General features: G+C 39.3%; 3 protein-coding genes and 1 long non-coding RNA gene across 9 annotated transcripts; 1 reads left to right on the top strand and 3 right to left on the bottom strand.

Annotated features, from left to right (window-relative positions):
* Nucleotides 1–10,925: 10,925 nt before the first annotated feature.
* Nucleotides 10,926–47,718, bottom strand: TBC1D15 (TBC1 domain family member 15). Of its 2 annotated transcripts, none has more exons than XM_075746900.1 (17): nt 47,574–47,718; nt 36,536–36,634; nt 36,201–36,275; nt 35,314–35,452; nt 33,484–33,694; nt 27,849–27,951; nt 26,709–26,906; nt 25,038–25,166; nt 22,989–23,092; nt 22,599–22,693; nt 21,045–21,161; nt 18,147–18,247; nt 17,331–17,430; nt 16,874–16,971; nt 12,619–12,735; nt 11,960–12,046; nt 10,926–11,295 (listed from the first exon to the last, which is right to left on the bottom strand). In XM_075746900.1, the coding sequence occupies exons 1-17, from the start codon at nt 47,595–47,597 to the stop codon at nt 11,089–11,091; spliced, it is 2,004 nt and encodes a 667-aa protein (XP_075603015.1). In that variant the 5' UTR covers nt 47,598–47,718; the 3' UTR covers nt 10,926–11,088. The 2 variants fall into 2 exon arrangements, with proteins under 2 accessions (XP_075603015.1, XP_075603026.1); XM_075746911.1 differs by lacking the exon at nt 47,574–47,718 and adding an exon at nt 39,892–39,914.
* A 7,273-nt stretch (nt 47,719–54,991) lies between these two features.
* Nucleotides 54,992–73,808, bottom strand: RAB21 (RAB21, member RAS oncogene family). Its single transcript, XM_075746880.1, has 7 exons — nt 73,369–73,808; nt 66,175–66,234; nt 65,888–65,995; nt 64,326–64,389; nt 63,443–63,497; nt 62,921–63,009; nt 54,992–62,018 (listed from the first exon to the last, which is right to left on the bottom strand). The coding sequence occupies exons 1-7, from the start codon at nt 73,513–73,515 to the stop codon at nt 61,879–61,881; spliced, it is 663 nt and encodes a 220-aa protein (XP_075602995.1). The 5' UTR covers nt 73,516–73,808; the 3' UTR covers nt 54,992–61,878.
* Nucleotides 73,809–73,988: 180 nt separating this feature from the next.
* LOC142600643 (uncharacterized) lies at nt 73,989–76,278 on the top strand. The gene is made up of 2 exons (XR_012834246.1): nt 73,989–74,057; nt 75,780–76,278. It is a non-coding gene; the product is annotated as an uncharacterized LOC142600643 (long non-coding RNA).
* Nucleotides 76,279–98,592: 22,314 nt separating this feature from the next.
* On the bottom strand, nt 98,593–114,806 carry TMEM19 (transmembrane protein 19). Of its 5 annotated transcripts, none has more exons than XM_075746869.1 (7): nt 114,729–114,806; nt 113,681–113,831; nt 106,724–106,837; nt 105,057–105,194; nt 104,474–104,728; nt 103,183–103,392; nt 98,593–100,320 (listed from the first exon to the last, which is right to left on the bottom strand). In XM_075746869.1, exons 2-7 carry the CDS (start codon nt 113,808–113,810, stop codon nt 100,157–100,159), a joined length of 1,011 nt encoding a protein of 336 aa, XP_075602984.1. In that variant the 5' UTR covers nt 113,811–113,831; nt 114,729–114,806; the 3' UTR covers nt 98,593–100,156. The 5 variants fall into 5 exon arrangements, with proteins under 5 accessions (XP_075602984.1, XP_075602982.1, XP_075602973.1 ...); XM_075746867.1 differs by lacking the exon at nt 114,729–114,806 and adding an exon at nt 114,091–114,635 and having other exon boundaries at nt 113,693–113,831; XM_075746858.1 differs by lacking the exon at nt 114,729–114,806 and adding an exon at nt 114,091–114,632.
* Nucleotides 114,807–127,861: the final 13,055 nt, after the last annotated feature.

The raw sequence follows: 127,861 nt of genomic DNA, 5'->3' as shown, positions 1-127,861 counted from the left end.
CACATCTAACTCAGCTGCAGAACGCCTCCCCTCAGAACCTCAATGACTTTAGCCCTGCCAGACTTAGCATCTTATAACTAGCGTTTACATATCTGCGTCATTTTAAGAGCGAAATGAATTCTGCAAAGAGACCAACATAGAAGCACAACAGAAGATTTGAGTGTGTTTCATAGCTTCCATGAAATATCAGGGAATCGTATCGTTTATCACAACTAACAAAAAACAGCAAAAGCTTCCAGTCTAAACTGGCCCTTGCCAGTCAGATGAGCCCCTTCTTAAAATGTGTGGTCATGTGAGATGTTAAGGACCAGGACAGGTTCACAGCTGCCTCAGAACTCGTGGGAGGCCTGAAGCAAATCCTTCTAGCCTCACTTTCCCAGAGTTTCCCATGAGTGAGGTGTAGTGAGTATCCTTTCCTCTGCTTGACAAAAAGATTGTAATAAAATTTGGTTCCTCTACTTGCTTTTGTAATGCAAATCAATCATCTTCATTATGCTAACACACAAAGTTTTACTTCATTGTCCCAGTTCAGGGAAAGCATGTCTTTATGGGATAACTTAGGATACAAGACTGAACTATTAAGAGATATTCTCTCTCATGTTTATTCATTATTTTAAGTAATGGGAAAGCAAGTTGGAGTGTGTTGGTTTTGCATGGCAAGGTTTTGGTAGCGGGGGGGCTACAGGGGTGGCTTCTGTGAGAAGCTGCTAGAAGCTTCCCCTGTGTCTGATAGAGCCAATGCCAGCCGGCTCCAAGATGGACCCGCCGCTGGCCAAGGCCAAGCCAATCAGCGCCTCCGTGATAACATATTTAAGAAAGACAAAAGCAGTTAGAGAGAGCTTTTGCAGCCAGAGAGAGGAGTGAGAAGATGTAAGAACATCTGCAGACACCAAGGTCAGTGAAGAAGGAGGGGGAGGAGGTGCTCCAGGCACCAGAGCAAGATTCCCCTGCAGCCCGTGGTGAAGACCATGGTGAAGACCATGGTGAAGCAGGCTGTCCCCCTGCAGCCCATGGAGGGAGGATGAGGGGGTGTAGAGATTCCACCTGCAGCCCGTGGAGGACCCCACACCACAGCAGGCGGAGGCACCTGAAGGAGGCTGTGACCCCGTGGGAAGCCCACGCTGGAGCAAGCTCCTGGCAGGACCTGTGGATCCGTGGAGAGAGGAGCCCACGCCAGAGCAGGTTTGCTGACAGGACTTGTGACCCCGTGGGGGACCCACGCTGGAGCAGTTTGCTCCTGAAGGTCTGCACCCTGTGGAGGAGACTCACGTTGGAGAAGGCCGTGAAGGACTGTCTCCCGTGAGAGGGACCCCACGCTGAAGCAGGGGAATGATGAGAGGAGTCCTCCCCCTGAGGATGAAGAAGCAGCAGAAACAACGTGTGATGAACTGACCGTAACCCCCACTCCCCGTCCCCCTGTGCCGCTGAGGGGGGCGGAGGTTGAAGCCGGGAGTGAAGTTGAGCCCGGGAAGATGGGAGGGGTGGGGGGAGGTGTTTTTAAGATTTGGTTTTATTTCTCATTCCTCTACTCTGTTTTGCCTAGTAATAAATAAGATGAATTCCCTCTCTAAGTTCGGTCTGTTTTGCTCGTGATGATAATTAGAGAATGATCTCTCCCTGTCCTTATCTCGACCCGTAAGGTTTCTTTCATTGTACCTTTTCTCCCCTGTCTAGAGAAGGAGGGGAGTGATAGAGCGGCTCTGGTGGGCACCTGGCCCTCAGCCAGGGTCAACCCATCACATGGAGTCTTTGGACTTTTATATTCCTACCTGCTATGCCAGAGATATCTAGACACAGTTCTTGCAGCTGAACAATTTATGAGAGTGAGATCACTTAGCACTCTCTGAATGCTCCAAAGACAAAACCAAGCTCTACTGAGCAGGCTTTTCTGCTACCGGCATGGCGGAGCACGATTTTATCTGCTGTTAGATGCTAGCTCTGCAGGTGGGACATCACACAAACCAGTGACCCTGCAACCCAGTAGCCTTGCTATCTCTCACAGCTCTGTGTGGTAACCAGAGCACGGCAAAGGTTTTCTGTCTCTCATAGCCTCTTCAGGATGACTCATGAATACAAAGCAAACAAAGGTACGTTATGTCGGCAGGTACTGTGTAACAGGCAGAGAAGACTCAAATGATTCAGTCGTAACCATGCTGCCTGCCTATGAATTCCACAGGGAGACTGATTCTCCCAGGAGAGGAAGTTCTTCTTTTGCAACTTGTATTTTGTAGGTGGACTTCCCCATATCAGTACCAGATTAAAGGACACACATTTATGGACTAAAAATGTTTGTTTCTTCTTTGTTCTAGCTACAGTACAACAGAGCTGGTATATGGCTCTGGGATTACTGCTAAACTACAGGTTTTGTTTAGAGTTCAACTATAGTTCACAGTGCCATATAGGCAACACAAGTGAACACTTAAAATCTCTGGCCAAAAAATTGGAAGTTCATTGAAGCAGCTATTCAAAAGTATCTGGTTTAGAACATATGTCAGGGTGGCACACAACAAATTTACTTCACTTTGGGAGATGGAGTTAATGTTGATAGAAATACAGGTAGCTGTCTAGCACACAGACATAAGCTTACTTTTATGTCTAAAAGGTATCTTATTGACTATAATCAGGAACTCTAAGATCTTCTTTAGTTTACACACATTTGTTTTCCTCTCCTCCTATGAGAAAACAGAGTCACCGTTGTCGGAACTCCTAAGCTACACACTTTTTAAGCTTTAAAAATGCAGAATTCTCAAGTGGAAATTTAACTAGAAATCCAAAGCAAGTCTGTGAGATGTTTTCAGTGTTTGAGTCACTTTCCCCCATTAGAGATACTGATTGTCCATTTCAGTATAGTTTTCCTTAAAACTATTTGTAACATTTACCATAGTTTGATGACATTTACTAGCAACCTGAAGACCTTCCATTTGATTTTAACAGGAGGAAAAAGTTCACACTGCAGAGTAGCTAGTATACACCAAGAAATAATCTGAATTTACCTCTGGCTCTCCTAGATCACAACCAAGTCTTTGTCTCCAGGCATGCTACAGCAAGGAGAACTTTCAAGTCATAGTGTGGCAGAACGGGGAAAGAATTTGAGCTATGAAAAGTATTAAAAAGCATGAAGAAAGGTGGACTTCACAAGGATCTAGAAATGAAAAGAACATTCATAGAACCATATAACAGTTTGGGTTGAAAGGGACCTCAAAGGCCATCTAGTTCCAACCCCCCTGCCATGGGCAGGGACACCCTCCACTAGACCAGGTTGCCCAAAGCCCCATCCAGCCTGGCCTTGAACACTTCAGGGTGGGGGGGCATTATTCAATGTAAAGTTAAAAAGGCAAGGAGGAGAACATATACTCTTAATGCAAGACGTGTTGACACAAACAGAAAATAGAAGTCTTGATACCTAACCAAATCATCATTTATTTGGTAAAACAAGGACGTTGTGAAATACAAGTAGACTAGTCAAACAAGCTTCTTACAAGAAGGAAAGATGTACAATCTGTTCCCAGATTATCAAAGATACATACACCAACGCAAAACTTCATTTCAGAGTGAGATAGGTCTGCTGAAAAATCTGTGATTAGAACATAGACCTAATTTTTAAGTCTGGAAGATACAGGAAGCACAAGTTTTCAAGAAGCCAGCAAAATCATCCCAAGTTCTAATAGCACTAAGGGGATTTTAATCAACCAACAGCTGTTGGGAGAGGATATCTACCAAATGATAGACTGGCTAGGAAGAGCTGGGAATACAAATGATAAATTTTGATCCAGGATTTGGAAGAAAACAGTGAAAGGAGAGGCTCCTGTAGATTTTATTTGAGCCAACAGAGAGGAACTAGTTGAAAATACACAGAAGGTGGATTGTATGAAGAAAGCACATAACATGAATTCACAATCTTCAGATGAAACAGAGTCAGAGAAGAAAGCAGAAACTGACAATTTCAGAAAAGAGGACTTCAGCAAATTCAGTTATTACAACATCCAAGGGGAGGAAACCTAGTGCAGAAAGACAACTCTTTCCTTGCTTCAGAAAAAAAATAGTTTCATCAGGAAACTGTTTCACTGTAGAGGAAGTATAGTGTTCTACTACACTTTTACTAATAGTATAAATCATTAGTTTGTCATTACCTTCAATTCAAAAAAGCAGCTTACAGGAGATGAAAACTAGTACCAAGCTACTAAATACAGGCAGCATGGCAGATTAACACATAGACAAAGGCTCTAGTACAAAATTCAAAGTAATTACTACAGGACATCAAATGCTATTTTTTTCCAGCAGCCAGAAGAATTGAAGTATTAGATCATTACTGAACACGAGGAAAGGACAAACCAGAAAAAACTTAAAATGACATTACCTAAGTATTTAATGCCTTTTCTTCTTTTCTTTCATCATTCTTTGTTAAAAGAATCAACTGTGACCAGGGGTCTATCATAATTAATAGTAAGGGGAGAGAGGTAAGCTCTTAGCATTTAACAAGATAAAACAATGTTGGAGAATACTTGGGTAAGTGATCATAGCCAATGTTTTGGAACAGAAGCCACACTTACAGAGTAGGCTCATTAAATTTCTGCTATCAATAACTATTTTAAGAACTCAAGGGATGGACAAGTGACAAAAGACTGGGAAAGGCCAAAATTATGTCCATTCTCAAGAAGATATTGGAGAGGAAGAAGGCCTGAAGAATTATGGACCACCCTAATTTCATTTGTTTGAGAAAACAGAAGTACCGAAATTATTTGTAAAGACATAGAAGATAACAGATGATTAAACAGTCAAGATGGCTTCGCTGAGAACAAATTGAGTCAAGCAAATCTCATTTCCTCTTATGACAGTGCTGTGGACCAAAGCAAAGCAATGCATGTCATTCATCTTGATGGTAGCGAAGCATTTGGCATGGTCTCTCATAACATTGTCACAAGACAGATAAGGAAACCAAGTCCAGATGAAACTAATAGATTGGACAAAGAGTGGGTTCACTGTTAAATGGCAGGATACAGAGAACAGGAGAGCCACAAGCACATACTCTCCCTGCTATACTATTTAATAATAGCCTAAATGACTGCATAGAGACCACTTGTAAACTCCCAGACTGTATCTACCTCAGAGATGCTGTAACAGTTACAAAATTTAAAAAGATCTTGGCAGGGGGAGGACTACCTATAGATGACCAGCTGCACAATTACAAGAGAAGGCAGAGTTCACGTGAATGGAGTCAGAAGTTACAGAAAATCACCAGCTGCCTGTGACCATTCAGTCTGCCCTGGAAGTCTACAAACACCTGTAAAGTGCTTGCATAATAGACTGTGGGATCTACAAAGGTATGCTCCAAACAGATTAGACAAGCATCTGGCAGAAGACAGACATGCCTTCCAACAAGAGATAGTCTAGCTAGTTTATTATTTACGAGCTTTTAAAAGTGCCTTCCAATATTGCACATACATGTTTTTAACAAACTTGCTGTATGTATATACCTCATGGTGGGAAAAAAAATGTGGTATGATTGATCTGGCTAAAAGAGCTGGTTAAGTCTGAAACTTATCAGCTCCTTTATGTGGTTCACCATACACTGCACAAATGAATCATACCAGCATCAAAGATGTAGCGGCACAGGGCAGAGAACAAGATCGTGCCACTTTTGGTAGCAGTAGGTGTACTGTTTTGTTGCTTGAGGAATTATCAAGTCCCTGAACCCGAATATCTGTACTTTAAAGTCTTTCTTGGTCTCCTGCATCAGTTACTTTTAACAGTAAAACCTGAAGAGTGTGTGGAAGTTCTCCAAGACCAATGCCCAGAGGGGCATGAACCCATGTACCTAACCAATTACATTGGTCCAATGTAATCTGGACCAATTCATACATCAAAAGTGTTTTGGAAGAGTTTCTGGTGCTTCATGTCATTGAATTACGACAAGCAGCAGAACAACTGAACGTAAGTTGCCCGGACATCTGCGTGCCGACGGGTCCTCTTTGTGCTTTGCTTATAGGAGCAGCATTTGCTCTCCCTGTTAAATTGTCATTGTCTCACTCTGTGAGCCTTCTGGCCTTCCTTCTATTTTCTGCCCATCCCACGGGAGAGGGGAGCAGGCAAGAGGTGGGTACTTGGATGCTGGCTGGGGTCAACCACACCACACACACAGAGGACACAAGTGACCACCACTTGCTGAACTAATAGCCTGGGCAAAAAAATCAAGCTCTACACAACACGGCTCTGCTGTTAGTTGGTTAATAACATGATGCATACGTAGAAACAGTCTAAGAACTAATGTTCAGGTAGGGTACGCATAGCCTGTACAATCAAAATATATAGTATAATCAAAATTTCTTTAAAACATAACCCATCTAGAAGACTTCATTTATTTTAATTACATGGACAGTTTGAAATATATATTTGATTCAATTGTGAAATTCATTTTGGATGAGGCAAAAAGTGACATCCTAACAGCGTATTTTTGGTTTGCAAATCGTCAGAAAATTTGATTTGTGCCAGAGATATAGTTATTCAACATGAAAAAATAACACATTCTTTAAAAAAGTTTAAGATTAAAATCCCCACTTAAATGAAATTCAAGCTTAATTTATATGAGGCCTGCACTGCAATAAGATCACTTAATTGAATAGCAGACATTATCAAGCCTCACTAAACATGAAGCATAATTCATCTTTTAACACCATAAAAGGTATTTGAAAGCATCATTAAATCAAATATAATAGCACACATATATGAAATCTAAGTGCTCAGTTACGTATCTGTCTCTCTTACCACCTTATTAATGCTTATATAGAGTCATGTCAACTATTGAGCTAGATATAGGTACGTAAATGCACGTTGAGAACCAAGGGTTAGGATTTCCTGCTTTAATCCCAGCCACTATAGAGCAGCTCATGGAATTTCTCCGGTAAGTACAAGCACTGACCTCTCTGCCACGATTCTTTCGCACAGACAGAGACAGCACCAGCCACTGACTAGAAAACAGTCAACAGATTTGAAAAATATATTAAGATATTTAGCCAGCCACAGACAAAATTGTGTTACCAGCCACTTTTCTACAGGCCGCAAACCAAACTTAAAACTGAAGTTGCATCTATATAAGAATATTGACTAAAACCGCGTCTGAGGAACAGTTAACACATTTCTTAAACAAGGCTGAGGAACAGTTAGTGCATTTCCTAAACAAATGATTACTCCTGGACACAGCCCACTTAATTATTGTTTTCCAATCACATTTCTAACGTGAATCAATTCTCAGATGCACTTTTAAAATTTCACTAACCTCTTCAGCATTGTCATTTGTCTTGTTTAACAAGGAACAGTTTGAGGAGAACATAGATTTTGCCTAAAGAAATTCAATCCCAAACTTGGTAAGGCTTCATTTGCATCACACTAGGATACATGAATCGTGCTGGCAGTACCAGAACTTGTTCACAATCCAAATTCTGAATGCTGAGTCATTTACAATAAAATCTTTTTTTCAAGTTAGGCAGGAGTCTTGTAACTGAAAATTATTTAGCGAAGTGAGGAAAAAGTGCCTTGCTTATTGTGAACTAAAACATGATCTCACAAAGTGGAAGCTAGAACACCACTTTTTACAGCTTTTTGAAAATTTCAACAATGGAGGTTTGATTCGGTGCTCAAGAATATATTTGAAAGTAGCGAGGAATCTGATTCCTCACTGCTTTGGCTGACTGGGGCCAAAGAATTTTGTAATGTGAGGAAAAACTAGAGAATAATTGAAGAGGCACCATCAGCATCTTAAATTTGTCCACTAGAAAAATGCAAAAGTTTTAAGAAAAAGACTTGTTAGCAACAAAATTGGACTTGTTGAATATTAACACCTTAATTTGAATTGAACTAGAGATCAAACAAAAAATGTTGCTAGTAACATCACAGTATTCCCACCTCTGGTTTCTAAAGCAATCAGGACCTGTTCTAACACATATGTAGCCTTTATATTCTTTAGGAAGATTATCTGCAACAACACATACAGAACCTCCACACCAAACACGGGTTTGAAGGCCACTGGGGGCAAACACAGGCATTCCAGATGAACAGGACAGATGCACATCTGTTAAATATATTCAATTTAACTGAAGCGTTAAGTGATTGCTATGGGCAATTTAGTATCATCCTTTTATAGTTTTTTAACCTCCCAGTATCAAAACTATTCTTTAAACGTTCACATTGGTCCAAACTTCCAAGAAGCTTCAGCCAGTTCTCCTTTTTGTAAGCTTGCCCTCAAACAGAAGGAAAAGAACCTCAGGAACGTACTGTCAAAACAAGTAAAATTGCCCAAAGAGGCAAAGTAAGAAAAATCTCTCTTAAGGAGAGACCTACATAAATGTAATTTTTACCTTGGAACAGGTAACACTGGAATACTGCTACTATTGAAAAGTACAGTTTTACTCGCCCCCAAAAGATAATTAACTTCAAGTCAAGCATGAAAAAAAACAAATCAGGTTTGCAGGAACTAAACAAGGATTGCCCCTTTTATAGCCTGACTACTGTAACAAAAAAAATGCATTCAAGAGTTGGTTCATATTTGTTAATTCTAAGCTATCTATATCATTTACATCCAAAAAACGTACACATCTAGAACCTCCAACCCATGGCATTTTTTCAGCCATCATGATCCTGATTAAAGCTTCTCATGGCGTTCGTAGTCTCAACTTAGACTAAATCCATCCCTAACAATCAGGAGTAGTTTCATGGAGGACGAGGTTGCTCTTGATTGCAACTCTTTGCAAGGCTGCCTGGCAGCAGGAAGGAAACTACAGATAACACTGTGAGGAGCATTTGATCTTATTGGTGGGAAGCAAAGTGAGCCTAACTACTCCAAGCCTTCCACAGCAGCTGCTCACTGTTAATTTGGGAGCAACCTTCTCATCCTTAACATCCAAGTGCTTAATACAAAGGGAAGAGGATCAACAATTACACCTAAAAAACAAAGGCTAACTTTACTTTAAGGGCTGGTAGTATTTCTTAGCAGCCATAGCTGTAATTCTAGGAAAGGAGAGAATTCTACTTAAATATGCTTTTCTTACACATTTGAATATTGATGTTCAATTATGATTTTCTTCAAGATCTTAATAGGTTGCATATAATTTTTTGTGGCTGCATATCCTGAATGACCCAGAACCACACACAGCTGACACACTTGCCCATTGCATTTCTCAGTTTTAGACGTTTCCCTCCCCTCTTCCATAGTTCCATTTTAACATAATTTTTGACAAAAACATTTCACAAGTACACTTCAAAGCGAACTAGGTGCTCAAAAAATACTGAAACTAACTTGCTTAGTACATTTGAACCAAAACATTGATTACCTAAGTTCTACTGCCTTTATGTATTCTATGCCACATTAAATGAACTGCCAAGCAGCACAATGCTCAACAGCTAACAAAAGCATGATGCTTCACAGTAATTTCCTGGCCAGGAAATGAAAGGCTATAGATACGCCGAGCTGTGAATCCTTGACTTTCACCACATAAGATTCCTCTTATTAACTGATGAGAGATAGCACATTGACGATATTAAAAACAAAAATCTATACTGATTCAGCTCTCCAGTGTTCATTCACAACTGGTGAGAGAAGTTTAATCAGGCCTCAAATTATTGTAACAACTTGATTTATCTATTAAAGCCTTTTTGTATTACTTGTATTTGCTTTAGATGGCACACATAATGTTTGTAAAAGTAAACTGCTCCAGACGAAAAAGCAAGCTCCACCATATCCCACACATCAACTGCCTAGAGACAAAAGGCGTGTTCCACTCTGTAACAGATATTCCCACTGGTCTTCATGACTCACAAATACGTACTATCGATGGACTAACCGTTGTCAGCTATCCCCTCTATCTCATGATCTTATATCAACAACCAGACAACTAGATTTTTTTCTCTAAATATGATTTAATTAAAAACACTAGATCAGCTTTGATTTTTATTTTATATATGTACAATAGTTACCAAATGAATACACTGAATCAGTTATGTTAAACTTCACATAACGTCAAAGGACATCAGCATGGCATGGAATAAACTCACACTGCCTTTTGCATATACAAAAAAATGCATTAGTGTTAATTGTGATTACTGTTGTGGTTTGTTGCGGTTTTTTTAATAACCTGCTTATTAATTCTCCAAATAATCTTGCCATAAAAACAGTGTAAGTAGTTAATTGCTCAGTTAATATATTAGCAAAGATAAACATTAGTAAAGTTTGCATGAAATCAATTGCAAAATTGCCTCAAGTGTAGGACTGAATGTATTCTCATGAAAGTTACCTTCAGTTAGAAAAGTTTTCAAAAATAGCCCAATTTGAAGCTGTGCATTAATTTGGTCAAACTGATTCATATGAATAAACAGTCAAGTTTATTCAGATATTGAAAATATGACTATCTTTTTTAGTATTCACAAACATTTGTGTATATAGTGTGTGTATGTGTGTAAATATATATATGCATATATAAAGTGAAGATATGTTAATGTAAAAATATACTGTTCATCCACTCCCAGTTACACAAAATTCAGTATTTGGACATTAAACTGTCAAAGTATAAATGTCCATTTCAAATCTACATTCAACCAGCAACAAATACTTAGAAGTATTTTTGTAAACATTTGAGAAAGGGAAAGCCCATTCATTTACAAAACGATCCTCCTTTAACTCATCAGTATCTCTTCAGCTTGAAAGTTTTGTATAGCAGCTTCAGCTGGCCTATTGTGAATCTGCTCAAATCAAAGAGCTCACACTGCCTTAGATCAATATGTGTGAGAGCTCAGCAAATGCAGAATTTTCAAATTCATTCTTCATCACCATCCATTTCCAGTTCACCAGCAAAAAGAAAATGCACTTGGCTACAAAAATATTAAGGAATGTTATTGAAAACAAAAGGCTATTTTGGTAGAAGAAACTACAAAAATAGTTAAGTTGAGTCATGTTGTAAAGCTTTAATGCAAGAGCATTACAGTACAGATTTTCTTTCCAACCTTAAAGCTTAAATCAACACCAAATTTAAATATCCATCTCTCAAGTGCTTGAAAAAAACGTGCTCAGTAAAAGTCTTTCTTCAATTTAACAAACTGTAATTATGCAGGTGTCAGGCTCTGCGTCTCAGACATCTGTTGACTGCTGTCTCTTGTTCCATTGGCAGCAATTACAGGTGTTGAGATACTCTCATATGACGACTTCGGACAACTCAACACAGCTCCACTTTCATCCTCTCCGGTATCTGAATCCGGTGTTACAGAACTGCTTTCTATCCCCAGGATCTCACTAACTGCTTGAGGCAATTCCTAAAAAGGAGGAAGGGGGGAGAAATAATTAAAAATCACTGTCATTAAATGAAAAAAGTTAAAAACAAAGTTGTCATCTCCCAGTCCTTCCCCCATCCCCAGTAACCAGCCATTCATCTGAATTTAGGTATACTGAAAGCATCTCTCTCAGCACTAGTTCCATTAATGTTACCATTTTCCATATCTGCTTTTTGAAAAGACAGCAAAGGGGACAGGCTTAGGAATCAATTCCTGATTAACAATATAATCTCCATTACAAAAATAAAAGTTTGAACAACTATTATAATTACACTTCACGTTATTGAAACTAGTTTTATTGAGCGAGCCATTAGTTTCTGCCTAATAAGTCTCATATGCTTTCAGTGCAGTGCACCTTCTCACCTCGTTTTTCTTGAACACACTGAACATCAAATTACTTGTACTGAGGTTATCTAGTAAGAGTTAAGAAATCACAACCAAAAGGCACACTCCAGCTTTCCCCCAGTGAACAATATTACTCAAAAACTAATCATTCTTGCTTACAGACTTTTAGAATAGATACAGCACATGCTTTATCATACCTAGGCATTTAGTTATTTTCAAGTCGTACATGTACACTTACAGCTAACTACATACTTTCACTGTCTATAAATGCTCACAGTAGATACATTCAAAATATCTTTACCTTGCAATTCATCATCTGCATAGAAATGGCTTCTGCTTTGCAGAGTATATATTCCACATCAATTTTCATAGACAGTTCATTGATATGCTGAAAATATATTCATAAAGAATAGTAAGTGTGATAAATGGTAAATAAGTTTTATTGTAAAATACACTTAATACAGTATTGCACTGCTAATAACTATCACCTTATAAGCTTGCCCCTTAAGCTATGGAATGCCAAACATACTCTATTTGCTTTGACAAATGGATACTGAAAGATGTAGTACCCAACAGCTGGCTTTCACCAGGATCCAAGATCTGCAAGAGGAATCTATGGTATTTCTAAATGTGACAAACTATCTAGCTCTCCTTGGTATCCCCCAAGCTCACATTTTCAAAGAGCTAACAAATAAGATTATAGAACAAAAAGCAAAAATTAAAAATACTAAGCAGTAGTCTAAGGGGGAGAATCATTTTCCATCTGTTAATGATCTTATCACTAAACACCGTCATCAAATAAACCATTGTGAAAGCATGGAGGATAGACATTCAGTTCACATTTAACCATTCAGAAGACAGTACGCACCTTTTCCTCTCCTCAAACATATGAAATACAAACATATCGCATTAACTCCAAGAAGTTAATTAATATTTAAATAATGCATAAGAATTCAGTACCTTTAATATTTCATTAAAGCCATAGTGCTTGTCCATTATTTGCTGTTTTTCAGATTCTAAGATAGCACAACAAAGGAGAAGATGAAAATTCTGGCAAGGCAATTCTGTCCACATGACCTGTTAAAATATGAAAACCATTTTTTTAAATGCTTACGCTTTTCCTCTGAAAAGAAAAACAGTTCTTGGAAAATAAGTAAGGCCTCAAGCCACGTGGCTTAACTAACAAGAAGCTACTTTTGAAGGCAACTAAGTATTTGTATTATTATTTGAAATTTTTCTTTTGGCCAATAAGTGACAACTGCAAGTCTGAGTCACCAAATACTTATCTAGTTATTTAAGACTTCTGTGTCTACCAGGTTGTCCACTATAACTCTATTAAGCTGCTTGAGCTTGCAGTCTTGTCCACGTGTGTGTTCTGCTCATGTGAAATTCTCCTACTCAAAATTACTAACTACAAAGAAGTAATTAAAACTAACAAATCATTTCTGTGGCTTAGTGTGTCTGCATTAAGTGTGAATTGGTAGAAGTGCATCATGCTCAGCAATCCCTCCAAAAGGTTCTAACATTTATAGATAAGACACTAAAATTGTCCCCAATCCCCTCGCTACAAGAGCCCAAATACATGGACAGGCAGGTGTTACTTTCTGACTGCAGCACAGTGGCTTTTGGTCCCACGGAGGCCACAGGTAATCACTCTTGAGTTCACTGGGACTGAAATGCGCAACCTCAGTATTAAGACCCTACTTTAGCATGTTCATGAGAGCCAAATCTTAAAAAAAAAAGTATTTGAAGAGATTGTGTGTGGTGGGCAGAAACCTGGAGAACAGTTTTGACAACAAAAAAGGAAACTGAAATTGTTTGCATAAATTATTCTGACAAACAGACAAAGGGATAAAATCAATGAATTTATTCTCAGAAAAGGCAGGTAAAAAGCAGGCTCATGAAGATTCAGTCTTACTTCACCAGTAAAAATTTTCTTGCTTCATTCTTGATAGAACACTGCCTTAAAGCACAAGAGCTTCTGCCGGAACTTTTATCACTAGTACATGTAGCCTGTATACAGAATTGCATAAGTCTGAAAGGTACCCAAACCACGTTCACCCAAAATAAAGTGCAATTAATCTTGAATGTTTCCATTAAGATTCAACTCACTCTGTCCTGAATTAAATTTTGTTATCTTTTTCAGGTATCCAATATTCTGTTAAAGCACTCTCTCACTCCAGGAAAAGGGCTGGAATGTAAATAGGCTGATGAACAATAACAATCATATGAAAATGCCTACAGTCTACCCAATACAGTCTGTCTACACACTATCATTGGGTTTTTTCCCATACTTTTTGCTACCATTTTTGATTCACCTTTTGAAGTCTGGAACAGAGCATGCACTTAACCTTATATATGTAAATGCGTAACAGCAGCATCACAAAGTGCTTGGAAAAGGATGACAGAAAAACAGCATTTAAATTAAGAATACAAAAATATACCACCTAAGTGCGGTAACTCATCTCCTTGTATTTCTTTCTGATAAAGCCACGCAAGTAAGGACTCATTTGTTCTAGCGCTACCTCAGCATCCACGAATATATATAACAAATACCAGCATATATGTGAAGTAATTTATCACTAGGTCAATGTGAGCTGTACTAGCATAACACTGGAGGCAAGTGTGAGCTAGCTGTGTAATTTTGTTATAGCATTTTTCTTTTGGGATTCTTCTTCTTCTACCCAGTCTTCCTGCACCATCTTGAGAATGAAGCAGCTCTCTGTGCAAGGAAAGATTAAGAGCTGGCTGGAATTACAAGGTAATTCACACTGGAAGGACAGTAAGAGGGACTGAGCTGCTCTCAATTTTGGGACGTCTAAGCAGTGGCTCAGTATGCTGTCGACCTGGGCTGAGTTTGAGAGAGACTGCTAAAAAGCACTGTAAATAATCCCACCCACAGACAGAGCAGTTTAACTTGCATCCATATTTCTGTAAAAAGGTGTTGCACATAGCATTGCAAATAACTGCAATCACACAATGCGTCTCAGCCACACAAAGTGGAATGCCATCGCTCTAGCACATGCACTGCCTAGCACACCCTGCCACAACATGTAGCAATGAGATAACCACCTGTGTTTTCTACCACAATCTGATTATTATGGCTCTTGCTCAGTAAGTGGGAGGGCTTGGTTTTAGCTTCTACTCCAGCTGATGGGGACTGGTATCTCCCATCTCTAAGCTGAATGTCTAATAACCAGTCTAGTGAAGAATCTTCTTCCTCTTTTTTTTTTTTTCTTTTGAGATAAAACACTGAAGTCATGAAGCCAGTGGGAACAGGGGAAAAACTATCCGATGCTACCTTGGGGGTTCAGGGAACTCAGAGGACAGAAATGGAAGTCCTAAGGAACGCCCTGAAATTCAGAGATTAGACAGAAAAAGCCCAAGAAGTCCTGGAATCTCAGATGGTACCTCCCCTTCTTCCCATTCTACCCTCTGCAAGTGAATACATCACATGGTAACATCGTCTTCAAGTGGGTTCCCTCAGATCATGTGCTATTACAAAACAGCACATGAATTTTGCTCAGACTGAAATACCCTAAAAGCAGTTCATTTCTCTCTACCATTTACAAACAGGAAAATGGTCTCCTGCGCCTATAGCCTGCCCTTGTAAATCCCACATACAAACTCCACTGATAGAAGCTGTGTATCTACAAACAGGAAAAAAAACCTGTTGTAAGGTGAACTTCAACTGTGACAAAGGACACACTAGCTTTCACACAAAAACATCAACATAATACCTTAATTAGTTTGTTTTAAAAAGGAAAACAAGATACACGCTTTCCCACTCCATATCTCCTAGCAAAGAAATTGAACACTTGTAGTAAACATACATTACGATGTGCTAGAAGGAACCTACAAGACTATCATATATCAATAGGTTTCCATCATCCTTCTAAGACAGAAAAAAAATAGTACTTAAGAGTTAGAAATACAGCATGCTGCTTTTCTGCATGCACACATATACACACATTAAGGCAGAGGTGATAAAAACATGCTAGCCTAGGACTATACACTATAAATAAAAATACTGTTGTCATCAATTTAAAAAGAAAAATTAACCTTTAAAAAAATACTGAGAGACAACATAACACTGAAGGGGGGGAAAAAACCAAACAAACCCTGAGATGAATTTTTTTCCCCAAAATCGTTATCATTTTATCCTTCAGAGTAACAGAATTCTTTGGGTTTTGTACATTTTTGTTCCCTTATTTATGAATGTTATTCATAAACTTTTTAGTCCTCTTCAGTTAAAATACCACCTCAATACTCTATGATAGTAAATTCCACCAAATGATGATAAAAAGCTAAAAAAGATTTACTTTAGGCAGTTCTAAATAGTAGTCCTCCTCTTTATGTGACTCCTTTTTCATTAGTGGAAAAAGTGAATAAAAGCATCAACACTATTTTTCATTATAGTACAAATTTTATGCATCTCAGTCCTGTTCTTTTCATTACCCTTCTGTTCCCCAGCACAACTCTATGTGATATTACATCCTAGAAAATACTCCTTCCATTCATCTGAACATTTATTCTCTTGTTTGGGAATTTTCAGTGGATACTGTGCACTTGTTAAATGCATCTTTCATAACAAACCTGCACTGTTGACACATTTCTCAATTTTCTGGGAACAAAGAATTAAAGAATGTTCAACAAAATGTTAGTTTATCTTAATTACCCCATCTGATCCCAAGATCACCTAAATCAAAACAGATCTCATTAACCTGGAATTATCAGAACTTCCACATTTTGATGTTTTACATTGTCTTGGCATCATGAAGCATCAGCAAGAGTAACTGGATCTTCTGGCCTCATCCTCTTTATAGTTTTGGCTAACACAAAAACTAACCTGCCAGTGCTTCATTCCACTTAATCTATAAAGTACTACCAATATCAAGGAACTAAGCAGACACATACACAAATGCTATTTCTTCTAGCATAAGTTGTTTTCCATAAGAAGTTAACCGATATTCTGCACTTACAACTTTAACTTAAGAGCCTCATCTGAAGGATCCTGTCCAAACCTTTTTGAAAGAGCCAGTTTATCCCCACTAGCTCTTATATTTTTTCATTAAGGTACGCTAATACGTCCTCAGCTCATTGCACTGAATCAGTTAAAAAAATCTATTAGAGTATTAGTCACTTTGCAGAACGATCCATGCTTTTTGTTCTAAAGTCCAAAGATTGCTGGAGTTTGTGTGATGAAATATCTTACCTCCCAGAGTCGAAGAATATCTTGAAAGCTAAATTCCCTTTTAAATCTGATAAGAAGCCATCGGAAGCAAAAATATAGGTAGCCTGAGTCTTGAGATTCTAGGAATAAAAATGTTATAATTTATAAACACCAAATTTGGTTAAGACAACAGTGGAATAAAAAAACCCAACATGTTTTACAGGTACACAATCATACCACCGATTTTTAAGATGGTAGTCCCTTTTTAGAACCAACGATATTTGCTGGAGGATGGCGTATTTTTAAAATCAGTAACAAGATGACCCTGTTTTTCAATAGGCATGAAGCAATTATTGAAATCTTTTAGGCGTTATTCATTTACAAGTCCTGTATTCATATAATATTACTGTGGGACTTCGGTTTAATGACTGGTAAGAATAGCAATGCACACACAATGCAGTAAGTTGTTTTAGTTATTGTGCATGAATAATACACCTACCTAAATAACTGCAAAATCCACTGTCTAGTAAACGAAGCAAAGTACTCAGCTGAATTAGTTGTGTCTTCATACCCTGCATCTGTTCTTCAAAATTCTGATGCTGGATGGAATAAAATATTAGCACTGTCATTTTTATTAACTCAATGACAATTTTGAGATTTACAGCTATTTTTAATTTTAAAAAAAGTTTTGTTATTGCAACAGTGGTTCTCATCCTTTAGGTATTTAACATAGGGATATTTAACTGTACTTCTAATGAAACGTCTGCCTTTTACCGAAAGCTTTAACTAAAGCAGTGGAGTGTTTCTTCGATAACACTTTTATATGTAATAAATGATACTGTAAATCAGCATATGCTCTGTACCTCCAAGCAGCACCACTGCACTCAAACTAAAAAGACCACTTTTTTTTATTTTCATACCAGTCACATATTGTTTGGCCACATGCACAATTCATAAAAGCTTCAGTTTGTGTAAAGTCTAAATTGCATTTAACAAATGTCAAAAGGTAAGTAAGTATGACAGGGAGCCACTATCCTGAACAAAATCCTGCTAGAGGACACCTGATTAATACAAATTTGTCTGTGATGGCTCCAAGTTACTTTGAAATTTCTAAGGAGCCGAGTTTGTCTGTATTGCACAGCAATAGTATCAGAAACCCACCATAACCTGTGTCAATCAGAAAAAACACACTGACTTCAAACATAAGATGATTGCTTTAAAAGAATTTTTTTTAAAAATGAAATTTATAAAATTAACCCCAAATGCTATCCATAGCCTATCTGTTTATGCAGGCAAAAAAAGCGCCTTATTTTACCATTTGATCCATATATGATACAAAGCACCAAAAGGCATCTACTTCATTCTCCATAACATACAAGACAGGTGAAAGCAAGTCGCTCATCCCCTGGACATAACCTTGATGGAGAAAAAAGGAAAAAAAAAAGGGGGGCAAATAGTAATTTAGTTAAACAGTAATTCTTCAAGTGTGTTGAATGACTTGAGTGAAACAAATGTTTGCATTCCAAGTTTGTACAGATACTACAACTTTCCTACTCAACCACCAGTAAAGACATTTTTGTATGAATAATAACCAACATCCAGCAGATCGAACAAGATTTAGCAGCAGTTTCTGCGAATCTAAAGAGAACATAAAACAAACGCATTGATTTTGTAGCTAAAATACATGCAAACTGAGCTGACACCAGAATAGATCCTTAGCAAAAAAGCTCACATTTAGAGCTCAGAAGCATATATTGATATTTTTAAGATTAAAAAATGTATACCTAGCACCATCACAAATACAGACTCTACTCTCCTCCTCAACTGTAATTGGTTGCTTTCTTCCACACATTTAATATCTTTTAATGTCTTCCCACCTTTTTGAAGACTTTCTTTTCAAATAGATGTGAAGAAGAGATGTTGAGTTTTAATCTCAGGAAAACATATGGTGCAATAGCTTTTATAAAGAAAATTTCACACTTAACATTTCTTTTTTTCTGGCACTGAATATGTTTTAAGGATTCCTGTATTTAGGGAAGTAGGGACTGTTATGCTTGGATGGTATTTTAAATACACTAAAGCCTAGGACCATCTATGTAACCAAGCACTCAGCAACAAAGACAACTACTACCTAGTTAAACTGCCAGAGGGGATTAACAGCCAAGTATTGCTTGTGAGAAGCATGAAACGCACATGTATCCAGACCTGATTCAAGGAAGTGCCTTTGGGTTTCTGTGCCCAGAAATGGTGAATCAAGTTCATCTGCCCTAAAAAGCACTCACATGCCTTATAAGAAAAGCTTACATTTAACTGGAGAATAAAATGCCCATTTTTAGAGCATATTGTTTTTACAAATAGCTAGAAAATTTAGTTGTACACATAACATTTTCAAAATGTCATACCTTTTTTAATACTTCTTCCAGCTTCCTTATTTGTAATTAACAGCCCAACTAAGAAGAGTAGAGGACAAGGATTTTTAGAGCTCATTTTTCCCCTTCTTCCTGACTCTTCCAACTACCTTACCGCTGATGCTCAAGTCAGCTTATCTACTGCCCTATTGCTGCTGACCTCCCTAAGTAAGGGAGAACATGATTTATGTGTATGTCTGTCATCTGTGGTTGGTTCAACATTACACGACCTTTCTCAGTTAGGATCAAGCTTGGTTGATTCCATTTCTTAACGATGTAATTATAACTGAGTAACTGAAAAGAGGATTGGAGTCAATGACTGTGAAAATATGGAACAGGTGTGAGAAGAAAAACAGATCAAGGAACAGAGAACAGGTAAATAATTAAAAGGTCAGAGAAAAATGTTTTATTCCCCACACATTTAATACTATAGCCAATTAAAAATAAATGCAAAGAAAATTTTGTTCAAGACAGTTTAAAAGTCTCTTAAAGACTAAAACCAATTTCATTAAAGCAGACTTGAGGAATCATTCAGAAAAATGTTGTATTAACAGCTGTTCTGTCCCCTCCCCTATCTGGCAGTTTGTGGCATTACTGAGACCTTTCTACAGCTGCTGTCAAAGGATTAAGAGCAGCATTGTACCAGTGCTTGAGTAGCTTAGCAGCTTTGGACAGATACAATGTCAAATGTACTGTATTTCCATTATTCTTGCTTATTTTATAAAACAGAAGACTTATCCACTGCATACATTTAAGTCATCTAAACAATGTTTTTAATAGAGTGGATGGTGAATGTGCCATAATTTCACTCATATGTCACTGTGTGTTAATGCAGGTTGAAATGTGGAAAAACATGTGGAACAGAACTACATGTTTAAAGTCTCAATCAGTTTTAGTTTTCCCCTTTGTTTTCAGGCCAAAGATCAAGTGTCTCTATAGATGTGACAGAAAGGACAAAAGCTGACAAGTACTACGACTCTGCAGCAGGTTTGCTAGGTATTAAAGATTTGATCCTACTTCTTGTCTTCAAAATCTGGCACAAAGTGGGCTTTTAGAATCCCAACACTTTTCTGAGACAGAACACAAAAAACCCCAAGTACACAACAGCCAAACATCATGCCAGGGGTGGAGGGGGGAAACCAGCTAGAAGTATCTTTTCCCTCCCTCTCTTCCAAGACAATTAACAGAAGCCAAGACTTAGACATCTTGTGATTAAAGCAAAACATTATATGCTCTTCCTTCTGCAACAGATGTATACACTAAAGCTTAATTTTTGACAGTCTGTTAAGTGTACTCAAGAACCAGCTTTTAAAGTATTCATAAGAACACCCGTGTTTACAAACAGCTGGTTCAGCACACTGAGCTTTAATTACAGCAGTGGCAGCTGGTTTATCATTTTTATTGATATATATAGTCTTAAAAATGGGTATCACACTCAAGCTCCAAAGACCCAAACCCACTTAAAACTCTAAAAGCAAACTTGCTTCAATTCTAAGAAAAACCCCACCCAAACAAAAACCACCAAAACACAACAGCAGGGCTATGGTGAAGACAAACTGCCACTTAATTCCCAATCCCACCTCAGCTGATGAATTCAGGTATCTGTGATGAGCATCAGACAGAAGAGAGGAAGAAATAGGATGAGAAACTGAACAAAATTATCTACATTATTAAAATATAAATCTTGACATTTAAAAAAAGCATTGTAATCAAGGCAAGTTCAATTGTATTAACAGGCCTTAACACAAGCAAAGCTGCATATCAGAAACTAAGAAGACTTTTACATTCAGAGGAACACCACTTACCTAAGTCAAAGTCATACATGCAGTAGGTCATCAAAATATCATGAAGTAAAATCAATCCTGGATTATCTTCGCCTTCATAGAATTTATTTGTTCTATCTGTCCTGTTTACATCTTTTTCTAAGAAAACAGTCCAGATTTAAAAACATTTTCAAAAACAAGTTCTACAAAGCCAGCATCAAATTAATTCAAAATGGTTGTAAGCTGCTGATTTTCTCCTCAAACACTGTTGCAAAGCTTTGAAGTGTTTAAGACAACTGCATAACTGAATTTCATTTCAAAATAAAAAATATTTTAAAAGAAAGAAAATCCTTCCTGTCTGCAATAAAAGGATTTGCTTATAAACAGATTTTAAAGCTTTTTGCCTTTTGTTTGTTAATACTTTTTATGGAAAAATTCCTCATTATAATTCAGTGAAGATGTTTTGCACTTACAGGGATTAAAAACAATTTTATGCTTGTTAGCTAAGCAATGCCATTTATGAATACTTATGTGATGCAGCACAAGCCATAGTAGGAAAAAGTTACTGCATGATCAGTTCAAAGACACTGTGATAGTCCAGCACGGCATGTTTGTAAATTCTTAGTAACTAGTTCCTATAACTCCTAGTGAGCTGAAACTGCCTGTTTCATCAGGCAGTTTTCATGCCTCAAACACACCAAGCACACAGCACACTTCAACAATGTGAACTTTGAGACTGATGTATTGAAATAAGCAAAATTTTGAGTGCACTTTAATACAAGGAACAGTTTGTAGTTTTGGATCTACTATACAACATAAACCTAATACTGTCATTTACATTTCAAACACTTAAAAAGGAACATAACTGCTTCAACAAAACCAAAACTTCAGCCTTTTTTGAACTCCAAATATTTTTTTTTCCTGTTAACTAACACACACACACACACACTCTAAAAAAGTAGTTTGCTAATCTACTAAGATTAAACTTCCTCAATCCTTTCAGCATGCTTGTTGAGTAACTGGCTGAAATAAGTTTAGTCCGTGTCTCAGAATAACGCAAAAGTCTTATGCTGTCTCCTGAAATAACAATTTAGTAATACTAAACATTGGTGCCCAAATCTCACTACCAAAGAGAACTGAGGATACAAACTGTTAATAGTCAGAACTTGATGAAATTTTTAAAAGTAGGGTAAAATTATGCAAGTTGGAATGAACACATACAAATCCTTGTAAGAAATTTTAAAATATAAACAGACACATTTTCACATTCTTATTGTATGTCATCATTTGAACGACATTCCCAGTAAAATTACATCATGAAATAACACAAAATAAAGAGCCTTTGTTATTAAGGAAGTTAAAAAATCCAGCCATGCTGTAACACTAATGTGTAAAAGCTCTCAGTAACTCTGGTGAAGAAAGTTTTAGTATTAAGTATATAACAATAAGTTTAGGCACCTCTGAAAACAGCAACATGTTACTTTTTAGTGCCTCTTCATACAGGTTACTCAAAAAGTTACATTTTTTCAACTTCATATTGAATTGTAGAAGTGCATGAATTTGTACAGTTAGGTATGTTTCTAAATCTAAATTTACCTATAAGACTCCGGTAATCTCTTAATCTTGAATTTCGTTTTTCCTGTTCCTCACTGACAGATTTCCACTGCAGTTTCATCCTGAAATACTCATCCCTGAAAAAAAAGAATGTGAAACCAAAACATGCTCAATTATTACATTTCTTCTTTATTTAAGCATTCATTCATTCCATTTGTTCTTTGGCATAGATGGGATAACAAGACCCTGTTTATATAATACTTTTACTTTAGTATAACGATTATTTTTAAGAAAGTCTCACACACTTCTTTGCATTCAACAATCTTTAGCAGCTGTCTTTCAAGTTTCCAAAAAGCTTTCTACATCACTATATGCCTTAAGAAAAAAACAGGTTTAAAATTTATTTTGTAACAAAAAGCCCGCTGTACTCACGTTTTTCTTTTTTGCAGATTTGCTCTCTCTTCTTTAGTGCTATTCCAAGGAAAATACCCCAAAAGAAATTTCCATGCCTCTTTTCTTAAAGTATGGCAGAGACCCTAGGGAACAATGGATATGAAACATTAACAAAAACACTATTTTGATTTTGCCAGGAAACATTCCTATAGTGATACAACACTTCTTAAAGTTACAACTTAAGAGAATTTTTATAAGTAAACTTCTTTTTATATTGTAGACAAATCTTATCTAACTAGGTATCACACATGCAGGAAATGGGAAGAGAATATGATTAATCAGAAAACTGTAGAAACACTGGATTCATCCTTAGAAAATAAAAGAGAAAGTTTTTTCTTCCCATATTTTTGCTTCACTGCTGGAAATAAAAATCCTTACAGGCATCACAGGCTTTAAGAAGCAAAAAATGTATATATTTAAACATCATGCTGCTGTTCAACTGCCAAGCTTCTGGTCTCAACACAAACCAATCCTGAGGACTAGATTTCCATTTAATTTATATTTATAAATTAATATTTGTTTAAAAATATAAGTATTAATAAACAACTATTTTCCTCTGACAAGACAGTATTTTAATCTAACAAGAAAATATTTATTGATTATAGATTTATTATTTTTATCATAATCCTATTCTTATTTATAGATGAAAATTCTTATTGATTACATGCAGATGAATCTTCCAAGCAACCAAAAATACCACTGTCCACTCAAGGACAGTGTCAGAAATCTTTCCAAGTAATGCTCATCCTTTGTAGGTGACAAAAACATACTAGCTGAATCATATCCTACTTTCATCAAAAGAGTTAAAAAACTCCTGCAATATAGTCATGAGAACGAGGCACTTCTGCTATCAGACTCCAGTTTACCAGTCAAAAGCCACCTTGATTCCTCACTGTATTTCTCCATCTACCATTAGACTAAGGCAAGGAGATGGTACATGAAATAGCATCAACCACTGCAAAAACAAGTAGCAACTGGAACTTTTCCAGTAACAGGCAAACAGTTCGAGACGGGCATTTTAAGTTCCCCCTGCCCCTTTAAAGAGGACCTGCACTTAATGTACTGGAAGTTACTGGGATCTTGAGTCATAAATAAAACTGAGCACTCACTCCTCTGGCAATGGACAACAGCAATGACAGGGAAACGGGCTACTGAAGAAAAGGTTGTAGGAATTACCTTGATTGCAGAAGGGTCCTTAATTGGGCACTTCAGGCACATTAAATAACAGTCACAGAAAGTGAAAAGGGCCTCAATGTCACTCTACTCCTTCGCAGTATATTACTTCATACGTATAGGTCTTTAAAAACTGTACTATCAATGTTATCATTCTTACTTCTGCCCAAACTCCAAGAATGCAAGACTGCATGTTTGCAAATATGCATCAACAGGTGCACAAAGAATGCATTAAGGCAGCTTGATTCCCACCCCCCCCAAAAAAAAAAAAAAAGATAAATACTAAAGTAACATTAGTTAGAATAGTTACAGGACATAACTAAAGTTTTCAACATTTTCACCACTAAGACCATATTCACATTCATATTGCAATAACCCTCAGTTCAATAATAAATATCTGCAAAAAGTGTTCAGGACTGCTCTGATGAGGGCCAAATCCAGGTAAACTGCTAGGCAAAGAAGAGAAGCTTTTGTTGGAGAATAATAAGAAAACACCCTCAAGAAGAAAAGAATAAACCCGATATCCTCACACTGAAGCACTGGTGTTTTCCTGAAAGGTACTTTGATTTCTCTTCTTTATCACTTAAGCCTTTGTGTTTAACTCATTCGCTTTAGCCAGCCACCACAACATCTAACTCCTTGTAGAGCACTTTGTATGGTTGCAAGACTGTCGAGATATTTGATTAGAAGAAAATCATGCCTTATGAAGTCTCTCCAACAATACTGACTGGCTTATGTTCAAAATCCTGCATGGAGCATTACAAGTATAATGAAGACATAACCATGGTTTGGGAAGGAAAGAAAAAGGGCCAGAATCAAGCCATAGGTCTTGATGACTTTAGAAAAACAAGTTACCCCTTTGAATATCAATTGCTTTATGTAGTCGACATTTAGAATTCTTCCTTCAGAATCCATATTCTTAGTCCATTCTTCAGCTGACACAGGCTCTCTTCTACTAACTTCAGGCTGCTTTCCTAGATCAATCTAAAACACAAAGATCTTATATGAATCCCACTGAAGTGCTTCAGTAGTTTTAAAGAATTGTGCAAAGAGTACTTAAGCTTGCCAGTTTGTTATATTCAGTGCAACTAAGCTTTCATGTGTGCACAGCCTTAAATCCTTTCACATGTGCACATCCTTAGATCTACACACATTAGAAAGTAGTCTGGACCTAAACAAGCAGATCTGTAGAGCAAGACTCTCTGTGCTGAGGACCTGGGTACATATTAACATTTCAGATTTTGGAGAAGGATGTGTGTGTGTGTGTGTGTGTTTTAAATAACATTCTACCCCCACAAACACCTCTGAACTAGATTCCCATGGACTAAAATCCTCTATGCAACTGGAAATGTATTAGGTATGTGCAACACAGCAAACAAGGACAATATGGAGCTTCACTTCAAAAGCACATTCCTGATACAGACTAGCACATCTGAAGAGAGAACTGAAAAATGACTTGGGTTCAGAGATGTTATGCTCACACAGACTGCACAGGGTGACTGAAAGATCAATTTAAGTACACTGCCTCTTAAAAAAACCCAAGACTATATGTGCTTTCAGAACTCCTAACACGCGAAGTTTCACACTTTGTGGTTAGTCTCAGTTCCCAAATTGCATGTTTAAGCACAGCAGAATTCAGCAGACAGTAACTCCTTACTTTCTAAAAATATTTTGATGGTAACCACCAAGTGAATTTGTGTTTCAACTCTTTAGCAATCTAAGGCATTTGCCAGATTAAGACATATAGTTCAGTGTTATTTTTAATATGTAGCATTCATTATACTTTTTCTCATTGATAAGTTAACTGATTAAGCACTAGGCAGCAAGTTCTTAGAATGATATAGTTCATACAGCTACTGCTAAGTTGTCAACACTATTTTGAACTCAAGGAAAAATATAACATTCAAAACAGTTTAACACTCTAAAAACATGTGAACTGCTTAAATAGTAAGTCACAAGCATTTAAAAATAAACCTTTTCCACCTGTCTGTAAAAGCCCACACAAAGTGATTCATGATCCAATTACAAGTTCATTCTAGCTTTGGTTCAGTCATACATAAATCTGTATATTTATACTCCCTAGACATTAATCATCCCATTGAATACTTTGTTTTAATCTTAGCCCTCTTAAAACAAACTGAAATGTTAAAGTGATTAGCCAACAAAGTTGGTTATTAACCTGCATGCCCCAGTTTTACTTAACATAGCTCTATGATCACAGAGGAAACACTAAACATGAAGTGGGTCAGTTTTCAGGGTAGTGAGTCTAAGATAACAATAATCCTCATTTCAGTAATGACAAACTTTCTTTCAAAGCAAAACTCATACTTGCAGGCATAAAAATGACATATTCTGGAAGTAGTTGATAATGATCTTACTCTTAATGAGCTCACTCTTACACTGGTAGGGCAGCATACACCACAACTGCCAAGCATAAACCCACCAAGCTTCAAGTCCTACCATTCTTTTAAAAGTGTGCATAAAAAAAAACCAATGCATCTGTATCATATTCATTTACACACTCACTCGTGTAATGACTTCAAATCCTGGTTCTTCCTGCTGATTTATCTTTAGCCCTGGAATAGCATCATTGAGAAAGTCTGCCATTTCTGATGGTGGTCGCCTCTGACTTGAGGGGTCACTTAAACGGAAGCTGTCAAAAATATAGTTTGTGACTTTGGAAAATCTTCCCATTGTTACTGTGTACGGATCTTTCTTCAATTTCTGTGTTGTAACAAGGAAAACAAGTAAAATACAAAAAGCCTCAGATTATTTGGAATCTTGTACTCAAAGAAAGCAAAACAACAGGAACAGTACTGTTGGTCTGAAAGTTATTGAAGTTTTATATATCAGTAGTTTCATAGAGTACATTCATTACATGATTAAAAAAAGATATCTTAAGATAATACTACTGACTGATTTGAAAGATTGGTGTGCTCAGTAAACCTGACCTATATATAAAACTGGAAGAGATTTACTATTTACTTTCCAGTGATTAAAGCCACAAAACATCTTCCTGATAGCTAGCTTCGCTACCTTCATAGAGCGGGCACACCTTGAATCATCACGTACTCTGCTAGGAATCTAACGCAAAACTTGTTTTGACAACTAAGTCCAGAAACTAACATAATTATCTGATGAAGATTGTCTTTAAACAAATCAGTGGGTCAAAACTCCGACCTCATTCAAATTACTAGAAATTTTGCTGACTTTCACAAACCTCACCAAATGATAAAAATGTTAAGCAGTTTTAACAAAAAAGTGCCTATTTTAGCCAATATTGTGCTCTTTGCTGCTCTATTTCCAGCATCCCTTCAAAACTGTCAGAAAATATCAAGAAAAAGAATATTTCATCAATAAAAATTTAGAAGATTCTAATTAATGTGTTTTGGTAACTCCTAAATTTTTTTCCTTCTTCCCCTTTCTAAAACTATCTGACTCAAATGTATAGAATCACAAACAACACTAACTTGAATAGGCCTGTAATAGTTGCACAGGGAAGTTAAATTATTAGAACATAGAAACAACTTATAAGTAAGTGTACTTACTACAGTAAGCATTTGTTTTAGGATACAGTCAATGCTTCAGGGAATATGTGTGTGACATGGTAGGATTTTTTTTTTAATAAATGTCTTCAGAATAAAAAAATTCAAAGGTAATACATACTTGTAATAAGCCATATGATGGTTCATCAAAGAGATTTTCAAAAGACTGAGACAGAGACTTGTTCTGAGAATTCACAAGAAGAATCCGTTTATCCTGTGGAGATCTGCAATAAAAATTTAAAAAAAGGTTTCTGTAAGAACCAACAGGTTTTCCTGAAAATGTTTTTAGAACATTTACTGTTTTTTGAAGTCACAGTTCAGGTTTTGTGGAAAGAAAGCAGGTTTGAGGCAAGTTTTCTATATTTGATAATGTACAAAGAGAAAAAAAAAAAAAGACGTGACAGAAAAGGAAATTTAGTGAGACACAGTCAGCCTCAACACACGTATGCTGAAACTCTTTTAACATAACAGAGCATGTGAAAAGAGCCCATGTCACCATATACACTTAAGGAATTCTTTCTACCAATTAGCAAATCTTAAAGCACCCTGTAAAACATCACATAAAGGAATACAAACTGCTTTTCAATGTACGAAAGCACATCAACAAATTTCTAACCAACAGTATTACAACAGCTACTGTCAGAATAATTGTAAGATTCATACTGATAGCGCTATAAAACACCGCAGCCATTGTACTGTGGAACAGAACCATCTCAGTACAGCTCTGTAAATTGTTTCTGTGTAGACTCCAAAAGCTAAAATAACACAAACTCGATTTGGCCTAACTCACTGTATTTCTACACTCTTGTTCTTCAATATAACATTTGCTTCTCTGACAGGCTTGCACAGGCAGATGAAAACGATAACAACAAAGACAGTGGAACCGTGCTGCTCCTAGGATTTAAACTGTTCTTTTGCTCTCGCCCTCCACCCAACATCCCATCTTCTCCCCTCCTCTGGCACAGACACCCCATCAGTTAATTCACCAGCTCCTGAATCACCAATTTACAGCTTAACATGCGACAGAAGAGAGAACAGCTCGGAAGCCAGGTTGACATTTAAACCTCGGAGTTGGTAGCCAGGCAGAGAAAAGCCAAGCACTTTGCCATCTGACTCTAATCCATCACACACATTTATAAAACACCTCGCTATTGCTCTCTCCCAAAGTTTAAATCCACTATTTCTAGTCTTTGAAAGAAAAATTACTTTTATTTTTATTAGTACCTGCATCATCTACCATGTTATTAAAGTCAAAGATAAGAACTTTAATAAGCCTTATCTCTCTCCCATTCCAACAGGATAGGACACTGTTAACACCGACGGATATGAAATGCAACAAGAGATCTCATTTTGAGACAGCCAGACACCACAATCATAGTTCTGAGGCAGCAACAGTTAATGAAGCTCAACTGGCTTTTGCTAAAAAGCACCACAGGGGCAAAGGCTGAGTCATGTATCATGTTTTCCTCAACTAAAAGAACAAAAACTTTGTACCGTATCTCCATTCTAATTAAACATTCTCTCTGGACAGCCAGTTGGGTATCAACAGCTATTTGGGTAATGTTCAAAACAAATTTGTGAGCAAGACACTTTATTAAACACTTACTCATAATACTGCAAGTCAGAAAGTGTCATCCATGCATGCAGTGTTTTCTCAATATTAGACTGGTGTCGCAAAACTAGGAAGCACTTAATCTTTAAAGCAACAAATTACAAATATTTTGTTCAAGTTTAGTCACTTCACACACTGATTTCAGCAATGACGTGACATTTTACAAGGAACCTTGAATACCATGTTCAGTTTTGGGCCCCTCACTACAAGAAGGATATTGAGGTGCTGGAGCATGTCCAAAGAAAGGCAACGAAGCTGGTGAAGGGTCTAGAGCACAAGTCTTACGAAGAGTGGCTGAGGGAACTGGGGCGGTTTAGCCTGGAGAAAAGGAGGCTGCTGAGGGGAGACCTTATCGCTCTCTACAACTACCTGAAAGGAGGTTGTAGCCAGGTGGGGGTTGGTCTCTTCTCCAAGGAAGAAGTGATAGGACAAGAGGAAACGGCCTCAAGTTGTGCCAGGGGAGGTTTACATTGGATATTAGGAAAAATGTCTTCATGGAAAGGGTTGTCAAGCACTGGAACAGGCTGCCCAGGGAAGTGACCAGGAAGTCACCATCCCTGGAGGTATTTAAAAGATGTGTAGATGTGGTGCTTTGGGACATGGTTTAGTGGTGGACTTGGCAGTGTTAGGTTAACAGTTGGACTTGATGGTCTTAAAGGTCTTTTCCAACCTAACCCATTCTATGATTCTATGAATGGTGTTAGAGAAGGGCAAAAACTTTTCAGGTTTTTTTTTTTTTCTTCCTCTTATTAGAACAGAGGAAGAAAACACCTATGACACAAAGATATTTTAGAGAAAAGCTAAACTTTCTGCCTTAACATCAATATCCCATAAACTAGAGTTTGGGAGAACAAATAACTGTGCTGCAAAGTATTTGCTTATGGCATCCAGAAAGCTGAGTAAACATCTTTTCCTAAAAGAGGTTGTGAGCTTAGATACATCATGTACTACAGCATAAATAACCATTAGGAAACAACAGAAACATACAGAGACTGAAGTCTTCCATTTCCACAATTCATGTGGCATACTTGTTCTTTTTTGCTTTCCTTGGAAAAAAAAAAAAAAATCATCATAATTCATGACTAGACCACAGAAAATAATTTGGTGCCAGAAGCAGAACTTAACTGGAAGAGAAGACTTGAAGTAAGGAAACTAAAACTCTAAGTTTCTACTCAGCTCAATGCTTAACTTTGTTCAAATCTGATTTCCACAGCAGCCTCAGCTTTTTACTTTGAAGTTCCCAAAGTATCTGCTGTTGTATTTGTCAATGCTTAGAACTGTTTGAGGTGGCAACACTAAGCAGCTCAGCAAATCCTGAACACTTGAAGTTTACCTGTTTTACCTTAGCAGGGAACTCCATCTGATAAGCATTCCTGGACACCTGCCAACTCAGACTGCACAAACCCTACGCCACTGCCTTCTTTTAAAATTAGACACATGAGGACACAACTGCCTCTCTTCATACAGTTTCTTCCCCATCTGACAGCTACTGTTTTGCACTGTCCCAAGAGGAACGTCCACATCACCTGGCAAGAGGCTACAAAGAACAAGAACTAAGAATCCACCCAGTTAAATAAAGAAAGAATTGTAAGCGCCCTCTCACTCACCACAGACTACTTGAAAGAGAGTGTTTGAAACAGCAACTAAAATCACTACCTGTTTCATTTTCATTCAGTGACACATCAATAAACATTTGTTTTACATAGCAATGTGGAGTATAATTTTTTTACAGCACATGACTCAAAACTGGAAATAATGCCTGTTAGTAAAAAAACTGTCTAACATAATGTACAGTAACCAACTGACAACCAAACGCTGGGCAGAACCTAGATGTCTGACTTAGAGGAGCTTAGGTGTCCAACTTCATAAAATGGTTTAAGGTACTCTGGTATGATAGTTTAGATTCCTGTTTTTTAAAAAAAACTTTCAACCACGAAATCAAGATACAAAAACCTTCCTGAATATGAAAAGACAAAATAACTTGTTACATAGGAGTATCTTGCTGCAAATATTTTATGCCTTTGAGAAAAAAATATTTAATATAAAATAAGCTCAGTCCAGATGTCTCAACATTAAATAAATGGAACTCCACAAAAATTAATGCAAGTATAACTACAGATCTGTACTTGCAGTACTGCATTTTAATTATCAACTCTTCTGTTGCTTATTGTTTTTTATGTATATGTATGTATATACACATGCATATATATTCAAATAAGCTCTTTAAATAGTGGCAATTAAAAAACCCAGCAGCATGAACTCATTGGTTTTAAACTGCTTTTGTTAAAGCCTCAAATGGACTAACTGGAAAGAAGGCAAAAGGGCAAATCTTCAACTAAAATTTTAAAGTTTCTAGTTGATAGTTAATCACAAGAGCAAAGTTTTGATTAAGTCAACGCAAACCAGTTTGCTACTCTGTCAAATGCACTCACTAGGCCTACTTAAAACTTGGTCCTGTTCATTAAATACATGTTAGAATTAGTTAGAAAATCTGAAATATATCGCCACAGTACGCAGGCAATAGATCACATAGATAGGGTATCAAGCTTTCAGCGACTCACCACACAATACAGGTGTTTCTCCAGTCTTTGCTACATAAGTTGCCTCAAAAACCTGCCCTAGCTTGCCACCAACTAGTCAGAAAATATCCACAAATAAGTAAACACAGCAGTATGCTCAAACAGGAACAACTTCCTTGGGGGAAAGGGGAGCGAGGCATGGGGATGGGAGGATAACAATATTCCACTGCACCTGCAGAAGTAGTGAAATTAGGAAATGAAATGAAAGGAGGTTCAAGGAAGAACTCAAAGGGAACCTAGAGGAAGACACTTAGAAATTAAGATGAAGTTTTGATCCAGGATTTCCTAATCTACAGTTGTACAGAGAATATTCCTCCTTACACCTTTATCTTGGCTCCCAAATAGCCTCTCCTTGGGTCGTCTTGAATTTTCCCATCAAAAAGCTCTGTACAATGCTACAGCCAGTACCATTTCACCAGCTGGTCACAATGACCGTGCAACCTTCTCCAAGCAGTTGACAACTTCTGATTATCATAGACTCCAACACCACTTCTTGACACTGCCAAAGCCTTTCACAAATCAGTTCAATGAATATACAACTCTCCTGTCCTATCAGCTTGCTCTCCAGCCTAACAGCATTACTTGGTGAAAGCCTTCTGTACTCGAAGGCAACTCTGACCTGGTTGATGCTACCAATATGAGAAGAGCCCTCTATAAGGATTCCCACAGCCATTTCACTATCCATCTTCAAATCTGTCATCAGAATATTATGTTACAAGTGATTACAAAACAGTTTTGAAAACAGAATATGTTACACTGATGTTACACCTGTTACAGGCATACCTGTTACACTTCATTGTTTCTTCACACTCTACCTACTCTTATTTACCTTGTTGCCTTCTTAAATTATACTTAGGCCTACATAGTGAGAGCAGAATATTTTATTTTATTCTGCATTTATGCTATGCCCATCAAAAAGGCTTTTATCCAAGTGAAAAACTTGGAGGTAATATAATATAAATACGCAACAAAAGCCAAGTATTTAACACCGTGATAGGGTCTAACTATGTTTACATTCAGAAAATTGATTTGAAGAGTAAAGATCAAGTGTGAAACATTCACCACAGCAAGAAATTACAGGGGAACAGAATTCTGCAGAAAAAACATTCATATACAAATTGATTTAGTTGACAGTACTATAAGTTACCTGACACACTGATGTCAGTGCTCATAGGTATTTCACAAAAAGTAGATAATCTCAAATTTTAACACAAATTATCCCATTTAATAAAAGTGGTTCATGAAGAACGATTTAACTCTACGCCAAGTGTTCATGAGAAGCTTCTGTACACACTAGAGGGAGCTACTGAGGTATCATGGAGCTACTAACACCTCAACAGATTGTAAACAAATTCATAAATTGATCCAACAATTTTAAAAGTTCAACCTATATTCCAAACCCATACATGAAATTACAGTTTCAGTCAGCTTGAAAATTAATTCTACCAATAAAAAGGGAAGAGAAAATACATCAGGAAGTGTTAATCTGAAATTCATTACAGAATTAAAAAAGTAAACCAATAATCCATATTTTAAATCAGAACTAAGAGTTGTCTGATACTTACTCATGCAGCACAACATGCTTTTCAAGGCATTTAATCAATAGTTTGCTATCTCCATGATGGAAGTGAAGAGCTGGAAGCTTCACATCATCCTTCAGACAGAACACCAAATAAGACCATCCCATGCCTTCTTTGTTTTGTTTGATTGATTTCAGATCTGTCAAACTGAACAGGAATGACCACTTGCTTTCTCCATTTGCATGAGTTGTAGCATCTTAAAAACAAAATTACCACATGATTTTAGTTTCACTTTCAGTGTTAGCAATTACAAATGCATCATATCCGTAACTGTTCCTAAAAAACAAACTCAAAACCAAAACGCAAAACCCAGCATTTGTTCTGATAATAAAATGTGTACCATAAGTACTGTAACTGCTATTCCTGGATTCCTATTTGTGCCTCCTCATCTTCTACAGACTTCCAAAATAATGAGCAAGTTCATCAGAGTGCTCCCCTAAAGCTGCACTTACAGTTTTTAAAAGTGATCCAGCAGTTAAACGTACAACTGCTGTATCAAATTCCAGCAGCAAGCTGAATCCCACCAGCATCTCCACCACTACTTACACAAACTAAACATGACATACATTACAATGCTGTATGCTATACATTGCACACAGTATTAGCCATGTGTTGTAACATTTCTACCAAAGTAAGGGAGAAGGAATTGAAAATCTCCCTGCCCACCCCCTTCTCCCATACTGTGCAAGCATGTATAGACTCTGCATAAGACAGTATACATCCAAAGAGAATGGATTAAATTTTACTCTACCAGAGGACACAAAATTGCCAGAATGGCTGGAGCGAATGTGGCACACCCCCTGGCCTGCCTCCATCAAATTATAGCAACTGGAAATAAGCAAGAAGAGGCAAAAAGCATAATCCAAGTCAGTGGTGCTCACTGACACTCACTTTGGATGAAGAGGTACTCTGACGCCTGAAGATGAAAAAAATCAATACAAACCAGTGATGTAATAAACCATCCTATGCCTGACAGAGATGTTGGCTTTAGCTTTATGTCGTGCTAGCACCAAAAGCTCCTCTGAAGCACAGTATTCTAGGAGCAAGGACCGTGCTTTACCCAAAAACATTCATAACCTTAAGTCTAAACCCTGCACTCATACGTGACATAGATAATATTTAAAAACATCACAGGTATGGTGAAGCAAGCACAAGGGTCCACAGTTATACGCTGAGAAATAATACAGGGAAAACAAGTATTGTAAAGAAAAATACTACAGGACAATAGGAGAAAAAAGATTACTTGAGAATCATTGTCCTTCCCCCTCTCCCCCCCCCCCCTTTTTTTTTTTTTTTTACAACATATCTACTGCAACACTATAACAAAAATGATGTAGCTATAAAATTATCTTGCCAAAGTAAAAAAGACCATATAAACAAGACCCATGTACCACATAACTATATTCCATCTCCCCCTGCTGTTGCAGTATGGAAAGGCATTTGAGCAGTAAACAATTTTTTTTTTATTTTCCTTTCTAACATGATAGCTAGTTCAAATTCCATTTGTTTGAAAGAATGCAAGAGTCCAATGCAGATAAAACTGGTTATCATCTAATAATGATCGTCGCGGCAAGAAGTTATATTTAACATTTATTTTCAACACAATTCTCCAGCAACTTAAAAAGTTAGATTGGGGGCAGACAGCAGCTATTCCATTGTGAATTTTTTTCCACAACCAGAGATTCACGTCTGAACACAAATGACTCCCAGCTTTTCAATTCCTAATAAAATCCATTGCACTGTATCTAAGAGGCAATTCTTCAGTTACAAGTTACCATAAAGAAAACAAAACACCCCACACTTATTTTTAAGTACCTCCATTTGAATGAGGTTTCTTTTTAAAAGAGACTGTGGTGATCATGTCCCATTCTGCTTCATAACTACTTGGACGGTCTGCTCCTCGGGAACATTTTTCTTTAGGAGTTTGAGTCCACTCCACAACAGAACTGGAATCCTGAGCATAAAAAAAGAAGTGACTATCAAAACACACATAAAAATGGAGCTAGTTTCTCAGAGGAATCTTGTGAAAACAAGAAGAATAAGCATCTTCATTTTCACAGATTAAAAGAATCTGTAGTATTAAAATCCTAAGAAACATGATACAGTTTGATACAGGACATTTGGACTTATGACCAAGAAAAGAGGTTTTACTTAATGAATTCAACACAGTACGAAAATACCCTAGCCTCTCTTGCAGACTCTACAGACATAAACTTTTTATTTAAATGTAAAACAAATCTTTCTTGTTTAGTCACATCCTCTTAATAGTGCTTAAATACTGCATATCACTGGATCTTGGAACCTCTATACACTTCTATTTTTATTTTGCATTAAAACAGTAGCTCTCTGTTTTGAGACTAATTATGAAGAATGAATCACCAGACTACAACATAATAGATGCAGGGGGACCGGTGACTGTGATACACTTGCACTCATTTGGTCTTTACTATTCATATAGATAGTCCCCTTCTGTTTTATAGATGAACCAAGTAAAAACCAAATACAGTCACCCACACATGTATCCCAATAAACTGAACTGGGCTGCAGTCCACAACTATGATTCCTACATGTAGCTATTAATACCAACAATAATCACATAAATAGATTTTGCTTCCAGTTACGAGATCACCTACGCATAAGTTAACACAAAATAAACTCACTGGAGAAACAGAATTAAGAACACTAATAAGTAACAAACATACCTTTCCAGCACAGAGGATATTAGAAGTATCCAGAGTATCATCCAATGGTCTCCAGTCTACTATTACTTCATTTTCCTACAATACAAACAATCATAACAAAAAAAAAAATCAGTACTACACAACAAAGTACATAACTCCCTATTTACTCGTGGTATGATTATGGTACAGCTTACATATATATATATATATAAAAATGATGCAGACGATGTCAAACGTCATGTGATGTTTGTTCATTTACAAAACCTATACTTAAAAAGACATTTAAGATTTGCCAAACATGTTATGTGCTTTGCCAACAAATATATGAAGTTTCCGTAAGAGTATTGTGCAAATACCTTTTCTATGACACGTAGTACTCCTGATAACAGGCTGTCCTGGTCATCATTTTTTCCACAGGATGAATGAATGAAAACTCCTTCTTGCTCATATACAACCTATAAAAAAGTGGGAAGTGAAATAAAAAGCAAGATTCTAAAATGTTTCTCTCTCCTGTTGTACTCATTATCATTTTGACTCACTTACATAAGTTGAAGTGAACACCTCTAGCTTGTCAGGGGTTTTGTTACCTTTCCTTCCTCCCCACCCCCAAGATCTCAGTCTTTCACTTACTTAAATCAAGAAACAATAGAAAATGGAACTTGTTAAATTTGCTCTCTAAGCAATATACCAACTATTATTACTTCACTAGTAAATGACAAGAAATGCATTCAATATCCACTATTTTTTAAATCAGTGGGCAGATGTTCATATGAAAAAACTACACAGCTTTTAAAACATTAAAAAGCTTTCTTACATAGTCTGCCTTTTCCCCAGTTGCCATTTAAGCATGTTGAAATTATAACCTTAATTTAAATTAAAAATGGACAGTCTAATGTACAAAAGATGAACTCCACTGAAATAAAAAATTGCAGCCTTAGATTAAATAATGGCCCAACTCTACCTTCAAGGTGAATGGCAAAGGTTCCACTTCAAAAGTAGAATATGTGACAGATAAGAGAGGACTGTAGGAGTACACGCTGCCCACGTAACTTCTGCATTTAAGCATTTACAAAACTCTTCACATAATTCTGATCATGCTCTTAAAAAAAGTTAGAGAATTTTTGCCTGTCAAAATTCAGCTCTTCGAAAACTACATGCTATACATACTCTTAAAAACTCTATAAACAATGTAAACGGCTTGTTTTAAACAACTCTCTAAAAGAACAGCGAGAAGTCCTTAATATACCTAACTTAGATTTTGTGGAAGTGAAATACATCAAATAGTAACAGTATTTTTTTTATAACCATGTTCATTTTCAAACCAAGTTGCAAACACTGCCTTAAGAAATTTATGTTTTTAATGGCAAAACCCAAGTAATTCTTAACTAATCAGATATTATATTTCTTTGGTACTAAAATATCAGTATCTCTTTTTCTCAACTTACTCATTTGTTAGATATTTAAAATCATCACATTTGCAGTCAGGCCAGTAAACTAAAAGTTTAGGTGTGTAAGGTTAGCTACCCAAGAATAGAGAGCTTCAAAATAGCAATAAAATTCATTTAACTCATCCTTTCTGTTGTAGATCTATTCTTTAAATTCTCTTCACTTTACACAAGCAAGAAATTTCTAAGTTGTCAAGTTTAATCATAAAAATATCACTTGGAAGAGACCTCCAGAGGTCACTTGGTCTAATCTCCCTCTTGAAGGATTACTGCCAACACTACTCAAGCTATCTTTCAAATATTGGAAGCCTTCCTTCTTCTCTATTACAGTTTTTTTTTTCTCTTTTCTATTAAAAAAAAAAAAAAGTCCTCCATTTCTACCTAATATCTGTTTTTAAATTCAGTCCCTGTTTAAACAAGGCATTTTGGAATTTTTTAAAATTTAACCTTTTAGCTATTTGTACCTGATCTATCACCATAACTAGTCCGAAGTATGAACCAAAGTGTTCGATGACTGCAACAGCTGTTGCAGAAAAAAAACTATTTCTATCAGAGTTATACTGGTAGAAGTGCATTTATGCCAATAATGTTAGTAAGTATCACAAAGTATACCTCCTCAGTCTACAAGGTATACAATCTAATAATTGGCTTTATTATTTTCCACCCATTAATCTCTTAGAAGGACAAACATTTCCTTTCACAGGAAAAGAAAACATGTTCTCAATGCCACAGTTGTCAGGCAACTGAAAAATTCTACATTGCTCTGCATAACAGATCCTGCTCCTGCCCTGTGGGCCACCAAAACAGGCGATAAAACCAAAGTGAGAAAATGGTCAGAAGTTTGGAGGGCATCTGTAAAACAGAGGACTCCTCACAGTGCAAATTATTTTCCTCCTACTGTTACTTTTGAGAAAAACCTTCAAGTCTGAAAGGCCAGAAGGCCAAACTGTTAGGATTTATTCTTATCCAGTAACAGGTACAATCTTGTATTTATTTTTTTCCAACTGTTATCAAGTCTAACTGATATATTTAACATAACTGAGCTTAAAAAGTGCAATTTTTTTATATCATTGAAGAAAAATTTTGAGTCACACATAGATGGGAGTCTAGAAAATGCAATAATGTAACTAATTGGAAGAATATGGCATTAATCTTACAAAAGATTATCTAGGAACTCCTTTAACAGCTTATCCCACGGCAAAGCATTTTGGAAGTCACCATCTTTGAATTATCTGAAATATTCAGCTGCTCTGTTTAGCAGACTTTGTAAGATAACTCCATAACTGAATTTGAATAAGCTGATTTTGAGAATATGATTTTATAGTGGTAGCACCTGAAGATTAGCTACACTGGGCTGTATTTCACACAATGTTCTTAGCAAGCAGAAAATTCAAAAATGCTACTAAGTATTCATATAGCACCTTGCAGTAAAGTGTAGTTTGCGATAGATTTTTATTTTCTGGCATTACAGCACTGCCAAGCTATTAGTCAATTCAATGAGTGAAAGTAACGTTAAATTACACGTACAAGTACTAAGGAAAGTATCAAGTTGAAAGACAGTATACCAATAGTTAGATTTGAATTAAAAAAATATCCATTGGTAGACAACTGCTGTAACAACACGTAGCTCAATCCCGCATGCTGTGTGGCCCACAAAGGTGTTTGCTCAGAGTCTCCACAGCCCAATCATCAGGCAAACATCTGTCTATCAGCACACACAGATCTTTTAAGCAGCCAGGAAAACAGACATTTCAAAACCAGGCAATAGCAGCATACACTGCCACTTGCCTAAACAGCAGGTTACTGCAGAACATATGAGTATCTTGAAATACAATTGTGGGAGAACAGACAGCAAATCTTGGAGGATGATCAGAAGCATCATTAAAATAGTAAGGACTTGTGTAAGGTGTGCACACAAAATCTCTGTAGTGAAATCCTGCTACATATGGAAACAGCAGAGGGAAATATGCATGAGCACAGCAAGATGAGCCTGTTGTCCCCTTATTAGCAGCTAAAGTAACTGTAACCCCCCCAAACCCAACCAAAATCTGCATCAGTATTACCTGTCAACACCCCCTGCATAGGAAAGCAACCCAATTGCCTTTAAATCTTGATAACTTTTTGGCTTCAGTGACAGAGGTGTAGAATCTAGAAATGCCTCATTATCTACAGTGCGAAAGAATTCAATAGTCTTAAGAATGTCATCTGTTCTGTTAGTGGATTATGCTGCTTGTACTACGAGACAGAAAAACAAGCTACTGGCTCACCTTGGTTTTGGACTACTCGTTATTTTATATATTTCATCATGGTCTCTTTTGCAAAGGTGAGAAGTAGGTGGAGTCAAGCTCAATCTTTCATTTTCTTTTCATATGATTAATCACTCTTCCTCTAAGTCTACACAATATTAATAAGCCCATCATGAAAAAAAGACAAGTTTATGTCAATAAGTGCACACCACAGGTGACCAGGTAAGTCGACATGTCCCTAGGATTTTAATAAAACTCAAAGGTATTCCTCACCCCAATATTACAGTCTTATCCACCCATCTACCCAGTAAGAAACCCGTGCTCTGCACAGTCAATCAACTGGTCACAAAAAACACAACCCCAGGGAAGAACAGGACCCTATGTTGCTTAGATGCTTGAGGCCAAGAAAGTTGTCCAGCCATGAAAGGCCTAACCTGAGATTTAAACAATGGTGGTTTTGTTTTCTTCTATAGCTATTGGCAAAAATCTGTTGAACTGTCCAGAGAGATGCATGTTCCTCAGGTTTAGATGTTATTACATACATGAAAGTCAGACCCTCCTGGTCCCACAACAGCACCACAAATGGAAAAAAAAAAAAAGAACAGATGAGTGCTTGTCAAAAGCACACACTAACACAACCAAAGCAAATGAAGATGTAATGTGACAGGAGCTAAACAACTTTGAAAATTTGTTTAAAAACAAGTAATTTTCAATCTGTGTGGTAGCTGTACGTATACCAGAATTACTCAAAGGTTTTCAGACATCTTACTACCTTAAAGCTAGTTCTATGCAAAACAGTTTCCAGATTTATCCATCTATGGTATCCTTAAGTTTCTCAAATGCTTCAAATCATAAGAATGACTACCTAAGGAAACGTATCACTGTAAAAACACTCAGTTGGCAACTTCTTTCTGTAAAGAAATGATGGAGAAAGTAGGGAGGGAAAAAAGAAGTTTGCACTTTTTTTTATATAATCTTAAAATTTCAAGTTTGAAGTAATATGTACCCAAGAAGCTTATGTTCATAGGTCTTTCCTGCTTGTCAAGCAAGTCCACGCTTGCAGTCTGCAAGCATGACTTAGACCACATTTATTTTTCTAGATCTACAGAATGAAAACTAGACCCATTACCTATTTGATTCAGAATCCTACCAAAAGCTAAAAATTGACACAAGATTTCCAAATGCTGCTAAGCCACCTTGATCTGTTTTGGGTTTTTTTCCATAGGAGCTACAGAAGTCAAAGGCAAACGCACAATTAATTCTAATCTGTCATTAAAAGCGTTGTGCCACATAGAGACTGCAGCTATTCCATCTCATATACTGACAGAGGGTCTGTAAAAACAGGGAACCACAGCACAAAATTCAGGAAAGCTGCATGAAGGAATAGTTGCCTACACACCTACTGTAAAAACCAGCGGGAAGCAGCAGGATGCAGGCTCAGTTTACATGTCATGGCATATGCTAGTTAAGGTTCTGGAAAGCTGTTCAAGTATTTATATTCCACGTCCAGCAGAAAATAACTTTCTGAAGTTCCACTGTTGTTCCAGTAACATTTTTTAAGAAACAAATGGTATCATCCTTAATACTCTAGGGACACAGCATGGACAATTCATATCTCCAGTGTATTATGCTGCTTACAATGAGCAGTTAACAGCAACGTTTGTAGCTTTTTATTGCCAGGGACATACATGAGCAGGCGGCCTTCAGTATACCACATCAACAATTACAATATACACCACAACACAAACAAAGTTTTGGGATTAAATGCTTTCCATTTGACAGCAATTTATGCCCCTGTGCTACCAGCTAGTGAAAGATGACAGCACTGCAGCCAAAGACAATGAGGTGCAGGCAAAAAAGAAGACAGCTAGGATCTAGGGCTACCACAGAACAGAGTGGTCCTGCCCTCCTCATCCATGTATTTCCCACCGTCCCTGTGCTGGGCACCTAGCTGATGTCACGTGCACTGATCATTCATACGTTCTACTCTTGCTCTTACCTCTGACACACACCAACAACCTGCCAAACACAGGACACTTCAGAGAATGGAGAAGCACTGCAACTCTCCCAGCTAGCTAGCCCCATCATTCAGACACTTCATACTCTCTCCCCATGTTCTCATCCATCTCCTTTTCTGCCAGAGAGTACAGCTCAGGGCCGGCATCGCTCTGCCAAGATCCCATCCAGCTTCTCATGACAGACACAGCTTGCAGCACTGATACGGTGAATCAGCTGCTGTTCTGGGGTCACTATGTAACTATGGCACTGTGCAAAGCCTGATTCTAACAACTTTTCAATAGCAGTTACTTCATTTCTACCTCATGTTGGAGAATCAGGTAAAGGACCTCACTGTGGCTTCAACAGTTGAAGCAGCAAGCAGGCATGCTCATAAGGAAACGATTGAGTAAGAAAGTCTGAATGCTCCACAGACTACAAATTAAGGAAAAACGGGTCTGTCTGCAAACATTAACAACAGATACAGCAGCTGCACAGCACCTTATTTTCAGATTCTGACAGAAGGTAAACAGAACAAAAGATGCAACACAATAAGAAAACAACTTCAGGCCAATAAAATAAATTCCAATTAGGCAACGGTTGTCCCAAGAGACCTTACATCCACAAAGTATCTTAGTTTAGATCTGTGCTTTAAGTTAGAAGAAATATAACTCAATTTAAAAATCTGCATTATGCTGCTTTAATTTCCATCTCCCTCTTTGGAATAGCTGAGGTTTCCCCAGAGCTTATTCACAAATCCACTGCTAAACTGTCACTGGGAACGTCAAAGTACCTACTACATCAATAGTCTGCTTTCAATGACCAGATACCAGTACATTTCAGTGCTTTGCAAAGCATCAAACTAACATTACTTGACCAACATGATCTTCTGTTCCACAGAAAATATCCTATAACTTCTGGCATTTGAATTTTAATAAAAATATAAAGCCATATGCTTATATATCTTTAGTTTGCTGAGCCCATGGCTCAATCTTTTTCTTAAGACAGCAAAATTTCACACCCTGCTAGTCTTAAAAGAGTAAAAGTCTCACAAACATCACGTTTCTACGCAGAGGGAAAAAACCAAACCACAAATATCGTTCACGTTGTGACAAATACGAGAAAGCTCGCAACATTGGGAACGACATATCATAAGAAAAGTTTCCTGCTTGACAACAGTAAGTTTTTCAAGTTCTGCCTTAGGTGTACTGAAGATTTCTTGAATTGCAAAGTACTTCTGCTACTTATGCAACAATAGTAGGGTATCAGTGAAAATACAAGGCTATTCAGGGTACTGAGAGTGAGAGCTTGAGGGGTAACATGCTATTTCTACTGTGAACGCTTCTGCAAGAGAAATCCTTAATGAATAGAAACCAGAAAGAATATACAGAAATTTCAGAATTATCAGTGAATTGCTTTACATTCAAGCATAATGAAATCTTAACTAAATTCAAAATAGGCAAAGGCAGGTACAGGCTTCTGTTCACAAAAAAAACCTATTAAATACAATACATTCCGAAAGGATTATGGTTCTGTATATAGTAAATGATAAAGGTTGAAAAAGTTATAATGAAGATTTTAAATCAACTGATAATAAAATGGCACAACAATGCATAGTATAGGAGCCTGTGCCCCCAAATTTAACTAGTAGAAGGTGCAGCAGTGCACCACCTACACCGCAGAATATATACACATCTAAAATAAATTTGCTGTATCTGTGCGTATTGGGTTTGCATCGCAAGGTTTTGGTAGCGGGGGGGCTACAGGGGTGGCTTCTGTGAGAAGCTGCTAGAAGCTTCCCCTGTGTCTGACAGAGCCAACGCCAGCCGGCTCCAAGACGGACCCGCCGCTGGCCAAGGCTGAGCCCTTCAGCGACAGTGATAGTGCCTTGGGGATAACATAGTTAAGGAGGGGAAAAAACCACCAGGAGCAATTGCAGCCAGAGAGAGGAGTAAGAATATGTGAGACGAGAACTCTGCAGACACCAAGGTCAGTGAAGAAGGAGGGGGAGGAGGACAAAGTCATCTACCTGCACTTGTGCAAAGTCTTATTTGATTGTTAACAAACTAAATTTTCCCGAGTTGAGTCTGTTTTACCCATGATAGTAATTGGTAAGTGATCTCTCCCTGTCCTTATCCTGATCTATGAGCCTTTCATCATATTTTCTCTCCCCTGTCCAGCTGAGGAGGGGAGTGATAGAGCAGCTTTGGTGGGCACCTGGCCTCCAGCCGGGGTCAACCCACCACACTGTGCCAGCGAACTACCTGAAGGATGCAAAGCTAATTTTATCAGCCTGTTTTTTTAAATCTCTTTCTGGTTCTGGCTATTAAAAAAAACCAACCAAAAAAACCCAAACCAAAAAAACCCCACAGTCAACAGCAAACACCCCCCACCACCACCACAGCATTTACAACACTGTTCAGTAGTAGCTACAGTGTTACTCGAACACTTCTAGTCGCTGAACTGGCCAAACATCTGAGCTTAGACCTGAAGCTCAGATGTTTGTCCAGTCAAAGCTCTGAAGCTCTAACTTCAAGAGCAAGGGCACAAGCAAATGAAAAATAACTTCTTTGCCAGCCCATGTGCCAACTGGTAATTTGAGAAAGATGTAACAGCCCATGTGCTGAAGATACTCTGAATTACAAGAGCATAAAACAAAAATCATTACTGTCTTTAGACCAGCTGTAATAATAGCCTATACACCAACAGACTAAAATTGAAGTTTGTACTTCTCATACACAAGTTTTTACCTCATTTTCTAACACGGTTTTCTGTTAAAAGGGTGAGCCCAGAGTTGGTGCTCTGAAATAAGGATAACAAACTGCTATTTGCTAAGCAACAAAAAGAGAGAAAATATACCTCCTTTCACACATAAAGTAAAAAGCACTGAAAACGAAAGACCTCACTGCCAAGTTACTTACAGAAAAAACTGGCAACTCTAAGAAAGGGCAAAAAACTGAAGCTCACACTGTTCTACTGCAGACGGTCATTAATAAAGAATGAGTCACTACTCCAGAACTCAACAGCATTAACTTAAACTTTCTGGAATCAAGTTATATCTAGATAGAGAAAAGCACTGAAAAGAACCTTCTGAGATATGAGGCACTAAGAAAAAACAAATAGGACAAAAATCCTCGTAAAGTAGTACATATAGTTACATGAGATAACCAAATTTGTAATTCATATCCCATTATCATATGGAGTAGAAACCAAAGACAGTATGGAATAGCCGAGTTGTGACTCCACCGATACTAATGATGTCTGGGAAATAAAAAAAAAACGTGATAGAGAAGGCGGCAAACAGGGCAAAAATATAATAGAAACCACAACCTTATATGGTTTGCTGAAACAAGATTTCATGAAAGCTGAGACAATGCAGGCTATTCCAGCTGCTTAATATATTGCCATGTACATTCCATGGGAATTACTTTGTGTAATATTTTGCAGAAAAGAACATATACATTAAAATACATTACTTTCATGTGATAAGATCTGCCAAATGAGACTAAAGCACCCCAGAAACTAATGTCTACCACTCTTTCAGAAATTTGCCATCTGAAACACCTCATTATAACACTGCACAACCAGAGGAAAAGTGTAATTAATTTAGGACACCCATAGCTTGGAAACACACCAAAGTGCAAAATCCCTTAAGTAAGAATGCTGGGTCTGTACCAACTTACACTGTGTTATTCCACCTGGAGTGAAGTTTCACTAGTTTGTGAGCCCTTCTAAAATCCTGCTGCCATCCAAAGGAACAATTTGTGATCCAACATGCTCCCTAGACCAACAGAAAACTAACCCAGCCAAAAATAAGCACACACAGTTTGTTGTATTATTTCAGCTTGCTAAATCAAATCACTGAGAGATCAAATGAGTACAGTACCCAAGGAAGCAGAAGTGCAACACACAGGTGGGGAGATCTGAAGAAGGATGTAACTGCTCCTACTGAGAGCGGTGAAACTTCAAACCAACCCAGCCACCTCATGAAAACTGAGAAAACACAACTGTCATTACTTTCTCTGTATCAAAAGGGACATAGCAAAGAACATTACTGAATCAGAGGTTGCGTTAACAAGTTGCATTAGTACTGTGGATGTGGAATAACTGAAACGGAGGTTTGCAACATCTTAGAGATTTAGTCTCTAGCAAACTTTTTTTTTAAAGAAACAAGAATACGTAGCAAATGTACAAACAACTAATCCACAATAGTTTTAGCCTCTCATGTAAGCTATGACAATATAGCTGCTTTCAGGAACAACTTCCTGAAGAAGATCCTGATAAAAACCCATGGGGAAAAAAAAAAAAAAAGCTGCAAAATGAAAATATTTACCATTATCCAATAAACTGCTGGACTGAGCTTAAAATTGACAAAAACAGAAGAACAACTTTTCTCTGTATACATGAAAACTGGATGTGCATAGCTAGAAACAGTGGAGAGGACAGTATGGCTATCTTTACATTTACAGCACCTAACAGCAGTAAAGAACTTTACTTTTAAGCTCCAGTTGAACCATTTGCCGGCTCCACCAGTTCTGGCTGAAACAGATATGGTAAACCAGCACAAGTGAGATCTCTGCTGAATTTTCCTGCTAGCTAAATGCACTCCTCAGCACCCTCCAAGAGACACAGACATGGCTAATGACATGCATTCCCTTATGCTGAGATCAACATTTGCTGAAATAATAATTTGATGCCACATGCTGCAAAAGCGAAACTAAAGACTATTGCACTTTAACCCTGGCTAAATACAGTCAGACTCTCCACTGAGATTTTAAATCCTAGATAAATGATCCATGTGCTCAAGAGCCCCGCATTGCAAAGTAACACTTTTAGATGACGAGTAATAGAACAAAAATATTTCTACAATAAAAACATACGGACACAACTGAGATCTGTTGGGGAGGTTAGAGGCTGAGAAGGTTGCCAATACCTTCCCTCCTGTGACCTCAAACCAGGACAGATATTTAAATGAAGTCCAACTCTGAGTTTTTCCTTGTCCAGCTCTACTGTGTCATTCAAGAACACTCGGCAAGGATCGGTGGCATGTACAAATATTTACAGTACCAAATTATCCAACTGACAAGGCTCTGTATCCACCCCGGGGCAGGTACTCGCACACTACCAGCGCGCAGCCCAGGAGAAAGGCCAGTAACGTCTACGATCACCTCAGGACAGGCGGCCACGTAGACGGGACAAGTCTTGTTCCTCCAGCTCAGCCTCAGCTCCGTGGAGGCCAATCTCGGCCCGGGGGCTGCCTCTTCCCACACCAGGGCCGGCTCTCCGCGCAGCCCGGAGGCGAGCCAGGGCGGCGTGGGACGCGGGCCGGGCCGGGCAGGAGGAGCTGCGAGGTGCCGCCGCACCCGCCCCGAGAAGGGCCCAAGTCCCTCCCGTCGCCCGCGACCCCCTCCCGCGCCCAGCGCCGCAGAAGGCCCGCGGCCTTCTGCCACCGCCAGGCCCGCCCGAGGGCAGGGCGGCCCACGTTCGTAAGGGTAGACCCGAGCCCCGCGGCCCCGTGAGGACACTCCGCACCTGCGCGCCGTGGGGAGGAAAGGCCCCCGCCCGGCCACTCAGGGGCCCGGCCGCCCCTTCCCGCAGCTCCCGCTGACCGGGGCGACCCCAGCGCTGGACACAGGGTAACCCCCAAGAGAGGAGAACGACGGCCACAGCCGCCCGCGCGGGACCCGGGCCCAGCCCGCCCCCGTTACCTTGCCGCTCGGAGGCGCCGCCATGTTGCGTACGAGTGTTTATGATGACGTTGCGCTCTTCACGTGCTTCGCCGCCGCTCCACAACAACCCCCGTCAGCCCCTCCGCGGCCGGCCGGGCGGCGCAGGCGCACTCGGGCGGATACGCCCGGGCAGGGAAACAGCGCGACGGCGACAGGCGGAACGGCCGGGCCCAGCTGAGAGGCGGGGCTCCGGCCACGGGAGGCGGGGCGAGGGGGGAGAGCCTGGCGGGTTTATCGCTTTTTTCGCAAAGGCTGCGCTCTTCTTCCTTGGTCTTTTCTCTCATTTTTGAACCCCCCGCACACAGCTCCCTGCGAGACTGGCCGGTGCCCAGCCGCGGGGAAGCGGCTTGCCGGTGGGCCGGGCGGGCAGGCCCTGCGGTCCGTCCCTGGCCCGGCGTCGCGCTGCCCGCTATCCCCCCGCAGTGGTTTAAAGGGGAGTCGTGGGGGTGAGGGGACAGCGAAGGACGAGGCGGCAGAGAAACCTTTATCCATCAGGGAACTACAGAGCAGCCAGGGCACCCGCCCTGCGCCCGGGACCCCTCCACAGCGATGAGCGCCGTAGGGACCCTGCTGGGTCGTGCAAGTATGGCAGTAAGGAGAAAGGAGGATTTTTTAAATTATTATTTTCTCGGCCTTAACGCTTTTTCTGAGCCACCTGAGGTGGTCATTACAATTTGAGGACTGTTGAAAGTTTGATATAAAACACACATCGTATTCTCTCTAGCTGTTTTCTTTCTCTTCCCGCTGTTGCACGACGTAAATATAAAGGAAATGCTGGCCCATAGGCACTGTTAAGCTGCCCTAACTATTGCTGTTAGTGAAAAATACACCACTTTCAAGGTGATGGCTTTCAACACATAACACATTCGTATTCATCACAGGATAAAGCCAAATCTTTATTACAACCTCATCAATATTAGCAAACATTTGGCATTCATATGTGTACAGATTTATAAAGTCTGAAAGAATTCTCCTGTGGATGTCAGGAGGGTTTTTTTGGTGATCTTTACCTGGAAACGTGTATAATGCATAGTACTAAAATAATAGAAAAAAAGATTAGCTTTCACTTAATGTCTGCAATGTTTGATCCTGCTGAGAGCTATAAATAAAGATGGGGTTTAAGACATTTGTTATATTCCAACACCATATCATGAAATATTTTGAGCAAACAGTATGTCCTCAAATATTATTCATTTGAAACAGATGAATGAGATGCTCACAGGGAAGTGATTTGTTACTCTGAAGAAGCAAAGGTAATTTGGTCTTTTCTGTCTTTGTCATAAAATGGCATAATTTGCTTCTGACTTCTCAAAAGCTCATTTGGCTAACAAATTAACACCCATATTGTACTTTTTAGCGTGGAAAACTAGATTTGCTAATCTCAGTACAAATACTGATTTGCTTCAAAGTTGTGAGAGCCTGTTGTGACTCTCTGTATATAAACGTGCATAAAGATGAGAAAAATAAAACTGCAGTCAGAGCACAAGTCCTTATAATAATACCTAGGTCTGGAAAGCTGCAAAAATGGACATCATAGCTACAGTGGTCCCTTTCTTTGAATTTAGTAAAAGCACAACTGAGTGTTAAGGTGAATACAAGAAAGAAGGCTACACATTAATAACTCATCACCATAAATTAATTGCTTTGAGAGGTGAAATTGTCATTTGCCATCTTCCGCACCCATACTGGTTTCATCTCATTTCTTCTCCCATGTGTTCATTTTCATTCTTTCCCTTTCTTATCAGTTTCCTTTCTTTCTTTCTCCTTGCAGGATAATCATACATTAGTTGCACACCCACATGTAATCCCATTCCTCTCTCCACTTCTTTTTCATCTCTCAGCTCCCTGAAGTCTGCAGTGAATGCTTGGGACTTCCTTCACTTAGCTCCCTTGCATACTCTCATTCTGGCACTCCATTGAAACTGCTTTGTCAAGGTTTCTTTCAAAGTTCCTTTCCTAGGAGAAGCTCAGAATTAAGATTCCCATCTCAGCTTTGTTAGCCCATATCATGATCTACAACGAACTCCTTGAAGTCAGCTCTTTTCACTAGTAGGACTGCCATCTTTTAGTTCTCCTCTCTCTTGATCATTAGCATATTCAATCAAAGCCACCCTCTCTTTGTAGGTAATTGTGTCAATGACTATATACTTATGACTCACTGTTTTGTTTCTACTACAGTCATTAATCCTGATCCAAATTAAAATCTTTTTTTTTTTTATCATCTGCAGGCAGCTAACGGACAAGACTGTTTTATCCTCCTCCAGACTCTCTCAGCACCCATCATCTCACTTCAGTATCCATACCCATCTGTCTCCGAGGGCTACAGCTTGGCTGATGCTTTAGTCTTAGATATCTCTTTGGATTCTCTCTTTAATGTTATAGCTAGCTCCCTTGTAGAATTTTTCTTGTACAACAGCTCCAAAGCATAACTTTTTCTGTCTATCCACACAACTAAACATTTTTTACTTGTAACGTTCTGTTTGCTGACACTGACCAACACCATTTTGATCTGTTTGGACTCCTGCAGAATGCTTTTGCAGAGGTCATTCATCTAGCCCATATCACTTTAACCCTCTCATCTGGCTCCTCCTATCCGTCTACCAACTCTCACCCTTCTCTAGGGCCCAACATAAAATATTCTTCCTCATTTTGAGGAAGATTACCTCCCACTCACTGCCAAAGATTCACCTTCCACATCAGGTCAACTCAGTGCTAGACTGCCGATTATTTGTAAAATTTTCATGCAAGAAGTTGTGTGGAAGGCTTTTTCCTCAAACTGACCTTCCTGCAGGCCAAAAACTCCCTTAGAAGTGCACCAAGCTGTCTCATTATTCTTCTTTAAATCCTGTCCTCTTTCTGCTAGAAAATGTATCAAAAAAATTGGGAACAAGTAGACAGTTGATGAACTAAAACCACTGCTGATGGTGTTGACTGCTACACTGTCTCACTGTTTCCTTGTCCGTTCTGTCTGACTGCATCTGTGTGTTGTTCCTTACCTGTTCTTTGATTGTCAGTGGGACTGCAGAGAGTCTTTTTTTTTTTTTTTCATATGATCATAAAATAATTTAGGTTGGAAGGAACTTTTATGTCATCTAGTCCAAATAATTTAGGTTGGAAGGAACTTTTTTGCATCATCCGGTCCACCTTACTACTCAAAGCGGGACAAATTTAGTAGTTGGGTCAGATTGCTCAGGGTCACTTTTGCTTTGTGACAGAGCATATGACCTCTTGGCAGAGTTGGGAACACAACTGCAGAGGCACCCTGCAATCAGCAGAGAAGCGTGATTCTCAGCTGAAGGACTGAGAGGGACCAAAACTAATGCGTGGGGGTTAGAGGCATGCTCAGTGTGACATGCTTATACAGAAGATCCTGCTCTGAGCAAGACAAGTGTTTTCCTTTTTCTCCACTGAGGATGGTTGAAAAATCTTGTTTATTCCTGACCCAAATGAGGGTTAATGGCTGCTTTTCAATGAATCTGGTCATTTAAGGGAAAGCCAATTCAAGAGACTGCCATTCAAATCCGCTTATTTACCTGACTTAAAGGCCAAGTTAAAGAATCTAGCACAGCAGAATCTTGTTACTTTATGAAATTTTTAAGGTATTATGTAATACTATTACTAAAAGTTTCTTATTTCAGAGTTTCCATTGCTAAAAACATGGTAATTAACAGGTAATTACAGTGTATCTGTAGGCTCACTGAATGCTAACCTGTATTCCTCTATGCGTTTTCCCTTAAGCTTCCAGGATTTTCATATTTGTTTGTGCAGTCACTCAATGAGAATAGAAACACAGAGTAGGAATTGGAGAATACTAAGATGCAAACTCCACACAAGATGCAAGCAGTGAGGAACAGCTACTGTACACCCCTTGTGAGGTGAGAAGGGGTTTAACATAATAGGTTTACGTATCTATACACAGAATCAGAGTTGCTTTGCCAAACATGCAACTATGACTGTAAATAATGGCAAAAGTGCTCTTCAGAAGAAGGATGGGAAAAACGGATCCCTTAGCCTGTCCCCTGTTAACACAGAGAAACTCAGAATAAATTTTGGAAAGAGATGAAGCTGTGAAAATATCCAGGAAGTGGTGAATTATTTCTAGACTGATTTTCTTAAACAGTTTAATCTAGATAAATATTATTTAATTTGTTAGGACTGGTTATTGTTGCCAGACCTGCAGTAAGTAACCAGTGTTTATACTAGGGAGTTGCAACTCAAAACCTGACCAAAGACAAAACTATCTTCCATTTATTCCTTAAGAAAATCATCAGCTGGGGCTTTGGAGACTAGACTTGGAGAAAACAAGAGGTATAAGAAAGGTAAAATTAATAAAAAAAATAAATCATTGACCAGCAAATACTTGAACATTCCTGAAGCTCCATGGAGCCTGAATGCTTAGAAGCATCATGGAGTTCTGGATAAGCCTTGAGCAAAAAACCATGGAAAAACAGTGACCTGGATAAACCCCTATATCTTCGGTGCTAGAGTTGTGCCCAGCCCTACTCAACGTGCAGTTCAAAACGAAGAGATTAGAATTGTGCCCAGCCCTTAACAGCGTGTTACATTATTTCAGCTTACAAACCTGAAGGATATGCAACACCAAGTTCCATAGGCTGATACGGTGCTAGTGAGTTCCTTTCCCTTCTCCATCAGCCCATTTAGAAAACAGTGGGGTATTCTGTAGCTCTGCACTAATGTCCAACCCTTTGCACACTACACAGATGGGAATCTAACAAGGAGGGTATCTTCAGCTCAGCAGCCCACTCTTCGTTGGATGTTGAGTAGCCATCTGCTCTAATAAGGAATCTTCTGTCGCGTAAAGGTAGTCACAGCACCCCAGCCAGCACTGAGTGGGCAGCCAGCACATGGTACGGGCTTTCCTGGGGTTCCTGTTGCTGTCACAGCTGCAGAGCATAGCTAGTATTGCTATGCCAAGAGCTGCAGCAGCTGCTGTTGTTGTTCACACAGCTATTTCAGCTGAGTTCCCAGATCCATTCCTGTATTCAGGAGCATCAGCTGCCCACATGCTCAGCCACATGAAAACCTGGCCCACACAAGACAAGCACAGATTCTGTCAAGTCCTTCTATCACAGGCTTAATTTGTACAAACAAAAACCCCATCACAGAGAGAGATAAAGAGTGCCAAAAATATCTTTTCTTTTGACCTTCTGCTTGCAGGAAATGGATATATTCCCAGCCTTGCTTTGACAGATGCAACTCACAATTTTTCCAGGCTACTCCAGTTTGTCACAGATCACAAACAGGTAGTAAATGGAGCGCTGTCCTGGACGCTGGGTGCAGCAGGACACCCAGGAGGAAGCTGCAGACCAGGCTTCTCTTGAGTTCCTCATATTCTAAGAGGGACCAGTCCTCAGCATGAATTGCGTTATAGACAAGAAAGGAGATATGCCAAGATTTAGCTGTCACATGCTCTTCTTTTCCACATACAAGAGGAAAAGGTAAAAAAAAGAATCCTCCTGTCCTAGTCCACAATTAGGAGAGCAGGATAGAGATCAGGCTCTGGCTACATCCATTCAAGTCAACCAAGTAAGCCTGGGGTACTTGACCTACAGTCAGCCTTGCTGTTTAACCATTAGTATGCTCTTTTATATAACTATGGTCCATAATATTTAGGTTCCTCATAGACTAATACCTAAACACAGCATGGGAAACAGCACAGCCACTTCAAGCAGGTAGCATGTAAATGTGATTTAAAGGGTAGAAGAGGACTTTGCCACCTGGATGAAAGCTGTACTCTGCCATTTGCTCTTGAGGCCAGAGCTCCTTAAGCACCCTGGCCTAATTCATTTGCCAGTAAAAATGTAGCCTGTCCGACCAATTAGGATCTTCTCTACTCACCAATTGTCTGTACCTCAGTGCAGAAATTAAGAAATGAAGATATGATAGTCTTCCCAACCTGTTCCTCTAAGAAAACAAAACCCTAACCTGCATAAACAGAGCATACAGGTTTAGTAATGTTCCATGCATGGCTGCCTTCTGCCACAAGGTTAGGCAAGGGACAAAAATTAAGTACACACAGACTGAAATTAAAAGGAAGGAAATACCTTTCCCCACCAACATTTATTTGTATTTAGAGCATGGAGATGTAACAAGACATGAAGGCAGTACACCAGATGAGCTGTCTTCAAGTATTTGCACTATGTCACATTTTGTATATCCATAACCACAGCTGTGAGTTCTTGATTGTGACCCTGCTATTTTTTTATCTATGCATGTCAAGTATTAATAGAATACCAGAATATGAAACAACTCAAAACATACAAGATTTGTCATAAGAAAACATTATGGTTGGCACAACTGCTCACAAGTTTACAATAGCTTTGTTCTCTCAGAAACTTTTTTTTTTAATATAAGAGAAGCAGAGTAGATCCCAACATGAAATGCTCCACATTTGGCATGCAAGGAGAGATTCATGATTGCATCAGCCTCCACAGAAACTAGTTGGAAGCTATCCGAGAGTGATGACTAAACAGAAACTGATCTGTTGTTTGCCGATTGGCATGGACTAGTATTGCTAGAGTTAGGTATGCAGAAAGCAAAGGCAAATAGTAGTAACCCCATATGCATATGCTTGCACATATGCATAACACCACCACCAACAGGCAACATTTCCTGGAAAGAGCAGGAAGATAAAGGAACAATTATTTTAGTGTGGGGGTGGTCAATGCTGTATTTCATTCCAGCTGTTCAAAAAGCAATGCTAAGGATGGGTCTGTGCTACTGACACAATACTTCCTTCCCTTAACTTGCCACCACAATCCACTTCAGAGATCACTCCATTTCCCAAACTGAAATCCCTGTAAAAGAGTCAGTGTCGCATGGTGCCAAGCACTGCAGTATTCACATACTGAAAGGATGGTCAAGATCCCTTGAAGTCTCCAATCAAAATACAATTTAGCATCTTTTTAAGCCTCAAAACAACTTCTCTAACCAGTATAGGCACATCTTATGGTCAAGGATTGTTTTGCAATTGCTCTGTGTCACAAAACGATGACAGCATAGACTGGCAATCAGAGGTGCATTGGATACTCTGCTGCTTCATGGTCTTTCAAACATGCACCATGGGACTCCAACTGCAGGGTGTAGCTACAGGCAGCACACTTGCTCTTCACCATTTAATATAGTCTCTTTGGTGAGGTGCTGACAGGCTTTGGAAATACTAAATCTGTGAAGAAACTACATTTACTCTAAAAAGCTCTTAAGATTTTCGTTTCTTGACCAAAAAAAAATCTCAAATAGAAAATACACTTTCTGACACAAAGATAGTAAGATATAGCTACCAGCTTTTAAAAAGTGCAGGTGAAAGGGCCAAGAACAGCCAAAGCAATAACTGTGCTAACTCCCCTTTGTCTTGTCCTGCTTTTCCTATCACTTGCTTTCCCCCCCCCCCGATACCCATCCAGTTCCAATCCACAGCATAAGCTGAACAGCAATTTTCACTGGGGAAGTGTGCACGAACATTCATTGTGGAGGTAGGACATCAGTAGGATGCAAACACATCTGGGAAAATTCCCAGTCTTCAGCCGTGGTTCCATGTCTGACTTGTTTTTGCTGCTCCCTTGGCATACAGGCAGCATGCCTGGGGGTATCATTGAACCAGCAAATGTGGTTCAACAGCAACTGCTGCTTCCTCATGAACTGTTCTGGGCTGCCAAAGACCAGTTTTGGGAATCAAAGCTGCATTTTGATAGGTCCCCACTCACACTACAGTCCCTGGTGTATATGCTAGCATAATGTAGAGCAACCTCACTGAGCCTTGTTTGGCATCATAAAGCCATCTTTCATCATATCATACTCAAATGGGTTCAGAAATTTGTTACTGTATTCGTTACAAAAACCTGCGGTCTCAGTTTTTACCAAATCTTTGTAAGCCAGGCCACTGCCCCCAACCTCCAGTAAGTTTCAGGGTCTCTTGATTACAGACTGTTCATCAAGTTTCAAATTCTGTGACTTACTAAAATGTAAGATAGAATAATTCTCAGATATGACAGTAGCAAGAATGCCCCGCTCTGTTTTGTGTTGATTTTCAGTACACATTCCCCCCTCCCCCCATTAATCCATTCCCACTTACACACATTTTCACATTTAATAGTAGTCATTGATAGAATAGCAGTCATGCTGAAGTTCTTGTTTCCTTAGTTGATTGATCACTTGGAATTAATTTATCCCAGAACTATCTTCATGTACATGCACTGATACATAAAATACTCAAGATGTATTTAAGAACTCCAGTTGCAGCAATGCACTGGGAAAGTTAAGGTTTGTGAAGCTTAGATGCTAGATTCTATTTTTGAAAATTTTTCCAAATTTTATCCACAAATGCCAAATAGAATATTCCTACAACATTTGACATCAAGTTACCTGATATTAAAAACGCTCTGTCCTTTTCAGTGTTGGCTTTTTCCCCGCTAACATTTTCTCTGTGTTGAAAGTATTCTATTTGATTGAGCCTGATAAACTCAATGAGCTTATCAATGAGAAATATCCAGTAAGACAATCATTATAATGCCTGTATGATCAGATAGCACTGACAGCACTTAAATCTTTAGGCATCAAGTGCTTTCCTCTTCTCTTTCAACTAAAAGCCTGATTAGGCAGTTTCAAGTTTCCTGTTCTGAAAAAGAGAAACTACTTGTTCTCTTCTACTGCAAGTCCCAAATTTGTTGACCTTTCAGAATGGAGTGATAGTCAACTTGGAAGAAGGGTCTGCAATTTAACAGTTTCAACAGCTCAAGAGATCTCCTACATGAGTTTGGATCTCAGCTGAGCATATCAGCTACTTTGCACCAGATGAGAAAGTAGTCTTTGCTCTCACCAATCCTCTTGACTTGGAGCTCTTCCAAGTCACTTCCAAGACTTCAATATCCAAGAATCAGGAACCAGAGATAGCAAGGACTCACAATTAAGCTTCCAATAGTCTCTCTTCACTGGTTTGGATGAAGGATATGACCAATTGCCATGAAAGATCGTTGCAGTACTACTACTTATTTTTTGTTGTCACACTTTCAAATTGCATTGCTTCTCGGTGACCTACAATGAAGTATTAAAACCCCTTGCAAGAGACCAGTGAGACTAGATACACTAAAAAAAAAAAAAGACTTGTCAAGAAGAAAAGCTCCTCTTGAGAAAAAACAATGTTCTCAAACGGGGAGGAACTGGGTATTACTGCTGTAGTACCTATCACTATCTGGAAGAACTACAGAAGCAAGCAGAGAACAGGTACCTTTCCTTTCTTGTACAGGGGGATCTCCAGCATAGAAAGTTTCCTGTAGTAGTAATTCACTAGCAATGAGGATCAGTGCAGCCAACAAGCAGGAAGAGGACAGAAGCCCTCTCTTCACATTCACTCTGCAGCTGCATTAGGTCATGCTGCCTGCATGCATAAAGCAGTGGAAATAGATGGAAACAATTATTTTTGTAGTCTATTCAATACCAGGATGTTGAAAGATAAATACAATCAAAGGTCCAAACTGTCCAGTGGAATATGAATGAGTACACAGCTCCTCCCTACAGTTATTATTTTAGGGCTGTAGAACATGCCAACCAAGTTAAGGTTTTGGCCAAGTTTAGTAAACTTAAGTCTTGGAAAAAGTTAAGAATCAAGAGATCAGCTTGAAATAAGTTTTCATTTTGAAAGTAGAGCAATTTATCATTTTAATCAGATTGCAGTAAAACTTTTTCTAAGCCAAGATATTTTCAGTTATCTTGGACAGAATACCACCTTTGTTATGGTGACAGTTTCATAGATTCTCACTTTTCAAGCCAACTCAAGACAAGAAACATTCCAGATTTTCCACAACTCTATGTCATTTCTCCATGTCATTCTGCTCAATACAGTGACCAATGACAGCTCCAAAAATGGAAGAATATTTATTGTTATTTGATAGAAAAAGCTTAAATTCATCTGAGAGCTACATCACCAAGATGCATAGGTTGGTCCTAAATAACAGGAAAAATCCTGGTGTTGAGCAGAATCCCCTAAAGAACAGTACGAGCTACAGAGACCTAGTTTTGGAGTTGTCTGTTCAGCTTGTGCAGCAACTAGTGCCAAGGATCTCAGTCTTCATCTGGAACTCCCTGACATAGCTGTAGTAAGACTTATCCTCATTGAGATGTATTTCCTGACTTTCCAGGAAAAACTCCTGAGTTTTGATGCAAATGAAGATGATTAACAAAGTCAGTTAACTGTAAACAGCTCTTAAATCAGTATTTTCTAGTCAAGTTTTAAGTAGCTTAGTATCATGTCTGAAAGCCTGTTCAAGTTAGTTGTATTCTTTAGTGAAGCAAAAATGGTACCTCACAGAAGGAAAAACAACCTAGGAAGTACTCTTAGAAGAGTCTTGAATTAGGCAACTACCATTGCTGAGAAGACATGCTAGCAATTCCACCAAGAAATTGTTAGCTCAGCAGCCCACTACCAGCACCTTCAGTTTTTCCTACTTGCCTTTTTCTTTCTACTACTTTTCCTTCCACAAAAAGCACAAACATGACAGAGAAGTGGTTGGCTGCATCTCTCATTCACACCACTTAACTGCTTTCAGCACAGGACTCCCATTCCTCATACCTTCTTTAAACTGTTTTTTCTAACCACATCCAACATTTTCAGAGAACTCCATTTGAGCTCCAGCCACCTTCCATGACCTCAGACCTTTTTGCAAAGTTTTTTTTCATCTAGCTTGAAATCTAAAGTAGAAGTTGAATAACTAGGTTTCTTCAAGAGCTGTAGACAGAGATACAAGTTAAGCACCTAGAACAATAAAAATAGCAAGATAAAAAAGGCTAACGGATACTTTTAATGTGGTAGTAAGCAAGAATGCCTGTCCACAATGTGTGACCATTGAAGAAAAATGTGTAATCAAAGCAACACAATTACTCAACTGCCTCAAGAGACCAGCCAATACAGTTCATCTGGACATCGGATGTACCCACCTTGGAACCACATGCAAGTTCACTGCAAACCAGGTGAAGTCATCATCCCCAACCTTCACAGCTAGTTACACTCATCTCCAAGTACTATGCATCTGAAGTTATTAGAGTTTCCTTGTCTGAATCAGTCTGGTTTTTTATAACTTTTGAACTATAGTCTAAGTGCAATGAGACAGTGACCATAAATAACTCCTAATAGATACATACTGCTGCATTAAAGTTTTGGGACTTTGATTTGTTAGATTTTATTCCAGCAAGTGATAGTTTCATAGGTAGCTCGAGTACTCATAGCAGCAGCATCAAGACTGAGTACTTAAACTTGTTTTAGAAAGGTACCTATACTCATATACTATAATAAAGGTCTAACTTTGTGAAGATTTACTCTGAGGAAGTGTGCTTAATGTTGACTTACATGCTATAGCAGGTCTCTGGCCAATATTCTCTAACCCACAATAGAGGTACTTTCTAGAGACAGACATAGCTGTTGTCTTGCACTCTTCTCAAGAAGCATGAAAAATAGCTTACTTGTTTTCAGCCACAGAAGTTAGCAACAAGAAAATGGTTTTCCTTAAGACATACAAACTAGTAATCTAGATGATTTTTAAGAGTCTTGCATTTGCTGGAATCTAAGCCGTACAGTAGTAATACCAGGTTACTTGAGTAAGATCCTGCTCAAATATAGACAACTCAAGCTATTTGTGCTTTCCTATATGTTTAATGCAAAGAACACTCTACATATCTTCAATAAATATGCTTTTTCCTGGAACTGTTGTATTTTGTCTGCTAACAATGAATAACTGAAGTCTTACGTTAATCAGTCTAAACAGTCCATAATGTTTTCATTGGTGTCTTAGAAACCAGCTTCCCTGACTTGATGAAGCTATATTTCTTTTGTAAGGTAATGTAATGATACCCTTCTAAGCACAGGTTTTAAGTCCCATAAAGTCCAACCAAACTGCAGCTTACACAGGAAGGTTCGCAGAGAGTATTTTTCATGCTGTAGCTTCATTAAGTAACTGCTGAGAATTTATTTAAAAAAAAATGTTTTGCTAATAGTAACCAGAACCTTTTTTTAATCATACAAAATTGTAAGCTTCCTTATCACCAAGTTTTCAGTAGTAATAGTTTTAGTTTTGTAAGAAACTTAATATCAACATGGCCTTGTTAGCTTTGTAATTGACAGAAGTCAGACAGAATACACTAAAGGAGAGCTCTTTAGCTGCAGGGAGAAAGATGTATTCTACACACTGCTTCTATTTCAAAGTAGTCAAACAGGACATTCTCTTGGGTAAACACCTAGTATTAATTTCCAGACCAGAACTGCATCTGTCCACTTCAACAAAGTGGAAAAAGCTCTGCTCTGGAGAGCACATATGCTCTGGTGTAGGCAAGCCCTCATGACTCATCTGCTTATCAAGTCTAGTTGAGATTGGGTTGTTTGTTTTTTTCATCTCTGCAAAAAATGAAGTTTGAGTCAAAAAGTCTGGAACTCCTCTTATGAGGAGATTCCAACTTTGAACAGTCTTGCCAATTTCACTCCTCATATCAATGTTGTATCACAAGACAGACTTTCATCTAACCTAATGGTGTTGCTACATATACACACATACAATCATGAATTTTAGATTCACACCAAAGCTCTGTGCAGTCAAGAAACTATCTTCACTAGCATGAACAGATCACCTTTGTCCATCATGCATACAACCATGTGAGAAGAACACAGCAATGGCCACTTAAGAGAAAGTATCTGCACCACAGTTCAGGGAGAAAGGGGCAGGGGGAATGCACCAGGACCAGTCTGTACCAAAGCCATCTATTATTTCAGAGAAAAGAAGTCAGACTGAAGGCAGAACACTGCTCTTACAGTCAGACTGATTAGTTACTACTACTCCTTTTGTGCATCAGAACATACCCACATCATTCAATGCATTCATATGCAATACTAATTCTACCCTTCAGAAAAAGGAAGGCCAAGGAATATTCTATTTTGTCATAGACATCACCTTTACTGTTTTTCCAAGCATGACAACTTAAGTAAAAAAAGTCAGAGCACAAAACATTTTGAAGTTTCAGCTACCACCATTTGTGTTCTTGTGATAGTAGTTTATACACTTTGTTTCTGAAAACCCTCCTCCCAAAACCTGTGGGCTTCAAAACACTTTACCAGAGAAAGAGCAAGTCAGAAGTAAGTTCAATTCTGTCTAGTATGCCCAAAGTTACAATTACATCCGGCAAGTTTCATCTCTTCTACTTAATCACTCCAAAAGCAGTTCTAGCTAATGCCAATTCATTTGTCCACTCAAGCCCTGCAATACAGGGGAAAAGTTATGCTCGTTAATAGTTTATAATGCTGTTTTGGGACACAAGTATATTAATGCAGCTTAAGAGTTTCCCATGCATCTGGTTTATTGGCTACCAGATAGACAAGGGCTAAAGTTGTTTGACTTTCTGGGGATATTCTGAGAGGCCAAAGTAACTGCAGAGGCAAGATATATGCATGCGCCAGCTGTTTTAGCTGGGAGTCAAACACCTCAATGCTAAACAGCAGTCTAAGGAAGCATTCCCTTCCCTCTAAGGGGGTACTCTAAATACTGCTGCTTGCCAGAAAAGGCTTAAAAAAAAAGTGCTGTAGCTATGAGTGTACCAAAAAAAGCTGTTTTCAGGTAGGGGAAGTAGAATGAGCAATTCAACAATACACATGAAAAGCTTGCATCTTTCACTGACTTACTCACTTCACAATCACTGACAAGACTGATGTACATATTTCTGCACCTGCAATTGTAAAAGCAGATAAAATATTTAATATGTAATTTACAATGTATTTTACCAGCTTGGCATACAGGATGAACAGAATATATCAAAGTAGTTTACAGTTATAGGCTTGTGAAGGCCCTGCAAAAATATTACTTCAGATATCTGCTAATTAAAAAAAAAAAAATCAATCTGCATTTTAGAAGTGATACAATTCAATCTACCACAAAATACAAAGAGCTGCAAAAACATATACCATTCCAACAACAATGTATATAAGTTATTAAATAATGATCTGATTTAAAAGAATATAAATGAAGCCTTTAAGTAGGTCTTTTCTACATGCATATTATTCCTCATTAAAGAAAAATATGTAAAAAGGCCATTGGTAATTGCTTTGTTAACCACTGTAGAAAATGCCAATTCTCTGGTCACAGATGCCACTAGTTTAGCACTTAAGGTCTCTGCAGTGTTACATGTGATTATTTTTAAATACTGTTAATTCTATTACTCCATTGGTAAAGAATGCGTGACTTGGAATATGGCAGTCTTCATATTGAGAGGGCAGTGATGCACAGTTTTATAATTATCCAGAAGAACAGCACCCTCCACTGCTCTGTACTTGTGGCTCATCATCAATGATCTGTACACCTCGCCTTGCTATTCCTGACTGACTGGAACCATTGCCTCTTGCTCTTTCATCCACTTGAGCAGTTTCTATCATTCCTGCAAAGGAAGAAATGTATTAGATGACATTCCACTGCATTTTTACACAAGACTTTGAGATCTTAATCTATAAGGGTTACATGCACAGAGATGAAGTTCAGCAAGACTGGTTCCCCTATTTATTATGCTGAAGTAGTCACTCAAGTATCACACAGTATGGCTGCAAGAACTACTTAATCTTCTTCCTAAAGCACCAAACATCCAGCAGCTCCCACTGAGACCTTAGATGCTCAGATGTTCCGGAGTTAGTGACTTCAAAAGCTAGATTTACCCACCCATATCAAGAACATTCTTTTGAAAAAGAAAACAAACAAGAAACCCAACACACCACACATATACCACCCCACCCCCAAAAAAACCCATCCTACTTTTCAGACATGTAGGTGAAGTTTTGCTTAAATTCTTGTATCATAAGAACCCAATGAATAGGACAATTTCCCTGTGTTACAGCTTTTTATCCTATATTGCATGATCTTTATCATTTGCTTAGACTGCTGGGTAAAGTTTGCATCATTACAACTTCAAGTTTATGATTTGTAATTGACAACATTTGAGAATTTTTGAAAGAGCTTGCAACAGAGGGTTTGAAGCAGGCAATAGTAAGACCAGTCACATGAAGTTTGATTTGAAGTTACTATTTACTCATGCTGAGTGAAACAGCAGTCAGTGCTCCAACAAAGAGACAAAAAGACATTTTTGAAGTACAGCATGAATTTGCAATATCACAAGCATCCATGCACCAAGCTTCCATAGTTGTTACAGCACACAGGTGGCTTGAAGTAGACTCAGATGAAGTCAGTTCTTAGTAATAGTTTACATGAAGGCTTTTCTATATGGTTTTAAGCATTCTGAAGCCCTGAGCATTTTGTGAATAAGCTCTTTACCAACTAGATAATACCTACTTTTACAAAGGTCAAGAAACAGTTCTTCAATTCCTTTGTTCTGTTTAGCTGAAGTATGATAATGTTTTGCTCCAACAGATTCAGCATACCTAGAGGAATGCAAATACAGAACTTCTTTGTACCAAAGGACCCAATCTTTCTAAACCACTTTTCATGAAGCAAAAAATAATCACAAGAGGTTTTACTCTGAGTTCAGAGTTAATCTACACATGCTGATTTAATGTAAAAAGGGAATTATGTGGTTAAAACTGCCATGATTCATGAAAAACACTAGACGAAATAAAGAAAATTTCCTGTCTAAAAATGCATTTAAACCATAAATGTTGACTTTAATCAACATGTAGGACTCCCAAGTTACACTTTGGTCAGTAAGGACATTCCAGGATTCAGATACTAACAGAACACCAAAGACAGCAGCCAGCTAGCCTCTGCTGGTTTGTGCTTGCCAGTTAACAGCATCACAAGTTTATTATTCCAGCATAATTCTGCAATGACTGTTTCTATTAATAATTGATGACTTACGTTTCTGCTTCTTGCACTGAAACATGTCTCTCTTTTTCCAAGTCTATTTTGTTACCTGGTGGAAACAAGTTAATCTTTCAAGTATTTGTACTCCAAAATTACCCAAAAGAAAGCAGTCATATAATCATTGTAACCCATCATTTTCTTACTAGCTGTCCCAGTAAAAATGAACTCTTACACAGGCTTCAATTTGGAGCACAACAAGATGATTTAAGAATCCCCTTTCACTCAAGCATTTACAGGCAATGAAGATGAAGTTCTACTTCTGTAGAGAGATTGGGCTAGCTAAATACCTCCATATAAGCCACCAATTCAGTCATCTGCTTTTCTTTTGTAATTTATAAGGCAGCTTATCTGTGCTGCAGAGGTAGTTTTTGTAGAATACCCATACATCTATCCCCCTGAAAGTGTTTTCATCACTAGAGCTGATTTTAAATCTAAACCCAGTACTTCTGATGCATTGTTTGCATTGGAATATCCAAGCTTTAAGACTCATTCCACCCCCGCAAGCACTTGATTATGAAAATCAGACAAGCATATAGTCTATGTCACTGAGAACAATAAAAACATGACATTGGGCTACTTGCAAGAAGGATAACATATTTAGTTTAATGAAGAGAAACATAAACCTCAGTCTGCAGGTGTCTGTACCATGCACTTCTGACATGGTATATCATTAAACAACTTGTTTTCTGAAACTCTTATTTTCCCCTCAGTGTGATCTACTGAAACTGCTAGCTCCAACCAAGTTTTAAATGTCAAATTAACATAAGCTTTACTCCTTCACATGTACAAGCTGTCAAAGCAGCGTTTGGCAGATGCTATCAATCAAAAGAAACATTGCTGATTCAGTCATTAGAGTCACATATTAAAAAACACTTACCTACTATACATAAACAGATTTCATTTCCCAACATTTTTCTTAATTCCTTAACCCAGTTTTTTACCTGCAAGAAGAACAGAGGTAGGTTTATTTTCACTTGACATACTACTAGCTTAGGCATTGCAGAACTGACCCATTCCCTTTGTTAACCGTTTACACTAAACTTGAAACAAACATGTTTAGAGCAACATATTCTTTAGATAGCTATGCACGGCTCTCATTCAGCAGGTTTTAGTTTGGAGTCAAAATTAAGAGCAAATTACCAAGATAAAATGGTTCAATTACTCCACAAATATAACTCACCACACTTGTGTTAGCCCAACTCCAAAAACCAAGTTCACTGCATTGGCCACTTTAGGTCAGGCATGAGATCTTGTATCAACAGGCACTTACCAACAGATCACAAATGGTACTTACAGTTACCTGAACTGAGCTGTTCAGGTTAGATTATAACAGATATTTGCTTCCTGAGAGAACAGGTGGGACACGAGTGTCAAGTGAGCTGATGGTAAGGTATCTGTTATCAATTCTGTTGTTATACTTTGAAGTTGTATCATCACTTCATTGACTTAGGGACTGCTATTCTAAGGGAATTTAAGTCATGAAAAGAGGCAATCACTTCAAGAACCCAAAAATAGTTAGGATACATGATACAGAGGTATTTCTGCAAATTAGCCTTCCCTCTTTTTTCTGAGGATTTAAGTGTTTTGATATCATGGAATTTTACTAAGTAGGGCTCAGCATGAAGAGGCACAAGTTTTAGTACTCACTAGTCATCACAGTTCCACAGATGGGGGGGCAAGAGTTTAACTGCTAGCATAAGTGCTTTACTTGCCCTACATTAGGCTATTTAAATTAGTTAAGCTTTCATGGAATTATACCTTATACTACTATCACTGCTAACCCAAGCCTTGTCCATACATCCACAACTTCTTACACCTTTACGCAGAAGTCCTACTGGTTTTGTCACAAGCTAATTGGACACAAACTCACTTAGGAAAGAATTTCACCAGTTTTCAGCTGGAACATCCTAGAGAGTGATGTGACAGAGAGTTGGAAAAAAGTCACCTGACCAGACTGATCAACTAATACTAATAATTAGCCATCAAATTTCAGGCTTTGATGAGGATTTGAAGTCCAAATACTGATTATCACTGAGAAAGTATTATTTCCACTACCATGTACTGCAATTTCAGAGTTCCCAGAACTGTAAAAGGTCATGTCACTTAATATCTTTTAGTCATTTGGTTTATACAGTAGAGATCAGCATTGCATGCTATCACAACAGTACTGGTTTATGTTTATAGCCTGTCATGGGTAACTCACACATATAATTCTCTGGTGTTCTTTGAATAACTCTGCTAGAACTTTAGTAGATTGAAAAAGTCAGCCTTCAAAAGAATCCTAATAAGGGGTATACTCCCATTACGTGGTCTAAATTTGCAGATGTAATATATATATATTGCTATTGCTGAAAACAGAAGATTACCAATTATACACTCATATCACAGATTATCTTTCAATCAGTTTACATATCACAGAGGTAAAAATCTGTCCAGTACCTTTTGAAAAGAGTCTTCATCTGTTATATCATATACTAGAATAGCGCCATTAGAATCCCTGTAGTAGATCGGCCCCAATGCATGAAATCTTTCTTGACCAGCTGTATCCTGCATTTAAAATACATTTGTTAGCATTTAAGGCAAAGCAAACAATAGTTCAAAACTCCAAATACTTAATAAAGTAAAACTTTGAAGAAGTCCAACATTTGAGTTCTAGTAAATCTAAGTAATTTTTCAGTAAAATATTCTATTTAGCCAGGGGAGAGAAAATAGGAAAGTAAACATACCCATATTGCAAGGTTTACTCTTTTCCCACCAATATTTAGCTTCTTTGTAAGAAAAGATGCCTGGAAAGCAAAACAGATTAGAGTTAAGTTTTACACACAAATGTCTCATTTGACTTCAGATTAATTTACTAATAAACACATCTGAATCAATAAAAGACAGATTTCTGGATCAAAATACTCTTTAAGCCAGAAGGCTGAGTCAATACTAAGCCAGTTAGTCATTTCACTACTTTGCCAGGAGTATATTCTAAATAAATTTGCCTTGAGCTAATCATTTACTACATCTTTGCTGCTGTTTTGAATTATTTAGGAAGGATAAGAGTTCTGTGGAAAAAGCCTGAATTCACAAGACTAAGTCTAAGCTGAACCCAAAGCATTTCACAAAAGTATATGAAGTTTGGGTAGGAACCAGCCTAACAGGATTTTCAATTTGCAGGAATTAGGCAAAGTAGTACACTATTAGTGAGCTACTAGAACAAAATAAAATAGTTTGAGTTTATTGCTAAAAGTCTCAGAACACTAGTATTTTGCAAGGTTTTTTTGTCTGTATCTTTTCCCCGTTTTCGCAGAAGTGAGGCCCCAATACTCCCCATGTGGTTTTGGGGGCTTTTTTCAGGCCCCAGTGGTTTGGTGCCATGCCTGCCTGCCCCTGCCCCCACCCCCCCCTCCCCGACACTGTTCCTGAAAGCTCAGTGATACACTTCTCAGCTAACACACAGAAGGAAAGCAAGTGGCAGGGTAAGAAAAGCCTCAGAATAAGTATACAAGCTGCTCTAAGAATTCCACTATGTTAACTTCTCAAAAACATTTTACAGGACCAGAGCATATTGCAAGGTTAGTCTAGTTTCAGTAACTCAAGAGTACGTCTGTTCTTCAAGCCTGCATGGTCCACATTTTCAAACACCACCTCTATTCCCAAGTGTGTAATTCAGTGGCTAAAAAGGGGTATAAATTTTAATACAAGTTTAATAGGCTAGAACAGGGTCTGAAGGAGTTGATACATTAGGAACCTGCTCCCCCTGTTCTGAAGGCTAGCAGTAACAGGTAAGCATAAGACAACTCCATTGCCGAGGATTAGCTTTTGTCTTTTTCTTTAAATTATACTCAGTTTTCCTTTCAGTTTCGCCTCAACTTGCATCTGGTCTGGATACAAACAAGTATTCAGTGGTATGAGATACATTCATTCCAGATCATTTTAGGCTGGATTGTAGTAGTTTAACATGAGCTGTCTGTATGAGCATTGACCAGACTGAGTTGACTAAGTGTCATGTGTATGTGGAAAGCATCGTAGGCCAGATCAGCTGCTTGAACCAGCTTGCTGCTTAACTACGTAAGCTTTCGTGCACATGCAGAAGACCATGGTAACTCAATTTACACCAGCCTAAACTGCTGTGAAAGTGCCTCTCTGGAGTGCTACCTGTATTACAAATAAAGTAATCCAACACTCAGCTGCTAGTGCAGCTCCTGCTCTTCAGCTACTTCCCTAACATCAACTCTGGAATTTGTATGACCTAAGGTGAGATGATTCAAGAAACTTTTCTTCTTTTGAAGTTGTACTTTCCCCCAAAACGTTCCAAAAAGTCTGATAAACAAAACAGAGAAGACAGACCATAGGAAAGAAAAACACTCAAACTTTCTAAGAGGAGATAGCAAAGAACTAATCATTATGACCACTGTATTCAATATAACTAAAGCATTAAAGCTACCCCCTTCAGTCTACAGTGACATGACATAAGTCAACTTCAGAAAGAGTTCCAGACAGCATGTTAAGAGTATTTAACACTCTACCCAACCAGTAACAACCAGTTTAACAGCAGAGTAACTAATCTTAAACATCAGGAAAACTAATTCTTTAATCAAAATCTCTGCAGAGAGCAGTTTATGGCTTTCAGCTAGCTGTCCCCAAGGATTATCTGATCAGTATCTAGTCTGTATCATAATTTCTTCTACTACACCAGAGTTTAAAAGTCAAAAGCTTAGATGTAACTTCAGAAGTTTTACTTCACCAACACTTGAGCCATATTAAGAGAAGGTATGGTTAGGCACAATGAATCAAGCTTATCTGGCAATATTTTGAATCATTTTGACCTACTGTACTATGGTACTTGATAGTCTGTTAGGAAAAGCTCTTCTGAGGACTGTTCCCATTTGTCACAACACTGAAAATCAAATCTGCTCAGTTGATGCAAGTTTCACATAAGTGCTTAAGAATCACATTTCTGGACCAAAAGGCAGAAAAATCCTTCACAGAAACTGGATTTATATTTTAAAAACCAGAACTCAGTATCTGTAAAGTTATACCATCATGGCTTTAGACATTGGCCCAATTAACAGCACAGCTATCTTTACTATCTGACAGAGCAAATATTAAAGTCAGCTTATACCCATAGATAAGTTTTGCTTAAGTATCACCCGTCTTTCAGGTCACTACAGCTTTTGAGAGCAATACTGTCTTTTAGCACTAAGAGTAGAGTATTTGCTTTCCTCTGTACCCAAGTATTAGAAGCCCCATACATTCAAGTAAGGCTTTTTAGTGTCTCCTGAAAAAAAAAGTCACAGGAGACTGTAGTAATCCTACGTGCTCTCTGCATTAAAACTTGATGAATTTGTACTAATTAAGTTTTAGTCTACCTGCAGTCGCAGGCCCCTAGCTAAAAAACAAGAGACAACATCCTATATTAGATATCTTGATTACAAGCAAGCCTGTTTAAAAAAAAACTTGCCCAGTAACAAGATTAGAACCTGGTATTTGAAGTAGTCATGGTTAGTAACGAGCAGAAGGCTTTGAACATGCTGCGAGAAACAGTCAATCCTATATTACAGATTAAATACTTCATTCTTTTTCATTCGTCATTATACTTGATGAATATTGTTAGCAGGCCCCATTCTTCAGTTCATAAGTATGGGTAAGTTTGGCATATTTACCATAAGTAAAGTACATTTTACAGCCACAGTGCCAAACATATTAAAAGGTAAACCAGCTAATACCTACCTTTTAACACATCCCCTCCCTTTCACATTCCATATGTCTCGTGGAAGAGCAAGGTTACTACTTGTCACCCGTTCTGAGGTTAGGTCAAAAAAAAATAACCAGGTGAACAGCAGGACTATGCTGTTTTAGAAATTTGGGGGGAATGTAACATGGAAGGAAGAGTTTTAACTACTGTTTTGAGATAGTTTAAGAGCCTAGTTTCAGGAAAAAAAGTCAGCTGCCAAGAGTGTTAAAGCCTTTTGAATCAGTACTCTAGACAGCATTAGAAAATTACACATAGGAGAGGATTCAATATTTTTTCTAATCTCCCAAGAATTTACCAAATTGAATACTGCAGATTTAAGTCTGAGTTGTGACTCAACTTACAACCAGTAACTCCTTTCCATATTTTCATTACTATGGCAATTCATTTTGCTAGGTCTTTCAAAAAGCCACAAATGTACAGAGCCACAGTTAATTCAAAGATAAGTAATCTCAAAAACAGGTCTTTGAAGTAAGCTACTAATTTTGGTATTTTGACTCTAGTGCCTGACTGGTCTGAAGAATACTTATACACTTAAAAGAAAAGGATAGTGCAACTGTAAGAGCTAAAATTCTATTTTCTTTATGTGCCTGTAGAAAATCTTTTCCTTCTTTTAATCCTTCTAAGAGCTCAGTTTCACATGTCCGTCAGGCCCTGTTAGGAGCTGATAAAGGAGTCTGAGCAGAACACAAGGAAGACCCAGCTGGAAAAGATCCTCTTGAAAGTCAGTGAATAAAAGCACATGTACGTCATCTGCCCCTTGACTGCTTTATCTTCAGAGGTAAGCCAGGCATATGAACACCACATATAGCACTGAACCTCCTTGCATTGTATTTTGGGGTTTTTTGCCCAGCTATCTTGGACAGCCAAGACAGCTCTTCCAGGTTATACAGGTCCACCAAAGCAATCAGGATCTATGTAGTATGAATAGCACCACAGCAGTGGCTGTCTTAGGTTGCATATTTTGTGGCCCTCCACACATTGGAGATTAGCACACAAAAGTTCTATTTATCTTGAGTAATTAACAAAAAGAATCTACCCAATTTAAAAAAAATAGTTCAACATTAGGTTTATTATTGGAGCAATTCCAGCACAGTTCACTTGTTATCAATTCATAGCTTAGAATTGTTTTATCAAGGCAAGAGCACTGACCTCAATATTTCAATCATGGGAACTAATTCTAACTGTCCCACCAGATCTGACAACAGGCTACGGATTTATTTATTGCTTGCAAAAAACCTCTACCTTTCCTGCATCAGCTTTTTCACATTATTCTAGATAAATATTTTCTTATGTGAGTCAGTAGATACCTTAACTTCAATTTGCAGGTCATCAGTATCTTAAGTACTCGACTTCAAGCTAGCATAACTACAGCAACACATCCCAGCAGCCTCCTGCCTTCAATGTAAGGAGGTTCCAGTTCACTATTTCCCCCTAGCTAGCGTTTAGGGAAGTAGGGCGAAAAGAAATAGCTCCCTTTCACTAGAAACCTTCTGTTACTAGCACAAAAGAAACTCTCCTATTTGGGTATACACAGGTTAACTTCACAATGGCATAATACTTAAGTGTTATAATTCAGATAGGAAAACATAGATATACATTAAAGATTCACATTGATCAATTTAAAGACTTCCTGTGCTCTCCCCCATCGTTGGGCTCACACTGCAGGAAGCACCAGCCAACATCACTAAATAAAGTTTCCAGAAGGCTACACAGTCTCACCACCCTCTTCGTTGCAATCACGTTGGAATAAAGCATTACGCAGTACTTTCCTTTTTTCCTAAGTCAGAAATTACTGTGGATGGAGATCCTTTCCTCTCAGTATCTAGTAATCTTTTCATATGATTCATCACTGTGGCTCCTTTGCTGAATCAGGAGCTAGGTATTTATCTAATTTTGGCTTTATTGGAACAAAAGTAATTTGCTGCGATACTTTGAACTGATGCCATGATACAAAGCCACCTTATCAGATCAAGCCTTTAATCTTAAAAAACCCAGGATGTTTTGCAAAAATGTCACTTCATTGCTTAAAAAAATAACATTAGAAACTAGGATATATGATTAAGGGATGTTTTAATTTGCTAGTAGAACTTCAACTTTCTTCTAGAACTATAAGATGTAGGAAAACAATAATAAAGATATTTCACAAGTGCACATGTTGTACAGTAAGATCCAACAGCAACTGACATTGTCTTTTACAATCAATAAGATGTACATGAGGCTAAGGAGGCTCAGAACAGAAAAACAAATGAGTTGAGAAACACAGTGCAGTCAGCTAAGAGATACAGGTAGCAACCAGAAACCTAGTCTCAGTGGAGAAAAAGTGTGAGCATGTGCTTCCACTCCTCTGCAAGCACACACACGCCCTCCAGACAGTCAAAACCGAAAGCTCTCAAGCCATATAGTATCTGGAGACATTTTACTGTCAACATTTTGGAGCCATTTAAAGGTGCATTTTATGACACCTGTGACCTAAGTCTGTATTCCAATTGATTTTTTGCTTCTAATTTTAGACTCTAATTCCACTACATATTTAAAGAACATTATTAACAAAAACCACAAAGCTGCATCACATGACAAACTATTCTTTCCACATGGGATATCAGAATTCAGCTATACATGATCATTTTTTTATGCACTTTAAATGACTGTATGATTGTTTGCTCAATGCTACCCTTCAGGTGAAAATTACAGCCACAGCTCTGACACCTACAAGATACCAGTCATTTCTGTAGCGTGGCAATCAGAGCTACAATCAGCTCGCCATAAATACCACAACATGCCTAGCAAACCTACCAATAGATGAATCCAACAGCAGAGTATCAACATAAGGTAACAAAGTTTAAAACATGTTCTTTCTAGCTCTTTGTTGCTAAAATGGAGCAACAGTATCTGTTTATGAAACAGTCACTGTATTATTTCTAGTGCATCTCTAATGCTTCTTTGATTTTAAGGGGAAGTTTCACTATTAAACACTTCCCAGATACCGAGCCCACAGGAGTTTTCCCCTGAGTGTGCAGGAATAGTGCACAATTACCCTGAGGCTCTTTTTTCGTATCACCTACTATTTATCCTGTACTTCACAGAACTTCAAAAGTAGTTCAAAGCCCACTAGCAACCGACATGGTGGCAGAGTTTGTTTCTTTATCTACAAAAATTAAAAAGTGTATTAAGAGCATTATACATCAGTGTTAACCACACATTTTCATATACATGTTCACAACTGCTAAGAAAGACACTGTGCACCTAGTGTAACTGCAAATAAAAAGGTTAAGCAAGCAGAGACATCCCAAAAGACTTTACAACCCACAAAGTTTAAAACATTTTCTGAGACCATGTACAATAATAAGCATTTTATTTTGTACCATGGCATACATGCCATTCAGCACTACTAGGTAATGAATAAACATTTCTTTCAAGCAGACATCTGTCACATATTCATAATTGGAACATCACTTTTTAGTTCTTTATAAATGAGCAGACAGTACTACTGAGAATCAGGCCAAAATTTAGGGAGATAACATGACAAGCAAGTAAACCTTAAGAATCTTTTCTGTTATTAAATCATAAGCCTTAATCTCATAAACCATTTTGTGAAAGCTGTTCTCTTTAAACACTTGCATTTAGGTAGTTCAAGTGTTAGGATTTGAGAACATGAAGAATGACTATAATTAACAGGAATGCACCACATATGAAACACTTAGTCATCAGCCCAGTACCAACAATTACAATAACAACATTACTTTCAAATCGTATTTCCCAAGATTCAGATGAAGACATTCACATACATAACTGGGGAAAAAACGAACAGCTAGAATTCAGAAGAGAAACGAGGCCTTTAAGCACTGAAAGCTTCTATCTGAGGCATAAAGAGAACCAGAAAATTAGCTTCCAGCAAACTCGGCAGGGGACAGCCACCATTTAAAGCGCAGCAGTGGTCACTCCGGCCACCGTTAAGCGATAAACAAGACGCCAAGTACCAAAACCCCACGGCAGGTTTAGGGAGCAACCCTCAACCAGCCCCAGGGCGGAAGGGGCAGGCCGGTAAGCGCCGCAGGGCCACCGGGGCCGGACTGACACCGGCCAGAAACCCTAGAAGGCGCGCAGGGGAAAGGGAGAAGAGGAGCGGACACCCCCCCACGCACCCCCCCCCCGCCCCCGCCCGCGGCCCAGCCCGCACCTGCAGAGTGGTGATGTGTTTGTCGTTGAACTTGTTCTCGCAGTAGCGCAGCACCAGGGAGGTTTTCCCCACGCAGCCCTCCCCGAGCAGCACCACCTTGAAAGAAAAACTGCGGCCCCCGGCCGCCGCGCCGGCCCCCGCCGCCATCCGCGCCCCGCCGCCGAGCCGGGCCGCCACCTCACATCAACGGTACGCACCGCGGCCCCGGGGCGCCGCCGCCGCCACCCTCGCCGCCGCCCACCGGGACGGGGACCCGCAGGGGAGCGGAAGGAGGACTCGCGGGGCGGGAAGGAGAGGGGGAGAAGAGAGGAAGGTGCCGCCAAAGCCCCTGGGGAACGGAGGTGAGGGGAGGGACACCGACAGCCACAACACTCCCAGCAGCCGACGGCCCCGTTCCCCCTAATGGCGTCTTCTTCCTCCTACGTCACGCGGCGCTCAGTCACGCGCATCCCCCCGCCGCCAATGGGAGGGGTGGGCGCGACGGCGGCGAGAGGCCCCGCCCCAAGAGGGTTGGAGGGCGGGGAGCGGGGAGGGGCGGAGTCTGCCAGCGCGAGGGTGGGGCGGGGCGGGGGGTGGCGTCCCCTCGTGCTCAGGCCGCTCCTCCGGGCCCGGCGGGGTTTGCTCCTCTCCGCACCGCTCCGCTCCGCTCCTACGTGAGTGCCCGCACGGGCGCGGGAGCAGCGGTGTGAGTAAGTGTATGTCCCGCTCCGGGCCCTGCGGGCGGCGGCCTTCTCCTCTCTGAGGGGCCGGTCGTCCTGCGCGGCCGGGGGAGGGCGGGTGAATCACCTCCCCACAGCGGCCGGATTTTTCCATTGCCTGTAAAGGGCAGCCGGAGCGGCGGCTCGGGAGAAGGCAGCTGGGTTGCAGAGGTCCGCCGGGAGTGGGGGGAGGGAGCGAGCTTCTCTCTCCTCACGTCTGTCCCCGCGCAGTTGCTGAAGTACGGGCCTGTCCCCAAAACACGCCGTGAGGGGGAGCGATGAGGCAGGCCGCTGCGGGGGTGACGCTCCAGGCCCGAGCGTAACAAACAGCTTTACCGCATCGAGAAACAAACCGTCGGTAGAGATGGATGGAAGCACGTGGAAGGTGCATACGCGCCTATGAAATTGCTTTTAAATGTCACATTAAGGCTTTCAAATGCAGCAAATGTGTCTGCCCAGTGCCTCCCTGTGAGCAGGAGGCCAGAGCCTCTGGCAGGTTGTAAGCATCATCAGCACGGGGTTTGTTCCAACTTCAGCGACCCTATCCATGTGAACTGAGTTATACGAATATCTAAATGTTTGCAAAAAAACCCAGTCTGTAATAAAGTGCTTTAAAACAGAGATGTGAGAGCAGGCGATGAAAAAGGCACAAGAAAAATGTTCTGTTGAGTTTCTTCATTGTAGGGGTCTGGTAGTGTTCCATACACTCAGGAACTAGATAACGGCCTTGTAAAATTGCATATCATTCCTTAATTAAAAGCAATCCTGACAAACCAATCCAAACTACTGCAGCATAACTTCTCTCTAGCGATCATTTAGTGGTAAGAAAAATAATGCTTATGAAAAGGCATCATAGTGCCATTTCCTTTTTCTTTGTCTGATAGAATTAATGCTCTACTGTGTGCAAAAGAATAGAGGAAAGAACAGAGAATGCATCCAGGAGAGCAAAGATCAAATTTCGTGAAGCAAGAAGCCTCATTACTGAACAGTATTACATTCCCATACAAAATGGATTTTTTTATTTTCTCCACATGTAAAGAAAGTAAACCTTTTTATTTTATCCAGATGTAAATAAAGGAAATGGGACAAGGTAAAAATCAATGCAGACACAATCTTCAGGAGTATCTTTTCTTTAAATAAATCCCCAGTTTTATTAGCATATAAGTGGTTTCAGCAAGTTGCTGTAAAAACACCATCTTGCTGGAAAGCCATGCTGGCTTCTGTCAATCATGCCTTCTGTGTGCAGGCAGTAAAGCTGACTGGCATGTTAGTTATTCTTTCAGGCTGAATAGAAGAAGGAGGGAAGGTCAGGATTGGATTAAGTTTGCCAGAGACAACGGAAATCAATGCTCACAAGCACAAGCTGCTTGCAGGGCCCAGCAGGTCAAGGCTTTCCTGGGTAGCTGCTGGCAAATGCATCTGCTCAGACACAGGGCTGTGTGGAAGGCTGTCCTGAAAACTGTTAGCAAAAAACCCTTCCTGTTCTTGTCGCTTTTTGCTGTTTTCAACAAAAGTAGGTACTATGTACTTTCTTTATAAATACACAGGATTACACTGAGGAATACGCCTGATTTGTACTTTTCAGTTCTCCTTTGAATAGAAATGATCCACATATCAATTACATCTTATTGGTTAAAAGGGTGCTTTCTGCATGGGTGATTTTTCATCACTCTTAAGTATATTATTATACTGAACACTGTTATGGAAATACAGGCTATCTTCCAGTGAGAAGGACAACTGAAGCTTTGAAAAGGTCTGCAGGAGAGACACCCACTATGAAGTCCGTGTGCTGAATGCGCCTGACAGCGTAAGTGTGAGCGTTGTTTTTTCTGACAGCACAGCAAAGCAAAAGACACCAAGTGAAGCTCGGTTCTGGCAGACTATTTCTCCAAGATTCCTCTGCTGTGGTGCAGAGTCAGAAGATGCATCTTCCCGCTGACAGTAGGCAACTGTGAGTAACTACAGTATTCCATCACATCTGTTTTCCTCTCTCTTTTCTGGAACCTGCAATTACTGCTTTTCTTCTGTGAGAAGTCCTGTACCTTCCAAATCTTCAGCCACCAGCACTAAATGAAATTAAAAAGGCCAATCTGGCTGAGAACAGAAAATTCTGTCAGAGCTACCTAGAGTCTCAGATTTCACTGTTATCCGAGATGCATGACTTACTTATTAAAATCTGCAGGTTTAACTGTCTGTGGCAGTTATCAAGTTACTTTATTTTAATAGTGTTAATTTAATTTGGGAAGTGTTTATTTTATTTCAGCATATTTGAGAAGAGGATGCCTCTTTTTCATTTAATTTGGTGTGCTTCCCCTTTTTACACAGTTTCCTAAAAATACTTTTAGAGACCTTCTGTTTTAACTGTTGCTGATTACATGTGCATGAAAAATGCCTTTTGAGACATACTTTCTATTTCACAAAGAAACTACAATACCATGTATGTTGTTATACTGAAACAAACTGTACCATTGTATCCATTTCTGTTACCTTTTATCATTCTTGGGAAGACTTCACTCATGCCTTTTACTTCACAGGTGGTGTCATCTCTGAGACTGAGAATCGTGCGCTTTTTTCAGCTTGCATTATTAGATCTCCTTATAAAAATATTAGATGTCTTAATTCCAGTGTAAACTAAAGTGCATGTACAGAGGAGATACTCTAGCTGGTCAAACCTACAACAGCATGAACACCTCCCATGCCATTGACAACACACAACTGATTTCTGGGATAATTAAAAGTTTCCTGTAAATTATAAAGGTGGAAGTTGTTTTGCAGATAATGTCAGTCTCGTATTTGTATTTTTTCCCCTTTGAGAGTATTTCTGAGCATAACTTGTCATAGTTGCAGTAAAATGCTCTGATTTTATCAGATTTACTTGGAAAAGAAAGATAATATGATATCTCAGCCAAATAATGTACAGTGTCATAAGATCAAATGGCTCCTTGAAACTGTATAGATGTCCATAAAAGCAAGAAATTGGAACAGGGAAAAAAAAAATAAATCCAAAAACCTACACCACTACCACCAACAACCAAAAAACCACTTAAAATTAAGTTAATACTGGCAGTACAGTCTCAGTACTGGCAGAACAAAGAGCTGCTCAGAATGAAATGTGTGTATTTGTGCTTCTAACATGACTGATACAAACATCCAGTCTGGACAGAGAGACAGTAACACTATTCTACCAAATTGCAGTCACAGGTAACATCAACCTATCCATCAAAAATACAATAAGTATATTTATCTAGGGTGAGATCAATACTTTGTGTTGCTTAATTCATGATAATTCAGTAAGCACACATTAAGAAATGTCAGTATAGTAAAAAGGTGCGGTCTGCTCCAGAAAGACAGATGACTATTCAGGTTCTGAAGGTGAATAATAAAGATGAAGAGCAAAGCATATGAACCTGAACAGAGAAGAACAAATAATTCAGAAATAAGCTTGACCCAGAGGGACCTTTCTGAAGATGTTTTACCCACTCACTGCTGAGAGCCACTGTGCACCCATGAGGTTGTACTTGACAGATTCAGTAATGTGCTTGGAGGCTTTGTGCAGCGTGAAATTTGTTTCTAATTTGTAGAAACAAGTAAAACATAGAATCTGATTTCTAGCTTAGAAACAGTGCTAGCAAGGGACAACTGTTATTTTTTTCTTGTAAGGAAAAAGATGATTTTTTAAAAAAAATTCAGTTGTCCGTGTTGAAGAGGAATTGTCCGTAAATGTCATTCCCCCTCGGGATAAGCCATTCCTGAATCCTTTGCCACTTTGCATTATCTTTTTCATACATACACAGTGACGCATATGGGAATGCCGAATGCCATCCCCATGCGATCCCGACAGATCCCCTCACTGACAAGCAGCATGCTTGCTGAGAACAGCAAGCAGCATGCTGCTCCACCATTCATCCACCCCATGCTCTTGCCGTTTTCACTTGCAGGAGCAAATGCTCTGTTCAGGCTCTAAATCTTCTGCGTGGTGTTTCTTCTTCTCCTGCTCGCGCTGAAATGAACATCTCTCAAACCCTTTAGTAAAAGAACACCTGGGTGAAAGCAAGAATGAGACCTGAGAGCAAGACAGAGTGATCAGCATGCTTGGAGCAAGCTCAGAGAAAGAGAGACATTGAAGATCCAAAAAAACCCCAACAACCCAAACAAGAAAACAAACAAAAAAACCCAACAAATCAAAAGAAGCAATTGGGTAAATGCTTTATTAATTTGTTGCAATTCTGACGTTCCATAGGAAAAGAAGAGGGAATAATGATCTGGGCTAAGAATGAGGAGGAAGTAAAACTTTTTCCTTGGTTTCTTTCCCCTCTCTCTTTTATATTCTTGCCTTTTATATTCATACCTAAAATTTTTCTCCAGGTGCCTCTCCAGGAGAGGCTCCAGAGGAAGACACACATTGTGGATTGTTGAGTCTTCAGCTACTACAAATGCAAGGTCATGGCTTTGTGGAGCATTTGTCCACATTCCAGCTGGTGGTTGGCAACCAAGGTGAAACAGAAGAGGGTACTGAGGGAATAAATACATTACAAGGGCATCTGCATTGTTTTGTGTATATATCAACAGCAAGAAATGAGCAAGAGAAATTTTAAAAAGAATCACTAATGAGAAAAAAAAGTGCTATGAGTAGTATTTCTGAAGCTTGCATGGACAATTTGAACAGCTGGAATATAAAAATAATGTGCTATAATCTATTTAGCAAGCACAAAGATAGTGAAAAACTACACATAGGACCCTATAACTTGTTTGAAGACACTGTAACTTGTATCAAAATTATTAACAACTCAGACACAGAGAACCTTGAATGCATCATTTTAACTGGTAAAACCCAAGAGAGGATGTTGCTGGGGGTCAATAAAGACCACCAAACAAACCAGAAAATTAGTTTGAGTTTCTTCATAGAAATGTGTCTGTATTCTGCCCGTATGGTTGAGGAGAAGGAAAGGAAATAGCGTGGCAGTCCATTTAGAAAGTCTGTACTGGAGGACCTGCAGACCAGCTATGAGCTATCAGCTGAATTTCAGGAATGCCTCATCTTTCACTTCTTAAACAGTAGAGTACACAGCATGAGGCAATCCTGCTTTGAACTTAATGCTTAAAAAGAATCATGGCATTGGAGATCGTTTCCTAGGCATCAGGGACATAAATATGGGCAGAAAAAGAGCATTACCAGTTAGTAAAATCATAAAATCATAGAATGGTTTGGGTTGGAAGGGACCTTTAAAGGTCATCTAGTCTGACCCCCCTGCAATGAGCAGGGACATCTTCAACTAAATCAGGTTGCCCAAAGCCCCGTCCAACCTGACCTTGAGTGTTTCCAGGGATGGGGCATCTACCTCCTCTCTGGGCAACCTGTTCCAGTGTTTCACCACCATCATCATAAAAAATTTCTTCCTTCTATCTAGTCTGAATCTACCTGCTTTTAGTTAAAACCATTACCCCTTGTCCTATTGCAACAGGCCCTACTAAACAGTCTGTCCCCATCTTTCTTATAAGCCACCTTTAAGTATTGAAAGGCTGCAATAAGATCTCCCCGGAGCTTCTCTTCTCCAGGCTGAACAACCCCAACTCTCTCAGCCTGTCCTCATGGGAGAGGTGCTCCAGCCTTCTAATCACAGTCCTAGCTAACAAGATGATTTCACAAAGGAAGAAAATTTATTGCTTACAAAGAAAAGTGGAAATCATAGTTGGAAGTCCTCTAAGAAGAGGACTAGGCTAGAAAAGGCTAGAAAAACCACAATTCCATAATTTAAAAAAGAAAGAGAAAGAGGTAACTTTTGCTAAATGCCCTATCTGGATGAGTGGGAGCATAAATTAAGTTTAAAAAAAAAGAAAGGGAAGACAGGGGAAGTAGGAAGCAATTAGTAGTCATTTAAGATAATGACAGGCAGAATATGAGCAGGGCAGCTAAACAGTAGAGGGTAACCCCACTGCTTAGAAAGTTAATTGGTTTTAAAATGTCATAGTTAAAAAAACAATACCTGCCTCCCCCAAAAGTCTGCTTACCAGATATATGCTAAGAATGTGTTAAGAATGAAAACGTTAAAAAAAAAGCAGAAGTGCTCATTTTAAACACATGCTGGTGGAGCAGGGAAATTCCAGAAGAAGGCAGAACTGGTAAGATTATGTCAAAACTTAAAAAGTGAAAATGGGACCCATGCAGTCATAAACTACCTAGATTAATATCAGTCCTTGGCAAACCTTGTTTAAACAATCATTCCAATGTTTTCAAACACAAAAGCGGGCAGGTTCAAGTACAGACCCAGCACGTCGGTATTTACTTCCTGGGGTGTATAAAGGGTGAAACTTCCCACCAGGGTAACTTGCTGCAGCAGAAGATGGGGAAGTCAGTGGCACCGCAGGTTCCCTCAGACTCTGCTCTGAGCGAGAGTGATGTGCAAGCCGATCCCCAGTGAGATCTTGCAGTGTGCTGACTACGGGTCAGTCACAGCAGTAATAATAAAAGAAAAGGTTTGTACTTATTGGCTGATCAGCCAGTAAATTTTCCAAGAGGTCCTATAGTGGGAATGGGAACATGGAAAGGAAGCGTGAGTGCTAACAGAGTTCCTCAGGGCCATCCTAAAGCCCACCCCTTTCAGTGCTACCGAGCTGCAGCTAAGCAGTGATAATTGCATGGGTGAGGAAAGGAATGAGCTCCTCTGAGCAAAACCAGTCTGCGTTGCATCACGGAAAGCTTACTTAATCAACTATGCATCTTCGTCCAAATCATCCTCTGCATAACAGCAACCAGCCACTTCACAGACCAACTCCTTGGTAATGATAATTGTCTGTTGCGTGTAGGCTTGTACGGCCTTCTGAACACACACGGACCTTGACTCACCCGTCCTCACCATGGCATTCATACCTTCAGCTGTGGGGAGGAGCAGATGATGACATGAAGAAAAGTAATGATGCAAAAGAACAGCTAACAATTAAATGAAGCATTCGAATATTATGTGTGCCAGTCAACAAAGTCTGATGGAAAACAGGTCTCATCAGAGAAACCCGAGATGAGATTACAGGCTTCACTGATAGAAGATAGTATCATAGCTGTACTAATTTTTTAAGGTGCTTGACTTAGCACCAGATGTTAATAATCAGAAAGAAATTACTTTATAATGCAATAAAGAACAGATTCAGTGCGTCAAGAACTGATGAGTGGTTCAAGGTAGCTGTTGGTGAGACAATCGTCTTTGGAAATTGATGTTTCGTTTGAGGCTCCTTGGGTTTCCTAAATGGCTTGGAAAGTAAATATAAAATCAGTGCTAATCAAATTTGAAGTGATGTGGCACTGTCCGTGCAATAAACAGTGATAAGAATAAGGCAGCCAGCAAAACTGTATGAAAAACTATCATCTCCTGGAAAGTAGGAACATTGTAAAGGATATGAGTGATAACTCTTAGGCAATGTAAAGAATCTGAGAGTCAAAACCTAACAAGTATCTCAGTATATGAGTGCAAGAACAGGGCTGAGGTAATTTCTGGAGTTGAAATAAGGAAGTAAAGAAGAGATGACTTTATCTTGGTGTGTGGCATTGATAAAACTGCTACTGGAATTTGGCATGTAGTTTAAAAATAGGACAGAGAGCAGGAAAGGGCTCACTTTGGTCAGGTCATCAATGCCACAGCAGGAACAGGCACAAAGAAAGAACTAATAGAAGAAATCCAAAGCCAGACAAATTCAGATTCAAAATGAAACACAAGTTTTAAAACCAAGACAAAGTACGAGGTGAAGCCAATAATTCCTCAGCTTCTGGCAGCTTTGCATGAGGGTTGATGGGGAGCCTGGTCGCATGACTTTGGCCAGATACAGATTGTATTTCAGGCAGTCACCAGGCCCAGTTCACAGGAGATTGACCATCTCTGCCAGCTGTGAAACTTAATAGTAATTTTAAAATAATTTAATTTATGTTTTCAATATTGTAGTCAGCATATTTATTGCTGAAATAAAGAGATTCAGAATTATTAATGGCCCTAATGAAAATCACATCTCACTAAAATATAGTGCATTCATCTTAAGACTTCTAAAATTTGGAGGAAAACTTGCATTCTTAACCTATACTTCATGGGAATAAGTGGAGCAGTACTAGGACTACATGGTATGGTTTAAATTGAAGAAGTTTATCCTAAAGCAGCCTTCAAAACAAGGGGAAAAACAGATAAGCTATTTTTAATGATATCATTCAGTCCTTACCATTCATATAAAGCTTATTAGTGCACTCTAAAATGCATTTAATTTTATAGATTCTTTCCTTCTCAAAGTGTTGGCCAGCAGGACTGGCAAAGTGATCATCCCCCTGTACTCGGCACTGGTGAGGCCACATCGCAAGTATTCTGTTCGGTTTTGGGCCCCTCACTACAAGAAGGACATTGAGGTGCTGGAGCGTGTCCAAAGAAGGGCAACGAAGCTGGTGAAGGGTCTAGAGCACAAGTCTGATGAGGAGTGGCTGAGGGAACTGGGGCGGTTTAGCCTGGAGAAAAGGAGGCTGCTGAGGGGAGACCTTATCGCTCTCTACAACTACCTGAAAGGAGGTGGCAGCCAGGTGGGGGTTGGTCTCTTCTCCCAATTAACAAGCGATTAAACAAGATGAAATGGCCTCAAGTTGTGCCAGTGGAGGTTTAGGTTGGATATTAGGAAAAATGTCTTCATGGAAAGGGTTGTCAAGCACTGGAACAGGCTGCCCAGGGAAGTGGTTGAGTCACCATCCCTGGAGGTATTTAAAAGATGTATAGATGTGGTGCTTCGGGACATGGTTTAGTGGTGGACTTGGCAGTGTTAGGTTAACAGGTGGACTTGATGGTCTTAAAGGTTTTCTTCCAACTTAAATGATTCTATGATTCTGTGTTCCTTAAAGTGCTTTGCAGTACAGATACTGGCAATGAACAAGTAAACAAATAAGCAACAATTACATGCTCAATTATCAGTCCTGTTGAGTCCTGCATTTTAAAACAGTGTATAAAAGGCAAGTGACTGGACACCAAGATTTTCGTGTAAACTCTTAAAGCAAGTGCTTTCATTTCTGCTGACTCAACAAATAAAATAGAATCAGCTGGCCTTTTCCTTCCCATCATAATTTCTTCCCTTAGAAATTTCTAATTTAAAGTCAGTTCTTTTAATTACACTAAATAACCCAGTTTCAAGAGAGTCACATGGACACAACAGGGAAAAAGAGTATAGTTCATCAAGGCCAATTGCATATTACTGTCAGAAGAACACATCCCATAAAACCAATCACCATCTTGCTGCTTTGACCAGCAAAGTATTTTCTTTTAAAACGCAAAACTTCTTGTTGTTAGACGTGGAGAGCTGTAGTGATAGAAATATCGGTCTCATTTTCTGTCTAGAAAAATGCTTAAGTACGACTCCTGCCCCCAAGCCTGAAGCAGCTGATGGTCCAGGGCAGTATGAGGGGCTGGGAGGGGGGTTACACCCATCGCTCCAGTTCTGCAGGAAACAAGAAACCTCCTGTGCTCAGCGAGGAGATGCTTAACATGAGCCGCCCCGCTGGGTGCCAGGTTGCCCCATTTGATTTGGATTACGTTTTTGAGAACTGTGTTGTAACAAGCGACAGCAGTGATGTGTTTCTGGCCAAAAATCCTCCACCTGCCCGTGAGTGAAAGCACTACACCCAGTTGCTGTGGCATCGTACCCCAGCGGAGGCTGCCTGCCAGCGCTGGGTTAGGCAGCCTCTGGAGAGTAAGCACAGCGGTGTACGTACACTCTGTGCATGTGTATATGGAGAGATATGTTTGTATATGTAATTTTCTATTATGTGTATATAAGTTGTATATATAAAAGGTGAGATTAAGGGTAAGATTAAGCTCATTATAGTCGTTCAAATAACAACATATGGCTCTTCAAATGGGATCCCCTTCAGAAAGCCCGTTATTTACATCAAGTGGTAAAAACCATCCCCTGTGGCAGGTTCGCACATCCAGCCAGCAGAAGCTTTGGCACTGTAAGGCAAGATGTCCTTCAGGGAAGGCCGTTCGTTGGGTTCCTGCGCTTACCCCGCTGCAGCAGCGTGGGTGCCGGTGGCCCCAGCCCAGCGGGACGTGGGGAGAGGCACTTCCCCCAAGCGGGGCAGGGGGCGGAGGGGCTGCGGTGGGCACCAGCCTGCTCTGCTGCGGCTGTCGCCTGCGTGGGGTGGCACCTGCCCTCTCCTCTGCTGGGTGCATGTCTGAGGCTGCAACCCCACTCGCAGAGATGGGGTTTACAGACTCTTCAGGCCTGAAACTAAAGTCACAGAGGACAGGTCTGGAGCCAAAGACAGCAGTCCTTAGTGCTGGAGATATAAAATATGTCATTACCCATAATGAAGATGTCGTTGCAGATAAATGGTATGGGACTGTCATGGTTTCCCACACCCATTTTATCTGTGTTCCATTTTGGGGTTTATATTTTATTTTAACCTCATAGTAATAGCCCTCATACCATTACTACAAAACATCTCTCAACCCAAGTTGAGGTTTTGGGCCTCAGCCCAGTTTGTTCAATACATATTTCAAGGACAAATCATGCAAATCTTTAGTGTTTCTTTTTCTGGTAAGCTGCTTACTTTGAAACTTACTTCTGCAGTAAGTTTGAGACTTTGTAGGCTCATGGGAGTTTCACAGGAAGAGTCTGAGGTGATGAACCTCCAAACAGACCCCTTGTCCTCCACTGAATGAGCGCTTCTGGAAGACTTGTCCTCCCTAGCCTGAAGATAATGCTGATGATATGGTACTGTTAGGATGTGTTGCTTGCAGGCGAATTTATATGGAATTTTGAGGTGGCAGTGCTTCTGAACGTACATGCAAAACTTCTTTTTATATAATATTTTTTGTTCCCTTAAAGTAGTAACCTACTGGATCACAACAATAGTAATGGCTTTATAGCAGAAACAGATAGTAAAGTGGCCAACTTTTGTTAAAAACAAATTTTGTATTTCCTCAGCAAAACTCCCTGCAGGTTGTAACTTTGTTGGAAGTAGTGGCCGTATTACAGGGCATGTGTTCACTGTCAGGCCCAGCTGACCACTTGTCCCTCCAATTTAGAGTTCATGTAGGAAGACAGACAATCATCCATACTCAACCATCTACTCATGCCCCAGTTGTCCAAATTTGCACTGCTCCTGGCCCAGCATTGTGGTGTTTCGTACCTGAGTCTTGCCACATAAGGAAGGAGGTGCCAACAACAACATTGAAATAAATATATTTTTTATTATTATTAGCATCATTAAACAGTTGAGAGCTTCCTTGTTATATTGTTTAATCAAGTACTCTTCTTTCCACACACAAATTCTTTTTCTGAACCTTATACTTCTACAAACATAATTCTTCAAGTCTTTAATGGGCACAAGTTTAAAAAGACACACAAAAAGCAAATGCACAGCAACGTTTGCCTGACCTAGTGAGCATATAGGCAAATATCCCATGAGGACCTGTGACACTAAAAATCTTGGGTTGAAAAGGGAGGAATCATCTTAATTTGAGGTTATTTGGTGACTGGGAAATGTGTTGACTCAGGGACTGCTGTAGGGCTGTGGACAGGAGTGGCACAGAGATGGTAGAACCACAACCCGTGAGTTTTACCCTCAAGATCTTTGTAAAGTGAGAATTGGAGAGCACTTAGAATTGGTTTACTTGGAGTAAATCGTGAAGGAATAATTATATTACCCCAAACCTGGTGAGTGTTTCTCTAAGCCCTAATAACGTTCCCTTCCTGGGCCAGATAGATTGCACTACTTTTCCAGTAGATAAGGAGAAATGAGGGGCTCACATCTTATCCAAAAAGCATGATCCTCTCATTTCCCTCATTTGAAGCTCTCTCTGAATCTATATGGAAGAGTAAAATACTTTATATAAGACTGTACTTTTGTACATCAGAAAAAGCGACTAGTAAGATCGTAAACAGCAGTTCTCCTGTGAACTGCATTTTTTAAATGAGTGGATCCATGGTTAGGGATTGTAAATGGGTTTGCATGGCAAGGTTTTGGTAGTGGGGGGGCTACAGGGGTGGCTTCTGCGAGATGCTGCTAGAAGCTTCCCCTGTGTCTGATAGAGCCAATGCCCGCCAGCTCCAAGATGGACCTGCCGCTGGCCAAGGCTGAGCCTGTCAGTGCCTCTGTGATAACATATTTAAGAAGGGAAAAAAACAACTTAGGGAGAGCTCTTGCAGCCGGAGAGAGGAGTGAGAAGATGTAAGAAACTCTGCAGACACCAAGGTCAGTGAAGAAGGAGGGGGAGGAGGTGCTCCAGGCGCCGGAGCAGAGATCCCCCTGCAGCCCGTGGTGAAGACCATGGTGAAGCAGGCTGTCCCCCTGCAGCCCATGGAGGGAGGATGAGGGGGTGTAGAGATTCCACCCGCAGCCTGTGGAGGACCCCACACCGGAGCAGGTGGAGGCACCTGAAGGAGGCTGTGACCCCGTGGGAAGCCCGCGCTGGAGCAAGCTCCTGGCAGGACCTGTGGATCCGTGGAGAGAGGAGCCCACGCCAGAGCAGGTTTGCTGACAGGACTTGTGACCCCGTGGGGGACCCACGCTGGAGCAGTCTGCTCCTGAAGGTCTGCACCCCATGGGAGAGACTCACGTTGGAGAAGGCCGTGAAGGACTGTCTCCCGTGAGAGGGACCCCACGCTGGAGCAGGGGAACGATGAGTCCTCCCCCTGAGGATGAAGAAGAGACAGAAACACCGTGTGATGAACTGACCGTAACCCCCATTCCCTGTCCCCCTGTGCCGCTGAGGGGGGCGGAGGTTGAAGCCGGGAGTGAAGTTGAGCCTGGGAAGATGGGAGGGGTGGGGGGAGGTGTTTTAAGATTTGATTTTATTTTCTCATTCCTCTACTCTGTTTTGTTTGGTAATAAATTAGATGAATTTTTCTTTAAGTTCAGTCTGTTTTGCCCGTGACGATAATTGACGAGTGATCTCTCCTTGTCCTTACCTCGACCCATAAGCTTTTGGTTATACTTTTTCTCCCCTGTCTAGAGAAGGAGGGGAGTGATAGAGCGGCTCTGGTGGGCACCTGGCCCCCAGCCAGGGTCAACCCACCACAGGATTCTTTGCAATATTTTGGTAGATTTGTTTTTCCCTTGTGGCTACAAGACATGTCGCTGTGTTCATTAAAAACAAAGCAAAACAAACAAAATAAAACAAAACAAAACAAAACAGATTTATTAACAGATTTCTAGTAAACAAAAACATTTGCCAACTGGAACAACCAAGATCCAGCAAAAAACCCCAAACAAGCCCTCTGAGGAAAATCCAGTTTTCCAAGTCATCTTTACAAGCACTTTTATTCAAAATACCATTGCATCCTTGGATAATACATTTTTTCCCTGAGTACGAGGGGTTGAGCTTGGTAGTGTTTACTAAACAATACTTAATACAAACGAAAACATGAAGAAGGGAGGGAAGGTATGTGTGTGTGTGTGTTTATAACTCCTGTTAAGCACCGAGGGCATGGCAGTCCTGTTATGAATTGACCAAAAGGACTTTTTCTTTACCACCAGTGTCTGCCTCTAGCGCTGAAGAAGCCGCTGCTCAGGCAGGAGGAGGCAGGATGAATGAGCCAGCTGTTCCGCTCCCCAGCCCACCACGCTCGGTGGGAGTCCGGTTTGCTCAGTTCGATGTAAGACTGCAGGCAGGGAAGGAGGGTTTGTTCGCTGCAAGCCAGAGGGACGTGGAGCGCTTGTTACTCACTTTGAAATACATGCTGCTGCTTCAGAGTGAAAGTTCCTGTTAGGATCGCATTCAAATCCTGAATTTTCTCATGGAATAGCCTTTGCTGACTGAACGGAACTAGCTGCTTAATCACTTCGCCTGGCAAGGCACAGAAATCATGGCTAGTATGATTAATACTAATAAAACTTTATTTTATTCTTGATGTTTTGTAATTCAGTTGGTTTCAACTTGTTCATTGATTTAAAATATGCATACCAGTTCAAATAAAAGCTGAAGAGAGCCTTTAACAACTAATGATGACTGAGCTTGGTTTTGTGTCAGCTGGGGAGAGTTAGGAAACGTCCACTACGTGCAGGTCAACTCGTAATTGTCCAGAGCAGCTCTCTTACTTCAGGTTGATTCTTCCTTTGAGGCATCTAGCACCGGCTGGTTTCCAGGAGGGATGCTGAGACTTCTGCTCTGATTTGATGGTACATTTGATGGTTCCTAGAAAAGCTGATGTCTCTAGATGCGTTTGACAAAGGAACAATACAAGATCCAGGAACACAGGGAAGGGAAGCAGAGTACTTTCACATGGCCCGTCACAGGGATTACAGGCAACAAGCTAGTGCCTTGAAGCCTCGGGGTCTGTTCTGGTGGGTCCCTACTTCACTTTCATACAGGACACCTGTTGCTACTGTTAAAGGCAGAGATTTGTTTAAAAGGCGAAGGCTGAAATTCCCTGTGTATCTGAATTGACTCGTTCCATGGGGAAACATGAACCAATTGCTTATGTACTTCAACACAATGACAAGGTCTCTCTGATGCTACAAGTACACCATAATATCACTCACTCTCCACACATTTCCATGCATTGTTCTGTGTGCAAAAATGTTCTCTGACCAAAGGTGGAATAGATCTTCCCATCTTCAAGGCACCGATGTCCGTACCTACAGCGTGAGAGCCTCAGGCAGAAGCACTGCAGAGGAGGTGCTGATGGTGGAGGTCATGGGTCTGAGCAGATCAGGAACAAGAGCTGTAAAACAGGGTTCGCAAAACTGGAAGGATTGAGATTTTGGCATAGCAAGAAGGGAAAAAAATAGTTTCATGGACCTTTTCAGGAAATGGCCTTTATTTTGTATAAATGAAGTTAACTAGTGTCTAAAGTTTAGTATTGAAAAGTGGGTGATTGATTCTTAGGTAATGCATTTCATTAAAGATTCCCTGGGTGTTTGTCAACTTTGGTCTATGCTTTTGTACAAAATATGGTAACTTCACCAGCAGATAAAATGAGCAGGCATCACTGGAGCATGGTGACAGGGAGCTACAATATAACCTCCAGTGCAGAAAAGTTGAGGAGAAAGAAATGAACAGTGCTGCAAGCTTTTAACTCAGAACACTTATGAATGAGACTGACTGTAGTAACCCAGCATGCAAGTCGTCTAGAAGATAGTGCTAACCTCTGCTCTTTTCAATGAACTCCTCCATGTGATCTTTCATTGCAACTACCCATATATGTTATCAGTATCAGACACACCCCTATAAATAGCAGAATAAATTCGGCATTGAGGAATGAGGCTATCAAGGAACCACCCAAAATCTCTTGATTCTGTATCATGTTCACATGGGTCCTCACATCAGTACAGCCAAATTGTCCCAGGCTACACCTTCTGCCTACTCCCTCTGCGTGAATTATACAAGAGGATCCTTGGTTATGGGAGGCTATTCCATGTAAGATAATACAGTGCTCATCTGTGCAAATATAGGTGTATTCAGGTACCCAACTTCAGGCTTCTGCTTTCAGGTGCTGCAGGACCTGAGACAAAACCTATTTGCAAAAACCAGAAGAGTTCAGATAATTCACAGAAGAAAACAAAACTTCTTGAGGATCAGGAAGGTAGGAGCACTTCCCTCCTCCTCTTCGCATTGAATACTTGGGTACTGTAGAACCAGAAGCCTGTAAAATGGGCAGAGCAAGTTCTCCCCCTGGTGCTGCTGGTTCAAACCTGGTAGAAGTCAACCCAGACCTGCTGTCCCAATCCTACCTTGGGAGCTGCTGTAACACATTGAAACCGTCCTCTCAGCAAGCAGAACTAAACGGCAAGTCCCTCGGGACACAGAGCACGCAGACCTGTAGCAATAATGGAATATGGCTTGAGTTCTTCCAGCAGTGTTATTGCAGTGTTAATACCTTAGCAGAGCTCTGCTGAGGCAAACCACTTTGGAAATCCTACGGTATTTAGTAATTCTGTGTTTCTATCAGGAAATAACTTCCGCTAACCATCAAAGGCCTGCGAGTTCTTTTGGGTCTGAACACTTTAGGCTTAGGTATTTTTGTGTCCAAATAAAATTTAAATGTAGTAATATTAGCAGATGAAGAAACTATGTGTATCTAATGGCAAATTGAAGGCGAACAAATGCTTCCTTTGATATTACGCTGTGCTTCTGTCAACAGGCACCAGCTGATAACTGTGTTAATTGTAAAAGAAAAATACTTTGCTTTTTTCATGCAAAACAGAGGACAAGATGAGCTAAGGTAGCAGGATGGAGCACATTTGCATAGCTGTATAAAAATAACAAGCTGATCAAAAAACTACAGAAGATTTGTCAAATGGTAAGGCTAAGTCCTAGATTGCTGCTTATCAGTAAATTTACTTTGCTGTAGCCTGGTGATGTGATCCCACACGGTGAAAGTGGGTGAACATAGCTAAGCCATACCACGGAGCTCTCCCACCGCCGGGCAAATTGCAGAGCTTCAGGAAACAGCACTGTACTGACCACAGATTGCTGGCTAAATAGGACAGCATGAAAGGCACTTTCTGGAGGCTTGGGGAGCCAGCATTTTCATTGGGATAAAACTGAAAAATTGATCACCTTCATTGTTTAATTAGTTGATGAGTCATTTTATAAGACTGTATAATTGCACATTCTTGTCACTCATCTGCCACGTGATTAGCGTGTGGTTAAACGGCTGCATTATGCATCAACAACCTCCACCAATATCGATGAGAGTATTTTCACTCCCAGATCAGGCACACCATTTTGAGAGCCACTGCTTGTTCAGCCACATTTCTAGGCTCGTAGAAGTGGTCACTCCACAAAATTCACAGACCATCAAGCCAGAACATACTGTTGCCGTCAACTAGTCTCATCTTCAGTCTAATTTAGTTATGACGTCTTCCCTGATTAATTCTTATATGAATTAGAGCTTATCTTTTAGACAAATATTCAATCATGGTTTCAGCTTTCTCTCTGTGTAATTATAGCCACTCTCTAAATGCCCATTTTGCCTGGAGAACTTTTGGGCTGTTTTCAACCTGGATTGCTTTAGTACTATGTAATTTAAAGGAATTTTACTACACCCAGTTTCTGGGTGCAGCGATTGTAAGTAGCCTATCCCCATTAATTTCTTTAAAACCTCCTCTGAAGACTATCGAAATGCTTTTTCTGACCCTGAAAATAAATGCCAGGGTAGGGAGGATCTGAACTGATAGCAGTAAAAATACGATCATTTTGAATTAGTTACTTTATTTTTTAAGAATAAGCACAATTCATCAAAGATAAAACCAATTAACACAATCCTGCAGCTGTGCATGCTCTTAATGAACTTGACCCACAGGAGTAGGGCCCATGAGCTAGAGGTGATGCAGAGGAGCATGCTGGCTGCAGTTTGGCAAGGCTCCTCGGGGTCTGCTTAACTTTAAACAACACTAGCATGCCCCTCCATTACTAACAGCTCCGTGGGACTACTCTTGTGCTTAAAATTTACCATTTGCTTGAACATTTTGCCGGCTGGTATCTCACTGCTCTCCACTTAGGGGGGGTCAAACACTGATGAGCTTGAGCAGCACTGGAATGCCTGGTGCTGCTGGCCTTGGCAAAATGACAACAGCGTTATCGACTGTGCAAAGATTTGTACAAACTCTGTGGTGAAAACAAGGTGCAGGAAAATAACCCTGCTGAAAACTTTGATCAACCTGTGACACTTCAAGTTAAGACTGCTCTGGCGTAGTAGAGATAAAAGTGTTCTCGTTACAAGGCGTCTTTACAAAAATTACTAAGCTGACCATTTCTTACTAAGGACAATATAAGTGCAGGTGGCTTGGCAAAGCTAATTTAATTTTCTGCTTTTCAGCTTTTCTATCTGAGAAAAATGGGAGGCAATCTATTCTAGGCGCTCTTAGGTAGAGAAATAAAATAATCCTGGTACGGATGTTTCTCTGTTGAGTCCTGATATGGTCTCACACAGGACCGATGCTTCGGTTCTGGAGGAAGATGCTGAGCTGATTTTTTTAGGATTGCCTTTGAATCTAAAGGTATCTCTGCATTAAACTCTTGTACAGGAGAGAGTACCTTAGCACTCCTCAGCACCCTTAGTGCAGAAGTGGAGCTCAGCTTTCTGCAACTTTCAACCCTAGCAGTCAGCTTTGTTTAACATTTCACTTTTCCCTAAACCTGGATGGGAAGGGAGACATTATAGGGCCCAGAGGACATCAAATACTACTTTTATATGACTAGTTGCACTAGAAAGGGGAAAAAAAAAATTGCACAAAACAGATCAGTCCTGTGCCATGCACAGAAGAGTAAACACCAACTTCACATCTGCTGCTATGAAAAGAGTCACTGTTGTGTGGTTCCTCTAATTCACATTCATGAGGATAGGAGGGTAGCTGCAGAGTCCAGTCCAGGAGCTAGGGCAGTAAAACAGAGAAAGAGAGAGAGGAAACTGGAATGAAGAAAACAGATAATGGCAGAAAATAATCAGGAGAGGATATTTAACAGGAGAGTATTACAATTGCAAAGAACTAGTGATAACAACCCCAAAATGGCATATGTGCAGGTATTATTTTTGGACTTGTAAATTCTGTGAAGACACGGTTATAGACTGATGTATATTCATTATTATCACAATCCTTTTTCTCTCACCTTCTAGCTTAAATACTGAAGTAGAGCTGCTGTAACCAAGTACATACAGACATTATTTAACGAAATTTAAGTGGTATCACAGATTTAACAGTAATTTTCAATAACTTTAACTCCATTTAAATTGGAAAAAATCTCTTGGGCTTACATTTTTAACGTTTGCTTCTTGGACAAAAAGGATGAGTAACTTTTAAACAAAATGTTATCCTAGTAAAGGTGTGAAGAAAAAACCTAATCTAAAATCATAGAATCATAGAATGATTTTGGTTGGAAGGGACATGCACTGTCCCTTTCATATCAAACAAATTATTAAACCAGCAGGATTTTAACTTCAGCAAATGGCTAGTCCTGAAATAGAATAGTCTTGAGAGTTTTAATATTTGAAAGTTAGAGGTGTCAAAAAAGCAGTCTTTATAGCAGTGCCTATTAAATCTAGTAGGATTTTGCTGTTACGCTATGTACAAATGTCAGCAGCAGCTGACTGTTAACACCTTTCATTCTTCAGGACAATGCTTAAACGCTGAATATGAACATTGACGTGTGCCTGCTGGAATTCAGGCTGCCATTAAATGGTATGTTCATTTGCGTTCCTTAATGCAACATGAACTGTTGCTTTAATTAATTTCTTCTTTTCAGTTTGGCCACTTATAAAGTTCTTAAGCACTCGCTTTCTCCAATGATAGATAATGGCTTGGTACTGCCAGTAACTTAGTTTTTAGCGTAAGTATTAAGTGAGCACATGGCAGGTTTACCTTTGTCAATAAAAGGATCAATCTCAAAAATCTCAAGAAAATAGAGGGCAACAACACTGCCCTGTCACAGTGAAAATATAGCCAAGAATTGAGGGAAAAAATCTGAGATACAATATCTCTTTCACTTTAAATGTGCCAAATATGAGGAGTTGTCCTGGTTTTGGGAGGGACAGAGTTAATTTTCTTCCTAGCAGCTGGTATAGTGCTGTGTTTTGGAGTTAAGATGAGAATAACGTTGGTAACACACTGATGTTTCAGTTGTTCCCAAGCAGCCAAGGACTTTTCAGCTTCCCATACGCCCTGCCAACAGGAAGGCGGGGGGCACCCATGAAGCTGGGAGGGGACACAGCCAGGACAGCTGACCGAGACTGGCCAAGGGTTTATTCCACACCATATGATGTCATGTTCTGTATAGAACTGGGGGGTGGGCCAGCAGACTGGTCAGCTCCGGGTCTTGCAGAGCATCAACTTCAGATGGTGAGAAGTTGTCCTCTTCATCACTTGTTTTGTATATTTTTTCTCTTTTTTTTGTCCTTTTGTTGTATTAAATTGTCTTAAATTTAATTGTATTAAATCTCAACCCACAAGTTTGTTGTTTGGGTTTTTTTTTCCCTTTTCCATTTTCAATTCTCTCCTCCATCCCACTGGAAGGGGGGAGTGAGCGAACGGCTGTGTGGTTGTTTTAGCTGCCAGATGGGTTAAACCACAACAGGAGTGAAAGATAATTTATTGGCTATGAAAATACTGAAATTCTCTAACAAAGAGAAAACTTGTGGCAAAGGTCACTAGACTGGGTTGGAGAATGTTTTGGGTTGGAGAGCATTTGAATTAATCCCTTGTGTATTTTATCAATTCGGACTTTATTCTCCTTCTAAAAATGCTACTACAAGGTCACTCAAGCCATGCACTATGCAAAGCCTGCGTTCCTGCGATTGCATGGAGGGCTGGGGGCAGGAGAACAATTTGCCTAAGTACGATTTAAGAGTACAAGGTAATAAACTTGAGTGTGTTGTAAACAAGCTAGAGCTTGCACTCCAGTCCAAAACCATCTGCAAGGAAGAACTGGGGAAAGCATTTTCAAAACTACACGTAGGTTTATCCTTGCCTTGGTCCTCTTGACTTTTTTATACCTTAAGAATGACAATAGTTTCTCACATAGAACAGTAAGTGAAGACAGAGGACCAGCAGTTTTCCATTGTGGAAAAAAAAATCAAAATCTACAGTAAAAAAACTAGCTCCATTAGAGATGAGAAGATAAAAAGGAAAGGAATCCAAGCTTGAAATCTAGATTGCATTCTTATTTCAGGTGAGTTCTGAACCCAAGTGAAGTATATTTTAAACCACTCCAAACCAAACCTATCTGAACCCAGGTGGTCCATTACTCATAAATCTATAGGCAACCCAGTGTGAGACTATTTTTGTTTGTTTAACTTCAAACTCTAACGTACAATAAATTAAATTATGGTTCCATTTGGTCTTGTGATGATGACTTCAGGCAGTTTTTAGGGTTGGTTGTGGTTTTTGTTTTTCTGGCATAGCTTTGCACAGGTTAACTACAGAGCCTCTTGGGTAGACACCGGAGTGCAATGTCCCACACCAACACTCATTTCTCCTTTGTCTTTTGGTCTCTACCAAAGACATAGGGTTTCCAGAATTCCAGAGGTGAATTATACTCATGCTTCTTATCCCAATGCATCATGAATCAGTTCCTTTCACTTTTTAAATTATATTGGGAGGAGACAGTGCAATGAGATGATGAATATATATGGGCAGCACTATAACCAGAGGCATTTGGCAGTTTAAGGCAGACTGCCATTGCTGTGGAGGAGCGTCTGGTTTTAGCAGCTTTCAACAATGGAATGATTTCAGGACTTAGGAATTCAACAAATGGAATGATGAAGTATCAAGATTCATGAGGAATAGTAACAAAAAAATCAGGATGACAGAGGTCATTGCTTTTCTAGTATTGGGCTGAATTCCGCAGAAGTCACTGCAGCAAGAAACACCACCTCTACTGTCACGCCCACGATTGATACCACCCCAGTACCAATAAAGCAGTGATCTGGGCTGTTTCATGGGGATTTTAATGCTTTTATAAACGTATAGCTGTGCTGGGTTGTAAGGGTAGAGGTTGCTTGATGTATTTATCCCAAAGATGATGTTGGGAACCCAAGAGCTTCCATAAAGCCTGTAACTGGGTTAATTGAAAGAGAGAATTAGGAACGGTGTATTCTCTACAGTTTGCAGAGCAACAAGGTTGGGTGCAGAGCTCAGCCTTTGTACCAAGTTCATGCAGTGTTTACTTTTGCATTATGTACACAATGTCACTTCTTAGGGCCAACATGAGTTTATGCAATGTCCTTCTACCGTCTTAGCTTTGCAACTGGGGCTGCATTTGCAAAGTCGTTACAAAACTAATTACTGAAGTTATTAGAGGATATTAACAAATAAACACCAGAAGATTTTTCTTACCACTTTCTTGCTTGCTACTGACATTTCCTCTGACTGCAGAATGCATCCATCTTTTTCTAAACTGCTGTCATCCTTGCTAGTGGTGTGGGTTTGAACCTCCAAGTCCAACACAGATGGTGATCACATCGCGGTGTTTAATTCTGCTTTGTGCTTGCATGAACAAAGCCACAAAAAAAGCAGCCACTTGGAGAGCAAGGTGCAAACAAGGTATACAGAGCTTCACAGGTGGCTCTGCAAGTCAAACCAGGTAGCTCCCCCAAAACTGGTAGTTGTTTCTGGATTGGAGGTATTCCCCATTCCAAAACCCCTTCCATCAACATGGATCGGACTTGTTCCTCTGTATTTCAGCTAAACCCAGTCTTTTCTTCTTCACTCAACCACACAGATTAGGAATCGGCGCTTGTCCCTGCTCTAAGATCAGAGAACCCAGAGCAGCACAAAGCAGATAATTTCAAAGTGATAACATACATGACATTACTACTTCATATTAAGTCAGTCACATGGCAGGTTTCCCAGTCAGAACTCAGATAACCGTGGTCTTCTGCTTTCCTGTGTATCTGCCTTACTGTGTTTCAAGAAAATTCTGACATTTAGGGATGCGATAGAGTCTCCCTCACCAGGTTTTCAAGATGCAATTGGACAGGATGCTAATGTAATCTGGGCTCCCTTTACCACAAAAGATTGGACCATATGATCTTTTGAAGTTCCTTCCAACCTGGGGTGTTCTATGATTCAGTTCATGGTTGTAGTGGCAAGGTAATAAAATGGACCCATTTTCTCCTGGGGGATCAAAGCTGTAGAAAAGCTACTGAATAAATGCTCTCCCAGTGGCATTTCTTTACTTGGACTCAAGTTTTACAGACTTGGGAGTACCCAAGTACAGGCTGCCATTTACCTTGCAGCTCTATTTTCACACTCCCATATTTCATCTTCATTTGGGACTTGCATTAATACTTACTGAAGGCGGCTGCAGGCTTGGGAGCGCTGCAGGGATCTACATAGTCTGAGTTAATTCATGTACCTGCTCTTATTTACGCATTACAACAGGCCCATAATTGTGAGAGCTGCACCCCATCCCCCAACAGAAGCAGTCTTTAAATTGAGAGTTATTATCCAGTTATGGCAATAGCCAGAAGCACAGAATGTAATATACCTACAAAGCTTTAAGTGAATAAACTTTCTGTAAAACAGCTTAACTCCTGCTTGAAGAAGAGTGACTTATTGCAATTTAAGATGCTGGATAATGGAATTTTAAAAAAGGCTGAGTGAGGACCAAAGCACTGCAGGGGGAAACACAGAGAAAACAAATCCTATTTACAAATGCAAGACACCCAATCCTAACAGATTTTAACGTGAATATCAATCTATTGCCACATTAAACCAGTGCCCAAGTCAGGTTCTGTAAAATACCAACAGTATTTCAAGATGTTTCAGTCCTTTCTTGTCAAAGTCAGTCGTCTCAACATCAGCTAATCCTTAATGCCCAAGAGAAGTAGTATATCCCCTGCATTTCTTATACCACTTTATTTTGTTGTACCAGGGAACCACGCTTTACATCTGCAACAATGGCCCACTCCACAGCACCATGGCCAGACCCAAGACAATCTACATAGTTGCAAAATAGAAATATAAAAAAATAACTGAATATTGGTGACACTGATACTAGTATACTTCAACACTCAGGATCAAGATCTCTAAGTGAGATCTGGCTCAAGATTTCTTATATGCAATTATCTCATAATCGCAATTTTACTTGAACTTCTAACACATCTAAAACTGAAGCCAAGGACCAATCCTTCACAACTGGAACCTCTTATCCTCTTGGTACTGTGAAAATACTGGTGCCACTTCAATACTAAAGGAAAATAGTGACAGTTATCTCATATATTAAGGGTACCGATGGCTCTGAGGCAAAATATTTGAGTTTTTAAAGAATGGAATTAAATTCGCTTACTGCAGTGACCTACTTTGCACCTTCAAATCTATAATTTTCCTTGTTTTTATCTTAACTGTTGCATCTTCTGTCTCTCCAAGTAGCACATGGATAGGTGGTATCCATGCCTGCTCCTTTCTGAGCTCAGTAACTGCTTAGTGACGCACACCAATTTACAGGCAGTTTGTCACGTACTGTAACTTTGTCCCTGTACCCCTACTCCTCCCCAAGCTAACATTTTTGAGGCTACTAAATAGTTAAATGTAAAAAAAGTTTGCATAAGCTCTACCCCACTCAATATAATATACTCAGAGTTAACACTATCATTTTGAGAAAGATCTGAACACACTTGAATTCTACCGGAGATTTATGAGGGGGAATTTCAAAAGCAACTCAGTGTCATCACTGAGACATGAGAAAGAAAAAATTCTGAATAACGGCCTTTTGAAGGCCCTACCTGCAGGAGTTCACTCAGATCACATTCATTCAATGAAAACAGATCAAAGTATTTCATGCTGCTACAAATTTAAAATCACAGATGTCTTCTCACTATGGCAAGCTGTTTTTTTAAGATGAGATCCATATTAAACAGTAGTGAAAAGCTGACCAGGTCTTCTTCAGTGTTCAAAAGTACTTTGTTTTAGGAATCAAAAGAATACAAAAATAAGGCATTTAATTGAAAGAAAAAGTATCTTACAAAAATGGAGTCTTTCTTAATTCTAGAAATGACAACAGTATTAATAAAATCATAAAAGACAACTAATACAGCGCTTATTTCGAAGCAACATAATTCCAACAACACATAAAAAACTCAAGTGTTTATTGTTACAGTTTAAGTGCATATATTCCTTTTATAATTTTGTGCCTTTCCACAGGAACATACAGTAGCCACACAATTTGTTCTTTTCAGAAAGCTTTTACTAGTTTGAAATCTCATCTTTATAATTGGATAATACAGCAAATGAGTTCCAGTGATAAATTCCAGATTTATATAGACTAGATTTCAAAACAGTAAACTCAACACGAAGGTGTTAAAATTTTTGAATACTCCCATAAAAGGTGACACAATACACAATTCAAGTGATTTAAGACATGCAACATACACAAGACATTCATAAAAAAAAAAAAAATCAGATGTTAATACAAAATACTCACCTATCTCTGAAGATAAAAAGAAAAAGCTTTGTAAGTTACCAGTATGAGCTCTGCCTTCCACATGTTGACAGTGACAGTTATTACGAGGGTATCTCTAAGGTTTAAATACAATCTGTGCTGGCTAAATTACACCCACCTCTTTCATAAATTAACGATGGAGGATGGAATCACCTAACATAGGATCCTGAGCACCAGAAGTTAAATTCCGGGTTCAAAACGCTTTGTAAGTGAAACTTTCGCCATTCACTACAAGGATGACCTCTGTAACTTCTTTGGTTCAGGCCGTCATCGCTGAATAGCAACCCCTAACAAAATGGGAAACCCTTCCACTGCTCAGGAAGAACCAAAGAGTATCGTTTGGAACAATTATGGAATAATTCTATGCTTACAGAAAAAATGTTCTATTTCTAAATAGAACGTGATGAATGTGAATTCACAACTATAATCTTTAATTTTAGATAACTTAGTAAGTACCACAGTATTGACAATCTTCATAAATATCATTAGTTTTGAAATAAAGATGCCAAAAAAGCACAGACAAATTTATTATTCTTACTGGAAAAAATAGTGAGGTTTTATTTTAAATTTAGTCTTTTGCTTCAAACATTATGTAGTAGCATCACTTTTACCAACCCTGTTCTCAGGGAAGTGGAGATAGTATCAGGATACAGAATAGGCAACAAGGCTTATTTCTCTCTTCTCCCCACTCAAAAAAAAAAAAAATTTCCATAAAACCTTACATACTGTAGATTATGGGAAGTACCAGAATTCACCCATTTCACTCATGTTACCACTGCCTATATAAAGTTGTATCATACTTTGTGTCTGGCTTGGACAATAACCACCATGCTCCATCACACTGATTGACGTAGATTAGACTTCTATTTCCAGCTTCTTGCCCTTCCAGATGCTGGGGACTGGAGAGAACCTAGATGCCAACCTTTCAAGTCCATGAGGATAAATTAAGTGCTTCACCTCACTTGGCAATGATCTACATCCATCTGATGTAGATGATGCAAGAGCACGTTGACAAAACCCCTTCCTTGCTCTGACAGATGCCAATTGCCATGTGAAGCTTACAGCCTTAATAAGTTAAGATGGAAAGTCCTTTGGCTCTCTGAAAGTTTCCAATCCCTCTCTTCAAGAGAGTTCAAAGAGAACTCTTCAAAGTTTTTGAGTAACTGAGTAACATGCAGAAAATCTTAAACCATTTCAACCCCTGGGCCAGAAACACCACGCCACACCTGGAAGCACCAAAGCAATGACTATAGAAGAAAAAAGATTTACTGCGTTGTTGTCCAATATAGGTTTTCCAGATATGTGCTTGGAGTCTTTTGTTTGGTGGTTGACAACCATGCCGATATTCTGGTCAAAACCTGGGAAAGGAAAGACTTCACTTTACTAACACAACCAAGCTGAAAAGAAGCTTAGTAACCACGTGTATGCAACTCCCTAAATTTAGTTTACCATTACAGTGTTAAACCTCTGTAAGAAAAGACATTAACAGACTAAATTACAGTTTAATCTGGTAGCTCCAAGAAATGGAATATAAATGCAATACTTTACGTTAGAAGTTACTTCTTTTGAAAAGTTACACTTCTGTCAGGTCTGCTTCTCTCTTTATATAGTTTCATAGCAAAGAAAGGAATGAAACAAGCTAAATCAGAAGAGACAAAAAATATTCCAAGAGCCATTCTAAGGCAAAGGATGTTGTTTTGAACAGAACAGAAACAACTGATTAGCAACATGCATTTCCTTGTCAAGAAGATTTATTAGTTTTCAAAGCAAAATTATGGAAATAACATTATTACTTGATCTGACAGAAAACAAGCTCCTTACAGAAGCTGAATTTATCATTTCTATTTACACAGCAGTTTTGTACTACCAACAGCTGGATTTTTTTCCTAGCACTTAAGACATTTCTTGCTCTACCTCTGTATTATCAGTACTCCAGCACTGTGTTTCATTAGCTGTTACCGTACACACGCTGTTACCCTATGTTTTGTCCAGCTGCATTATTTTATATGCTGATAAAAGCATAAAATTCTAGCATGCTTGATTTTTATGCTCACACTATAATGTACATGCACCCATTTAAGGCTGACATGAAGAAACATTCCAAAACAAATCAGTCCATTTTCTGTTAACATTATTTTTCTCTGTAGATTTGAATATCTGCTAATACCCACAACATGGAAATTTCATTCTGACCTGCTGCTTTAGTACAAAAAAAATCTTCAGCACCTCAGACAAAACTTAAAAAAACCCCACACCACAAACCTGCTTGGCAGGTGTGTAGCTGGTATTACTGTTAGCTTTGAATCATACATTTAAAGCTAGCTTTGGATAATGCAAAAGAGCTACAGAAAAATAAAACTTCAAAGCCTGACAGTTTAACTCTCAACACTTGCTATGTTTTAGAAAGTCTTAAGTTTTCTTGAAAGAAAAACTGGGAATACTTGTTATAAATATATACCTCAAATGCACACAAAGATAGATGCAGAGCATAAACAAATGGGAAGGGTAATAGTAAGTCTTTCCACTAGCTTGGTTATTTACAGAATAGGTATGGTTTCAGACTGATAACATGGGAAAATTTGAATGCAATTCTACACATATATTCAAACCAAGTTTTACTTAACAAATGTGTGGGCAGGGAAGAAACAATGGGTATCACAGACTATTGCATAAACCAAATCTAGGAAGATTACCAACAGGAAAGACGCTCACAGAAGAAATAAGCAGTTGTAGCACAATATTTTCAGAAAAGACACAATTGTTTATTACCACTGCCATAATTATTTACTGTTTTTTCAAGATGCTGTAGAGGGATGGGAGTATTTCTTATGAGACCACATTGAGTAGGTATTGGAAAAGTGGGTTAAAGTAAAGAAGGACACAAAACCTAACAGTGCACACCACATGAGCAGCACTATACCACCTATATCACAGCATATATACTGTAGTATAATGTGTAGATAGTATTCATAAGCACTGCTGGAGTGGGTATATGTAAAAGAAATTGTGGAACTTGCATACTTGTCCCTGCTACAGCTAGCAAAGTTGCTGAGCATGGAAAAATATCTGAAGTGATGAAGAAATAGATGCCGATAAATGCAGGCATGCATTAGCTCAGTTTACCATACTCTCTTAATGCATCTGCCTCATTAGGAGCATGAAATATTGCCTGAGTGCTTAAGTGTTTCCTCTTTAGTACAGAAGTATTGTATCTAAAAATTCCTTAAATGGTTAAACACTCCATTAGATTTGGGACTTCCCTGGAACTATAAAGAATACAGCATAAAAACTGCTGGAAAGTCAAACCCACAGCATCAACAACAATTCACAGTTCTCACTCTGATGGTAGATTTAAAGGACTTGTATCTCTCGGGAAGCTCATCTGCACATTCAAACCTTGACCTCCAGCAAATAAGTATATTGACAACAAAATCCAAAACCTTAAGTTCTCTCTGTAAACTGGCTGTTAAACCGAAGAGCACCAGATATGGTCTTTAAACAATTTTTAAACATATGGTAAGTTTACATTTTGGCCAAAAGGTTGGTTGTAGTGTTTATTCACAGACAATGATACTTAAAGACAGTGAGTAAATAAATACTGAAATTATTTAGCAGCAGTCAACCAACAATCTTTAAAGAAAAAAAAAAAAGGTCAATTTTTAAAAAGTCACAGCTAGCTTGTGATAAGCTTAACTTATAGGAAACAGTACTCTATTAAGTGGTGAAAAAACACAACATAAAATATTGCGCACATTTTCCTGGAGCTCTTCTTATTTAATTCTTAAAGCTCAGACTATTGCTAATTCTTCAGAGTTAGAAATGGAGCTTCTGCAGTGACAACTTAATCTGAGTAAATGGATAAAATTAAGCTGACATTTTCTCTTATAAAATGTTACCATAATTAGATACATAGAAAAGGAGAGGGCAGCAATTGCTTTTTCCAAGGTAACATGTTGGAGATCTCTGGTCTCTTTCAATCATCAACAAGATAGTAACATAAGATAAACAAAACAAAATGTGGAAAAGGACCAACTGCCCTTGCTCTTGTTTTCATTATCATGTCCACCACTTTGGCTCCCTTTGTCCTTTGTGTTGCTAATTCTGTATTTTTTCCATTTAAAAACCATGTCCTCAGCCCTTCTTGAAACGCAAGTCCATTTTTAGGTCACATTAGGAGAGGGGGGAAAAAAAAAAAGAAAAAAAAAAGAGCAGTATCTTACCGCTGTATTGCATTGTAGCTCCCAAATATGAATCAACAATTGATCCCAGTAAGCCAGCTGCTGCGCCAAACACAATAATGGGCCATTGCGGAGCAGATATTTCCAGATCACTCACGAAAATGAGTTGTGTTATGAAGTAGGCTATACCTACTGCCATGCCCCCAAGCAAACTTGAGAGCAGGCCCACTAAAGTAATTGCTCCATTAGTACCTAAATCAAACAAAATCAAGCTGATTTACAAACTTTTTCTTAAAAGACTTATATTTGTACCAATGCTTTATATGAAATCAAAACTCTGTTCATAGTGATCTTCCCCCTTATATCCACAAGGCTCCTGCTACCACAGCTTTCATTTACAATTCCCTTTATGCTGCTGAGAAGCTTAACCTGTACCATTATATCCTATTACTTTTCCTGTCTCTAAGGCTAGTTATCTAGAAATATTCACTAGTATTAAATTAAATAAAAACAGATAGGACACCTCTCATTGTAACCTGGTATTTATTTGCTGTAAGATGCGTGTGGTGGGATAGGAAAAAGAGATTTGCACCAAAAAATACAGAGCTTGAGATGTGCATGTTATTAAAGCAATGCCTCTTTCAGAAGAGGTATACCAAGACACCACCATATTTAAAAGAAAGAACAAAATCCATGGAAAGGAAGATGTTTGACAGCTTACTGAATAAAAATCTGAAGAATGTTAATAAAGAGAAAAAAAATGCCCATGCATTTAAATCCTATCCCACAAGATCTAAAATTCAGATCAACATGTCAGCAAGACTCAAAAAAAGACACGCTGCTTTCAGATACCGATCTCATCCACTGTGTAGACAAGGTTTGACAGAATAATATCTCACTCTTGGTAAGATATTAAAGGAAATGAGCAATTAGGGTAAGAAGTGAGGTTTTTTGTAGTGTCTGTATTGGATATATATATTCCACTGATTAAAAATTTAATGTCTGAAAAATTCAGTTGATAACTTGTATTATTTATATTATTGGCAACATATAAACACTTTTAATAGAGCCAGAGATGAGAAGTGACAGCATTCACTAAGAAGGATTTTAGCTCCCTGAATGCTATGTTGGTGCATCTCACCAACAAGATGCAGCAGGAACACAACCGAGTATATTCCATTTCAGAAAATGCATTCCTGCTGTCCCAGATTTGTGATGTTTATTTTTCTGGGTGGTGTTTTTTTTTTTTACTTTCGGAACTTTCCAAGTTGGATGCATAATTCAAAACAGATCAGCAAAATATTAAGAACATGTAGAACAGATAACACCTTACCTACTGGAACCTTTTCCCAGGTTGTTATTAACCTTGGCTGGCTTTTACTCATAACGGTACCAATCTCTGAAGCCCATGTATCACCAGCAGAGCATGCCAAAGCTCCCAAAAGGGATAAGCACATCCATGATGCTGTGTATTGCTTTGAAAAGTCGACTGGAATTTCACCTGGTCCATTTTCTATCATATATAAGATGGCGAGCTCAGTAGGAACACCACCATTACAGAATACTTGCACCCAATTCCTCTGTCCGCCTAAAGTGACAAAAACTAAATTTCAGTATTCAGGCAAAGTATCTTGACAGGCAACAGCATGAGACAAAAGCACAGTACACATATATAAAGTTTTAAATTTAAAGAGACACACTTTCAAAACAGAAACTAGGTAACAATTTATTAAATAGAACAGAACCAAGAGCAAAGTTGGTTGCTAATGTTCATAGGGATGGGGATCAAGGGGAGGCACAACAACAGTGTTCCCTACTCTGGATGTTACATCTCATCTGGCCCTTTGAAAAGAAGAGGGACACGCAGTACTTACTCTCCACAAGGGATCAGAAAGAATTAAAATGTTATGGCTTACCTTCTTTGTATTCTGAATCTATTTGCTTCTTTCTATCTTTTTTCCATTTAGTAAGTTTTGAAGAAGTAACAAAAAATACAAGCAAAGAAGTGAAGAAACTGTAATTTGCAACTGTAAGGATAAATCCAACCACCAGTCCTATGAAGAAAAAAAAAAGTATAGAAAGTTCCTTCATGTAACAATGCCTGCTTTGTAAAGTAATTAAGTATTCTGAATCTCTTGAATATGACCAGTATCTTCATGATAAACCTAGGACAATCACACAATAAGAGAATTACGGAAGCGCCTAATACCTGTATGAGAATTCCAGAGACATCTTGGCTGAAAGAATAATAGTTATCTTTACCATTTTCTCTTAAAATTTTATTGCTAAATTGCTTATTTTATTGCTACTGCTAAAATGTGTGATTTTTAAGACCTTCTCTTGCCACAAATGAGTAATACTGTGCAAAAATAAAAGGTAGAGCAATAAAAAAAAAAAAAAGCCAAAGGATATCTAATTGAAATGGAAGCACCCTGACTGAAGGATATGATTATGAAGCACATATACAGCTGTGGCTGTGTCTCTATAGCAAGTTTATCTTCAGTTTGGGAATCAAATCCCTTCCTCAAGGTCTCTAAGATAATCTAGATAACTCTCCTCCATATCTTAACAGCTGCTACTTCTCCCTTCTGTTCTTAATTTTCTTTTTCTGTTTTTGATTTTTATGCCATCTTTTTCTTTCTGTAATTCTCTTAAGTATTTGAGCTCCTAGATGTGCTTCTTTTTTACCTCTTCCTTCAGAGGGGAGGTCTAATTCTCACTGCCTGCCTTAAGATTACGAATCTTCATGACTGAAAGAAAACTGGCTGCACTTAAAGCAAATGCCAATATAAGCCAGCTAGTAGAGCTGTTAAAGAGGTAAAAACGCAGCAGAAAAGATGGGGTTTTTTTAATTTAGAAAATGCTCCCCTTAGCTCACAGACAGAACAAGATTTGCAAAATGGGTAACATGGGAGAAACTTACTTGAGGTCCTGTTTCTTTCCATTGACCATCAAGTCAATGTCACAAGACAAGGGTGAATCACCTCCCCCAGAAATCTTGCATCAGACTTCAACAAAAACAATTGTACACTACACTGGAGTTTCTCTCACATGGTCAAGAAAAACTTTGTTAAAATGGTCAATTGCTTGAAGTGAAGTACAGATTTAATTTTCTTCTTATTTTTGGGAGGCAAAAAATGCCGGGAACTGCTCGTATTACAGTAGGGAGAACCACATTATCTTTACCGGTTTCCTAGCAGGCAGGTAGGCTGCTGACATGGGTCAGGTTTATGGTATTTCTTTACCACTGCCTCTGCCATTTCATCATCCCTATGTGAATCCATCTATATGTTAAAGCAAAACATGATTTAACTGCATATTGTACTGAAGTTTAAAAGAGTCTTCTAGGTTTATATAAATTTAATGACAATATTAATCAAATTAATTACAAACAGCAGCAAAAGTTAACTTGACTACTTAAACAGGCATGAGAAAAAAATCAGTATGAATTCAAGTATACATGCTTACATTTATACTTTTATTAGAACTAGGTAGGAAAGTCTTAAAAGAATATTACGTACAATAAAAAGGACCTTAATTCAGTTTACTAAATGTTTAGCTTAATAGTCTCAGAAAAACATACCTCCCAATGCACCACTGTGATCCAGACTCTTCTTCTTAAAACCCTGTGTTGCAATCAGTAGTGGAACCAAGATTGAAAAAAGCCAGCGCCATGGAGAAATGGGTCGTAAAGTACCTGACAAATCAAATCAAAGTGTTACAGAAGATCCTTATAAGCCTTTTTAATGCCTTTATATCTGAAAAGTCATCAGCTTCTAGTACACATTTTAAATCTGATCTTAATAGAGATTAACACTTTTTAACCTTCAGAAGAAACATGTTCTTATGAACAGAAGACCAAAATATCTGCAATTATGTACTCAATTTTTATATTCAGCTTTCACAGGGAAAAGAAAATACATTACATGAACTAAAATGAATTATCAAAAACCAGCAAATGTGACAAGAAATAAACATGGTGATATTTTCCATTCTAAAAGGGATTTATAAACTCAAAAAATTAACATTCAAAACGCTAACATCGTCTGAAACCTGATTTGGATAGAACAGATAAGTTCAAATTTTAGAAAAAAAATTACTATACAGCCACAGTAAGGTATGTAGAATTCAGTTTCAAATATGAATAAAATTCAAACTAAAATTCCAGTTAACAAAACATTAGCATTCCTCTCATGTAAAGAGACTGCAAAGCAACTTCAAGTAAATAAATTAGTGCAAGACCTTCCCTCATAGATCAAGTTATGACTGATTCACTGGTAACTATAGAAACAAATCTAAATTTATTAAGTATCAGAAAAGATGCCAACAATAAAGGGAATGAACAACACTGTCTATAGTCACTAATGGTTTTTAGCATTGTAACAGAAGGAAAGCTTTACCTTGTTTTTTCAAGTCATCCCAAATACCAGTGTTTTTAGGAAAACTCATTCTTGTTTATGAAAAACTTTAGCTTGCTAGCTCTTGGCTATAAAAAAAAAAGCAACTTTTTTCATCCCTTTTTTCATCATTTATGTATTGTGAATTATTCTTAGGATGTGCCTAATACTGTCACGTTGTTATCAATGCAAAATTCTAATTCATAGCATAATGTTGATAAAAGGACTGCTGCTACCTGGCTGACAGAAGACTTCAGAAGTAGTTTCATGTCTATGTGGAGAGAAGACATCAGCATGCCTATAAGCTAGCTAATGGCTGTTTCTATAGCTTTAATAATACTACCGTATCCTTTTCATTTTAGTTTGGAAAACTTACATATTCTGTAATACATTTAAGTGCTTAGTTGAGCTACAGTGATACTTGATGTCATCTAATAAAACTAGCAGGAAGTCCTGCAGTTCATATACATATTTATTTTATACACTGATTTTGTCCTTCTGCTCACCTGTGAACAAATCAGCAGTATAATCACAGCATTACTGATAAATTACACTGATGCAAGAAAGGAAGTTTAGATGCTTGGCCTTCTTTTATTGTTTTAAAAAGAAATATTCCTCTTTTGTTGCTATCTAAAACATCGTGATTGTTTCCACACTACACTTGGTTAAAAATACAAGAACTTCCAAACTGCATCAAGCCAAACACCTGGCTGACCCAGAATCTCACCTGGCAGTGGTGGCCTGCACATGCCTAAGGGAAGAGTACAAGGAACAGGTAAAGACTGATCTTCCTTGTTTTATTGGGAACTTTTATGTTGGCATTCCTAAAATCCCCTGTATATTTGCTCAATCCATTTTTAAAAACAGTTATAATTTTCATCTCCACAGCCACCCACAGAACTGAATTCTGGTTTAAGATGCACTGAAAACGGCCTTTCAAAAAGCCGAACAACAAAGATCCTGCTGCCTCAAATTTCATTTGGCATCTCCTAAATTTTATGCCCAACTGAATAATAATTTCCTATTCCCATTCTTCCTGCCATTCATGACCTATATAGATGTCCCCTTTCTACACTAAAATATCCTTATCTATTTAAATCCTCTTCAAACAGATGCTGGTACCTGCTCTGATCATCCTTGCTGTCTTCACTATTGCTTCCTAATTCTACTATGGGCATTTTGAAATGGGATGACTGCCAGTGCATGCAGTACTCATAGCAGAGACACACCATGATTTTTACAACTTCTATCAACCTATTGCTTTTTTGATGGAGTGAAAGGTATTTCATTTCCAAAAAAGATGAGAAAATATTAAGTAAACTGGATGATGTAATTCTCCCCTGATTACCTACCCGTACGGAACCAACCTACTGACCTCTTCAGTCATGCAGTACATTAATTATAGACAGCTTTGGTGTAAAACGTATATATTTGCCCTGCTGCTCTCTGCTCTTCTCATCATCTTTTCCTGCATTACCATCTGATTGCCTTTATCCGTGGTAACCAAGCTCTGGGGTCCCTCTCTCCAATACAGGAGCGTATCTCCTCCACAGGCAGAATTTACATCCCTCAGGACCTGAGAACACATCCATTATCCTTGCAATGGACATTCTTATGACTTTTTTAACACTAAATTTTTTAACCAAAAGAGCTAGCCCGAGAAACATTCAAAGGAAACTTAGGAACATTAGAAAAATTAAGCTTATTTCAGTAAGCCATTGCATTCTCCAAATCATAATTTTTAATAAAGAATAATATACACTATGAATTTTGTATTTAAGGAAAGGTAGCTACGTGACATACAAGTCAGGTGTTATACAGTCTGGTTTCCACCTGAATATTTATCCTCAAGTGAACCTGAAGTTATCTAATGCAGTCCTCCTTGTCCTATCTGTTTCTACAGAAAATTTGGCTTAGCGAAGAATCACAGATGATTTAGACCTCTTATTCTTTGCTTTGCACAGTCCCTCTCCACCACACGTGCATGCACACACAGCCTCTTTCCAACTTAGCAGCACTACAGACAACTAACTCCACACTTTGGTCTGGAGCGTTGCAGCAACTTGTTGAAAAGCAAGCTACATCCAACAATTCCATGTCTTGTAATACATATCTACTCTCAGAAATTTTTTCTTCTCTGAGAATTCTCTAGACTAATCATTTTCCACTTCCGTGTCCTCCTTGTTATTTTTTCTTAATTTTATCTAGAACAGCACAATCAGACAGATTTAGTGACAAGAGAATTTCTTTTTGGTTGCACAACATGTTTGCATGAGAAGCTATTTGCTCTGTGGCATGGTATAGTCAGCACAGACTGAAGACAGGTATTTACGCTAGGAGATACCCTTCTTTTTCTATGAGTTAATGTCCCCCACGTAGTGGGAGAATCCTTTCCACTGATTTTTGTTCTGTGACAGCAGCTGCAACAGAATTGCCACATTACTCAGTGTTGCCTGGTGATTTCACCTGAGTATGAATTTACATTATTTGCTAAGTGTACATGTGAATTTAGGGGTGGAAAAATTAACAAGACAGCTCTGAGCTTTCTTTTTACTTTGTTTACTGTTTAACATAATTTAATCTAACTGAGCTTCCTGTGTTACAGCTATTCAAATATTTGATTGTAGCTTATTTGTTTTGTCACAGCGCTAACTGTCCTGGTTTCAGCTGAGAGGGTTAATTTTCATCATAGTAACTAGTATGGGGCCATGTTTTGGATTTGTGCTGGAAGCAGTGTTGATAACACAGAGATGTTTTCGCTACTGCTCAGCAGTGCTGACACAGAGCCAAGGCCTTTTCTGCTTCTCACACTGCCCTGCCAGCAGGATGGCTGGGGGTGCACAAGGAGTTGGGAGGAGATACAGACAGGACAGGTGACCCAAACTGACCGAAGGGATATTCCATACCATTTGATGTCATGCTCACTTTATAAGAGGCTTGGGGAAGAGAAGGGACTGGGGGGGTGGGGGTGGCATTCAGAGTGATGGCATTTGTCTTCCCAAGTAACCATTAGGCGTGATGGAGCCCTGCTTTCCTGGGGATGGCTGAACACCTGCCTGCCCATGGGAAGTGGGGAATGAATTCCTTGCTTTGCTTGTGTGCGTGGCTTTTGCTTTACCTATTAAACTGCCTTTATCTCAACCCACGAGTTTTCTCACTTTTACTCTTCTGATTCTCTCCCCCATCGGGATGGGGGAGAGTGAGCAAGCGGCCGCATGGTGCTCAGCTGCCGGCTGGGGTAAAACCACGACACTAACAAATGCAATACACTACATGGTTTAAATCCATCAATTCCTTGCTTTCATATAAAAACATCTACATCATCAAAGCTTCTGTATTTGGAAAGTATACTGCTTTTTGGGAACTGAAGAGAAGTCAGTCATTTCAGGTCTAGTATTTACACCTATGCAAAAATGGCTTACCTGTTATCCTCCTTGTTACACAGAAAATAAACCCAACTTAAAAAGTTTTAAAGTATTTAACTGGAAACTAGTCTAAGCCAAAACTTTTTACAAGAAAGGATTGCTTTTAATTATATTCTTCACTTAAATTCTTAAACTGCCAAGACAGACTACTTGAGCTACTCCCACACAAAAAATGCCGGTTTCCAAAACTACAACAGGTTAATTTTACAAACAAAACTGAAAACAAAAAAAATCAAGCTATTTTCTCAACAAAATACCTTCTAAATAGCCTTCTAAAATGCTTTTTCTTGAGTTTCCAGTTTGTTCCCTTTGCTTAGTCATTTAAGTCACTATGATCTGAATTTAAACAAGCTCGCACAACACGAAAACAATATCCCACTCAGCTGTCATAATTCCACACCATTCCATAAAGCACTAGTGTCCATAGCAACTCACTTCGGAGGAGAATATTTATCATAGATGTCCTGAATGTATTTGTTTCCTTCTAAAATTCCAGAACACTTACAAAAAATAAAAGCAGTTAATAAAGGAGTTGTTATTGTCCAGTTAAAAGGCATATTATTACCTGACTCAATAAATTACTGCCTTAGCAGTAAGATTATTACAACCTTTATATTCTATCACCTCATTTTGATTTAAATTGCAAGACACAAATTTCACTGCAAAAGATGCGAAAATTACATCTTAAAGAACGCTGAAGAATTTCTGAGAAGAAATTGTTCTTTCCTACTACAGCTTAAAAGTCTTCCACCTTTGCAGTCACAGAGACAAGAAAGCTATTGATTATATCTTGAACTATGCTACTTACTCTGACAGAATTTCACTACCAGAAAAACAGCAAGAAAGCCAGTCGACCAGGTGACAGTGGCATGATCACCTTCTAAATCATGAGCCCTTTCAATCCTTTTAAACTTGATGTAAGGCTCTCAAAAATACACTTTAAGCTGATGACTATCTCCGCAAGATTTCAAGTGCTAGTTTTTGTTTAAAAGACCCATGAACCTTTAAAAAGTAAAGCTAGTTGTCAATGTAGCTTTTGAGCTAAAAAAACCGCCAAAATCATCAAAAGTTATCACATCCACTATACAAATACAAGACATTAAAGTAGGTCTCAATCTCACAGAAGAAAGATTTTACACCAGCACAGCACCTTCTCTTGCTGGAAAGCTAAACATGATGGTTTTTGACAAGAACTTTTGTCTTGACAGTACCTAGAGCTTTGCAGATATATGGGCTCCCTGGTGCAAAGCAGGAGAAACATATTTCTCAGTAAAACACTTGTCATTGCAAGCACAAAGATTCATAAGAGGAAAACTTCTCTTCTGTGTACTGAAAAGCCCCAATGCTGCAGGAGGTGTGCAGGAGAGTCCTGCAGCCAAGGGTTGACTCAAAAACTCAAAAAACCACCACTGGCTGTGTATGAAGAGGTCTCCAGTGCTGTAGTCTGGTATTGCTAATCATAGAATTTTCACCTTTTTAAGGTCGTTTTTCAACTGACCTTTTTTATTTTCTTGGGGGGAGGGGGGAAAGTATTGGTACTAAATTACTACTACATGTAAGTAGTTAAGACCAAGACAGAACAACTTCCTTGGTTTTTTATGGATTGTTTAACACTTTATTTTATCAACATTTTGGTCACTGGTGCTTAAGCATTACTATGAACTATAAACTGCAAATTAATAAAGGTATGTTTGTAGTATTTTCATATTTATGGTTAAAGACTGAATTTCATTGCTTTTATAGGCTGAAATTATTTAAGTTCTCCCTCCCACTTCATTAAACCCACTCCTACAACACAGATTTAATGCTGTACCAATACTAATAAAACCTAAAGCACTGAAAACCACTGATCAAAGACATCCAATTCCCACTGCAAAAGTCATCTGACACTGGTGGGATTATTTATTCCAGCTCCTTCTGGATCCAAGGTGACAGCAGGCACTTGGGGGTGTTCATAGTGCATTCCTAGGCACTTGCAGCAACACTGCAATGACACAGGAGCTCTTCCTGCATGAAATAGGCAGAGGTCTTAACAACAGGTCTTTACCTGTCCTGGGAAAGCAGTTAAACTCTTGTAGGCTTGAATAGATGCTTAGGGCAGTACTGCCACTTTTGCACTTTCCTGTAAAAATGGCCCTAGAACTGAAATGACAGACCACAGAAAGTGCTAGCATCCCTGCGACTATACACAACACACAGCCTGCCTGAGTTGCCTGAGCAGAACACAGCTGACTGTGTCAGAGACTCCATACATACATTTCTCTCTTCTTGTACCATTTCACATTTCTCCCTACCTTGCCCAAGGAATTCTTCTCACATGCCCTGTTCAAAGCCTGCACGTGCATTCTTCAAACTGTTTTGAAGGCTCGTGCGCTCCTCCCATGCTGTCACTACTTGCCCTGACAGCTCACTCTTTCTTTTAACTTTTTCATTTTTATCTTTTTTGTTTTCTTTCAGGGAGATAAATCGCAAAGGACACCAACATTTTAAATTCAACGGGATCCCTGGGCAGAGCTGCAAACAAGGGCACAGTGGCTGTTAACACCCTCTAAACCATTACCAGCTACTGTCAGGGCTGAGGTTTCCAGCGATGGAAGGGGCCTTGCACACCCCTCTTCCAATTCTCTGTCTCCAGCCTGCAGGGGCTGGCGGGAAGAGCGGTGGGGGGCCTCGCCGTGCCATGTCGGCCTCTCCCCAGCCCCCGGACTTCGGACTCACCGTAGTACGTACTTGCAGTCATGGACACGATCCAGAAAGCCAGAGAAATACAAATGAGCAAGTTCAGGACAACAATATTCGCCATCATCTTCAAGTACTCTTTGAAGAAATCCTCCTGGTAACAGGTCATAGGAAGCCAGAAGGAAAACACCTGGCGGGGAAGCACAAGGTGCAGCACATTAGCAACACCGCCGTTTCCTCCTCCTTCTGCTCCCGCCCGGCCCGCACTGCCCCCGCTGGTCCCCGGCACCTCGGGGCGCTGCGAAGCGACGACAAGGCGCTCACGGGGAGGGGGCTGCGGCCGCCCCCCGCCCGCTCGGGGCTGGGCTGAGCTGCTCGGCATTCAGTGACTGTAGGCGCCCGCCTTGCCTCCCCTCCTCGCACCGCTCAGCTCCGGCTCCGCCACCAACCTGCTCCCCCGGCCCGCCGGCGCCACCACCATCCCTCCCCGTCGCCGTTCCGCGCATGCTCCGCACCAGCGCCTGCCCCCGCCTGCGTCCTCGTCGGCGGGAGGGAGAGAGGAGGCGCTCTACGCCACGACCCGGTCCGGCGTGGGCTGCCTGCGCTGCGGCGGCAGCCGGGCTGGGCCCTCCCCACCGCAGCGACCTGGCGCCCGCGCTGTTTTCCCGTCAGTGGAGACTTTCCCCCTCTCTGGTCCTGGGGTGAGGCCACCTCCCCCCGCCAGCCGCTGCTGCTCTCTTGGCAGCGGCCCCGTCGCCGCAGCGTGGGCTCCCCTGCTCCTCCGCAGGGAGCGGCGGCTGCTCGGCTGCCGGGGGCGGCTGTTGCAGCCGAAGGGGGAGCCAGCGGGCCTCCTCATTAGGCAGGGCCGTGCCCTCCGCCCCGAGCCGCGGCGCTCCCGCGGGACACCCCACCCAAGGGCCAGGCCGGTGCGTGGGCCTGCGAGCTCATGGCTCGTCCGCAGGCCTCGGTACAGAGCCGCGGCTGTGCTCCCCCCACCCAGAGCCCTTCCGAGCCCGGTGGGCTCCGGAGTAATAATTCTCAGCGAAATCAGGGTCTGTCTTTCGCAAATCCGACGTGGTAAGCGTGCCTCCTCTGCGGCAAGCGGCCACCCCTGAGCCAGCCATGCCCCCGGCGGGCTCAGGGGCCTCTGGCTGGCCTGTATGCTGCAGCCATCAGTGCTTTCCGTGGTGGGCTCAAATAAAACATTCAGTGTACGTGCCAAACGCAGAAACGCTGGTTAAATATAAAACCCGTTTGTGAAATAAAAACAGAAATGACACCACTGTGAAAAGGATGAAATCGGTTGACAATTAGTGGTACCAGTGAGTATCTGGATGAGGTCTGAACTTGTTGGAACACTGTGAAGTTCATTAATACTAGACAAAAGAGACTTGAAACATTTCCTAAAGTTAAGTTGGGATGAAAACAAGCCAAACCTGCCTGGTAGCTTTTTTTCTGCATGCCAGAAGTACTTCCAAAACACTTGACTGTAAATCAGCTAACAGGAGTTAGTAGAAGGATTCCACGGCTCCCACTTCCACACATCAGAGGCTTTGTCAACAAAGCACTAAAAGACGTAAAAAAACCCCCCTTCCCTTCATTTTCGGGCAGCTCCCTATGAAACAAACAAGACTTTAGGCATGACAAGATAATTTTGAAGTAGCATTTATGTATTCAATGTTTGTTCAGTGGAAGGTAGACCAGAAACCTTCCAGTTTACAGATGAGTCACCTCATGAACATCAATAACCTCATGGTTATTTTCATGGACCTGAAGCAGCAGCAGAATAGAATCTTTAGTTAAGTATTCAGAGAGCAGAATAATAGGAAAAAGTGTAGCATGTTTAGTTATAGGCTGTGGTGATACTTTGAGGAAGAGGAGTAGTTTTTAGGCTTAAAAATTATAGTGAATGATTTTGGTGTAAGAGCTGATAATTTCCTGCTGAATTTAAAACTAGTTTTGGCATACTGGCTCCTGATTCATCTTTGAGGCATGTTCTATTATTTTTCATTCAGACAGTAGGCCTGTTCCAGAGGTTACACTTGGGTGTTTACAATGTATTGGCTCAAGGCAATTAGAGTCAAAATTTGGACCAGGTGCCTTAGACAAGGTTGAGCAGGCTTATCTTATCTTGTGCTATATTTATTGATAATAAAGACTGGGAACATACAAATTTTCTCTGAAGTAGAAATCCCTAAAACGTTAACACTAATGTAGCAGGACTGATGTTGGTATATCTGGTCTTCTTTCTTACCTCCAAAATTTTCATTAAACCTCCATCTGAGATCTGGATTTGAAATCTCAAAATCAGGGGCTGAGTAGCTGGGCTACTTTGTGAGCGCAGTACACCTTTTGAAGGGTAACATCGATACAACATTGCTTAGATATTCCTGCCAAAATCTAAGTCACCAAATTTTTCAACCAGAACAAGATCAACACTACTTAGACTGGCGGCTGAACAATTAGCTGCTTGTTTAGCTGTAACCAACTCCCATACAGTCATTCATTGAAATACACCCTTAACTGCAATATCGCTTTATTTAATTTATTGCTTACTTTTTATTTTCTAAACTGCAGCGTAGGCTGATCCTGGAATTTTTAGTGGAGAAACAAAGGTTCCTGCAGGAATCATACAGCGCTGGCTGTATGATACCCGTGTGACTGTGCAACTGTGGGACCAGGATTAATGGTAACACACAGGCTGGTATGAAGAGTGGGCAGGTGTGTGGAGCTCTAAAGGACCCTTCAGCTTCCTTCATAGATCCCATACCTGGGTTAAGTAGCACTTGCGCTGAGTTAGAGAGACAAGCCAGACTATTGCACTGCCTTATCCACAGACCTTGAGCCTTGGGTTAAATCTACAGATGCTGCTGCTGTAGGAGTTTATATGAACAAGAAAAACGAGAGTACTGTTCTCAACGCCTGGCACAAAAAAGGTGGTTCTAGTCGTGAAATCTGTAACAGCCATTGCATGAATAATGTTGACTTTGACTGCTCTTTGAGCTCTGAGACTTTTGTTAAATGTGGCTTCGTACATCTCTCCCAGTGTTGTCAATTACATGAAACCAATGTATTTTCCTACAGTTGTTTGGTACACATTAAATGTTCCAAGTAGATGAGAAAATGAAAAAGAAAGGAAGCTGAAGTTAGACTTCTTTCTGCATTTAGAAACTGAGAGAAGTAGCCACGTTTTTAAAGTAATGAGTCTACAGCAGTTACTGCCCTTGGCCCAAAACCTATGTTTAAAGTCCTAAATGTTGCCCTTTGTTTTTACTAGGTCCTGCAATTAAAAAAAAAAAAAATCACAGTACTTGTAATGTGGGCAAAAGTTTGGAAAAAAGTTTTAAATGTCCATCTAGATCTTTACAATATTGTGAATATAGCATTCACATACTTAAAATGCCATCTTGAATCAGTAACAAGACTAGTATGCATATTTAATACATGCAATACACAAATTTCGTAAACAATTTTTACTTACACATTCCTCATGCACGCTTATAATATTGATAGGCTTGATAATTAAAAAAAATGGCAAGTAACAGTTGCTTGAGACAAATAGACCTGAAAGTTTTCCCTACAAAAATCTGAATTTAAGTCTAAAAAAATTGTTAGAATTATAAGCTGCCCAATATTTAGAAGAAGAGTTCCTTCTTACCTTTTACCTAGATCTATAGGATGTAAAACATGACCAGCACAGAGTCTAGAAGTAAAAATAAATATGATTTAATTGGAGACAGGAATGTGAGATGAGTAAAGGCAGCATGACAAACTGAAGATAATAGCATGTTGCTGTACATAGCATGCTAATCACTCTTTTGCATTCATTATTTTCCTAGGAATATATTAGAATTTAGATTTGCCATAATATAGCATAAAATTTCCAAATTTTCATGAAGATTTTACAAGTAGACTTCTTGTTCTGTTTTACTTTTCTGCCTTTTTTTTTTTTTTTTGTAACTTTGAGATAGTACTCTCATTTTCACTGCTTAAAGCATTATTCATGTTTGTGAGGGTGCTGTTTTCATGATGCTGTTCTTTTTTGTTAGTGGTATAACATTAATAGGAAATGCTGATCTGACTACGGAATAATCCATTTCACCTCCCTCAGTAGTCTTTTTTACAGGGTAAGAAATACTGTTTATAGTAGAAGCAAGAAAAAAGATAAAGGGAGCCAACCATTGCTTTTTAACAGTTGAACAGATAGCATTATTAAATGTCTGTTTGGAGACAAGTATTGTTTGTCTAATACAGCAATGAAAGAAGAAAAACCCCTTCGAGGATCTTGATTTTTACTTTCTTTTACTTAGTTATTACAGGGGAAACCACCATAGTTGGACATGAACTTCTATGCTCTACTTTCCTTGTTAGACTCCACAAGAATTTTTATATATACATATATTTACTTGAGGGAATATTGCTGCTTTTTATCAGTTGCCTTTATAGTTTTTGTGCTTGATAGAATGCATTATGAATAATATAGCTTAAATAATAAGCATTTTTTAATTCTTCTTTGTTAAACTTGTCTTTTCAATAACAAAAAACTAATTAAAGACAAAATACTATTAAATACATGAGACTAAAAATCTGCAAACATTGTTAACATTGTTCTAAGTATAGCTACTTGCAAAGTCCTTGAATAATATTCGCACCTGTAGAAATGACAAAATAGTAAGACACTAAAATTTTATGCTGATAGCATCATTAGACAGTCTACAGAAAACAGAAGGAAAAGCATAATACTGCAGGTAAATACCCATCTCAAGTAGAGCACCCCAAATTAGTAGTCACCTGTGAAAATGCCAACCAAATTGCAATCATTTTCATGCCACAGAAGTTGCTACACATATGGATTCATAACATTTTTGAGGTAGTGAAAAATGTTAGTGATGAATACTGTGGAAAAAAAAATCACAGCAGGATTTGGATTGTGGACTATATAGCAACAAATGATGAATAGTAAACTAAATATCCAGCTGTCTCACTGAAAAGAATAGAACACTGATGCTTTAAATATTAAATTTATTCATCTAAAGTATTACTTTAAGCTTTCAAGATTGATTTGGTATTTCACAGGGCATGTCAAATTTATAAAAAAAAAAGTAATTTTTATTTCAAATTAAGCATTTTGTACACTTTGCATGCTGTGCAAAACTGAGCTTATACCAGATAGAACTATCATCTTCCTTCCTCATCTGTAACTTCAGAACCAGGACCAGGAACATTTTTCGTAAAGCTTGTGAACACATTTGAGTACTACTGGAAACAACCGTTAGAAGGTGTGGTACAGGGGAATGCTTCACAAAACTATATCGGTTATCCCAGTTTAGCAAACTTCTGCAAGCACCTGACTTTAAACATACTCGTCCTATTGGTTTATGATAAAATGCTTTGCTGCATCAGTTCTATTCCGTCTTGATCACTGATGGTCTGTGAGCCTTAACAAAGGATTTTCTTATGCTTCTTTTAGCACATGTCCCTAATGAGTGTAACAAATGATCCCAAACTGACAATGATACTGTGAGATTTTTTTATTGTTTGAAAACTTACACTTGATTAGTAGTGACCTATTTATTTCAGTTCCTTTAATTACATGAAATCAAATCTATACTGTTTTCCCTTTCAGATTCTGGGATACTTTCAGAGATGAAAGTCCATCCCCTCTGTTCTCCGATTTCCTCAATTGGACACACTTTATGATTGCATTATATGTCCAGAGACTGCCTTATATTGCAGGATAGCTTTCTGATGCAGCAAAATTACCTTTCTGTAGTGGTGGAAACATTTATAACACATGACCTACTGTTTTACTATGTGTTTACTCTGTATTTATCTACTTTAGCAAGTTATTCAGTGAAATAGGAAAGGATCGATATATTGAAAGTAGTGGGTGTTCAGGCTTCTGATACCTCCAGTATATTTGATCTGGAGAGTTTATTTTGGATGAGATGATAAAATTTGGCCCAGTGCTGCACATCTCTATTACACTTGTAGTTTGAAATTATCTGAAAGGAAGATAGCCTACAAACCTTTCTGTGGGTCCCTCTGAAAACACCAACCTCTTCATTCATTTAATTCACACCAATGACATTAACATACCAGTGCTCATATTATTATCGCTAATATAAAAAATTGCATTTAAGAGCCCTTTTAGTGTTATTATTTCTACCATTTCCAAGTGACACAAGGGCTTGTGCTGTCTGATCTACCTCCTCTGTCCAAGTTTGAACAACACACGCTGCAAGGAAGACATAGGGAAGAATAGTAGACTTAATGCAGCACCTGCAGCAGCAATGCTAGGAAGACACCATGAACAAAGTGGCCTCTAGTCCTCTGGCATGACTTTTCACTGAGGTAGCAGTGGAAGAATGTGCTTCTGAAGGCCTTGCTACCCCAGCTGCTTTCCCCATGGTTGACTGCAAGTTCATGGGGATGGGAGGTAACGTCATACTTGTGGAACTGCATAATCATAACATATGGGATAATCAACAATGGGTGTGAAATTGTCAGATGTGGAGGGGCACCTCTTGAGGGTGTCCCTGAGCTGACTGCATTCCTTTACCATTCTTGCACAATATTTTGGAATCCATACTTTTGTTCAAAAGAGTACCCACTGCCTTGTAGAGTCTTGCAACCCCCAACTTCTACTACTCAGTGGCTAACCAGCGTTGCATAGACAAGTCCACTGTGGGCAAAACAGTGATGAAAGTCTTCAGTGCCATCCATGAAACACTCTTTGTTTGAATTATGGTTCTGAGTTACATCAGTGAACTTACTCAGTTCTTTTGAGTTCCCCAAAAGTGAGTGTTAAGGGGATCCACCCTACCATCCAGTGCCCAGCCAAAGACACATCCCCCTGGAGTGTTCAGTTCTTTGAGAAGACCACCTGCTTTAAATTTAATAAATTATTGCTCACTGATCCTCTCGTATTTGGTAACAGTCCTGATCTTAGCAACTTCCTGGCACTGTCACTGAGTTAGCCTGTCGTTTTCCTGATGCCTTTGAACAACTAACATTGTTAGTGGATTTCTGAGAGGTGGAAGGCATTTTACACAGCAGGAAAGCTGAAGAGATTGAACTTGACTCTAAAAATAAGGTAATAAAAAAATAAAGAGTTCAGCAATGGGGAACAGGAACAGGAAGTAAGGCAGGTAAAGATGGAAGAGGACTATGCACAAGGAATGTGGGTGATTGAGGAAGGATCAGCAGTTGAGAGCTGGCAGCTGAGGCAATTGCTCCCACAGCATCTGGCTCTCTAGAGCATCAGACAGATCCAGGGTGTTTGAGAGCTCTGCCCTGCTTAAGGAGCTTCTGTTGGCACTCGTTAGGTACATGCTGCAGGACTTTGCGATGGCATGGTCCTCTTGAGGGGTCAGATCCCTCAGGCCTTTGAGTGTATCTGGAGGGAGACTGGGAGGTTAGGCTCCTCCAGGAGTAATCTAGCTCATGTACACCAAAACTGCTTTGAGAAATGAATCCTAGCATATGGTGGATCAGAACAACCACGGGACTGGCGACAAAGCTGCGTCGTTGTTCTGTATCACTGTGCTAGGTAGAGCATAGTCTTTGTTGACAGAATAATAGCTTTGCAAAAGAACAGGATTGGCTGGCTTTTAGATTTAGATAACTTTTAAATGATTCAGAATCATTAAGTTACATACATTTTAGCCTGTGAAAACACATACCCTTCCACGTCTGCCTCAATGCAAGTGGGTGTAACTTGTCATTCATAATGGTTCAAATCAGCAGTTTGACCTGTTTAGGCAGACTGTGCAGAAGTGATGGAACCACACACACGTATATTTTTTTTTCCTACATAGGTGAAACTGATAGATTTAAGATTTTCAGCAAAAGAACTACATCACATTTATCTCTAGTGTATTTAGCAGAATTAGAGAATTCTGGTAAATACTGCTCAGAGTTAAGATGACTGACTTTTTACTGTGTTTTAAAATCATTTGTAAGAGATACAGGGTGGGGCGTGTGTGTGTGTGTGAACCAAAGCTAAATCTACATATAAAGTCTTAATAAAAAATATTGTCGTCTAGGTTATTAGTGACTTGGCCTGGATTCTTACAGGTTTGCCAAACTCCCAGTGATTTTAGTTGGAAATAGGTGCCCAAATATTTGTGAAGACATAAGCTGCAGTCCTACAAAAGGAAAATACTTGGAAATGCAGTCCAGAGGAAAGGCAGATGGGAGCCATGAAATTGTTGAGCTGGGGCTTCATATAAAAGAAGATTGGTGGCTTCAGGTAGAAGAAAAAAATAATTAATAAAAAGCGTAGGGCAGAAATGAGGATTGCAAAGAAAAGAAGGGCAGGCAGAATGCTTGGGAACCACTGGTGGAGATAGGCTGGAACATGGGAAGAACCCTCAGGCAGAACAAGAGGTAGAAAAAGCTTTGCTGAATGACACCGGCAAGACAAAACACATAGGTAGGGAGGTAGAAGTGGTAACATAATGAGTGGATGCTCAAATGCAAAGTGGATGCTCCAGCACACCTTGACGCCAATTTTAAGACTTAAATGTGAACAGAGATCACTTACAGATCCTTTTTTTTTGTTGTTGTCTTGTCAGCAAGATCAAATGAACTGAGCTTGGGAAGAGATTTTGGCTGCAGACATGACAGTTTCATCAAAAAAATTAAATTGAGTGCATTCACCTTCAAATGATTTAATGGCTTGGGCATGTGGAAGACCAATGTTTACTGGTCTTTACTTGTCTTCACAGAACTAAGCAGAACAAGGATTGAAATTGGGTTTACTATTTTTAACTGACTACTCCAACCATCAGACTACTGGCTTTTCTAAGGGCTGTCCCTATTATAAGAGTTTTGTCCACATTCTGTCCTGACTTTAGGAGCTTCCCAACAAAAAAATTAGTCAAAACTGATAGGTTTTGATTTTAGCACAGCAACACTTCCCAAAAGGAAAAAAAAGTTTGTAAAATTCCTAAACATTTCTTCCTGATAGAGAAACCACACCAACACGCTATTAAGTCCAACTATTTGTTGAATTGATGTTTCACTGTAGAGGTTCAGAAAGTAGACCACTCTACAAGCCATTGGAAGATGAAGAGCAGCAGGGAAATACGTGACTCACATTTCAAAAATAATCTCCTTAATAGGATAGTAAACTATGCTTTCCTTGAGCAGTGGCTCGTGTACCTAAATGCAGTGTCTATATGAATAGCTTTTAACTAAGACTTTTCAAGCAGTTGCTCATCATGTCTTTATCTGCATCTGAAATACTACACAAATGGCTGTTTGCAGGGGTAGCTCTGACAGTGTAATCAGCGGGTGGTGATGTTTCACCTGCCAGGTCTCCAATCAGGACATGACTTCATATCTCTTCCTACTCCCTTTTTCCAACATTTTTTCAGTTGCTCTAAGCTATGGTGACTCGAGTTCTCTGCCTTTTCAATGTGAAGGAGGGAAGGATGCTTTTGTAACAAAACAGAGACTTACGTAAATTCTGGGATGAACCCTTTGTGCCTGTACACTGCTGCAATGCCACGCAAGTCAGGGAAGATGTGGTGTGTTATACAATGTGCAGATCTGAACCAAAAACTCAAGGCAAATGCTGTTAACACCATCAAGCGAATGTATTTGTTCACTAATTATTATTTTAAAAGTAGACTTGCTGTGAGAATTGCTTTTTATTAAAGGAGTTTGGTTCTCAAACACCACTTAAATGCATTTATTTTCTTGTCTCTACATTTTCCTGCTTGTTCCTTATTAAATTTCCAATTGACCTTTAATTTTTTTTTTAATTGCTTCTGAGAAATAAACATGGGAAGTGGTATTTTTTATTAGTGACAAATGTTTTCAGAGTGGTAAATCACAAATGCCTGGGTTTTGGGTTACCTCTACTGTCTAGATACATCTCCTTTAAACCAGAGGACGAATTATGCTGAAGTACTTACTAGACAGCAAAGCTATGGGCCACAAAGCCAGCCTTTGCTGAGCTGATAGAGATAGATGACAGCGAAGAACTGATGATGATGGCACTGTCCCTGCTAGTATATTTTGCTTTTGTTGCCTAAGCCATTACAGTTTGGACTGATATTAGACACATGAATGAAAGTGATACAATCCATATTTCCAGTGATAAGTGTGTTCATTTCAGTTGAATCATATGATGAATACCGATGTGCTCCTGGTATTTCTGATAGAAGAAATAAAGTAGTCATCCCTTCACTTTATCCATTATTGAATGTAGTCTTCATTTGTATCTGTTTCAGTTGATTAAGATTAGGGGCACAACAGAGGTTACTGCATATGTACTAACTTCAAGCCTGACTACGGAATTATAGAAAAATAGCGTTCACAACTCTTTTCTGTAGTTATATATTCTTAGCTAAAATTTATAAGCCATTATATAAAATCTAGTGAAGCATGTAAAATGCCTCTTAAATCAACTTCAAAGCAACTTTATTTCACTTTTTTAGGTTACTATAAACATGGGTTAGCTGAAAGTGAAATATCAAAAGATACCTGAATTTTGAACTGAATGAATTATGGTATGAAGGCACTATTAGTGTGACATGGCCGGATGTTACATGCATCTGGGAGGCAGGGGCATCAATTATGAAGGCATAGCTTAAGTACTGAGGGTATTCTGTCTCTTTGAAGTAGTAACACATACTTTGCATTTCTATAGCAGTTCAATCATAAGAGGTTAAAAAAACTTCACAAACATTACATTTTGGCAAAGTTTAAGGGAATGTCATGGTTTAACCCCAGCCAGCAACTAAGTACCATGCAGCTGCTCACTTGCTCCTCCCTCCCCAGTGGGATAGGGAAGAGAATTGAAAAAAAAAAAAAAAAAGTACAGCAAAGGAAGAGAAAATAATAATAATAGTGATAAAAGAATATACAAAATTAGTGGTGCACAATGCGATTCCTCACCACGCATTGACCAATGCCCAGTCCATCCCTCAGCAGTGATCCTAACCCTGGCCAGCTTCCCCCAAGTTTATATATTGAGCATGATGTCATATGGTATGGAATATCCCTTTGGTCAGGTGAGGTCGGCTGCCCTGGCTGTGTCTCCTCCCAGCTTCTTGTGCACCCTCAGCCTCCTCACCGGCATAAAGAAGCTGAAAAGTCCTTGACTTGGTGTAAACACTGCTTAGCAACAACCAAAACATCAGCGTGTTATCAACACCATTCTCATCTCAAATCCAAAACACAGCACTGTATCAGCTACTAAGAAGAAAGTTAACTCTATCTCAGCTGAAACCAGGACAGGGAGGGAAATAATATCGGTAAACATCTTGTTCCATACAACATGGGAAACTGAATCAAGAACAACATAAAATCAGATGATCTGTCAGTTCTTTCATACACAATGAAACATTATATTAAACATTTTATTAAACATTTGTAAAAGATGCTGTAAGCCCTAAGCAGAGTCTCTGGATCCTGTAATAAAATAAATGATAAAATCATCCTTCAATGTTTACCTCAATAGCTACCAAAGAAACTGTAAGGAAAGCTCATGCAGGAATTATCAGCTGAGGGGTGTACTTGAAGTAAAATCTACAGTATTATGGGTCGTTCCACACATTTCATACATTGTAGAAGCCTTATATTGATTTGGTCTCAGGACACAGAAAACCCTACATATTAGTAGTAGCCTATTAAAAACTACTACCGACCTCAGTGGTGTCTGATGTGTTTTTAAAGAGGGTTATTTTTCTTGCCTACATTGCAGCATTATTATACAGATATAAAGTTTATAATATAAATTAAACCCCATATGTCCTAGTTTTGGCTGGGATAGAGTTAATTTTCTTTCTAGTAGCTGGTATAGTGCTGGGTTTTGGATTTAGGATGAGAATAATGTTGATAACACACTGATGTTTTAGTTGTTGCTGGGTAGTTGCAGTGTCTACACCAAGTCAAGGACTTTTGACCTTCTCACTGTGCCCTGCCAGGTGCACAAGAAGCTGGGAGGGGGCACAGCCAGGACAGCTGGCCCAGGCTGGCCAGAGAGATATTCCCTACCATATGATGTCATGCCCCAGATAGAACTGGGGAAGTGAGCTGAGAGGTGGGATCGCTGTTCGGAAACAGACTGGGCATCAGGTTGTTTTCATATCACATGTGGTGAGCAAATGCATTCGTGCATCACTTGTTTTATTACTATTGCTATTGCTATTACTGTTACTGTTACTATTACTATTACTATCTTCCTTTGCTATCCTATTAAACTGTCTTTATCTCAACCCATGAGGCTTTTTTTCCATTCTCCTCCCCATCCCCTTAGGCGGGGAGGGGTGAGTGAGCAGCCACGTGGTGCTTAGGTACCGGTTGGGGTTAAACCATGACACCACCACACCATAATTCTTAGATTTACAGTAGATTGTAAATATGTATTTGTAAGGTTGTATCTGAAAAACTGTATGTTGTGTAGTACCTGGTCAGATGTTTAGTTTTCTGTTAAACCAGATAAATATTACTTACTTGGACAGATATATATTAGAAGATAACATCCGAGTTAAGCACGCTACACTTAGCTACATTTTGCAGATAGACAAAAGCAGCAAGTTCTCTCTGGCCAACATACTGGATTTCAGGAGATTTTCTTTCTAATAAAAAACAATTTTTGTATCATTAAATACTTTACTCATTCAAATACAATACTTTTGATTTTGTCAGTACAGAATTTTAGTCCTGGTTCACCCAGGACAAACACTTGCACATTTAACTTTCAACACTGTTAAGGAGCTGAAGACTTTTACCCTTCAGAAACTGGATAATTATGTAAGAAATGTGAAGACATCCTGGAAAACTAAAACTACAGACAGAGGAAAGAAAGTTTTCCCTAAAAGAGCTGGCTATGCCAATGTCCGCTCAAAAGTTAAACAGCAATATCCCTTACCTTTCAAGCCTTCTGTTCAGTCCAGATTCAGTAGGACTGGTGCAGAAAAAGTATTTCAAAAGCAAGATGACTTTAAGTCCTATGACAAAGAATTGCAGTTTCCCAACATTTTCAGCGACCGAGGTTTCTCATCAGAAAGAATATTCTGCTGCTTTGCCGTGATAATTTATTCCCATTCTTTCAGTCACAAACAGTAAAGTGATGCCACAGCAAATCATCCTGTCATGAAGCAGATGAAAAATGGAGAAATCAGAACAAACAGGGTGGAGCTCAATTCACTCTTCTTATGCCAGGACAGTGTCAATTAAAGATTTCTTTTCTTCTTGTCCTGACTTCAGAGATCCACCCAGCGTCATAAATTGGTATTGAAGTTGCAGAGCGCCCTATCACTGTACACAACACTCTAAGGTACCACTGTTTTAATCTCAGAAAAGATTGTATTTTTTACTAGCTGTGAAAAAACTCCACATTCTTAATCTGTGAAAGGAGTCTGTATTTATTCCCTAGCATGCTCATAACAAAAATAAACAAAACTTGGTGCTCTGCTTTTCCACATTAATCTGAGATACTTCAGTTTTGGGAAGTCTAGGACATCACCATAACAACAGGAGGTTACCTCATGGCTGCCAAGTCTTGCTACATTTCATATTTTTTATCCTGATGACGTAGACATTGGGTAATATGAATGCAGAAAGGAGAATTACTTGGATTCAAACAAAATCTTCTCAGGAGAAAACTGAAGACATAAATAAAAAGTGAATATTTTTAACATCCGTGATTATTTTAGTAGAACGGATCATGATTTTTTGATATATTTTGCATTCTTCTGTATTGAGACTTCACTCAGCCTACTTTTATGTTAATTATTTGATCCTCCCACCTGAAAGTCTGTTCAACTATCTGGGATTCATCTTACATGTTTAATTTCTCTTATGTCAGCCACTGATTTAGTTGTAAGCCTTAGGCACACTGGAGCTGTTCCAGTCTTTGTGAGCAAAGTACTTGCATAAAAAAACCCACCTTTTTTGCCTAGAGATTTAAACCCAAAAGAACTTTTGTCACAGGCTTTAGATTTGCGTCTTGCAAACAAGGAACATAAGAACTCTTCCAGAGTCAGTACTGCCACACAGAGACCTTCTGAATTTATTTTTTTTCCTGAAAACTGATCTTACAGTTTCACTAAAAAATGCTCACATCCAAAATATAACTAGTAATGAAAAGTTCTCTATAATGATGGGGTTACAGCATTGGTGGACAAGGGAAGAGCAACGGGCGTCATCTACCTGGACTTGTGCAAAGCATTTGACACTGTCCCGCATGACATCCTTGTC

Source organism: Balearica regulorum, chromosome 1, assembly GCF_011004875.1.
Source record: "Balearica regulorum gibbericeps isolate bBalReg1 chromosome 1, bBalReg1.pri, whole genome shotgun sequence".
Lineage (NCBI taxonomy): Eukaryota > Metazoa > Chordata > Aves > Gruiformes > Gruidae > Balearica > Balearica regulorum.
Note: the sequence above shows the minus strand (reverse complement) of the source record. Positions and strands in the feature narration are given on the sequence as shown.

Excerpts from the sequence above, each read along its gene's own strand:
- TBC1D15 (XM_075746900.1), bottom strand. The coding sequence starts at position 47,597 with ATGGCGGCGCCTCCGAGCGGCAAG. Across the intron at positions 36,276-36,535 it reads TACTACGTGTCATAGAAAAG|GAAAATGAAGTAATAGTAGA; the intron begins GTATTTGCACAA and ends TTTGTATTGTAG. Across the intron at positions 21,162-22,598 it reads AGATTACCGGAGTCTTATAG|AAAAAGATGTAAACAGGACA; the intron begins GTAAATTTAGAT and ends CTGTTTTCTTAG.
- RAB21 (XM_075746880.1), bottom strand. The coding sequence starts at position 73,515 with ATGGCGGCGGGGGCCGGCGCGGCGGCCGGGGGCCGCAGTTTTTCTTTC. Across the intron at positions 63,498-64,325 it reads AATCTGTTTATGTATAGTAG|GTAACAAAATAGACTTGGAA; the intron begins GTAAGTGTTTTT and ends TGTTTCCACCAG. Across the intron at positions 63,010-63,442 it reads TCAGTGCAAGAAGCAGAAAC|GTATGCTGAATCTGTTGGAG; the intron begins GTAAGTCATCAA and ends GCATTCCTCTAG.
- TMEM19 (XM_075746839.1), bottom strand. The coding sequence starts at position 114,023 with ATGCCGAGCAGCTCAGCCCAGCCCCGAGCGGGCGGGGGGCGGCCGCAG. Across the intron at positions 106,838-113,680 it reads GACTGCAAGTACGTACTACG|GTACTTTACGACCCATTTCT; the intron begins GTGAGTCCGAAG and ends TTGATTTGTCAG. Across the intron at positions 104,729-105,056 it reads AGATTCAGAATACAAAGAAG|GCGGACAGAGGAATTGGGTG; the intron begins GTAAGCCATAAC and ends TTGTCACTTTAG.